The 137,002-nt window shown below is 40.0% G+C and overlaps 6 protein-coding genes and 1 long non-coding RNA gene across 15 annotated transcripts in view; all 7 read right to left on the minus strand.

The window, feature by feature from the left end:
- LOC109194564 (obscurin) overlaps positions 1–10,649 on the minus strand; it is a 151,841-nt gene extending 141,192 nt beyond the window's left edge. Inside the window, exons 1-3 of one of the 2 annotated variants that reach the window (XM_019363272.2) lie at positions 10,379–10,649; positions 10,137–10,238; positions 9,484–9,843 (exon numbers count right to left, since the gene is read on the minus strand). In XM_019363272.2, the coding sequence (XP_019218817.1) occupies positions 9,484–9,843; positions 10,137–10,227 (451 nt within the window). In that variant the 5' untranslated portion in view covers positions 10,228–10,238; positions 10,379–10,649. The remainder of the gene's footprint in view (positions 1–9,483; positions 9,844–10,136; positions 10,239–10,378) is intronic. The other variant, XM_025902528.1, reaches the window with a different exon arrangement.
- LOC109203643 (uncharacterized) lies at positions 5,329–6,877 on the minus strand. The gene is made up of 3 exons (XR_002063411.2): positions 6,136–6,877; positions 5,793–5,962; positions 5,329–5,420 (listed from the first exon to the last, which is right to left on the minus strand). It is a non-coding gene; the product is annotated as an uncharacterized LOC109203643 (long non-coding RNA).
- Positions 10,650–32,605: 21,956 nt separating the features above from the next.
- LOC112843598 (uncharacterized) lies at positions 32,606–39,046 on the minus strand. Of its 2 annotated transcripts, none has more exons than XM_025902604.1 (6): positions 38,852–39,046; positions 35,335–35,461; positions 33,852–34,211; positions 33,622–33,699; positions 33,417–33,523; positions 32,606–33,337 (listed from the first exon to the last, which is right to left on the minus strand). In XM_025902604.1, the coding sequence occupies exons 2-6, from the start codon at positions 35,390–35,392 to the stop codon at positions 33,287–33,289; spliced, it is 654 nt and encodes a 217-aa protein (XP_025758389.1). In that variant the 5' UTR covers positions 35,393–35,461; positions 38,852–39,046; the 3' UTR covers positions 32,606–33,286. The 2 variants fall into 2 exon arrangements, with proteins under 2 accessions (XP_025758389.1, XP_025758382.1); XM_025902597.1 differs by having other exon boundaries at positions 33,417–33,526.
- A 15,225-nt stretch (positions 39,047–54,271) lies between these two features.
- LOC100702323 (uncharacterized) lies at positions 54,272–56,210 on the minus strand. The gene is made up of 2 exons (XM_003459099.3): positions 56,148–56,210; positions 54,272–55,373 (listed from the first exon to the last, which is right to left on the minus strand). The coding sequence occupies exon 2, from the start codon at positions 55,362–55,364 to the stop codon at positions 54,495–54,497; it is 870 nt and encodes a 289-aa protein (XP_003459147.1). The 5' UTR covers positions 55,365–55,373; positions 56,148–56,210; the 3' UTR covers positions 54,272–54,494.
- Positions 56,211–77,539: 21,329 nt separating this feature from the next.
- On the minus strand, positions 77,540–116,453 carry LOC100702057 (uncharacterized). 5 transcript variants are annotated; one of them, XM_019363275.2, is made up of 7 exons: positions 116,224–116,453; positions 114,908–115,103; positions 80,491–80,592; positions 79,845–80,204; positions 78,945–79,028; positions 78,157–78,257; positions 77,540–77,972 (listed from the first exon to the last, which is right to left on the minus strand). In XM_019363275.2, the coding sequence occupies exons 3-7, from the start codon at positions 80,579–80,581 to the stop codon at positions 77,952–77,954; spliced, it is 657 nt and encodes a 218-aa protein (XP_019218820.1). In that variant the 5' UTR covers positions 80,582–80,592; positions 114,908–115,103; positions 116,224–116,453; the 3' UTR covers positions 77,540–77,951. The 5 variants fall into 5 exon arrangements, with proteins under 5 accessions (XP_019218820.1, XP_019218819.1, XP_025758360.1 ...); XM_019363274.1 differs by lacking the exons at positions 114,908–115,103; positions 116,224–116,453 and adding exons at positions 81,504–81,599; positions 84,143–84,255; XM_025902575.1 differs by lacking the exons at positions 114,908–115,103; positions 116,224–116,453 and adding exons at positions 81,504–81,599; positions 81,767–81,807.
- On the minus strand, positions 89,047–103,195 carry LOC106097116 (butyrophilin-like protein 2). 3 transcript variants are annotated; one of them, XM_019363269.2, is made up of 10 exons: positions 103,128–103,195; positions 98,480–98,554; positions 97,563–97,614; positions 97,341–97,442; positions 93,905–94,243; positions 93,529–93,810; positions 93,027–93,365; positions 92,650–92,931; positions 92,399–92,509; positions 89,047–89,318 (listed from the first exon to the last, which is right to left on the minus strand). In XM_019363269.2, the coding sequence occupies exons 4-10, from the start codon at positions 97,429–97,431 to the stop codon at positions 89,287–89,289; spliced, it is 1,476 nt and encodes a 491-aa protein (XP_019218814.1). In that variant the 5' UTR covers positions 97,432–97,442; positions 97,563–97,614; positions 98,480–98,554; positions 103,128–103,195; the 3' UTR covers positions 89,047–89,286. The 3 variants fall into 3 exon arrangements, with proteins under 3 accessions (XP_019218814.1, XP_019218812.1, XP_019218813.1); XM_019363267.2 differs by having other exon boundaries at positions 98,476–98,554; XM_019363268.2 differs by lacking the exons at positions 98,480–98,554; positions 103,128–103,195 and having other exon boundaries at positions 97,563–97,679.
- Positions 116,454–135,229: 18,776 nt separating the features above from the next.
- On the minus strand, positions 135,230–136,811 carry LOC106097115 (tripartite motif-containing protein 16-like protein; the record flags this gene model as incomplete). Its single annotated transcript, XM_019363288.2, has 1 exon — positions 135,230–136,811. A coding segment is annotated over one exon (588 nt), but the record flags the coding sequence as incomplete, so codon positions are not given.
- Between the last annotated feature and the right edge of the window lie 191 nt (positions 136,812–137,002).

Raw genomic sequence — 137,002 nt, forward strand, 5'->3', positions numbered from 1 at the left:
CAAGAAGGGTCATATGCACATACTTTAGTAGTGCCAAGTTAAATTAACCTTTTGTTGGACAAGTGACAGTAGGCCACAAAGCTTTTACATTTTTAAGCTGTATTAATCAACATGTGTTCACACAGCAAGTCACACAAAATTTTCATTAACATGCTGGAAGAGATATGTACATATATATATATATATATATATATATATATATATATATATATACATATATATATATAGAGAGAGAGAGAGAGAGAGAGAGAGAGAGATAGATAGATAGATATAGATATATATATATATGACCTAAATATATGGGTCATGTGATTTGAATATGCAGGTTAAATGCTTAACACAGTGACTCCATATATAAACACTTCATTGTGAGCATGCATTGCATATGTGAGTGTATATGATTACACATAATTTGTGAAGGTAACTATGATTACATGTGTAGTGCATACAGGTATATATGTTACAATAAAATCCACAACAGTTTCTACACAGAAACTTTCTAAAGAGCTTTTAAGCTGAAGGAGTCTAATGAAATCAAAGTTTCAGTTTGCTATGGAAACTGTCACGGTCAGCCGTGTAGAGAGTGTTTGGAGGACCCAGACGCAAGAGGCAGAACTTGTGCTAAACTCAAAGCGAGCCTTTATTTGGGGCTGACACTGAAGGCAAAATAACAAACCATTAACTACGGTAATGACAAAACTAAAGTGGGAGAAACTAAAGGCTCTGAACGAGGACCATGAACGAAGACTGAACTATGACGAGGTACCATGAACTGACTATGAACAAGATCTCGGTGCTGGCACATGAAGGTACAGGAAAATTGAGACTTTAACGACTGAGTGGACAAAATAAATTGATATCTTATTACATAAGATATTAAATAATAAACTGAAAGAACATTTAATGAATGCTGATTAAAGACTGGTTTTTACACACAGAGCCCCTTACACCACTGTATCCACCGCATTTTAATGAGTGTACAGGTAAAGTGACAGATGTCATGTGGAAATAAAAATAGGAAATTACACACCTGCAGTCGGCTGATTCACAAACTCAAAGAATCTCTTAAAGACACAGTGTGAATCGTGTCACATTCACACTGCATCAAAATCTCACAAATCTGCACTTTTCTCTGGATAAACTGATCTGTGAGCTGCTGCAAGACCAGTTTAGCCAGTTTAGTCAGTTAGTTTGTTTAGTCAGTTTGGGCTTTAAACAGTTGCAAGTTTGGCCTGTTCCACTGTGTGCAGACAAGACAAGGATGAAGATAGATTCAACAGCTGCAGAGGTAAAGTAAACAAGCCCGAGATTTGTCACTGCAGGTGAGTTACATCACAACGAAACTATTTATAGTTCTGCTATTTGTAGATGTTTATCTATGTTAGAGGAATCAATCCACCACTTGTATAACTTTTAGTTCAATCATTCTTGTTCATTATGAAATCTTCTGTTTTCAAAATGGTAGAAGTTGGGTCAGAAAGTGAAACTAAAGGTGTTTCTTAATATCACAGGTAAAGGGAAACTGTAAATGGGTTCTGGTTATTAATATGTATTTAATAACAGCACAAACTCTCACTTCACCCTCTGTATGAAAAAAGGCATTCTAGCTCCTCCAGCCTTGCTCTGATTGGTCATCCCTCTAAACCAGAAGGTTTGTATGGCAGGTGGGCGGGGCTTCTGTGTCTGAGATGACATTATTAGGGATATGCTTGTTCAATGTTGCCATACAGATCCAGCAGTACAAAACATAAATAAAATAAAATAAATCTGACGCTGACATTTCAGATGAATCTCAGTTTGAAACAGATGAAACCGTGAATAACTGAGCATACACTGACCTCATAATTTGCGCTGTGTCCCCTGATGTGCTTTTTCCTCCTTTCTTTTTCCTCTCTAGTCGATGTGTAAGCAGATCCGTGAGACCGTCATGCATATATACCTTCTTTATATGCATCTGGTTGTCCACAAAGTTAAACGGTGCAAATAGGTACAAGTGAACACTTATATCAGCTTTAAACTACAGTGTAGTGTCAGAATAAATGATTGCCATTCATGAGTAGGTTTGCTATTAATGACTGCATAAACTCTGATTTATTTGGTAGAACGTTTGCTTATACTTGACTGCTGTTGGGATAGGCTCAAACCACTGAGTTGCACAGAATGCATGGAGACGTTACAGCACAGATGTAGCGAAGCTTACAAGTGTAATGCGAGGGTTCACTAGCTGGTCTGGAATCTCTCTGAATAATTAGGAACGCAAAAGATGGAGATGGATCACTTTCTTAGCAGCCTCTTTACTCTCAGCACACAGCAACAACAAGAACCAACACTTCCTGTGTACCGCCCTCATGAATACTTCACTGGCCTCTCAGAAGCCTGGAAATCTTATAGTCAGATCAATGTAGGAAAAACAACTAGGCAGAGAAAACACATACTTATTACTGCTTTGAACCTGCATGTGTAAACATGTAAATATCAAAACACATAACCACCAAATAGCTACATAACTAGCTCTATAACCCTTGTAAACACTTCTTTGTATATTAAATTAAATTTAAATTTACTTCTACACTTTACACAAGCTTTGAATAATTTGAACAGTTTCCAGTTGTTTTTTTGTCTTTTTTTTTTTGCCTGTCCCACCAGATTTATTTTACCAGGTGGATCATCACGGCCTTGCCGCATTGGTCCATTTGTTCGACCTTTGTTGTCATTATTTATTTTATTTTATTTTATTTTTTAATTTAATTTAATTTTGTTTTCAGTTGTTACAGATGGGACAGACATGGATGGGGGATAGGAAAGGGAGAAAGAAAGAGGGGAAGGAAAAGAAAAACAGAGTGGAAGGGGGACAGTGAGAAAGGACACTTAAAAAGAAAAAAACCTCCTGGATCACCTGTTGAGAAAAAAAAAAGCGAAAACAAGCAAAAAAGAGAGCAACATAATAAAGACAACACAATCTCAATAGTCTGGCTAAGTGTAAAGAACAGTAAAAACTAAATTGAATGTTGTTGTGCTGCACACAGGACTGACAGTGTACGATGTGCTTTGAGGTAGCAGCCAAGAAAGATGTAGTTTGTGTCTGTGAACAGTGAACACCTGTGTGCACACCTGTGTGGATCAGCGCACTTGTATTCAAAAAGCTTCTCCACGTAATGATCTGCAAGAGGGTGTGGGGAGCCATAGCCCCGTCCCTCAGGGTATGAAGCAGGCATGGAGGAGATCCAGGCCCCAGGGGGAAGAGGGAGGCAGTCGGGGACAGGGAGGGAAGGAAGGGAGGGCCAGGCAGCCCCTCCCTGGGGCCAGCTCCCCCCTGACCCCAGTAGGCACCCATGCCCTCTGGAACCCACCAAGGCCAGGGGACAGGCCCATCCAGACCGGGGCCCATGGCAGCAATACCGCCAAGTCCCACAGAACATGGGGCGGCCCACCCAACCCCACCGCAGAGGAAACTGTACCCACCCCATCCAGTTGTTTTAAATACACTGGAAGTGGAGCAATCAAAGCAATAGTGAAAGAAAATCTTAATGATGACAAGGAAAAAAAGAAAAATGATGGAGAGATGTTAAAGTAGTTTTTACTTCTACAGAACTCGGAGCACGCACACATTAAATAAACACAGACTCATCCATTCACAAACAGCTGATTAAGAAATGACGTGGTGGGGTGCGTTACTTGGGTGTGATTTTGGCCCATTCTTCCACACAAACAGTCTTCAAATCCTGTGTGGGATCATTGTCCTGCTGAAGCATCCACCCTGGTTTCATCTTCATCATCCTGGTGGATGGCAGCAGATTTTCACCCTTCCTACAGTTACATGAAGCATGCCAGTGCCCTACAGTTGCAAATTTGAAGGAACGACTTATTACTGCTCTGAGTTATAAAAAGCTCCCAAATGTTAATAAAACTACGCAGCTACTGCGGCTGACACTCCCAGCGAGGAATCCAGATAAAGACTCTCTAACCGCAGGATGAAAACCAGTTGTGTTGCATTCTGGCTCCGACAGTGATGTCATCCATTAAGAGCAAATTCTTTTGCTCTTAATGGATGATCTACTTTCAAAAGAAAGTGCTTTTGAAAGTAAATGAAACAGTTACATATTTTTTGAGTTCACCTTCCACCTCTGTGAGTTTGCACTTTAGGTCCTATCTCGCTTGCACACAGCCGTCACATGACAGTTATGAGTTCGGGGATGAGCTAAGCTGTATTTAAAGTAAACAAGGGATGAAGTGGGGCATTAAATATTTATGTGCTTATTCTGAATATTAAAAGCTGATAATTGTGTATAATGATAGATTTTATAAACTAATAGTTTTGGAAAGGTGTATAGTTAAGTAATCATAGATCAATGGATATCTGTATATATTAATATAAGTGGCACAGATACTGAGTCAAGTCTGTTTATATTGCTAGTGTCATGCTTCGTTTTTTAACACATTTCTGCCATAAAGCAGCTCCACTGCCTTCAGTTCGCAGAGACAGTGACTCTGCAGCTGTTGTAGCTGCTGCAATAACCTGTGTCTATTATAACATCTGTTTTAGCATCTCTCTTTGCTTTGTGGATTTATCTAAATTCTATTTAGTCGTGTTGTGTCCTACAGAAATAAACATTTAAAGATTAATTTGTCTTATTCTCATTTAAGATGATGTGCTAAAACAGTACAATTAACTTGAAAAAGCACAGATAAAAAGAAACATGCATTGCATCATCACTAGCTCACATGAAAAAACTTGAATAATCATCATCACATTTATATGGTTAGTTACATCTGAATATATAAACTCAAGTCACGCAATGTGAAAAAAAAAATGGTGCCCTCAGCCGACCCAGTGAAGCAGAGCCTGTTCCTGTCCTGTGTCCAGCATCATCGTGACTACAAACTGTACTGTATCTACAAATATTTGATATTTTGTCTTTGTACAATCTTCAACACCACCAAAAAACAAACCAAAAAAACAAACACGCACACATTTAAAAATAGCAGCACAACAAGTGATTAAAAATGTCCAAGTTATTATGCATCAAACACCTGAAGTGGTTTTGGTGGCCAAGTTCATGCAGATAAGGCAACTGGTTCCTATTTGTCATCATAATTACCTGATACTAAACTCAAACAATACAACAACTGTAGAGACAGTTCACCTATTATTATCATACTGTAACCTCATGCAGGTAGATTTAACAGGATGCTGCCATCTACTGGCTGATCTGTGCTAATGCTATTTGTTAGAAATCAGAGTTTTGACAGGTGTGATGACGTCACTGAAATCTCCAGTGAGAATGTGGGTGTGACAAGGATGGACACTTCAGCTTTGCCATTTTAGTAGTGCTTTTATTGACAGTAGTGATTAATATGGCTTCGGGCTTCTGTCCAGGACGCAGGCACTACTCTGACTGTCACTCTCCTGCTCCGTCTCACTGCAAGACAATAAAAAAGAGTTTCCATTCATCAGTCCAGTTCAGCACACCTGCTCTTTCCCTCTCCTCCGCCCTGTGAGCTCACTGCGTCACCCCAAATCTGCAGCAGGCCAAAGACCACACTTCCACCACAGTGGGAAAATATGTAAATTTTTTATCGTGCTGTCCACCTCATCTACTCCTCCATTCAGTTTACATAGCATTATTATTTTTTAAACCCACTTAAAATAAATATAAATCACAGATTCTTTAATGTTTTGGAAATCTTGTTCAACTCGATCCAGCTGGTTTGTGTCAGAATGAGATGAAAGATATCGATATTGGACTGAAGCCCGGAATTCAACAGTTTTCTCTGTTGTTTAAGTAACTTACTGAACAGCATCAAAACGGGAAACTTCAAATCTGGTTTATCATCAGGATCTTATGAAGAGTTTCTATTCACAGTCTGAGATGAGATGCTAACAGTCATGAACCTGAACAGGGTCCATTTTCTGAGAAAGTCTTCATCAAGAACTTCTGGTTTGGCGTGAGGAAGTCCTCCTCTGTTTAAAGTTGAAAGAAAATTTAAAACTTCACTGAATTATACTGAATATGACAAGTTTAAGAAACTTTTAAACTGTGACAGAGCAAATGACTCTGATACATACTGTAAAAATCTGTTAAATGTTCTGAGATTTTTACATTTACAGCTCTTACAAGAAAATCACAGACTTACGTGTTCTCTACAATTCTGATAGAACACAAATCCCCACGTGAACACAGAGATACAGAAGAATACAGCTATGACGATTCCTCCTTGGCCTACAAAGAAAATCCAAAGTTACAAAAACAGTAAAAACATAATTCAGTTAATGATGTAAATGGGCACGTTTTAAAGACAGGAAGTGGAATTAGGTAATAATGAGTTTTATTCTGAGAGGTGAACACCAGACTTTATTTACATGTTTCTGATGCACAGAGAATTTATCTCCACTTACAGTCTGGTGACCTCCAGGTTACATCGGGCCTTTTGCCTAATGATAGCCAGGAAAGACTCGAGCCCCCAAAACCCAGAACTGGATAAAACTGATATTTGACATTTTGAATCAGAACCTCAGTATGTTTACCTGAAAGAGCTGCAGGTTTATGGGAGGATTTTACTTTGTTGTCTTCCAGATTTTCAAAGATGATCTAAGATGAAAACTGTTTGTATTGTTAGCCTGATGTTTCATTACCTACCAACCATTACCTTTCATTAACCCAACACTACACAGACTCAGTTTCACTTCTATAGAACGAGCCTAGTGTTGGACTCCTTTTAGTCTGAGACTGAACTAAATCCATTTCTAGAAAACTGGATGGGAGTGTTTTCTGTTCTGGTCAATTAACACAGTTCTCAGATTTTGCCCATATCTCCTGACTGTACTGTATATAAGCAATATAATGAAATAATGATATTAGTGTTTTTGTAAACTGTAAAGTTATTTCGTTATATATATATATATATATATATATATATATATATATATACACACACACACACACACACACACATATTTACCTATGCCTTTGGTCAGATCATTCAAATCTGGCATTTGGAAATTTCCAGGTTGCTGAGTTTTTTCGGTCTTCCCAGAATTTGATTCTGAAATAAGATAAAATAAATAACATATTTTTTTTATTTCAGCTCAGGTGGTAGATCAGGTCACTTACTAATCAAAAGGTCGGCAGTTCGATGCCAGTCTGCATGCTCAATAGGGATGGGCACCGGTGTCCGGTGCCATGATGGGACCGGTTCTGACATAAATGGTAGTAACCAGACCAAAAAGCAGCGCACATTTCGGTGCTTTATTTCGGTGCTTTTTTTTCTCCTGAGCCAATTCTAGCCAATCATTTTACGTTTCCGAGGATAGTAGGCGGGGCCAGGTACGTACGTTCTTTTAGAGCAGAGCTACAGATTAAAAATGCCCAAGGCGAAGCGGTCAAAAGTCTGGCTGTACTTCACAGCAAAAGATGCAAACTCAGCAGCTGCAACAAGTGCTTTAAGCTGATACTGTGATACTGTCAAAGGAGGTAACACCTCAAATCTGATGAAACACCTGGCGACGCTTAGCGTATTTTTTTTAAAGCCGAGAAATGCGCCGTGTTTGATAGCTTGCTGCGAGACCTCACACCGTGCACATCTACTGCGGGTGTGGTGCCTGTTATTGGACCCGGAGTTAGCAACATCCCCCAAAACCCCGAAGAGTAGAGTCCTGGCCCCTAGCCCTGTCAGCGTAGCAGAAATGATGAGGATGATGATGGCAGCAGCAGCCGTTCTTCTCTGCGTGAGTAGCTTCATGTTGTTCGTGTGTAATTTACGTTGAGTAGGCTAACCACATTATTACATTAATGCATGTAAGATGAACTAGCAAACACCGTCGTAGTTACATGCGGCTGTCTTCTTGTTTGATGGCAGATACTCCCTTCGCCCTGGCCAAAAAGGCTAAAATGACCAAAGAAAAAGTGGAAAACAGTTAAACATGAGAGGTTTTTGGACAAAGTTTGTGTTTTTTCCATTGTTTAAGCACTGCTTCCAGCCAAGAGTGATACCATATATGCCCTATAGCTGCAGAAAAGGCTAACATTGTTATCTTGTTACAAAAAAACAGCTGAACATGAGAGGTTTTTGGACCAATTTTATGTTCTCCATTCTTTAAGCACCGGTTTGAGCACCGTTTAAGCACCGACACAGTTTCAAAAGTACCGGTTTGGTACTGGTATCGGATACAACCTAAACGATACCCATCCCTAATGCTCAATATTTTTTTTGTCAAGATACAAACTCTATGATGTTCTCTGATGTATCATCACGATATGAATGTGTGTGAATGCTAAACACTGTGGACAAGCGGTGCCTGAGGAAAACGGGGAGGATCATCAAGGACTCCAGTCACCCCAGCCATAAACTGTTCAGACTACTTCCATCAGGAAGGAGGTTATGCAGCATCCGGTCCCGTACCAGCAGACTGAGAAACCGCTTTTTCCATCAGGCCATCAGACTGCTGAACACTTCATAGATACCTCACCTTCACTACTGGAACTTCAGCATTATGCACTCCATACTGTACATTAATGCCACTGTTTTGCACATGTCCAACTACCAACCTCTGTATATTTCATATATTTTATTTGATTGTTTACTCTGTTTAATTTGTAAAATATGTATACACACACACACACACACACACACACATACGTAGAAAAACATATTTAGTATAGACATCCAGTAATGCATATACTCTTATATATTGTACATATATTTATTACTTTCAGATTTAGCCATTCTTATATTTTGCTCGTTTTACGTTATTGTATTTTTGCACAACTCTGTTGCTTGTGAAGCTCGCACACAAGAATTTCACTCGCATGTACTGTACCAGTGTACCTGCACATGTGATGTGACAATAAAAGTGATTTGATTTGATTTGATGTGAGACACCATAGACAAAAAAGGGCTTGTGTCGATGGGTGAATGTACAAGTTGTGTAAACCAACAATGAAGAACCCAAAAACAAAAACAATGTTGTGATGACAGAAACAGTTTGTAGCTCTTCAGTGTTGGTTTCCTCACATGTCCTGATGAAGCTGCTCAGTAACAGTGTCACTGAGGTTGGACACTGTGGATTTCTGTGGTGTGGTCGACTCAGACTCTGAGGCCTCCTTCAGGGATGTTACCTGGACCAGCAGCTCCATGAAGAATTAGCCTCACGTGTGGGTAAGCCACAAAGACTCTTGTGTTAAAAAGTCCAACTTAAAGCAGAAATGATCATGTTTACAGTCTTCTGCATGAACCAGTGTTGGTCTCCATGGATACTTTTACCTTCATATCATCTCTGTGGTTTGTTTCCTACACGTCTGTTACTGCACTCAGCACTAATTAGCAGGTGTGTAGCAGGTAATTTTCTAACTACACTGTTTTTCTGGTGACTTTTTTTTCCTGGTTTTGGAAAATCCATCAAACTAGCTTAAGAGAGCATTTGTTTGTTTGTTTTTTTTTTGCTTTTCTTTATTATACATCTGTATAATAAATGAGTTGTCTTACCAGAGACGGTGACTCTGCAGCTGTTGTAGCCGCGACCATAACCTGTGTCCACCTCACACAGGTACAGACCCGAGTCCTCAGTCCTGAGTCTGGACAGCTGGAGTCTGATTCGTCCTTCTCTGAGGGCGTCTTTGTCACTCTGGACTCGTCCTGAAAACTCTTCATCCTGATGCTTTGAGAACTCGACACCATCAAAAAGGTAATACAGAGTTGAGTCTTTATGATCAGTTTTCAGGTAACAGAGGATCCTCAGTGCTGAGATGGACGTGTCTGGTTTGGTGGTGAACGTCCACTCCAGTGTGATGTTGTGGTTCTCCTCTGCCTGATAGCAGCTCTGTGTCACATCCACTACAAATGATCCTGTTGAGGAGACAGAGAGGAGCAGACACACTCACAACTTTATACAACATCAGAACTGTGAAACACAGGAATGAATGAAGCATCATTTTTCTTTTAAATCCCAAGAATTACAAGGCCCCCACACCACAGCCGGCCATGTTCATTCATTCATTCATTTATAACACTATATTGTCTTCCTGGTCAATCTGGCCAGTTTCCAACAATTGTGATGTTGAGAATCAATTTTTAAAAGTTTAAACAAAAAACCAAAAATGAGCATAGATGAGTTTAAATGCTCAGCAGTTTTTGCTCACCTCTGCAGAGGACGAGTGTTAGAAGCAGCACAGCAGCAGAGAAGGCCGAGGGTCTGTGTGTGAACATCACACTGATCTCCTGAAGAGCCATCACTCATTACTCTGAAAATCAACAAGCAAAACAAGCTTCCTGTTACTCTCTGCATCTCACAGGAAGCAGCCCAGCAGACTAACATAACATCATATGTTTTATTCTAAATGTTACTGTTTCTGATTCTTTAGCAACATTAAAGAAATCTTACCTCAAGGTTCTCTGTGGCGCGTTTCTTCATTTGTCTACTCTGAACAACATCTCCAGACTGCAGATCCTGTACTGTTGATCAATAAGTTCCTCCACTCTGTAACATCAACAGGAAAACAGGTTCAGTCCCAGTGAAACTGTCATGGACCTGGGTCTGAAGGACCAAGGGTCTTTGAATAAGTATGAGCGTGTATTTTTTGTGCTGCTGTCCTGTTTCCTACTGTTTGTGTATAGCTGGGTGTGTAGGTGGGTGTGTATGTGGGTGTGGCAGAGCACCTCTTCTTCAGCCCTGGTGGGGGTGTCAGCCAGGAGCCTGGCCACACCTGAGGACTAGAAATGCACACACACCTAAAGTTGATCAAGCCTCGTCTGGTAGCGATTTAATAGTTTGGCCGAGCCTTGACACTGGATTGTTGCGTGAGACTCCACGGTAATGTTGTTAGTGTCGAGTATAGTGAGTGAATGCCCACGGTAGTTAAGCGTCCCGATAGCTTCTTCTATCGTTTCTTTCAAAAAGAGCCTGGAAAGCCAGCGAGCACGTGAAGTTCAGACACACGGGAGCGGAGAGCACGAGGCACGGATTTATTGGGGAGGAAGACACGGCACGGGAGTCAGGGAAATGCATGGGGATTGTTTGTGTGAATATTTACTGCACTGTAAATAAACGCACTGTTCATCGCAACATTTGGATCCTTCTTTGCCCTGGCAAACTGTGACAGGAGTCACATTCAAGAAGATTCAAGAAGCAAAATAATGTATATGTAAAAAGACCATTAGATCATCACTGATTCAATAACAGAGAGTGATGATTTTAAATATTCTGGTCAGGTTTGTACTGGGAGAAAAGGTCAGCCTGGACCTAAACATTTGTTCCAGTAAAAGATCACAATTATGTGTCAAAAATAAATAAATGAATAAATTTGACATAAAAATCTAATATATCTAATTAAAAACTGCCATTGCTTTAAATGAGAAGTGATGTCATCCTCACTATAATCCATCACCAATATACTTTAAAAAGAGAAGCTATTTGTTAAAATAATTTCAATGACAATTTTTTTTTTATTATTTCTTTTTTTTTTATTCCCCACACCCACAGATGCAGTGTATGTTTGTTTGCAGTGTTTCTCAGCACTTTTCTGTCCGTGCAGGCTTCCATCTGCCTTCTGCTGCTCAAAGCACACAAACCTTTTCTGTAGCACACATGTGTTGAATGTTTTATTGTTGTTGTTGGTATTAAAATTGATGGTGCAGCTGCTGAAATGTCAATTATTGGACACATTTTACTGCATTAACCCAGCATAACCAAGGGAGGATTCAGGGTCACCTGGTCCAGCACTAACTATATGCTTTAGCAAAAAGGAAAGTTTTAAGCCTAATCTTAAAAGTAGAGATAGTGTCTGTCTCCCGAATCCAAACTGGAAGCTGGTTCCACAGAAGAGGGACTGACACAGCATCTGTTGTGCTGACCAGAGCTCATTAATATGCACAGCAGTGTCATACCAGACAAATTTAACCAAACACCTTCAAACTTTAAGGATTATTTCTGAGGAAGCTGACTCTGCCCCCAAACAGCTGAAAAGTCGTGTTAACTGATGATTGTCATAGTTGAACACAGACAGGTGCAAACTCAGTTTAATCTACGCAAATTCAACAAATGTGCTTCATCTTCAGTCGTCTCAGACAGCTGGGCTCCTGAGTTTGTATCAAGCTTTGTTTCTCAAAGGAGAAACTGAAACGATTCATGTGAGTTGACTCCACCCTCTATGTAAACAGCAGACCGATCAGCGACAGTCTGTTGTCAGCTCAGTGTTTATCTCTATTTGGCAAATATATTAAAGAAAAGTGTTTGATGGTGGTCCGTGAAACACTCACCAGAAAAATCGATCAGCTGATACAGAACAAAATACTAACATCCAAAATAATTAGGTTACATTTATTTTTCTAAAGAAGCAGATACTGTGATACTGTGTTCACTTGTTAAAATGATCATCTTTAACTGAGATTAGTCAGCAGGGTTGGGGTTATGTTATGGCCTTTTATTTTGAAATTAACCCCTTTCCATATCAGTGCAACTTAAGCACATAACCATCACAGAAAGCTCAGAGTTTCTTTTAAGTCACCTCGATAAGACAAAGTCCAAAGTCTTTATAAACATAAATACAGCTTTTGTTACACTTTGCTGCTACATTTGGAGCTTTGTGGGAGCTTTTAACAACTGACAGACACATTTGTCATCTTGTATATGCTCACTACGCAAGTAACCCCGGCGGAAGGGGTTACATGAATAGGATGAGGGACCTATGGATTCTTCGATACCCAACATCCAAAATGACGGCGAAACAACTAGTAGCTCAGTGTTCCAACATTCGAAAGAAGGGACTGCTCTCACAGCTAGAGATTGACGAGGTACAACATAAATGCTACGGCAAGGAGGAGTGAGGACGCCAGGTCATGGGGGAGATATCATCACCCCCACCCGAGATTGTGTACATAGCCCCAAGTGCGATAGGAGAAGGATCGTTGAGTGCGAGAGGACCTGACCTGAAAGAAAGGATCATGGCCAAGCTTGAAACCTGGATCCCCCGTAGCCGGTTACCAAGATTACGTGAAGTACCCTCAGAAGGTCTGCTAGATGATGTTAATGCAGCACTACGGATGATACCTACAACCACGATTACCGAGACTAACAAGCTGATCTACAATACGGCAGCAGTGATCAGTGAGATGCTTGGCTACAAGTAGAACAGCCACAAGGGGCAGTACCCTCCATGGAGAAGGAGGCTAGAGGGCAAGATCAAAGTAGCACGGAGGGAGGTTAGCCAACTAACGGAGTTGCAGAAAGGCGCGACAAAGAAGGTGCATAAGAAATACAGCAAGCTGTCCATACCTGAGGCCTTGGAAACTGCCAAGCAAAGGCTCACAGCCTTGGCCAGCCGCTTGAGGAGGTACACCAGAGAGATAGAAGGCAGGAGAATAAACCAGCTGTTCTCCACAGAACCAGCAAAAGTGTACTCTCAGTGGCAAGGGAACAATAACAGAACAGCACCACCAAGGCTGGAGACGGAACAATACTGGAAGAGCATATGGGAGAAGGACGCAACCCATAACGGCAATGCTCAGTGGCTAGTGGATCTGAGGGCAGACCATAGCGACCTCCCTGAACAGGGTCCGGTAACCATCACAGTGGCAGACATCCAAGAAAGGGTCTCCAGTATGAAGAGTTGGACAGCACCAGGGCCCGACATGGTTCACGCCTACTGGCTGAAGAAGCTGACTGCACTCCACGAGCGTCTGGCAGCACAAATGAACCAGCTGCTAGTTAACAAGAGACACCCGGAATGGCTAACCGAAGGTCGGACGGTCCTGATCCCCAGGGACCCCAAGAAGGGACCGGTCCCATCCAACTACTGACCAATAACCTGCCTCAGTACTACATGGAAGCTCCTGTCAGGCATCATATCGGCTAAGATGAACAGGCACATGGGTCAATACATAAGCGGGGCACAGAAAGGGATTGGCAAGAATACCAGAGGCGCAAAACACCAGCTACTGGTAGCCAGAACAGTCAGCCGAGACTACAAGACCAGACTGACCAACCTGTGCACTGCCTGGATTGATTACAAGAAGGCCTATGACTCAATGGCCCACAGCTGGATACTGGAATGCCTAGAATTGTACAAGATCAACAGGACCCTAAGAGCCTTCATCAGGAACTCAATGGGGATGTGGCGTACACAGTGTTGGGAAGGTTACTTTTAAAATGTATTCCACTACAGAATACTGAATACATGCCCCAAAATGTATTCTGTAACGTATTCTGTTACGTTACTCAATGAGAGTAACGTATTCTGAATACTTTGGAATACTTAATATATTATCATGCTGTTTACAACTACATGAATGTCCTATTGCTGTGATTTATTACTGTTACTGAAGGTCCGCGGCTCCGAAACGTAGTAAAGGGACCTCTGGCTAATACGTCCGGTTCCCTGTCGGGCTGGTAGCCGAAAATTAGCTTTACTTTGTTGTCTGGGTCAACTTTGCTTGCCAGAGACAGAGAGAGGCATTGAAAGGCTGCTCCAACTGAACTTATTTTTTCCGGAGGAAAACACGAACACAGTGTACAGTTGAGTCTTAATAGCTTACTTACAAATGGGCTCCTCAGGCACTCTTCTTGGCTGCTGTGGTTATTATTATATTTACATGCTTCCAGCTCCCGTTTTTGCTCCGTGACAGCTCGGACTTTTCCTTTCTCTCCCTCCCTCGCTCACAGACACATAACGGGTATGGTAGTCCATTCTCCCTGCAGCACTGACTACACTGCCCATGATGCTACATTCTTTAGAGCTATGCCTGTAGCATTCTGCCTTTTAGCTTAGCACAACAACAACAACAAAAAAGCGCTCTCTCACCCAAGAAACACGCAGAGAGAGAGCGCGTCACCCTGTAACCATGGCAACCGTAACGCTGCCGCCTGGAACAACAGAACGTAGCTGTCAAACAAACCCAAACAGTCCTGACCCGCGACACTATGAAACAGGGAAGTACCGCCGTGTAATCCATTTATTTCAACAAAGTAACTGTATTCTGAATACCACCTTTTTAAACGGTAACTGTAACGGAATACAGTTACTCATATTTTGTATTCTGAATACGTAACGGCGGTACATGTATTCCGTTACTCCCCAACACTGGGCGTACAACACTAGAGGCCAACTCCAAGCCCATAGCACAAGTCACCATCAAGTGCGGGATCTACCAAGGAGATGCTCTGTCCCCACTGCTGTTCTGCATAGGCCTGAACCCACTCAGTGAGATCATTAACAAGACTGGCTACGGATACCGACTACGAAACGGAGCGGTTGTCAGCCACCTCGTGTACATGGATGACATCAAGCTGTATGCCAAGAGTGAACGAGACATCGATTCACTGATACACACTACCAGGATATACAGCAATGACATTGGAATGTCGTTCGGACTGGAGAAGTGAAGTCGGATGGTAACAAAGAGAGGGAAGGTAGTCAGAACTGAGGGGATTGAACTACCAGAAGGCAACATTGCAGACATAGAGGACAGTTACAAGTACCTGGGGATCCCGCAGGCGAATGGGAACCATGAAGAGGCCACTAGGAAAGCTGCAACCACCAAGTACCTGCAGAGGGTCAGGCAAGTCCTGAGGAGTCAGCTGAACGGTAAGAACAAGATCCGGGCCATCAACACCTACACCCTGCCCGTGATCAGGTACCCTGCTGGGGTAATAGACTGGCCAAAGGAGGAGATAGAAGCCACTGACATAAAGACAAGAAAGCTCCTGACCATGCATGGAGGGTTTCATCCCAAGTCCAGCACCCTGAGGCTATACGCTAAGCGGAAGGAAGGGGGCCGGGGACTGGTGAGTGTCAGCACCACAGTCCAGGATGAGACAAGAAACATCCACGAATACATCACGAAGATGGCCCCAACTGACACCGTGCTCAGTGAATACCTCAGGCAGCAGAAACCCAAGAAAGAGGAGGAAGGCGAGGAACCATCATGGAAGGACAGGCACGGTATGTATGTAAATAGAGGAGGTGGCTGATATCCAGAAATCCTACCAGTGGCTGGACAAAGCTGGACTGAAAGACAGCACAGAGGCACTAATCATGGCAGCACAAGAACAAGCTCTGAGTACAAGATCTATAGAGGCTGAGGTCTATCATACCAGGCAAGACCCCAGGTGCAGGCTGTGTAAAGATGCCCCAGAGAGAATCCAGGACATAACAGCAGGGTGCAAGATGCTAGCAGGCAAGGCATACGTGGAACGCCATAACCAAGTGGCCGGCATAGTGTACAGGAGCATCTGTGCCGAGTATAACCTGGAAGTCCTGAGATCAAAATGGGAGATGCCCCCAAGGGTGATGGAGAATGACCGAGCTAAGATCCTGTGGGACTTCCAGATACAGACGGACAAAATGGTGGTGGCTAACCAACTGGACATAGTGGTGGTAGACAAACAGAAGAAGACGGCTGTAGTGATCGATGTAGCGGTTCCGAATGACAGCAATATCAGGAAGAAGGAACACGAGAAGCTGGAGAAATACCAAGGGCTCAGAGAAGAGCTCGAGAGGATGTGGAGGGTGAAGGTAACGGTGGTCCCCGTGGTAATCGGAGAACTAGGTGCGGTGACTCCCAAGCTAGGCGAGTGGCTCCAGCAGATCCCGGGAACAACATCGGAGATCTCTGTCCAGAAGAGCGCAGTCCTGGGAACAGCTAAGATACTGCGCAGGACCCTCAAGCTCCCAGGCCTCTGGTAGAGGACCCGAGCTTGAAGGATAAACCGCCCGCAGGGGCGAGATGGGTGTTTATATATATATATATATATATATGTACTGTTAAAGATTACTCTTTAAGGTAATAGGACATATAAATGACTGCAACTTCACTCTTTACTGAAGCTCAGTATTTGACACAGAATTCAAGTTCACTGCTGTAATAACTAATAATGATTAATATAATAACTATAATATTGGCCATATTATATTTACATTACCAAAGTAAGATGACTTTAGTCTCATGAACAACATCAGCTAATTGCTACTTTTTTCATGGGGCAGTGGATTATTGGTAAGGGTGACTTTATGTGTTTAATTACTTAAGTGGAAGTACTGTGGAAAGTTTAACCTTACACACATAGATCTGACAGTACAGGTTCTGAGGTAACTGTTTACAAGATGTTATAATCTATCCAAAGGTTTTTTGCAATTTTACATTGATGAACATTATCCTTAACATATTTGGCCCGCATAATGGCCATCACACTGTCATTTAGAATTGTTTAAATAACTCGTGTCTTAAGTGATTCCATCACACAGAAAATAAAAAAGCTGCGTGGTTCACTTTTACATCACAAAATGTTAGAAATATAAGCCGTTCATAACAACCTGAAAGGTTGGGAGTTTAAAATGCAAACCAATGGAAACAGAAGTAGAAGACTACAATGTCACAGAGCATCCGGTGTCTATTATTGTGTAGACATTTATAAATAAGAGCTTAATAAAGATGTTTAATTTCTTAAGAAATATGCAGGTGGAGCGCTCTTTATCAAAAGTAGAAGTTACATCTGTGGCTAAACCACTGTACCCAAAAACTTTAAAAATCTACTGTGTGTGAGGCTGTGTAAGTAAAGCTTGCCCTTCACACCCGTGTGTAACAAACCATCTGTTGGGGGTTGTGGATTTGCCACCTTAGCACTGTGAAAGTGGGGAAACGTGCTTCTGGCTGAGTATAAGATTTCTGCTTACAACTTAGAATCTCAGTTCTAAATGAAATGCAGATGTTTTTTAAGTATGGCTAATGTATTATTTGACTTCTAAGGCATACACACACACACACACACACACACACACAAGAACAACAACACAGAGAAGAAGAAGAGGGGTAGTTTTACTATGCATCATAAAAACTCAATCATTCATCTTCCAACTGTATCTTTCTGTTCTGGCTTTAGAATCATTGGTTGTTTACTGATCCGTACTTTGAGAGTCATACTGTTGTGATACTGGGGTGAAAAGGGTAAGGTTTGATAGACTAAACCGTTACACAAGTGTGTGTGAGGCTGCTAGCTTTGTTGTTCAGCAATAAACTTGTCTACAATGTGTTAGTAAAGACTGACGTGTACTTCTGTCCCATTAAGCAACGGTTTAACAACATTTCACTGCAAACTATAAAAGGAAGCTGGGTTTAAATAGAACATATTAGTGATGGATTAAGTGCAGGAAACACCAGTATAAGGTGTCTATGGAACAAATCTCCTTCAGCGTTCAAATGGCCAAAGTGAGGACTACAAGTGTTTCTCTCAGTTGGTTGTGTTTAGGGGAAAAGCAGCTAAATACACTGAGACTGCTCCACATTGTTAGCGAGTTAACTCTGGATGTCTGTGGGTTTGTCAAACTTGGAGTGAACAAAAGCAGAAAAACAGTAAAAGATGCAGACGGTGAAAGTTTGGTTTATTTCATGAACACAATGAAACATTTTACAGTCCACAGAGCAAAGTAGCATACATGATAAATAGATACACATAACACGACCTGTGAGAAGTAAAACTCATCGTCTTACCACATGTTATATTCTGTAATAAACCCCTGAAATTAGAGTTTAGTGTTTTAAGTCATCTCTTAAAAAACATGAGTCAACATTACTGAAGTGACACTTTAACGATGCTTCATATCACAGTGTTTATGATGATAAAACATGTTCTCTCATTAGTAGATGTCTGCGCTGTCACCTGTCATGAAAATGTCCAGAGCCTGGGGGGGGGGATCATTAATACAAAGGATTGGAGCCGATTTTTGGATTTTCACTTCTTGTTGGCTTTAATATGAACAGTCACATAAAATTCATTCCAATTTTGTGCCTTTGCTTCAATTAGGATTTTTCTTTAAATCTACAACACCTTACTTTTCTAAAAGTTTACTGACATAGTAAAGAAGTAGCTAGGGAACTCAGTAAGTATGAGCAACAATAGCTTAAGGACACTTTCTCCAATAAAGGGGAATTCATCATCTACAGTTTGTAAAAAAGTGCCATATTAAAAACAATTCAGCAGACCCTCAGAGTGCGGATACAAACTGTTTTCAGCTGTAGAGGTACGCTTCATGTACTTATTAACATACAGTTCAGAGGCTTGCATTAGAGTGCTTTGGTGCTTGGGCATCTTTTATTTAGCATGGTTATACCATTGTGAATGTAGCTATATAAATATGCTCAAGAGTCTCTCATATTTTTGACATGCAATTAAAAATTCGAAAATATATTTTTAAATCAGTAACTTTGCAAATTTAGAGGATTTGTTTTCTGACAAGATATGTGTCACATTTTAAACAGGGCTTGAATAATCAGCGCTGACATAGAGACATTTATGCGCTGGGTATAACAGACATGCTTACTGTGTGAAAGGCCCGCTGATGTCTTGGAGCAGAGAAACACGCTGTGTTGTTGCTTTTCTCTGTTGTATAAGCAACGCCCGTAGGTCAGAAACGCACTGTGCGGGTAGCAAAGTCGGCTCCAACGCACATCCAGGCATCCGTGTGAAAGAAAGGTGTCGCTGCGGCTAGGCTCTCAGGATAGTCAGGCTTTTATTTATATTTGCATTCTGGTGTGTTAAAACTAGCAGCCTCTGTGTCCCTCTTGGATCATCATTCCGAAAATTCAGATATTTAAATAAAATGGTGAATTGACAAGTGATGAGGAGCCACTTAGATCCGTAAAATGAGGTTTGATTAAATTAAACTCTTATGAACAGCGATCATTCTACCTCTCTGCTGATGTGTTCCAACAAACGATGTTTTTTCTACATGGCAAAATTGTGTGCTAACTACCTCACACCGCTGTGTCTGGGGTCCGGAAAAATAAAAAGTTAAAATGATATACCTTGCGGCAGTTGCAAAGTGCTGAGGAAAATACTGTGTGTCTGATGGGGTGTTTTTATATAGGTGGACTTGGTTTCAGTTGGCCTCTGACACGCAGATATAAAGAGCAGGTTGTAAAGAAAAGGGTGGAAACTATAGAAGTGCAGTTGGGGGGTATACCTTTCTATGTGAACGTTAGTGTGTGTGTCCTTGGATGCTCTTGATAAAGAAACAACGTGTATTCTTTTTATGACTTGTTTTGCTGACTGTTGAGGACCCACCCGTAACCACTGTGTCTAATCACTGAGTCTTACTGTTGCAGTATGTTTGTGTGACTAGTAGATAGTTATAGGGGTAGTTGCATTAAAGGAACATTGACTAGTGACTAGGTGTGAATATGTGTTTTTTAGAAGTATCACAAGAAAAGTTTATTTCTAAAGGGATAAATGTGTGTCCTCGGATGCTCTAAAAAAGTGGAAACTATGGAACTACAGTTGGGATGTGTGTGCTGAGTTGCTTTTGATAAGGAAGCCTCTTTTATTGTTTTATGACTTGTTTTGCTGACTGTTGGGACCCTACCTGTAACCTCCTCAGCCTAATCATCAAGTCTTACTGTTGCAGAGTGTGGCTACTAGATAATTATAGGGGTTGATACAGTGTTATTGTGGCTAGTTAAGAATATGTGGATTTTAGAAGTATCACAAGAAAACTTTATTTCTAAAGGGATACATGTTGTTTGTGGTGCTCTGTTTAAAAACTAGGGGCCTCTGTCTCTTTCAGAGCACAAAAGAAAAGTGAAATGCTCCTAAAGCAGTTAAATCATCTATGTGTAACCATTGAGTCTTACTGTTGCAGTGTGTTTGTGACTAGTAGATAATTATAGGCCTAGTTGCATTAAAGGAACATTGAGGGGGGTTGATACAGTGCTAATGTGGCTAGGTCTGAATATGTGGTTTTTAGAAGTATCACAAGAAAAGTTTATTTCTAAAAGAATACATGTTGTTTGCGGTACTCTGTTTAAAAACTATTAGCCTCTGTGCGTTTCAGAGCACAAAAGGAATGTGAAATTCTCCTAAACTAGTTAAATTAAATCATCTATGTGTAAATAACAGAGCGCTGAGACCTATACAATCCTTAAAAACAGTTTAATTAAAACAAATAATGGTTTCATTAAATAAAACACTGTTAAACACATGTGAACTCACATGACCCCTTGAACTCACATGCACGTGCAAAGCCAGTACACGCGTACACGCACTCACATGGACGCGCAGGGTGGTGGGGAGGGGGTGATGGGTGTGGCAAAAAAAGTGCCTTTATATTACTACTATTATTTCTATACTGTCTTCTCTTCATTCCCTGTTAGATCCAGAATTGAATTCAGAACTGCTCATAGAGGGTCATTGGATTGTTGGGGTTTATTTGTATTATCTCAGAGTCTTTACATTACAATATAAAGGGTTTTGAGGCAACTGTTAAGCTGCATTGATTCATTCACAGACACTCACAATTTTATACTGTTCTTACTGTACTGATATTCATTCGATATTCATGCATCTAATTCAAACGGACACACTATAAAATGAGGAAGAAGGTACAGAGCAATGTGAAAGCTAGGCAATTATTGCCAAAAGCAAAAGAGGAAGTATACTTGTCTATTTCAGTAACAGTTCATCACCCTAACAGCAGCTCAAAGAAAAAGCTAGTCAATCGAGCATTTAGCCATTTGTCAGCATTTTTTTTTTTTTTTTTTTTTTTTTGCTTTTTTTTTAACCTGTCCCGTTTGGTTCTTTTGCCATCAGAATTATTGTCTAAAGGCGAAGAAAGATGCCCAACGGATTTACTTTACCAAACTGACCATCCCAGCCTTGCCGTAATGGTCCATTTGATTCACCTTTTATTGTTTATTTTATTTTCACTTGCTGAACACGGGACAGACTTAACTGGGGGAAAGAAAGGGGAGAAAGAAAGAGGGAAAGAAAAACAGCGGGGAAGAGGGACGGGGAAAAAGGGCAAAAAACCAAAAACCAACAAAATAAGCAGACAAAAAAAATACATATATCGATCATCTGGTTCACCTGTTGAGAAAGAAAGAGAAAGCAAGCAGAAGAAAACGAGAGTAATAAACAACATCACAATTATCTATGGGAATATGACAGTAAATACTAAATGTTAGACATTATTGTGCAGCACGTAAGATCGACAGCGCACAGTGTGCTTTGAGGTAAGAGCCAAAAAGGGTGTAGTTTGTGTGTGATCACCTGTGTGTACACCTGTGAGCATGAACGCGCTTGTTTTTAAAAGGTTCCTTCATGTAATGATCTGCTAGAGGGTGTGGGGGGCCACTGCCCCGTCCTCCAGGGCATGAAGCAGGTATGGAGGAGATCAAAACTCCAGACATCCAGAGGCCCCCAGAACACAAGAGGCCAAGGAAGACCAACAGAGGGGCAGCCGCGTCACTATCCCAGAAAGAGCTGAGGAGAGTCCCAGATGAGGGGTCACTCAGCAGCCGCGGAGCAGAAGCCGGGGGGTTGCAGTGACGTGCCCGTGAGCTCCGCCGGCAGCCAGCTGTGCCTGAGTGACCGAGCCCCGGGCCGAGAGGCCAAGGGCACACCGCCTCCGAAGTGGCCCGAGCGAGCCCCAGGCTCCAGGCCCCGATAAGCAGCCGCCAAGGAGTGAGCCGGTGTGTACCTGGGCGCCCACCCCCAGACACAGAGAACCACCAACGCACCGATGTCTGAGGGCGTCCACCACCGGCAGGGGAAGTGGTGGGGGGAGATAGGCCTCCAAACCTTGGAGGGCCTGAGATGTCCCCAGAGAGGTGGCGTCTGATACCCAACCTGACATATAGACACAGACATACAGGCACACACAGATACAAACATCCATTCCCACCCTCATGCTCTCATAGGCAATTATTCCACACTCAACCAACGCGGAGACAGACATAAAGAGACGCTGTACACACAATCACTCTCCCCAAGCGTACTCTAAGAACCGGGTCCGGGTACCCTTGCCCCTGGAGGGGGAAACTGCACCCAGACCCAGGTGGTGTTACCCTTTTCCCTGCGGTGGGGAGAAGCAGACCGCCCCGACTCTGCAGCAGCAGGGAGGCCCCACATTCCAGACCCCAGTCGGACGGCCAACTCCTCCTCCTAGCCCCCCCGCTCCAGCAGGCCGCAGAGAACGGGGGTGTGTGAAGACTCCAAACCTCCCTCCACCCGCTCATATGTAGTGTTGATGTATGTGTGTTCTAAGGTGCATTTAAAACCCAGGAGGGCATGGAGCTACCTGCCAGAGCAGCAGGTAGGCGCATAGCCCCTCCTGCTGGCCCTCAATGTCTACGTGTATTTAAAATTGAGAGGTGGGCAACGACGCCAGGGGTGAGGTGTACACCCTGATGGTAATTTGGATTCTGTGTGGCGTGCCCACCCCCAAGATCCTATATGTATGTGTAATGAGAGTGTGAGTAATGTGAATGTCTAAGTTGTGGGATAAAATTGAGGCAGAGGCAGCCAGAAGGGGACAGAGGGGGGGGATGCCTCCCCTGCACCCTGGTGACACACCCCTACCCCAAGGCCCTGCATGTGTGGGTGACTGTGGTGGAGCGAGAAGAGGGAGGCAGCTGGAGATGGGGAGGGAAGGAAGGGAGGGGCAAGTGACCCCTCCCTGGGGCCAGCTCCCCGCTGACCCCAGTAGGCACCCCCATACTCTGCAACCCGCCAGGGAAAGGGGGGCCCAGGCCCATCCGGACCGGGGCCCAGTGCAGCAGCGCCGCCCAGCCCCACAGAGCCCGGGACAGTCCACCCGACCCCACCACAGAGAAAACTACACCCACCCCATCATCCACTCATCTTCCAGACTACACAAGACAATAGACGCCCAGGCTGAGAGCTTCCTCCACCTCTCCTGTATCTCCCCCTCCTGCAGAGAGAGTTCCCGAAGAGAGGAAAGCTCCTGCAAGATGTGATAACCTCCCCCACCAGTTGAAGAGCCCCCCAGGTGGCTCGATGCACCGGCGGCACCCTGCGCCAGGGCCGGGCCCCCATACACCCACCCGCCCACAACCCCGGCAACACACCAACCAGGACCCAGGCCCCTGAGGCCCGGCCAGGGCCCCAGCCCAGAGACGGAACACCCCCAGAACCTCACGCCCATCCCGGACCCACCCAGGGGCAGCCAGGCTACCAGGTCAGTAACCCACGTCCGTCAGCACAGACCCTCCCCTAGCCCCGCTGCACGCAGCCACGAGGAAACCGTCACCCAAGAGCCAACAGAGCCCTTAATTGGCCATGACCGCTACCCCGGGTTGAGCCCCCCAAGGAAGATGCTCCTGGGGAACCCCCCGATGCCCTAAGCCTGTCCCTACCCCCACACCTATCACAACAGTGAAGGTGGGACCAAATTATGACCCCCAACCCCCACTAGGTGATAGAGCTGATCAAAGGAGCCCAGAGCAATTGATCTGATGTGGTGGTAGAGGCTGTATCAAGACTAATGTGATCTAATAGATAATTTCTGTATTGGTTAAAATTAAGATTATTTTTATTTTTCCAGTTCATGAGGACTGTTTTCTTGGCTATGCATAGTGCAGTGAAAACCATATGGGCTATACATTTGTCAGCATTCTGATTTCATTCAGCACAATGAAGACTTCAGAGGGATTGTTGCTTTTGCTTCTCACTTATTCAGCCTCAGCAGGTATGTGTGCTTACTACCAAACAGTTTTTACATCTGCAACACTGAACAATATATGTTTTTTTTTTCTTGTGGAAACATCAAAGATTTGTATTTCCGAGGGAAAAAACTCATTAATTACACATCTTTAAAATGTGCGCAATACCCTGCAACACTTCTTGAATAGCAAGCCTTTGTTATAAATACTTCATTCAAAGCTAAAGTAAATGTTTAAATCGATGTGGGTCCGCAACAAGTAGAAAATATTTAATCAAAACATTTAGGATTGTGGAACAGAACCTTGATATTTCTCTCAATATTTCAACAGCTCCAGCTGTCAGGGCTCTAACTGTCAATGCTTCAGTGCTGCATGGAAATACAAGTAAGAGCATTTTATTGAACACAATTTGTATAATTAAATTTAAAAGAATTTTTAAAAAATGAATGGAATGAATGAAAATAACATTTATCCATGTTTTACCAGTTATCTGGGTTGAAGTCACAGGGGCAGCAGTGTAAAGCAGCGGTCCCCAACCTTTTTTGTGCCACGGATCGGTTTACGCCCGCCAAAATTTTCACGGACCGGCCTTTAAGGTGTCGCGGATAAATACAACACAATAAAACTAGTACCGGTACCGAAAAAAAGAAGATTTATTCATAACACACGTGAAAAGACCCAGGAAAACAGAGTTAACGATAAAAACGATAACAAAATAACGCTGAAAACCAATAAAAATCCTGAAAACCATACATTTCACACCTGAGCCTCAACTCTTGCGGCCCAGTACCAAACGACTCACGGACCGGTACCGGTCCGAGGCCCGGGGTTGGGGACCGCTGGTGTAAAGCACTCAGCAGGGGTAGTATACAGTGTACAAAATATGTGGTATAAGCCACTGTGAGCGTGTGCTGTTGTGAACTGAAGTATTAGTATTAAATATTAAAAAATAAAATAAAAGCCGTTCACTGCAGCCACAGCTTTTGCTGTTTTTTTTTTTTTGTTCTTTTTACATTACAGGGCAAACAACTATAGTCCCCTAGAGTCAGCTTCAGAAAAAGACAACAGGAATCTGAGTCTGTCTGCAACAGAATAGAATGACGGCTGAGATAACCTATGGAGAAAACTAATTCCCCAATTACATCTAACCAAATCTTTATTTAGTTATAGTGTTAGACTAAAAGTAGTTCAACAACAGATGATAATAAGAAAAAGATTTTAGTAGTTAAACATTTCTCACAGTGTTTCAACAGCTCCAAGAAACATGTCAAAAAGTCTAAATTTACTCTGACTGTTGTATTTTTATTTTTAAACAATAATAGAGCAGTTGTGACACCAAATTTTCCTATTTGTGTAAGAAATATTATTTTACTTTCAGTGTGATCCCAGCTGACATTAAACAGATGTAAGTGTTTAAGTTGGTGATCCAGAACCAACAGGAGGTTTAAGTTGGGATATCACATTATACTGAATATAGTCTTACTTTATATACATTTTTATTTTAATATATTTAAATATTTAGGCAACATAAAAAAAGCAATTGCAAAGTTTATTTATTCAAATAATTATTAAGGAAAATATACTTGGCACAATTTGAATATAATCCAGTAAAGTAAATATTTAAACAGAAACCAGAATATTTGGCTTCATTTGATCCGATTCCATGAAGTATAATATTTGACATTGTACTTTTGCTACAAAATTACATAGAAAATTTAGACGTAATCAGATTAATTGCATTTAAGTAAAACGTTTGTTTCTCCAGCCACTTCTTGCATATATTTTTCAGGTTCTCAAGCTAAAGCACTCCTTAACCTTGCCACCAACGCCATCATTGTGTTTGCTGTCGTTGTGGTTGTGATACTCTTCTATATAATTGCCTGGGGATGTGGTAAGTTTATTTTTGCATTTGGGAGATTTTTTGTTGCTGTTGTGTGCTAAATGTGTGGATGTTAACTACTTTGTTATTAGTAGAATTAAACAAGCGAAAAAGGAAAAAAAAGAACATGTAAAAGAATTACAGGATTATATGCCATGATATCAAATACACAAAATAATACATATTGATATTCTACCAACATCACTAATATGACAAAATACATCAAAACAAAATCACTAAATTATTTTGTGATTATTACAAGGTAACTTATAAAAAGTATTCAAATGTGCTAACCTGCAACACAATGAATGTGTTTAAAACGTGTACAAACTAAAATGTAACATCTTCCTTGTTGTTGTAAGGTAATATTGAGCTTTTGGCTAAAGGTGATATTTTTAGCCTTTATGATTAATTTCTAGTGTTTAATCGTGCCATAAATGTTAAAGTTTTCTGTTCAATCAAATAACAAACTACTGTCCTCTACTGTTCTGAGAGAGTTACCTATAAACTGTCCATGCATGACTTTTGACACACTGTGTGTGTGTGTGTGTGTGTGTGTGTGTGTAGGTGCAACGAACAGCGAAATCTTGGCATGTGTTTGTCTACTTGCTATATGCTGTTATCTCATAGCGGTATGATGTCAGCTGCTTCAAATTACTGAATAAAAGGGTTTGGTCTTTGCTCTTTTGGGTATTAAATATTTTTTATTCATCCTGTGTTTTAAATATATACTATCTTTTAGCACACTTGTTATATCTGTCTTTCTTATATCTCTTTTGACACAAATGTGTATGCTTGCATGTTGTAGTCAACCGATTTTCTTTTTATGCTTAAAAAAATGTTCTGTTTAAAGAAATTCATGAAATTGGGTGGTATCTATAACCTGCTTTTCTACAACTAATGAGCACTGTGGTGCAAACTCTGTCACTTCTGCTTGCATGACATGTTCCATCAAATAGAACAAATCAGCTGTTCCTCACATTACATATTGTCAAGAAGACTGAGATCCCTCGGCTCAGACAAAAGCTTGTATGTGTGTATTAGGATTAGCCTAAAGCAGGCACAGATATGCACTCGAGTGATGAGAGGTGATAAGCTGTCAAAAGATCCCCACCTGGAGGTGAGATAAATCAGGCAGCGCGGGAGGACACTGGACAGACCTAAATGTATAGTGATGGTGTGTTGGGAATACGTAGTAGAGGCATCTTCAACTCTCACCTACGGCAGAGCTTTGACAGGAGTCTATACGAGACGGGGGACATTAAGACTGAATGGACCAGTTCAGTTCAGTTCAGTTCATTTTTATTTCAAACATTTCAAACATGTGCCTTCACAATCATTACAAAATATAATTTCATTATTTGTTTGAAAAGGACCATGTTCAGCACCTCCATCACTGAAGCTGCATTGAGCTGTGGCTGTAAGATGGTTGGGTTCCTTTTGTGGTGGTAACAGCCAGTGTTGGTCAAGTTACTTGAAAAAGGTAATCAGTAGCTAATTACGATTACTTCCCCCCAAAAGTAATCCCGTTACTTTACTGATTACTTATGTTCAAAAGTAATTAATTACTTAGTTACTTTTTAAAAACACGATTTACAACCTGAATAGGTGATAAAGCGATAGATCTTTCAGCCCAATTCTACTTTTTCTGCATAATCCATCATACAAAATGTAATCAAATGGAAAAGTCTCTTTTTAAAACTTGTTTTATTAGTTTTAATCTTTTAACTTTATGCATCAAGCAAAACTTAAATTATATGCAACATTCTCTGACTGGAAGAAATTTGTTTAACATTTAAACTTATTTTCTGCACATTCCTGCACATAAAATAAAATATTTTTTTGTGTTTACATTCACTCTTTCAAATAGATGCAAGTAAAACACAGCAGAAAATAAATAAAATCAAAGACTCAGCGGTCCTGTTGCTCTATTTTCACCTGTATAGCAGGACTGGGGTAGGCGGAGGTTTGCCCTGGTGCAGGTGTGCTGCGGCGGTCAGTGGAAGTATCCGCGAGTTTCTCTGTGAATTTCGCATTACAGTCGTAGCGCACTCGCTGCTTGTTTGGAAGTTAAGGGGGTTTTTTTTCGCTGTTAAAAGAAGTTTTCTTCCCACGCACAATGGACACTAATGTTTTTGTCACTTTTTATGGAATCAAACTTAAGGTCAGTACTTCCACGCTTTAAACGCTCCACGCTCACATTGTCTCCCGCATTCGATATATTATCCATTGTTGATCTGCACACAGCTGTTGTCACGAACGCCGCACTCGCTTACGTCACTGTCCTGAGACATTCTCGCAAAAAAAACACGGTTTTAGTAACGCAGTAACGCAGCGCTCCTACCTGAAAGTAACGGTAATCTAATTACCGTTTTTGCAATATTAATCCCTTACATTACTCGTTACTTGAAAAAAGTGATCGGATTACAGTAACGCGTTACAAGTTGGGTGAAACAGTTGAAACAGTTTGAAGATAACCAGAGATGGGCAGTAACGCGTTACTTTAGATCTGCCCATCTCTGGCAGATCTAAAGGGGAGGGAACAAGGAAATAGATTTACAATGTTTCAGGAAGAAGAGGGAGGAGTTATCAGGCTTTGATGCAGTCAAGGAAGTGGAGCAGTCGGTGGTGTTTTGGGGGAATGTTTTCTTACTCGGTTCAAAACTCAGGTCCTGCCTCTAGGTGAAGTTCTGGGTCTACATCTGCATCTCTCCACATGCGGCTCATTGTCTGCAATCAGCGATGAAGTTTTATGGACCACCTCAGACTATTTGCTGATTTTCATCTAAACAGTAGTTTTAAATCAGCCTCCATGTCCTGCACCTCCAGATCAATACCCACTCACGTTATCTGGATTCCTTCTGACACTTGTCCTTCCCTCCAGCTCACTGTAACCATCCAGAAAAGAAGGTCTCCCTCCCTCTGAAACCCAGATTCACCAGCCTGCCAAGGAAGCGATCTGTAACATTTTACAGTTGTCTATCTCTCTATTTAATAAAATCAGTTTGAGGTTGAAACAGCCATGCCTTGAGTCTGCTTGTGGGTCCACTTTCACCCTGGCTTCTTGGCCCTGAAAGCTTGACTTCTCCCTCTCGAGTCACAAATTCACACATTGTGAGCTTCGACTTTTGCAGCTCTTCTTAAGAGAAAACAAGTACAAAACTTGTACTTGTAGCTGAAGGAGGACAGGGGGTGGTGAGGGGGTTTGTGTGGTTGAAGGCATCTGGAAACCCACCTGCCTGCTTTCCTGCTCACTGTAACCATCCATCAGTCCAGAAAAGAAGGTCTCCCTCCCTCCAAAACCCACATTCACCAGCCTGCCAAGGAAGCAATCTTCTTGCAATACGACTCACCTGCAGTGGAAATAATACCACTCTCCTCTGTTACAGTGGATCCAACCTCTCAGAAGTTTCCACCTTGTAACATTTTACAGTTGTCTGTAAAACACGAGCATCAAGCTGCAAACTGTCTGTATCAGTGTTTCCATTCTGAAAGACGTGGAGAGGTTGTGCAAAATAAAATACATATGAAATAAAATAAACTAATAAATTATAACAATTTTAGATTCAAATATTTATTAATTAAGAAATTCCAGATTCCCAACTTATGTGGACAACATTCATCTATTCATCTATTTTAATGACACAGTAAGTATGTTATATTACTGTGAACATTTAGAATCATCAATATTTAAAGACATGATTAAAGACAAAAATAAATCAATAAAACTGTGTCCACAAGCAAGAAAAAGCTGCATTTATTAAAGGAAAAATCATCATTGACCCTCTTATAAATGTAAAAATGCTGCAGATGTTTGCTAAAAATAGATCCACAATGACTGCATCCCTGCATCTGTTTCAAATCAAAGTTATATACTGAACAAACAGCGTCGCCAGATTTGCAAACACACTTGTTTACCACCAAGTAAAATAATAAACGTACGGCACAAAATAAAAATATGTCAGCAGTCGATGGAAGGCTTCAGGGAAATAATCCGCAGGTGATCTTTACAAAACACGAGTGGCACCAATCAACAAAAGTGTAGCCAATTCAGGCTGAGGCAGCAGCTACATGTAGGCAAGTCCTACCTGTGACAGCTGGGACGTCAGGTGACCGAAGAGCTGGATGTGTACAGCAACAGGTGAGCAAGTCAGGGATGCTCAGATATCTAATGTGACTGGCTACTAACAGTGGCTAATAATGTAATATGGAAATATAGTACTCATTCTGCTACATGAATATAAAATAAGACTGTAACAGAAGTAATGCAAATATCTCAACAAGTCAGAGTTACACTATGATCAAACTGCCCAAGTCTAGAAAAAAGCAGCGAATAGGTTTCTGCAGCTCCACCTGTAAACAAACCGAATACAGATCCATCCTGTATTATCCTGAAGCTGTGGAGCCGAGTGAACTCTGCATCGTTAAGAAGATTTGTTTTGATGTTTATGAATGTAAACGCAAATACAAGACTGTCAAAATTAAATTTCTGTCACTGAGGCTACGTCCACAGGTACACGGGTATTTTTGAAAACGGAGATTTTCCATTTTCGTTTTAAAAAATAATCCTGTCCACACGTAAATGCAGAAATGAAGGAAAACGCTGCTAGCAACATGCCAAAGCAACAGGTGGCGATGTATTCCTAACCGTGTAGAAATGTTGGCCAATCAGAAGTCTAGAAGCCTCGGTGGGAAATTGTAAGCATTTAAAAACTGCAGAGAGTACAATTAACAGTAACAGTATTGTAGAAATTCATTTCACCGAAAGAATAACTTGGCGCACAGTGTGACGTCAAAAAAGGCGCACACCTTTGACGCTGCGTTTTCTCCGTTTTTCTCGTCCACACGTAAATGCAAAAACGGAGTTTTGGAAAATATCCACCCTGGTAGGCGTTTTGAGAAATCTCCGTTTTCAGTGACCGAAAACGCCGTTCATGTGTGGACGAACGGTGCAAATATCCGGGTACGTGTGGACGTAGCCTGAGTTTATATCAAACCACAATGACAGAGAAATCACTTCAACCAAGAACTCTCCAAACTTCAGATTCTGAGGACTCGACTCTAAAAAAGAGAGAACAATCATTTTCTCTGTATTTGTTTCTTTTTGAATTAGTTTGTCTGGTAATTTATTTTCCTCATGAGCAACAGATAAAAGGTGATACAACATGACCTTCAGTTTGTAACGATAGTCCCATTAGAGTAAAGAACATGAGGACAGGCCTGCTTTACGGTAGGCTTAACTTGTGATTGACAGGGGACTGCTATATCTGTTGATGGTGATGGACAAAACACTCATTCAAAACACTTTAAAAGGAAGTTGATCACTGTAGCTCAGGGGTCTCGAACTCCAGGCCTCGCTTGCCGGTGACCTGTGCTGTAGCTACTTTTAGAGTCTGTTTGTCGCCCCCTACAGGACATTAACAATAACTCCCACTGACTGCAGCAATCACAGAGGCTGCAGAGACATGTTTGTACGTAGGAAGCGTCGACTCACACTCATGTGTGGAACAAATCAGTGACAACGTTTACTGGTTTAAAACAGAAATCAGACGGTGGCCTCTAGTGTCCAGCTCTGGTATTGCACTGAAAAGATGAGTCAAAATTAAGGTGAACATCAACATTTCATCTCCAGTAAAACAAGTGAAGCTTTTATCATCTCTCATTTCATTTTATAATTTCTTACATCTTCTATCTTACATTCGGTAGTAAAAGACATCTCTACTTAATTACAGTGACACATAATGAATATGGAGCATTAAAGTTCCTGTTTGTCTGTTCAGCAACACAGTGAAGACACTGTAAATGTAAAACTTTAAGACTTAAAAATAAACCAAAGATTTAATAAAAAAATTAACAAATAAAACCGTTGGAACACTTTTACACTCGTAACTCTCAGCACTAAACTGAAAACACGATCACAAATCAGACTAAACTTTACAGACTGAACATCGAGTCCTGACCAGCAGGAAGTTTAACATTAAACTTAATGAATTATTTGTAGCTTTAAAAATCCAGAGATGTAAAATGTAAATCACCTTGTTTTGGATGTTTATAAAGTGCAGCAGATGATTAACGAAGGGTGTTTAAAGTAATCAGCTTATAGCTCAGGTTCTCTGAGACAGTAAAGATGATAGAAAGAAAACAAAAACAATCAGAGCTCATAGCTGTGGTAACAAAGTCTGCTTTCATACAGTGAGGTCAGTAAAACAAGGGAGTGCTCCTTATGAGCTCCATAAATCCTGTTTCTGTTACTTTAAAAATGTTGGTGCTTTTCAAGTCTCCTGTGTCACCAACACAATTTTCAGGTGACTCCCCCATCTTTCCACATGAACTGTGTTGGAAATATCCACTTTCATCTGTAATGAATGCAGATGGAATGGAAAAGACTGTTTGGGAATGATCCATGTCAGTCCAGCACAGTGATGATCAGGGAGGATTTTAAGCCTTTAATTTGTCCATCGGAGACACTTTGAGGTCTTACTGAAAGGTTTAAGTTCACCTTAAACAAACAAACAAACAACCAGTAAGTAAATTCATTAAACATGCTGACAGTGAGGCAGAGGAGTGTTTCTTCTCCAGGCTGAACTTCACAGTTTTGTACTGAAGGAGGAAATCCATCAGTTTCACTGCTTGATGTTTACAAGCAGATCCTCCAGAGTCTGACAGCAGCCACTCTGACTGAAGACTTCTGTAAGAAATATTTCCTGTTTACATCCTCTGATCTTCCACTCTGGGTTTTCTTTTATGACACTTTGTGTGAAAATGAGCTCGATAAATTAACTGGACGAGGCTCGAGTCTTCAGCTGAGGTCAAAGTTCAAAGAAGTGACCTTACGATGATCTCAACCACAGGGGCCGAGTGTCTCCCTTTGGTTGATGGTTTGAATCCAACATAAATGTGAAGATCCAGGAAAAACAAATCTCTCTCAGCTCCATTAAGACCAACGCTCCTTTAGCAAAGCAGCTAGACTGTTAGTGGTTGTTTTTGTGTCTCATCCTCCTCTGGATGCTTCTGCTGAAAGAAGGAGAATAATGAGTCAGTCTGACGGCACAAGAAGCAACAACATGTTTGTGTTTGTTTGTTTGTTTCTTACTTTAAGTTTCTGAAAAATGTGGTGAAAGAAATATGCAGCAAAACCAGCGAGAGCCCCAACTGATAATAAGCTGATGACAACGATCACCACAGGGACCCTGGATCGACCTGCTGATGATGAATAAAGAAATAAACATAGTCACCAAAATGGACCAAAAAACCCTCAAACAGGAATGATGTAGAGAAAAGTTGGAGCATTTTCTCACCGTTTGTTGGAGTCTTTTTCTGAGGAGCTGGATTTTGCAGTGACGTCTCTGTTGTTGAGGTTTTAGCTAAATCTGTATCTGGAAAACAAAACAAAACAAAAAAACACGAATAAAAATCTTTGAAATTGGCCGGGTTTTTTTTTTGGTTTTTATTTTTAATTATACTCACATTTTAATCATGTTTCAGGTCAGATCACAGTGATCACTTGTGTATAAATGAATTGTCTTACCAGAGACGGTGACTCTGCAGCTGTTGTAGCCGTGGCCATAACCTGTGTCCACCTCACACAGGTACAGACCCGAGTCCTCAGTCCTGAGTCTGGACAGCCGGAGTCTGATTCGTCCTTCTCTGAGGGCGTCTTTGTCACTCTGGACTCGTCCTGAAAACTTTTCATCCTGAACCTCTGAGAACTCGACACCATCATGTAGGTAATAAAGAGTCAATTCTTTGTTGCCATTATTCAGGTAACAGAGGATCTTCAGTGATGAGATGGACGTGTCTGGTTTGGTGGTGAACGTCCACTCCAGTGTGATGTCGTGGTTCTCCTCTGCCTGATAGGAGCTCTGTGTCACATCCACTACAAATGATCCTGTTGAGGAGACAGAGAGGAGCAGACACACTCACAACTTTATACAACATCAGAACAGTGAAGCACAACAAGCATTTTTCTGACAGCCTCCCACATGATAGTTTTTCATGTTCTTCCACCACAGTATAATCCCACATTTTACTCTCTTTTTGAGGCCTGATTATTTGAGACCTTGTATGTGATTAGAAGGATTTTCAATTCAAGCCTGGATTTAAAACAGGAGCCAATGAAGAGAAATCAGCGTGGGAGAAACATGGTCTCACTTTCTAGTCCTTGTTTTTCAGATGGTACAGCATGGTGGATCAAAATGTGATGTTACTTTTCTTTGTTCATAATTCGTCAGTTCGACAAGATCTCCATGAAATACAGCTAAACTCCATGACAGAGCCTCCACCCTCCTACAGATGGCTGCAGATACTCACTACTCTGTACTGAGCTCCTCAAACACACTGATGATTTGAACCAAAGCTGAGACCATTTCTGTTGAACTGGCCAGATCCTGTGCCAGGCCTTTGTTTTGTTTTGATTTTTCCCATTTCTTAAGGATGTGACTTTCAGATGCTGTTCATCTGCTGTGGATAGTTTAAGCACACACTGGACTCCATGCTGAGATAGCCCCAGTTTTCAGCTGATAGCGATTTGGGAATGATCTTGTTTGTGCAAAAGCATTTTTATGTCTGTCAACGTGTTTGAGCTTTGGCATTTTTTATAGGCTCAACCAAAGAAATGGGAACAAACGATTTGTTTTGTTAGACAAAGTGCAGAGAAGTGTGGTTTGATAAGTGTGAAAAAAATATATTGAAGACTTTACTTTTACTTCTTGAGATAAAAACATGATAAAACATATATTCAGTAATTCAGTATTTCACAACTGGACTTGCATATGGTAAGAAGTAAGAAATGTGAAATTGTCTTTGTTTGCTGACTTCTGCTTCTTCTTAAACTGCAGCGTTTTAACATGATCGTCTTGGCAGACCTGCTATAATTGGACACCTCCATTTCTAAATCATAAATACAAATATTTAACTTGCAAAGAATGGATCAAGACCTGCAGGTGATTTTAAATATATAGTTGGCTAAAATGGTCTAAAAGTAGAGTCTGTAATAGAAACACATTATTTACCTTTAACTGAACACAGGTAGACGATCAGAGTCCACAGTGAGGCCACGAGGAAAGGCATGAAATCCACACTGACATCTTATTCACAGTCTGTGGGGATCCAGAGCTTCTTCCTCATCACACACAGAGACTGAAGACACAATGAATGCTGTTAAATCTCAACACAGACGTGCTGCTCATGTCTTCAGAAGACATTACACTTTGTTCATATAATGATATTTGACCTTTATTAAAAATAAAACTACAGGCGTTAAACGTCACAGGAGAAATGCTGCTCATGGTGAGTGCAAACCCTTTACAGTCATTTCCCCTGTTGTATAACCCTGTGACAGGACAGTTATTTAAAGACAGCTGGGCATTAATGGAAATCTTCTGTGGAAATGAAAGAACCAACAGAGAAACTTTCAAATCAAAGCTTTTACCTTCAGCTTTTTAATATGTTTATTTTTATAAATACATATACACACACACACATACATACGTATATATAGATAGATAGATGTATGTATGTATGTATGTGTGTGTCTCTCTTGGTTCTATTACACTTGCAGTCATTCTTTGACCCTGTTGCAGATGTGGACCTGGTGTCAAGAAATCACTTTGTGCTATTTTTGACGTTCACCCTGTTGGTTTGTTTCTGAAATGTTCACAGTATCACTTCCTGCTTTTTATTTATTTATTTTTTTCATGTAGCGATGGACTGATATAGATTCTGAATATTTGGCCTTGGCAGAATTTGGTAATAAAGCAATAAAAAATTATTTACTGTTAGTGCAGATATTTGTTTTTTGTGTGAAATAAAAATTCTGCTAGTACTTGTAGTATGTTATATGAAAGTATTTGAGGAAGCTTGTTTGCCACCTTTTTGTGCACACACACTGATGACCATGTAGTCCCAGCTCCCACTGCTTCAACTTAGAGCTGGGCGATAAAACGATAACGATATGTATTGCGAAATAACTTTTTCTCGATAGAAAAATTAAACTATTGCGATAGACCTCATCTCTCTTGTCCTCTTAAAAAAAAAAAAAAGAACAGCCAATCCAAATTAAGTTGCGCAGAGCCGAACCAATCACAGCCGCAGCGTCACGTCACATGACTTGTTACGTACAGCACAAGCGCCAAGGCGCACATGTGTATTTTTTTGCAGCCGGGCTGCCCGGGTAATGAAGGAAAGGAGTTTGCCGACTAGAGAAAAATCAACCGAGAGCGTGAGCGAAGGTTACCGAAGAAAAAACAGATGATGGTTCCAATGCTGGAGAGATTGTCAAACGGAAGGGCCACAGAAGTTCCGTAGTGTGAAGGTATTTCGGCTATTTCAAGTCTGACAAAAAACAGAGTAGCGCGCACTGTAAATTGTGCCGAAAGCAAGTCTGGATATACAATAAAGCGGTGCATGCTCAATCTCTGACTGAAAGCGCTAATTCATCATTCGGCTTTTGTCAGACTAAAGTAACTGTTAAAACTGTTTGAAAAGCTAAGCTATACAACAAGGAGAGATTGATGCTACGTCCACACGTACCCGGTTATTTTTGAAAACGCAGATTTTTCTATGCGTTTGCACCTTTCGTCCACACGTAAACGGCGTTTTCAGTCACTGAAAACGGAGATTTCTAAAAACGCCTGCCAGGGTGGATATTTTCGAAAACTCCGTTTTTGCATTTACGTGTGGACAAGAAAAACGGAGAAAACGCAGCTTCAAAGGTGTGCGCCTTTTTTGACGTCACACTGTGCGCCACGTTATTGTTTCGGTGAAATGAATTTCTACAATACTGTTACTGTTAATTGTACTCTCTGCAGTGTTTAAATGCTTACATATACACACATAGTTACTGTCCCTCCACACATACGACTCGGTTCTGTTTCTATGCCCCATCTTTGTTTACTATTTCCTACCGAGGCTTCTAGACTTCTGATTGGCCAACATTTCTACAAGGTTAGGAATATATCGCCACCTGTTGCTTTGGCATGTCCCTAGCAGCGTTTTCCTTCATTTCTGCATTTACGTGTGGACGGGATTATTTTTTAAAACGAAAACGGAAAATCTCCGTTTTCAAAAATACCCGTGTACGTGTGGACGTAGCCTGAGAATTTCCTTTTAGTTCTCAGTTTATTTGATATTGACAAAAGTTAGTCAATTTTGTCTGTTCTTCTGTAAAACGACCTAAGATTTATTTTTAGAATTAAAATTTTGTTTCTAAGTGGAATTGACAATTTAGTGGTCTGTTTTGTTTGTTCTATTTTGAAACTTAAACGCTTTAGCGGCTGCCTTTTGTGTAGTTTACAATATTTGCCTTTATCTGAAACTGAAGTCTCATGTTCCTTAAGTACATCTACCCTGTTGAACTTATTATGGGAAATAAATATTTTAATTAAAACAAGCTGCTAATTATTTCACATTTTACTTGTGAGCAACGGCACATTTAAATCTTACAAATATAGTTATTTGGCTTATATCGTGATATATATCGTTATCGCCTGAAATGAAAAAAGCATATCGTGATATGAAAAAATCTTATATTGCCCAGCTCTACTTCAACTAATACTTTATAATTCTCTGGAAATACTATCACTGTTTTTAGGACCAAATTATGAGAGAATCTGTTAATACAGTCAGGGAAAAATATTTGAGCCCACGCTGATTCTGTAAGTTGTAAGTAACTTTTTTGAAATGACTTTTTCTGATTTTTTTTTTCTTTTTTTGTTGCTGTTCTGTCTCTCACTGTTCAAATAAACCTACCACTGAAATCATAATCATTTCTGTGTTAGTGGCCAATCTTACAAAATCAGCAGGGGTTTAAATAATTTGTTCCCTACTGTAAAAACCTATAGCATCAGTAGATACTGTCGAAATTTGAGTAGTGTCATGTAAAAACACACAGTAAAACTGTTAAATAAATGACAGTGAGGTTGCTGTAAGTTTTACAGTAACGTGCTGACAAAACCTGCTGCAAGGTTTTTACTAAAGTTTAGGGTTTTTCTTACAGTGCTCAACACTGTAATAAATGACACAGGTGCTGATACCTGTTCATGATGTTGTCGTCATTATTCTCACACACTTCGATGAGGATTGCCAGCCACAACTACAGGATACACTTTATATTATCGGCACTCAGCGTGGATGCCCACTCGTGCCACGCTGTCAGTGTGTCAGTCTAACCAGGTTAAGAGGCAACACACTTGCAGATGGATTTATTCTAATAAGATTTCAACTGAAAAATTTCAGTTTTGTTTACAAGTTTTTGTATTTCTGCTTCAGATTTTGGCTCCAACAGTGAAAGCAAGAATCAGCCATTTAATGCTCATTAAAATGTTTTTACATTTAGTATTTTGATGATGTATTCAGGTCAGAAATCAGGGCACAGTCCCCCCCCAAACAGGTAAGGTGCTATTAAAAGGTAAAGGTTTCGATAATAGTGCATTTATTTGGTATCAGATCGATGTCAGATTTTTGCGGCATAGAAGAGTCAAAGTTTTAGCCTTAAGCTGAGCGTAGACTTGAAGTAAAACGTCGGTTTACCTTGAACAGGTGTGATTAAGACGAAGGCAGATCACGGGATTAACGTCATGAGTAGAAAAGTGCAAGAAGACTCCTTACAGAGCGAGCTGTACCCGCACATAGTAACAAGTGCAGAGACTGACATAGCGACTCGGTCTCTTTTCTTCGAAGCGACTGCTGAGCGGCTCTCAGATGGCTCTTTTATATGCGCCATAACGCGCCATGCAATGTGCGTAATGGGGCGGGACTACTCTTCAGAAAAACTGTTTGGAATTACTTGTAACCACAAAAATACCTGCGCTCTTCTTAATTGTAAATCATTTGCTTGTTTGTTTGTCCAGTTTATGAAGTCCCACAGCTCCAGTTTGAGGCTGTGGGCACAGCATCTAGAAATTCGCTTTGATATCTTTGTAAATGTTTATAATTTTGTTCATTGTTAATGAACATTACACAACAAAATCAAAGTGGGCTCTATGCGGCTTACAACAGCCCCTGAAGGTAGAAAACAATAAGGGGCAAACCTTGGAGGGTATAAAATTCCGAGAATAAAATACACAATTTGGACAATAAAGTGGCAAATTTATGGCAAATAAATACTTGTGATTTTTAGCTTAGTGTCGCCACATTATCATAAAGATCCGGTGTTTATAAAGACGCATTGAACTGGGTCTGTTCAGAAAACAACCAACTGATTTGGATGACGTGATAACCTTTGCACCAAGAACTACAGCACAACGGAAAGATACCAGGACGTGGTTGGTTATATCTATATGTGAATGTTTGACGTGAATGTTGAAATCCTGTTAATATAAGAATGTTAAAATGTGCATTCTGGGTGGACCTGTTTCCTCCTGACTGCAGATGACGTTGTCATAGTTATTTTTAGAGGATTTTGTTCTATTTTTAGTTTAGAGGTCATTATACTAATGAGTCGCATCAAAGCTGGGCCAAAGTTCAGCACGTGGTTAAAGTTTGTAATCCAGCCAGGGTGTAAATATCACTCAGCAGCCAGTCGTAGAGATGAAGCAGGCAGCATCAACACATAAATCTACTCTACCCGGCTTAAATCACAAGACACTGACTGAAAAGCTGTAGATTTTTCTTGTTTGCACAAATTAATTCAGATTCACACTAATTCTGTTTACAGCGCCAACAAAATGAGGAAGAGGAGGGAGAAACACAATTAGATTGAATTACAACTGGATGGAAGTCAGAATTAGAATCAGAATCAGAAAGACTTTATTTATCCCCAAGGACAGGGCATAAACAGGCAATAAGAGTGAGATAATAAATACACAGAATATACAGTATATACACAAATTACACATTTTTAAAATTAAAGTGACTGAAAAGTGAATAAATAACTGTAAGTGAGTAAAGTGTCTGCAGTATAAAAAGACTGTAGTTTGTATTTCTCGTGTGGGGAATGGTCTCGACGACCTTGTAGTTCACCTATACTTCCTGTATTAGTGATGTGGAAAACCACAGAGCAGGCACGTATAGTGCATCTGCAGGTAAATGAACATCAAATCTCTAAGACAGACAAAAATCTGTATTATACTTTTAGTCTTAAGACCATATGTTGTATATTTATCACCCTTGTGATAAAACCCATTTCAGCCATTGATCCATGTTGTGCCTTAAAAACAGGAACGTTGTCTGCATAGAGGAGAACTTTAATAGCAGGCTGCTACAAAGTGAGGCTTTGTGCTCACATTTGCTGCAAACACTGGTTTTAATTCTGTCACCCTGCTTTGAAGCAGAATTCAGTTGAAATCAGACAAGACTGGGACTTTTTATAATGTGTTCTGCAACTTTGCCAAAACAATGTTGACTCTGTAGTTTTCTCTGGTCCCCTCCCCAATCAGACCAGGAGTGACATGTTTAGCCGCATGTTCTCCTTAAATTGCTGGCTGTCTGAGTGGTGTCCCAGAAATGATGTGGGCTTCATAGATAATTGGCAAACCTTCTGGAGGAAACCTGGTCTTGTTAGGAGAGACGGCATCCATCCCACTTTGGATGGAGCAGCTCTCATTTCTAGAAATATGGACCAATTTATTAAACCCCCCAAAATATGACTATCCAGAGTTGGGACCAGGAAGCAGAGCTGCAGTCTACACGCCTCTCTGCAGCTTCTCTCCTCCTGTTATACTGTTCAGTCATAACTAAAGGAAGAAAACTGGTGCATGTTGTAAGAAAATCATCAGTGCTAATGAAGAAATGAACAAAAGGTGTGGCAAAACTGTGATGCGGGATTCTCACTGAAACAGTACTTTTGAGATGTTGAGGTGAGTGCTAGGAGGTGACAGATGTCTGGTGGAAACAAAATGTGACATTACACACCTGCAGCCAGCTGATCTATGAACTCAAGGAATCAGCAGTTGTGATACATTCGAACTTCATAAGAATCTCACAAATCTGCACTTTTATCTGGATAAACCGGTCAGTTAGCAGGTGGGGTTAAAACAATGGCAAGTTTGGCACGTTAAACTGTGATGAGGTCAAATAAAAAAGCCAGACAAATTATCACAACAAATTACCTACATGACATTGCAACTACTTATAGATTTATTTTTTGTAGATGTTTATCTATGTCAGAGGTTTCTGTCCATCATTATTTGTATCATTTTTAGCTTAATCAACTCCAAATACACAGCAACACCCAAACAGAACCACTCCTGCTTAAAACTATCTACACATTCAAATCAATGCCATTAGACCATTGTATCCAGCACATTGTAATGACTCTACTTAATAAATAACATAACCTGTGTTTATATTACAGTTCACCAAGAGGAAGACCCAAACATACAGAGGCAGATAGGCAGGATAAAGTGAGGGAAAAGAAGCTTAAACTGGAGGGCAAGAAGAAGCAAGTGAATCAAGAGAGGAAACAAACAAAGTGGAAATACTTCATCTTTAGCTCGAGTGATCATTGGGTGTTCTGCAGAGCATCTTCAGCTTTCAAACTAGTCCACTGTGGGGTTTGGAAACATTTGATCTGAATTTACATTAAATGTTTCAGAGAGAGAAGCACAAATGCTGCTAAAATATTTCCCCTTCACATAATTCACAATGAGCCTGAAAAATTACAGAGAAAGAGGAAACAAAGTGATCATGGAGGCCTTTTTTTTCTTCAACATAGTGAAACAACAACAAAGCTTAACTTGTGACATTTGGCACACAACAGCATTGACAGGGTTGAAAATGGAAGCATGAACTTGGTGTTATTAAAATATGACTGTCAAAGCTGAAACTGCTGCTGTCAGTCAGTTGATGACGGTTTAACTGAACCAGACATTTGAAACAAGTTACAACAAAACAGCCGTATAAACACTCACAGGATAAGCAGTGCAAACAGAAGGCTACATTACAAACATATGAACCCTTAAACATGAGCTCAAAAGTCTGCCCTCTTGTTTTTCTGCTCTCATTCAGTCCCTGTTTCACTGAGCGAGTTTATCTTTTTATACTGACAAAAACTGACATCATGCTCAAAGTTTTGTCGGATCACAAATTTTGAAGCCAATATGATAACCTTATCCCACCAACACTGTGGAGGTCCAACTTTTCAGATCCAAATACAATCAAATCACTCAAAATGATCCTCTGGAAAAGAGCAGAGTTTATTAAACATCATCATATGAACAGCAGAACAGCAGATTTAAAAGCAGAAATAACACAGAAAGCAAGCAAACAAAAAGCGAAGCGACCCCAGGGTGTAGAGCCTTAAAGCACAAACACACACAAAAGACAGACAGGAAAGAAGCAGCAGAAAGAAGAGGAGCAAGCACATGTAAAACTCATCTTATAGGAACAGGGATCACCTCTCCCATTTTTAGGTATCCTTTCATCCTCTGTTTTTCATCTTCCACTTACGATATACACGACCCCGCACCATAACTTCTTGCAGACCAATCTCTCATCCATCACTGCATTGGGTCCTTTAGATAGTTTAATGGCCAAAGTGAGTCTGAAAGTCTGCAGAAAGGCAGTTAATCCATCTAACACTTTTCTTGGGCACACATGCTGGACATAAGCTGCTATCCATGCTGAGAAAGGGTTGTTTTTTTCTTGTAGCGGTTCGAGGGACTTATGTTTTTACCTATAGCTATCTGAGAAGGTTGCAGGCCCTTGCTTGGCAGCCATGAAGCATTACAGCCAAACACCACTGCCTGCTTCTGCTGCACAGCCGTCTCGAACCACTGCATGCTTCTACTAGATGCAGCTGCATGCCAAGAAGGGTCATATGCACATACTTTAGCAGTGCCAAGTTGAATTAACCCTTTATTGGACTAGTGACAGTAGGCCATAAAGCTGTCACATTTTTAAGCAGTATTAATCAACATGTGTTCACACAACAAGTGACACAAATTTTTCATTAACATGCTGGAAGATATATATATATATATATATATATATATATATATATATATATATGACCTAAATGTATGGGTTATGTGATTTGAACATGCAGGTTAAATGCTTAACACCATATATAAACACTTCATTGTGAGCATGCATAGTATATATGAGTGTATATGATTACACACAATTTGTGAAGGTAACTATGATTACATGTGTAGTGTATACAGGTACATATGTTACAATAAAATCCACAACAGTTTCTACACAGAAACTTTCTAAAGAGCTTTTAAGCTGAAGGAGTCTGCTGAAAACAAAGTTTCAGTTTGCTATGGAAACTGTCACGGTCAGCCGTGTAGAGAGTGTTTGGAGGACCCAGGTGCGGACACAGACGCAGGAGGCAGAACTTCTGCTAAACTCAAAGCGAGTTTATTTGGGGCCGATACTGAAGGCAAAATAACAAACCATTAACTACGGTAATGACAAAACTAAAGTGGGAGAAACTAAAGGCTATGAACGAGGACCATGAACAAAGACTAGGGCTGAGGACTGACCTATGACGAGGTACCATGAACTGACTATGAACACGACATGAAAAACTATGAACAAGATCTCGGTGCTGGCACATGAAGGTACAGGAACATTGAGACTTTAACGACTGAGCGGACAAAATAAATTGATATCTTACAGGGCTCTAGACTGCGACCAATATGGTCGCAAATGCGACCAAATTTTTCCGTGGTGCGACTAAAAAAAACATTTGGTCGCACTGGTGCGACCAACTGTTACCAACATTTGGTCGCACCTGTTTGGGTAACAAAAAAAAATCTCTGCAACTCTCCATGTTGTCAACAGCAGACACACATTATGCCCCTATCGTGGACTAAACCAATCAGAGATAGTCAGGGGCGGGACCTCTCTGATTGGCCGTGGTCCAGTGGAAAGTGCAGGTAGAAGAGGGAGGTGAGTAGCTTTAATAAGGCGATATCAATTCATTAACGGATTCCACACAAAGACGTAAACACAGAGCGACCCGACGCATCAGAATCAGCTTTGTCTTTCTCGGCTTTCTCACCGGACGGCCCGCAGACGGACACGCTGTCGGAGCTTAGCGATTCTGATGCGTCGGGTCCGCGCTGTGTTTACGGTTTTTTGCGCTGATTCTGAGCTGCAGGTTTTGTCTCTCCAACCAAAATTCGCCGAGCCAAAAAGAAGCAGCAAACTGCGCTTCACATTTGATCAATGTCGTCATGAATTCCCTCTGACTTTTGCTGTTTTGCTTCCCCACGATAAAAATTACACTTCCTACACAGCTCCCTGTGTGTACTTCAAGAACAGTTTCCCGTCTCAAATCTCTGTTTTCTGGATTATTCATTCGCTTATTACCCACCAGTCTACCGTTGTTTACAGCGCTGTCTTTTTCTTTTTTCATGTAAATGACGTCCGACAAGAAAGCCTAATTTCTGCTGTTCAATACTGAAGAAATTTAAACTTCTTAAAATTATGCAAAATTGCAGAATATTGCAGAATATTTTTAAGGTTATCTGCTATACAACGCCAGACCAGGAAAATCTCCTTCATGTTTTTCTGTGTTTTATTCTCAGTTACTTTTACACAAAGGCATCTGCTGTGATGTTCACAATTCTGATGAAGTCTCACAGTGTCAGTACTGATAAATGATCAGAATTATAATATTTCTGACTGTCTGAGGCTAAATTGAATCGAATCAGGACTTTGAGAACCGGAATCGAATGGATTATAGAAATCAGTGATGATACCCAGCCCTAGTGAGCAGCCTAGGCCTGACAGAAGTGGATGTAGCTGTGGGTAATAAGAAAAGATGAAAAGAACTATTGATAACTTTTTTGTTAAGTTAAGGCCTGATCCGTCTGAAATTCATAGCCAGTGCTCTGACACAGTGCCATCAATCTTTGAATGCTGAAAAAGCAGCAGTGTATCCAGAAAACACACTTCATGCTGCAATAAATGCACTGCCCAAGTGTCCCCTCTCCCCACTGCCTTTCAGCAGCATGCAACAGCAAACAGGTCGTCAGAGGAGGCCAAGATGATGATTAAGTTTAACATTTTCTACAATATTGACAAAGCACTTTAAGCACAACATTGTTAGTTAATAATTTAGAAATGAATATTGTCTGTATGGACCTCCCCCCAAAGAAGGTGCACATGTAAAACTGCGGTGTTAAGCGAAGCGGTTGAAAAATTTGAGTGCGCCTAACTTTTGTGCCGGTACGCCTAACTTTTGTGCCGGTACGCCTAAATTTTTAAGTTAGGCGTACCGGTGCGCTCATGTCAAAAAGTTAGTCTAGAGCCCTGTCTTATTATATAAGATATTAAATAACAAACTGAAAGAACATTTAATGAATGCTGATTAAAGACTGGTTTTTACACACAGAGCTCATTACACCACTGTATCTGCTGCATTTTAATAAGCGTACAGGTAAAGTGACAGATGTCAAGTGGAAATAAAAATAGGAAATTACACACCTGCAGTCGGCTGATTCACAAACTCAAAGAATCTCTTAAAGACACAGTGTGAATCGTGTCACATTCACACTGCATCAAAATCTCACAAATCTGCACTTTTCTCTGGATAAACTGATCTGTGAGCTGCTGCAAGACCAGTTTAGCCAGTTTAGTCAGTTAGTTTGTTTAGTCAGTTTGGGCTTTAAACAGTTGCAAGTTTGGCCTGTTAGACTGTGTGCAGACAAGACAAGGATGAAGATAGATTCAACAGCTGCAGAGGTAAAGTAAACAAGCCCGAGGTTTGTCACTGCAGGTGAGTTACATCACAACGAAACTATTTATAGTTCTGCTATTTGTAGATGTTTATCTATGTTAGAGGAATCAATCCACCACTTGTATAATTTTTAGTTCAATCAAGTTGTCGTTCTTGTTCATTATGAAATCTTCTGTTTTCAAAATGGTAGAAGTTGGGTCAGAAAGTGAAACTAAAGGTGTTTCTTAATATCACAGCTAAAGGGAAACTGTAAATGGGTTCTGGTTATTAATATGTATTTAATAACAGCACAGACTCTCACTTCACCCAGCCTTGCTCTGATTGGTCATCCCTCTAAACCAGAAGGCTTGTATGGCAGGTGGGCGGGGCTTCTGTGTCTGAGATCTGAGATGACATTATTAGGGATATGCTTGTTCAATGTTACCATACAGAGCCAGCTGTACAAAAAATAAATAACATAAAATAAATCTGAAACTGAGATTTCAATCTCAGTTTGAAACAAATAACTGAGCATACACTGACCTCATAATTTGCGCTGTGTTCCCTGATGTGCTTTTTCCTCCTTTCTTTTTCCTCTCTAGTCGATGTGTAAGCAGATCCGTGAGATCGTCATGCATATATACCTTCTTTATATGCATCTGGTTGTCCACAAAGTTAAACGGTGCAAATAGGTACAAGTGAACACTTATATCAGCTTTAAACTACAGTGTAGTGTCAGAATAAATGATTGTCATTCATGAGTAGGTTTGCTATTAATGACTGCATAAACTCTGATTTATTTGGTAGAACGTTTGCTTATACTTGACTGCTGTTGGGATAGGCTCAAACCACTGAGTTGCACAGAATGCATGGAGACGTTACAGCACAGATGTAGCGAAGCTTACAAGTGTAATGCGAGGGTTCACTAGCTGGGCTGGAATCTCTCTGAATAATTAGGAACAGCAAGATGGAGATGGATCACTTTCTTAGCAGCCTCTTTACTCTCAGCACACAGCAACAACAAGAACCAACACTTCCTGTGTACCGCCCTCATGAATACTTCACTGGCCTCTCAGAAGCCTGGAAATCTTATACTCAGATCAATGCAGGAAAAACAACTAGGTAGAGAAAACACGTACTTATTACTGCTTAGAACCATTCAAATGTGTAAACATGTAAATATCAGAACACGTAACCACCAAATAGCTACATAACTAGCTTTATAACCCTTGTAAACACCTCTTTGTATATTAAATTACATTTAAATTTACTTGTACACTTTACACAAGCTTTGAAAAATTTGAACAGTTTCCAGTTGTCTTTTTGTTTTGTTTTGTTTTTTTTGCCTGTCCCACCAGATTTATTTTACCAGGTGGATCATCACGGCCTTGCCGCATTGGTCCATTTGTTCGACCTTTGTTGTTATTATTTATTTTATTTTATTTTATTTTATTTTATTTTATTTTATTTTATTTTATTTTATTTTAATTTCAGTTGTTAGAGATGGGACAGACATGGCTCAGGGATTGGAAAGGGTGAAAGAAAGAGAGGAAGGAAAAGAAAAACAGAGGTGAATGGGGACAGTGAGAATAGACACTTAAAAAGAAAAAACCTCCTGGATCACCTGTTGAGAAAAAAAAGAGAAAAAAAGAGAGCAACATAGTAAAGACAACACAATCTCAATAATCTGGCTAAGTGTAAATAACAGTAAATACTAAATATTGAATGTTGTTGTGCTGCACACAGGACTGACAGTTCACGATGTGCTTTGAGGTGACAGCCAAGAAAGATGTAGTTTGTGTCTATGAACAGTGCACACCTGTGTGGATCAGCGCACTTGTATTCAAAAGGTTTCTACACGTAATGATCTGCTAGAGGGTGTGGGGAGCCAAAGCCCCGTCCCCCAGGGTATGATGCAGGCATGGAGGAAATCCAGGCCCGAGACATCCAGAAACCCCAGAGTGCAAGAGCCCAAGGAGGACCACCGGAGGGGCAACCGTGCCACCATCCTGGGAAGAGCTGAGGAGATTCCCAGACGAGGCCTGAGGACCCACCACTCCCTGAAAGAGGCCCAACCGAGCCATGGGCGCCAGGCCCCACCAAGCAGCCACCGGTACTGAGCCGGTACATACCTGAGCGCCCAGCCTTGGACACGAAGAACCACCAAATGCACCGATACCTGAGGGCCTCGGCCACCAGCAGGGTGAGTGGTGAGGAAATATAGGCCTGGGATGGGGAGGGAAGGAAGGGAGGGCCGGAGGGGCTGCCTGGCCACCTGTACCCACCCCATCCAGTTGTTTTAAATACACTGGAAGTGGAGCAATCAAAGCTAAAGTGAAGCTGCAGAAAGTCTTAATGATGACAAGGAAAAAAGAAAAATGATGGAGAGATGTTAAAGTAGTTTTTACTTCTACAGACCTCGGAGAACACACACATTAAATAAACACAGACCCATCCATTCACAAACAGCTGATTAAGAAATGAAGGTGTCATTTGGAGAATGCCTGTTTTTCCGCATTTAATCTGCTGTCATTGAAGCAGTACAGACCACAGTGGAGCTACTCCTTCATGAGCCAAAAAAGAGATCTTGAAATAGTTTACATTTATACAGCGGGTAGAATAAGTAGACGTCACCAATTTTGTAAGTAAATATATATTTCTAAAGGTTCTACTGACATGAAATTCTAACCAGATGTCAGTAACAACCCATCCAATCCAAACATGCAAAGAAATTAAAGCATAGATGTGCATAAAAGAGTTTAAGAAAAAGTATTTAATCTGCTCCTGTATAGAGAAACTAGTGGGGTGCATTACTTGGGTGTGATTTTGGCCCATTCTTCCACAGTCTTGAAATCCTGTGTGGGATCATCATCCTGCTGAAGCATCCACTCTGGTTTCATCTTCATCATCCTGGTGGATGGCAGCAGATTTTCACCCTTCCTTCAGTTACATGAAGCATGCCAGTGCCCTATGGTTGCAAATTTGAAGGAATGACTTATTACTGCTCTGAGTTATAAAAAGCTCCCAAATGTTGATAAAACTACGCAGCTACTGTGGCTGACACTCCCAGCGAGGAATCCAGATTGATATTACCTGCCAAAGTTTCTTCACTCCTTCTGAAAGACTCTCTAACCGCAGGATGAAAACCAGTTGTGTTGCATTCTGGCTCCGACAGTGATGTCATCCATGAAGAGCAAATGCAACAGTATTGCTTTAATGGCTTGTGTCCATTCCAAGCCTTTCCAACCTGGCTGACTGACTGTCTGCAATGTGTAAAACTGTCAGGAAAATAACTTTATTTATAAAAAGCTGTTGATGAAGTGCTTTTGAAAGTAGATGAAACAAAACACAAAACGCACAGAGAGGAAGCATGAAACATTTCAGTGTTTTTAAAACAGGGTGAAGCTCAAATATTCACATATTCACTGAACAGGACAACAACTGTAAACATCTGGCCAGAGTCAAAGTGTCCTGTTACACATGATCTGCTCCATATTTGTTTTTGCTCGAAACATTGAAAATGCAAACATTAACATTTAACTTTAGATTTCTATGTATGCATGTTTATATACAGACACAAAGATAGGTTTGCTGCAACATTAGCCTCGTAGATTTCAACTCGGTTTTGTAATTATCGACCATTTAAGGAGTTAAAAACCACAACATTTGTGTCGATCTGTTTATTTACCCAGGTCAGGCATACATTATATTATAAATTATCTACTATTTATTTAAGACATTTTTAATAAACTCACAAAATTTTTCACAAAGAGGAATCAAAAATACACCAAAACATTGAAATTAAAATATTAAATATGAACACAAAGAAAAACAGGGTTCCCATCTGATGAGCCAGGTCTTTTTTATGCTTTGGCTGTTTTTTCGGGTGTTTTTATAACCTATAAAAACACCCGAAAACACACACATACACACTAGGTTAATAGTGTGAATGTTACAGAATATATGTTCAGTGCAGATAGATATATACTGTATATGGTTACATAGTTACACATATCATACAAAAATCCAGCACAGGTGTATTGGTGAAGAAAATGAGCCCAGTTCTTTGTGTGTGTGCACATGCTTTTCAGATAAGATGATTCTGATAAAAGAGATGTTTTTGTTTTTTTGTTTGTTTTTTTACATTTGAACCTGTAACATCATTCATGCTGAACAATGTTACAGGCAGCATAATGTTCTCCACGTCTTCTCCAAATCCTTTCACATTTGTCTCATGCTCTTAGGTGAACCTGCTCTCATCTGTGAGAAGCACAGGACCCCACTGGTGGACCTGGCAGTTCTGGTATTCTGTGGCAAATGTCAGTCAGGCTCCACAGTGCTGGGCAGTGAGCACAGGGCCCACTAGACGATGTTGGGTCCTCAGGCCACCCTCCTGGAGTCTGTTTCTGGTTGTTTTAATGTTGCAACAAGAGATTTTTGCCACTCGTACAATGTAAAGTTTGTTGTTCTGCCAAAAAGACAGGAATAATTTACAAGGACAAAAATAGGAAGTAAAAAAAAAAGTCTGGTTTTAGATCCAGTCCTTCTTGAATAGTCTCTTAAAAGAAGTTCAATCAGCATCTGCCGGTACATTCTGGCTTGTCTGACAATGAAACTTTACAAATGAAAGTAAAACCTTCTGGAGATAAGACTTAGTAGATGCATGAGACACTGACAACAACTGGAGCCATTTCTCTGAAGGTAGTGTATAATAGACAAAACTGAAAGTGTTTTCCACACCATATAAGATAACCTTTATTAGTCCCACATGTGGGAAATTTATTTTGTCACAGCAGGAAGTGGACAGTGCAAAAGTTATATAGCAAAAATTAGAATACAATAAGAATAAAATACTGTACACAACTGTACAAAATAGAATAGAATAAAATAAAATACTATATACAGTAGAATAAAATAGAATAAAATATACAATAGGAATAAAATAAAATAAAATATGTGCATAGTTACTCTATGTCATAGTTGCATACTTAACCTCCTCTGACCTGGCATCCACATATCTTGGGTTGTCTAAGCCAAAATACTTATTTTTTCTCTACAAGGGCCTGGTACGAATCCAAAGACCAGGTCAGCGATTCCAGAGTATCCCAATGTTCACTGGATGGCAAGCCAACCCAAGATTCTAGGAGACAATATACATACACACTCACACTCATTCGCACATTGATGGACTGCAATCTCTACTGTACAAGTAGTGCGGTAGGACAGACACACACACACACTTCTCATTGGACGGACTCTATTGCAATAAACCTCTTGTCATGGGCCCCACCGGTACCGGACTAATTCTTTCCTTGTGCACTTGTGAACATGCAAACATCTGCTGGTGACAATGTGTTGATTTATTGGTCTTTTATGAAGCTATTGCTATTTCTAATGTGTTTTTATCACTTTCTGATGCTTTATTAATTAAACAACACATGTATTAATTGTTGTGTTATCTTAGTGCAGTTTTTATATGTATTTATTTATAGTCCAGTAAAAATATTGAATTATTACTGTTTAAATGACTAATATGTGACATTAATTAGTAGTGATTTTGTGCTGAGGGTTAAAATGCCTTTTTGTCTTTTGGCAAACTATGAAATGGCAATAAACCATTAATATATGTCTATCCTGTGCTCGTATTTATTTTACTGTACTCAAATGCAATTCATGATACATTTTATTTTGAAAGATTTAAAATGGTTTTTTTAAAGAACCATTTGAAGGACCTTTTTAAATATGGTTCTTCAAAGAACCGTTGTTTGAAAGGTTCTTTGTGGCACTACAAAAGGTTTTTTTCAGTCTAAAGAACCACTTTTGGTTCCAGTTGGCACCTTTATTTTTCTAAGTGCAGCTGTGACTTGCTCATCAAACTCAACGCATTTTACTGCATAGTGAATAACAGCCAATACCAAAACACTCAAGTTTGAATTATTGTTATGGAAAATTTTTTATTGGAAAAAATGTTAGTTTTGTACTACAGTGTTTAAATATATATTATATTCTAATGCAAGCAGACTTTTAGGTTGGTCTATTGAACTTATGTAGAGGTCAGAGTTCAAATGTAACGTGATATTTTAAATCTTTGTACTTTATAAATGTTGACATAACACAGCATACTTTTAATTTTCCACCATCAAGTCATACTGTTGACCTTGAAGACCTCGGTGAATGTAAACCAGATGCACCTTTATTGGATTGTTCTAATATGATCCTGCTCTACACCCAACAGAGTTTTATCAGAATACATTCTAAACCTTTAGAGCTGTTGTGTTTACAGACAGAATGAAATGCAAATGCTAAGAAAAACATGAGCTCCTTGTTGAAGGTAAGAAGAAACTGCTGAAACCATTTTGAGCTCCTCTTTGGTTTACACTCTGTACTGATCTGATGCAATATGTAATAAAGTCAAACCGTCCCTGTGTCCATCATGCTCAGTTTCTATCTGAGGAGTAGATGATGGAATGCTGGAAACTTGCAGTGACTCGTTAATTCTTGTCTCGGTTTGTTTCAGCTCCAACGATTCATTTCACTTTGACAGTGACAGTTTGGATCACTGTGTCAGAGTCTGAAGTCTTTATCTTTGGTAAGTCTTTGTGTTTATTTGTTTGTGTGGTTGTTTTGTTTTTGAGTCACAGAACAAACAAACAAGAACTTTATAACAAAACACTAAAATCTGTGGTGAAAAACTGGCCTTTTTGTTTCCTACATATTATTAAATAAACTCTGAATAAAGTCAGACTGTTGTTTCTCTGTCAAACTGTGAGCACATAAAGATGACAAATGTGTCTGTCATTTATTAAAAGCTCCCACAAATCTCCAAATGTTGCAGCAAAGTGTGAGAAAAGCTGTATTTATGTTTATAAATAATTTGGACTATCTCATCGAGGTGACTTAAAAGAAACTCTGAGCTTTCAGTGTTAGTTATGTGCTTTAGTTATACTACCTTAGAGGAGGTTCATCCATCTATTCATTCATTTCCACTTATCCTTTTTCAGGGCCTGGAGCATATCCCAGCTGTCTTAGGGCGAGAGGCAGGGTAAACGCTGTACAGGTCGTTAGTCTGTCGCAGAGCTAACACAGAGACAAGCATTTACACCCACACTTACACCTATGGGCAATTTAGAGTTTCCAATTAACCTATCCCCACTAATTGCATGTCTTTGGACTGTGGGAGGAAGCTGGAGTACCCGGAGAGAACCCACGCGAACACGGGGAGAAGACGCAAACTCCACACAGAGGGACCCCGGCCTGAAATGAACGCAGGACCTTCTTGCATCTTAGCGTATGAAAACATAACCCAGCAGTACAAGCTAGCTATGTGTTTTGTAAGCAGCTGTGCTCTTCATAAATAAAGCTGGAAGCAGCTCAGACTATTAGAACCAGCACTGAGGCCTGTTACATTTATACAGTGTTAGAGCAATGGCTGCAACCTACAGTCTTTAAACTAGCGATTAAAAAACTGACAGTAAACACGTCAGTCCAAATGTTACCACATTGCTTAGTAAAAATATTTTAGAATTACTTTTTATTTTACTTTTAGTTATCGATTTTGAACATGGATTTTATAATGCATATTTTATTGTAATTAATTATTGAGGCATAAAAGTCTTTATTTTGACTCTTCTGCTCCTCTGTAGTTGCTCAGAGAGGCATGCTGACAGAGTGACTTCTTCATGGCGTAGAAACACTGAGATGTGCCCCTCTTTTACTTTTATAAATATATATGAGAGATTAAATGTGCAGATAAAGCTGTTTACACTGAGACAAGGCAAAGTTTGACTCAGGATCAGAGTGGGCTGCATGTGTCCCACCATGTAAACTGATGTGACGTCTCGGCCCCTGTCTCACAAACGTCAGTATACTCGGTAACTTTCACCTCTCCTGCTTCCTTTTCCATCATCCTCTCCTTTCTTCCTCCCTCTGTTTTTGCCTCCTTTCCTTCTCTCTCTGCCTGACGATGCTCTGACTGTATTTCAGAGTTATAAGGCTTCCTAAACAGGTTGAAAGAGCTCAGCGTCGCCAAGCTGAATGGTTTCTGTAGCACAAAGTGTGCAAACATCATCAGGAACCAAAATAATAACAGTAATAAAATCTGATGACATCTTTAAATTCATCTGGATCTCCGTACAACGGGATTTAGTGAGATTTCTGCTTTACAACAATCCCATCAATACTACTACTACTACCACAAATAATACCGATGTTATTAAAATGCCCAGACAGTAAACCCAGGTTTCTGCTAAATGAAGTCATGTATTGATCCTGCTGAGCTGCTCTCTTCACTTTATTCTGTTAACACGTGTCAGATGAAGCTTTGACACACAACACAAAGATATTTCAGATGCTCAAGAGACTTTATTGAAACAGAGACAATGATTAGAATAAAGTCATACAGAGTCAAACAGATTGATTGATTGTGAGATCAATGATCGTTGGTGGAGTCAAAGCTCTTAGTGATTGAAGATCATTTCAGAAAGGAAAGAAAAACCATCACCAAACCCATTAAACAGGAACAACTTTGATTCCTTGCTTTCAGCTCCGTTACCACGACTACTCTCAGTGGAGGAAGCACAGGTAACTGCTATCACAGGCACAGCTGCCTCTGAGGAAGGGCTTTTCAATGACCTCCATTCCAACCTTCTGGTACAGCTCCTTAGCGTTTTTGCTGATCACAGTGATGATCTTGATGGGGCTTTTGGAGCAGTCGTCTTTCTTGTACCACAGGAACACCTCGTTAGGTTGGCTTCCCTCTTGTAGATCCTGGTTCACTGGTGTATAGCTTTGATTTTGATAGCTGTCATACTCATCCTTGTTGACGGAGAGTTCCAGATCTTTGATGGCCCGCTCAGGGTCAGTGGTCTGACGGTACCAGATGAAGACTTTTCCCCCTGTGTTGTTTTCATCCATTCGGATGTAACCTTGGTTGAATAAGTCACCATCTACATTAGAGGCAGGCCTGGCATCAATGTCACAGATGTACGTTGGCTTCACTCTCTCCACCCACAGGTAGACTGGCTTTCCTCCAGCACCATGGTTCAGGTCAAAGGCCAGTTTCTCCCAGCCATTTTTAAACTTCTGAGCTTCATCTGGCCATTCCGTAGTGACATCAAGCTTCTGGATGGGAACATCATAGTCTGTGGTGCCTTTTTTGTACCACAGGTAGATCTCATCTCCACGCGATCCAGAGTTGAGGTTTTTGTCAATCTTGTGGAAGCCAGCAGAGATCAGGCCCTTTGCCATCTCTTTATTGAATGAAAATTGAATCCTGGTGATGGCTGCACAGTCACCCGTTTTGTACCAAAGGTAGATGGCGTTTCCTTGGACTCCTTCATTCAGATTAACATCAATTTTCATGAAGTCCTCTGCACGAAGCTTACTCTCATCACTTTTATCTACAGACACTGCAAGCTCAATGATGTTGGACATTGTGAGTTCCTGTATCAAAAAAAGAATTCATGAGTGAACACACAGAGAGCAAAGTGCTTTTAAAGAGAAAACAGGACAGAAACATGCATGTTGCACAGTTGGTGACTAACTAATGCCATGAATTGCTGACCTTTTACCAAACTGTGCTTAAGGTACTATTAGTAATAGTGACAGTAGTAACACATTATATCTTCTTGTTCCAAAGCTCTTTTAAAAGTAAACATGAAGAAAAGCAAATCCACAGCACCAATCCTAATTTTGAAAGAATGAGTCAAATAAAGATTTAAGCCATCATTCAGACTGTTACAGTATTTCTCAGCCAACATTTAAAAAGATTAATCTGGACATCACAGTTGATGCAGACCTGGAATCTGTTTATAATTGCCTACCGAGGCTAGGATGACATTTTTATGCACAACACAACAAAATGCACGTGCTGTGTGAGCGGTGTGCTGAAAAAAAGAGAATTGTTAGAACAATGTGATTAGATTATGTCAAGTGGTGACACATGATTTAACTAGGGGCACCCTCTCCCAGACACAGGAGTTAACAAGTCAGATCAACCTAAAAGAGCTTACGTATAATACGCACAATAAACAAAACTTAACTTGCATGCTTTCACTTTAATAAAAGTAGCAAGTAAAGAGATTTCAAGTTCATGTTGATAGAAACCGAAAACCTATACCACCATCAGTAAAGTAGAAAGCAAAGTAAGAATCATTTAATAGATTGCATTAGCTCGACTACATCTCAAAAACCTTTTAAACAGTGTTGCAGACTTACGTGTGCGCAGAAAGTGTTTCACTGGATAAAGTCTTTTAGGTGGCTGGAATATGCTGACCTCAGACAGAAAGACCTGCCTTTTATACACGACAGGCTGATTGTGAAATCGCCAGCTGTGACGTGCAGTTTCTTAGGAAATACACGTTAGAACGGTGACTGTGTTACAGACCACCCACCTGCTTTTATCTCCGTGTTGCTGTGGACCATTTTGGGTCATCATTAATTAATGCAACATATGACAAGATTATAAAATCTAACAAAATAGTTCTAATATAAATATCCCAGTGTATTAAATAATTATATATATATGTATATACTTATACATATATATATACATATAGTAGTCTGCATCGATGTGCCCTCTTATCATACTGTAGTTTGTTATTTTCACTGTAGAGGATGTGCAGATATTAAGGATGTAACTATTGCAGTGTGTAATGTGCATTAAATGGAGGAGTTGTACAGTGATGTCCACAGGCAGGAATGATTTCCTGTGTCATTCTGTGGTGCATTATGGGTAATCTCAGTGTCTAACTGAGCCCTCTCCTCTGACTGGTCAGCATGTCATGGAGTGGTGGGAGGTATTATCCAGTATTGTCCTTATGTTGGACAACATCCGCCTCACCGACACCACCAGTGAGTCCAGCTCCATCCTCACAACATTACTGGCCTTATGATCAGTTTATTAAGTCTGTTGGAATCTGCGACCCTCAGCCTGCTGCTCCAGCATGCAACAGCATAGAGGATCGCACTGACCAGAACAGACTCATAGAAAATCCTGAGCACTGTCCAACAGATATTGAAGGACCTAAGAGACGACTCTGGCCTTTCCTGTAAAGTGCAGTGGTGTTTTTAACACAGTCCACTTTATTGCCTATGTGTACTCCAAGGTACTCCACAATTACCACATCAACCCTGTGGATTGAAACAGGGGTCGCGATTTTTCTGGTCTTCCTAAAGTCCACAATCAATTCTTTGGTCTTTGCCACATTGAGCTGTAGATGATTCTGCTGGCACCACATGACAAAGGAGTCGACCACAGCCCGGTACTCTTGACTCATCACCCCTGCTGATGCATCCGACCACAGAAGAATCATCAGAAAATTTCTGAAGATGGTAGGTCTCTGTGCAGTGGCTGAAGTCTGTGGTGTAGAGGATGGGCACTGAAAACATAATCCTCACAGCGCTTGCTGGCCGGTCTATATTGAGCAGGTAGATGACGGCATCCTCAGCTCAGAGGCGGGGATGGTAAGCAAATCATGAAGAGTTTATGAAAGACTCCACAAAGGCTCCACTGTTTAAACAAGGGATGCCACAAAAGTTAGATGTTGCAGTGGTGATGTTTGGTGTGGATATCATTAGAGTACTAACACAATAAAACTACTGCAATGGCAATGCAGGTAAAATGCTGCAGGGGATCAGCAATGACTTTGAGGTGTGGATCCGCAGCACAGCCATCTTACAAATAGTTATCTTATTGTAATGCGTTTCATTTTTGCATTGACAGACGGGAAGCATTCTGGTGGTGTTGATGGAATCAGTCAAAGCCGAACCGTTATTGCGATTTGGCGCTATCTAAATAAAATTGAATTGAATTGACGACACAGACTGCTCTGTCTGCACTGTTCTTAATGAAGACCTCACTTTAACTTGTTGAATTCATGAAAGTCTGTTTTTATTCTGTTTGATTCTTTATCTTTTGATCTTTTTGTCTTCTGACTCAACGAGATGTCTAGAAACGAACTCACCTTCTTTACTTGCTGCTTTAAACTGTCAGCTCACTCAGTGACTCCACCCACACTCCTGCTTTCACAATTTCTGTCCTCAGAATTATTGAACAGTTTCGGGGGTTTCTGTCAGACCGGTTGGACGTTGTCTTTCACATTCTGGTGAATGTAATCATAACTGAAAATGAAATTTTTTTTTACCCCAAATTCTTTCTCTGATTGTTCTATAACATCAATTTTAATATGAATTTTGAGCAGATGTTTTTTCTGACATTCTGCTGTAAAAACAGAGAGTCTGATGTAAAAACTGAGAACTGCAGATGAGCCTTTGACTCACACCTCTTTCAGTGTTTTCTAACTTTATGTAAACCTGTTACACTTCAGGTTCACACATAGGTCATCTATTACTGTGAGTTACATTAGAGTTCCTTCCTGTTCCCTAATCTTGTGTGCATTATGTTTAGTTTTTCTTCCCCCGTCTCGTTAGAGAGAAGCAATGAACTGACATTAAAAAATGAACTAAAGATCATTAAGACAATCATAAATTATGACATGTGAAGTAAAAAACTTTTAAGACAAGAAACAGGTTTATTAAAACACATGCATGTTAGCAAGGTCAGAAGGAGAGGAATATAAAGACATAGATATTTACAAAGTATAAGAAAGCATCAAAAACCCTAGCACGCGAGGAACAAACTGTGGCTTTGTCCTTCTGAGACACATTCACACAATGAGCTTCAGTTCAGCTCTTCATTTAACTGTTTTCCACTGAACTTTATCTGCTGCAGGTTTGTTTGTTTTTTTAGAGTGAGTTCATGATGATCCTCCAGAATCACACATTCAACCATTTCACACGAGAATGAGATCCGATGAGAGGACAGCACTGGGACACAGTCAGAACATTCAAGTCTTTATAAGATCAATAAATGTGAGAAAAATTTCCAGGTTACCCCCTCACCATCAGGTCCTTGTGTTCTGACAGTAACTTCAACAATATAATTAATAAAGCCATGTTAGATTTCATCTTCATACCGTACATATTTTCAGCATTACAGGCCGTCCAAGTAGAGAGGATGGCTCTATTTTCATTATTTTATTCAAGTGTTTTAGAGCCCAGAAGATCCACATGAAAGTTTCTGGGCCTTAGAAACACACATAAGTACTGTTAGAAATTACAACCAAATTTGTTTTGCACACACTGCAAGAGTCCCAGTATGAAGACTAAACCTGAGCTCTCTGAGCAGCTGTGAGCCACATGATGGATCTGTCAGAGTCTCAATAACCTGCAGCAGTTTCATCACTGCGCAAACCAGCATTGTTGCCCGATGTTTGATCATTCACTGTAGGAAACTTCGCAAAGTGCATTATGGGCAAACTTAAATGGAAACTTCAGTGGACGTAAATATTGCTGAGGTATGGATTTCTGAGTCAGATCAGAAAAAATATCATTTTGAGATAAAGTTCAGTGGAAAACAGTTAAATGAAGAGCTGAATGTGTGAATGTGTCTTAGAAGGACAGTGTGTGCAAAACTAATATGGTTGTAATTTCTAACAGTGCTTATGTGTGTTTTTAAGGCCCAGAAACTTTCGTGTGTACCAGCTGGGCTCCAAAACACTTGAATAAAACAATGAAAATAGAGCCATCCTCTCTACTTGGACGGCCTGTAATGCTGAAAATATGTGAAATGGTTGAATGTGTGATTCTGGAGGATCATCATGAACTGCCTCAAAAAACCAAACCTGCAGCAGATAAAGTTCAGTGGAAAACAGTTAAATGAAGAGCTGAACTGAAGCTCATTGTGTGAATGTGTCTCAGAAGGACAAAGCCACAGTTTGTTCCTCGCGTGCTAGGGTTTTTGCTTTCTTATAAACTACTTTGTAAATCCATCCAACCGGTCTGACAGAAACCCCCGAAACTGTTCCATAATTCTGAGGACAGAAATTGTGAAAGCAGGAGTGTGGGTGGAGTCACTGAGTGAGCTGACAGTTTAAAGCAGCAAGTAAAGAAGGTGAGTTCGTTTCTAGTCAGTTCAGTCAGAAGACAAAAAGATCAAAAGATAAAGAATCAAACAGAACAAAAACAGACTGTCATGAATTCAACAAGTTAAAGTGAGTTGTTAACCCTTTAAGACCTACCATAGAAGCAAGTCCGCCAGAGCTTACTTAATATTTTTACATGCTGTAGTGCCATTTTGGGAGCATTTCAAGTTGCTATACATCAATACAACTGTTATAGCCCAAATTTTAATAATATGTATGCATTAAGTCCATAGTAACTACATAAATTGCAAAAAAGTGCAATAAACTACAAAAAAATTGAAAATCGTTTTTTTTTTTTGTTTTTTTTTTACATATATTTCTACTTAGAGAAATTTAAGAGGCTTATCCCTCAAAACTTTAAATACAAAAAAGGTACAAAAAATAGTTTACAACAACAGGAAATTTATTTTGAGTGTCTTCATAGTTTTATTTTTGAGATACACCAATTTTTATATACTGCAGAAAAAACGAAAATGAATCCTATAATGCAAATTTGCAAAAAAAACAGCATGTGCATCAAAATAAACTATTTCCAGCAGTGCAATTTGAGTTCTAAGCATCCCAGAAACTATTCAGAAAAGCATGAAGTCAAGCATGACTTTTAAAAACACCAATATAGGCTTATAAGGCCTATAAGTAAAAAACCTAGAGTCTGTTGTGGTCAGTGCTATTCTCTACGCCAGGGGTTGGTAACCCTGGGCACGCGTGCCAGCTGTGGCACGCGAAGGGTTAACTGATGGCACGATCATAGCTGGACTGGCTATCTAGCATGCCAGGCATTCGCCCGGTGGGTCGATGGTGATTCTGCGTTTTTATGGGCCGATGGGTTTTGTTTTGTTTGTTTGTTTTGTAACGGTTTGTACAGTCAGTTACAATAAGTTACGGGGTGATCGTGGCTGAAGAGTTGGCAGTTCGTCTTGTAATCGGAAGGTTGCCGGTTCGAGCCCCGGCTCGGACAGTCTCGGTCGTTGTGTCCTTGGGAAAGACACTTCACCCGTTGCCTACTGGTGGTGGTCAGAGGGCCCGGTGGCGCCAGTGTCCGGCAGCCTCGCCTCTGTCAGTGCGCCCCATGGCAGCTGTGGCTACAATGTAGCTTGCCATCACCAGTGTGTTGACTGAATGTAGTGTAAAGCGCTTTGGGGTCCTTGGGGACTAAGTAAAGCGCTATACAAATACAGGCCATTTACCATTTACAATAACTCGTACTGCATACTAGCTAGCGTGACGGAGTTTCTATACAGCTGGGTGGGTGCTATGATGTTACTGATAGTGAACTTTATTTTATTCATAAGGTTAGTTAGTAGAGTTGCCAACCGTCCCGTAAAAAACGGAATCATCTCGTATTCAGAGAAAATATTGCGCGTTTCGTATTGAGCTGAAAAGGAACACAGTTTGTCCCGTACTTCAGCTAGAATGGAAAAAGACACAAAGCTGGATTTATTCTGTGTCTTTATGCTGTCAGCTGCCTCTTCTTCTCTCATTCTCTCCCCCTCCCTCTCTTGTTGCTACTACAATCATGAAACTGATCAATGATCAGCTGATCAGCTTTTCTCTCTTGTTTGTTTATCTCCCACTTTGCGCCAGAAAGAGGAAACCACCAGATGTCGCGCTAAACAGCAGCAGTACGTTTAAGCTTGATCAGCTGTTTGGATATGTGAGAGGGAAACATGAAGATGAAACCAGGAGATGTCCTTACTGAATCATCAGAGCTGAACAGGTGATGGAGAAACAGGTTTACCTTTTAGGTGACATGAATGAGTTGAAGGGAAGTTATGAACTGTTTCTGAGAGACAAATAACACCAGGATCCTTTTCTACATAGCTGACAGCTGGTAACTGTGCAGGGGTGGGTCTAGCAAAGTTTTGCCAGGGGGCCAGGTAGGGCATTAACAGGGAGAGGGGGGCACAGAGAAAAACTTTTCTTTCTTATTCTCATTTAAAATGTCTAGCTTTTAATAAATAATTATCTGAATCTTACAACAAAGTTTTTATCTGATGTAAAATGTATAGAAATCATACATATACCAACAAGACAGTGTACATCACTGTCACAACAGCGTTCGTTTTCAATCAAAGACTTTGTGGCTTTTCCTATAATACCTGGTGGGCCGGTCTCTGGTCAAAATGCCCGGGCCGATTTTTTGTCCCAGTCCAGCCCTGGGCACAACACGCAGTGAATTAATATGAGAAGGTGCATTAAAAAATAAATGGTACACCCTGGACAGGTCGCCAGTCTGTCGCAGGGCTAACACACAGAGACAGACAACCATTCACTCGCACATTCACACCTATGGGCAATTTGGATTAATCAGTTAACCTATCCCCACAAGCTGCATGTCTTTAAATTTTTTTTAAATAAACATTTAAAACTATTTACAGAACAATCAGCTGTTCTGCATCAAATTTGATGCCACACAAATTATTTTTGCCACTCCAAAAAATAATTTCTGTCCACTATGAGATAAAGGAGAACAACAGCCTGATACCTGCAGGCCTGACAACAGGAGATGTATCACTCCTGTAACACCTGTAACATTCAGTTCTTCTGACACACACAACAAAACTATTGACTACACTACACACTAACTACACAAGATTTGCGCTAAACGTTACAAATCTCTCACATCTCAAAACACTGCCGTCACTCGTAAAACTTCCCCCCTTCCTAAACAACTAAATGCCATGTTGCCATATCATTTTTTGATTGGTCGACATGGTACATTTTTCGACCAATAGGAAAGGGTGGGTTTTTGTTGGTTTTGTTTCTGCTCACAGGCGGAGAGCGCTTTCGGGCATTTTCCTTATAAAATGCAGTTTTTACCGTTTCTTCCCGCAGTAAATATAAACAACGATAATATTCAGGAAGAAAACCAAACATTGCATATACTTTTATCATAACTCTGGTTTTACGTGGCCTATCAACACAATTTAGAAACTGGTATAAAGTCCACGCTTTTTCCGTCAATTGTTCCGTCTGTCCTGCTCACATCTCCAATGGTTGTACATGTTGTCATTAACGTGGCTTCACTGCACATCAGCCACGCCGCTTTGCTAGCTAAAATGCCAGTGTCGGCACATAAGGACGCTGTCATAGCCTGTCAACGACGTTGATTAGCTGCGTATATACGAATGTGAATCGCATTATTGGCTGGACTATGGGATAAGGTGGCATCGTTCTAATCCCATACGGGAGCAGCCAGTCACTCACTGACTAACACTGCAAAACAGAATTGTTAAAGTATTTATTTTAATTTCAATTCAGGTTAGATTTTTTTTTGTGCACAACGCAGATTTTCTGTGCGCAGAGACCGTGCCAGCAGTGCGCTGAACGCTCCTCACATGTCTCTTAGCCAACTTCAATTAAACAGCCTTTCATGCACCCTTCCATGCAGTCATCGACCCAGTGGTTTTGTGTTTTTGGTTCTTTGATTTGGTTTATTATATTTTTAGCCTTCTTTGTCTAATGGGTTATAGGGTTGTGCTGAGTTTAGTTTCTCTGTGTGGTTTAAGTTAGAGTTTTAGTCTTTTGGCTTCTGTCTGTGTTCCTTAGTTGCTGTATCCCCTTATCAAGTCTGCATCTGTGTTACGTTTCCTGTTTTACTTTGAAGTCCGTGTCTCATGTTAATGTATCAGGTTTTGCTTCCCCTGTCTCGTTAGCCCTGATTTGCCCCAGCTGTGTTTCCCTCCTGTCTCTCACTCACTGATTGCTCCCTCTGTGTATTTGAACCCTGTGTTTTCCTCTGTCCGTGTTGCGATCTGCCATCTCACCATGCTGTGTGTTCTGCTTGTCAGCCTGTTTGGGTTTTTTTTTTTTTTGTAGTTTTCAATTCAGGTTTTTTTGGTTGTGTTTGCAGTAAATCTAAGTTTGAGTTCACCTTCCACCTCTGTGAGTTTGCACTTTAGGTCCTATCTTGCTTGCACACAGCCGTCACATGACAGTTATGAGTTCGGGGATGAGCTAAGCTGTATTTAAAATAAACAAGGTATGAAGTGGGGCATTAAATATTTATGTGCTTATTCTGAATATTAAAAACTGATAATTGTGTATAATGATAGATTTTATAAACTAATAGTTTTGGAAAGGTGTATAATTAAGTAATCATAGATCAATGGATATCTGTATATATTAATATAAGTGGCACAGATATTGAGTCAAGTCTGTTTATATTGTTAGTGTCATGCTTCGTTTTTTAACACATTTCTGCCATAAAGCAGCTCCACTGCCTTCAGTTCGCAGAGACAGTGACTCTGCAGCTGTTGTAGCTGCTGCAATAACCTGTGTCTATTATAACATCTGTTTTAGCATCTCTGTTTGCTTTGTGGATTTATCTAAATTCTATTTAGTCATGTTGTGTCCTACAGAAATAAACATTTAAAGATTAATTTGTCTTATTCTCATTTAAGATGATGTGCTAAAACAGTACAATTAACTTGAAAAAGCACAGATAAAAAGAAACATGCATTGCATCATCACTTACGTGTTCTCTACAATTCTGATAAAACATAAATCCCCACGTGAACACAGAGATACAGAAGAATACAGCTATGACGATTCTTCCCTGGCCTACAAAGAAAGTCCACAGTTACAAAAACAGTAAAAACATAATTCAGTTAATGATGTAAACGAGCACATTTTAATGACAGGAAGTGGAATTAGGTAATAATGAGTTTTATTCTGAGAGGTGAACACCAGACTTTATTTACATGTTTCTGATGGACAGAGAATTTAATTTATCTCCACTTACAGTCTGGTGACCTCCAGGTTACATCGGGCCTTTTGCCTAATGATAGCCAGGAAAGACTCGAGCCCCCGAAACCCAGAAGTGATAAAACTGATATTTGACATTTTGAATCAGAACCTCAGTATGTTTACCTGAAAGAGCTGCAGGTTTATGGGAGGATTTTACTTTGTTGTTTTCCAGATTTTCAAAGATGATCTAAGATGAAAACTGTTTGTATCGTTAGCCTGATGTTTCATTACCTACCAACCATTACCTTTCATTAACCCAACACTACACAGACTCAGTTTCACTTCTATAGAACGAGCCTAGTCTTGGACTCCTTTTAGTCTGAGACTGAACTAAATCCATTTCTAGAAAACTGGATGGGAGTGTTTTCTGTTCTGGGAAATTAACACAGTTCTCAGATTTGGCCCATATCTCCTGACTGTACTGTATATAAACAATATAATGAATGATTGATTTTGTAAACTGTAAAGACTTTATTTTTACGTTTGGTCTCGTCATTCAGATTTTGTGGTTGGAGACTTCCAGGTTGCTGAGATGTTTCTGTCTTCACAGGCTTTGATTCTGAAATAAAGTAAAATAAAATGTATTTTTTTTAAATGTTTGTATTAACATAAAATTGATGTAATGTAGCAGTGAATTAAGCTGCTCTCTGCTCTGTACACAATTTTATTTCTACCAAGTGGAAACTTAAAAACTGAAATATGAAACCAACAATGAAGAACCAAAAACAAAAACAATGTTGTGATGACAGAAACAGTTTGTAGCTCTTCAGTGTTGGTTTCCTCACATGTCCTGATGAAGCTGCTCAGTAACAGTGTCACTGAGGTTGGACACTGTGGATTTCTGTGGTCGACTCAGACTCTGAGGCCTCCTTCAGGGATGTTACCTGGACCAGCAGCTCCATGAAGAATTAGCCTCACGTGTGTGTAAGCCACAAAGACTCTTGTGTTAACAAGTCCAACTTAAAGCAGAAATGATCATGTTTACAGTCTTCTACATGAACCAGTGTTGGTCTGCATGGATACTTTTACCTTCATATCATCTCTATGGTTTGTTTCCTACACGTCTGTTACTGCACTCAGCAATAATTAGCAGGTGTGTGTCTGTGTGATGCAGTTTATGGATGTCATTTTTTAATCTACATGTGTATAAATGAATTGTCTTACCAGAGACGGTGACTCTGCAGCTGTTGGAGCCGCGGCCATAACCTGTGTCCACCTCACACAGGTACAGACCCGAGTCCTCAGTCCTGAGTCTGGACAGCTGGAGTCTGATTCGTCCTTCTCTGAGGGCGTCTTTGTCACTCTGGACTCGTCCTGAAAACTCTTCATCCTGAAATTCTGAGAACTCAACACCACCACGAAGAAAATACAGAGTTGAGTATGTTTGATCAGTATTCAGGTAACAGGAGATCTTCAGTGCTGAGATGGACATGTCTGGTTTGGTGGTGAACGTCCACTCCAGTGTGATGTCGTGGTTCTCCTCTGCCTGATAGGAGCTCTGTGTCACATCCACTACAAATGATCCTGTTGAGGAGACAGAGAGGAGCAGACACACTCACAGCTTTATACAACATCAGAACTGTGAAACACAGGTATCAACAAAGCATAATTTCTGTTATAAATCCAAAGAATTACAAGGCCCCCACACCACAGTCTGTTGTACTCATTCAGTCATAACTCTATATTGTCCTCTTGGTCGATCTGGCTAGTTTCCAACAGTTGTGATGTTGAGAATCAATTTTTTAATGTTTAAACAAAACAACCAAAAATGAGCATAGATGAGTTTAAATGCTCAGCAGTTTTTGCTCACCTCTGCAGAGGACGAGTGTTAGAAGCAGCACAGCAGCAGAGAAGGCCGAGGGTCTGTGTGTGAACATCACACTGATCTCCTGAAGAGCCATCACTCATTACTCTGAAAATCAACAAGTAAAACAAGCTTCCTGTTACTCTCTGCATCTCACAGGAAGCAGCCCAGCAGTCTAATATAACATCATGTGTTTTATTCTAAATGTTACTGTTTCTGGTCCTTTAACAACATTAAAGCAATCTTACCTCAAGGTTCTCTGTAGCGTGTTTCTTCATCTGTCTACTCTGAACAACATCTCTAAACTGCAGATCCTGTACTGTTGATCAATAAGTTCCTTCACTCTGTAACAATAACAGGAAAACAGGTTCAGTCCCAGTGAAGTCATATTTAAGAAGCTGTTTCAGTGTTGAGCAATTATGCATTTTTTAAAATAATTACTATGAAAAGAGAACTTTAGATTGTCACTGATTAAATAACAGAGTAATGATTTTAGATATATTCTGGTCAGGCTTATACTGGGACAAAAAAATCAGCCTTGAAGCTTTGGTCAAAGCAGGTCACCATGATCAGTCTAAATAAATAAATAAATAATATATCTAATATATCTACGGAACTGCCTCTGCTTTCAATGAGAAGTGACGCCGTCCTCACTATAACCCATCACTAACATGCTGTAAAAAGAAAAGCAACTGATTTTTTTTTTTTTTTAAATTTGGATGATAAATAATATTTTGGGGGGTTTTTCCTTTTTGCCTTCCTGTGACACAAAAAGACCCCACACCAATAGATGCTATGAGACGCACGATCTGATATCGTCGTGTTGGTGTTGTTCCCAGATCATCATGAAAATGTTGTTCCAGGATCAACATTGCAAGTGACCAATCAGAATGTTGTGACGTCATACTTTTGCGACTTCGGGAAAAACCGCCGTAAAACAAAAAAATGTACTTAAGCTGCGAGAAACCGCCTCTGTCCGCCGATCAACGGACCCTAACCGCGACCCTAACCCTGACCCTAACCGTTTAATAAACAGTAAGCAGAATTGATATTGTCCTTGCAACATTGGAATTTCATAAATGCACGAATGGCTTGGCGCGCCAAAGAATAACGTCACAACAATGTGATTGGTCACTTGCAATGTTGAACCTGGAACAACATTTTCATGATGATCTGGGAACAACACCAACACGACGATATCAGATCATCCCTATGAGACAGTGTGTGTTTGTTTAGCCTGTATTATTAATACATATAAAATCCATAAAGCTACACAACATGGGGTGGTTCATTTACAAACACAAAACTAACTTTGCTTTCACTGTTTTTTGTTAGAAAAAATCAAATTGTTGCTTAAATTTGCACAAAATGTCAGAAATCTGTCATAAACTAAAATTTAAACCTACTTTTTTCATGAGTTGTTCGGTTAACCCTCTGAGGTCCAAAATGTTATTGGCCATTTTGACTACTTTTGATTTTACATTCGTATTTTACTTTGTGGCGGTTTGTGATATGGGCAATATGGGCTGTTGCCCGGGGCGGCATCATGGGCATCTGCAAAAATGTTGCTCGTCCCCATGCTGCCCCGACATCATGCCAGCACATTTTTGTGATTGCATGGGCACCAGCTAGTTTTGCAATGAGTAATGTGCTGGGAGGAGAGGAGCGGGGTGGCGGGGGATTCTCTGGCTGGCTGGAGCAGCATCTAATAACCAACTCACAAAATAAACAACAAAATAAACAAAATAACAAAATAAAAACAAATCAACAAACACAAAAGCACCTTACATCATGATACTGACTTTTTTTTCTAAATTCTTTCACACACATATACGCGAGAGCCCTCAGTGAACCTGCTTGCTGCTGCTGCTGTGCTGAAGTCTCACACACAACCTGTCGAAAGGGGAGGGGCAGGCTGCTTCCAAATAAAGCACATTTCACTCATAATATCGTCAGTCCAAGCCTATTATGTATTCAATATTTTTTTCCTGGGTTGTACAAAATCCCAGAAAAAAAAAGTATACAAACCGAATCTGTGCACTAAGGTGTAGGTCTGTTGGGTTATGTTGTGGTGATTCTCGGGTTGGGGGATGGGTGCTGATACCGGAGTACAAAATTAAAACCAATGGAAGATGGGCAAGAAAAGTATAAAGCCATCAGGGATAAACCTGCAGACCTGACAGGAGGTGTTTCACTGCACCTGTTTTCCACCTGGAGACAGCGTTTACATTGTAGTCTGCCTTTGTGACATTTATTAGTACCCTCACTGACACACAAAACAAAACAACGAATACACTACCCACTAACTACACAAGACAACACAACACACAAAGTATACACTCCAAGATAAATGTCTCTCTCATTCGGTCGTTCTGTCTTGCTGCCGTCACTCCCAAAACTTTCCCCTCTTCCTAAACAACCAAATCACACATGTTACCTTGTTTTTTTTAATTGGTTGACTGTATATGGTGTTAAATAGGCCTATACTACTGTACTTTAATGTGGGTCATAAAGGTGATACTTCAAGAGCCATATATTTTATGAGGTGGCACTCACTGTGAAAAGTTCGAGAAGCACTGCACTATGCAATATATTCAATTTTAGAATTTATATTCAGTGTTAACTGTAGCTAAGCTCAACATGGTAATGCACTTTAAGCTTGTGTGAATGTGTGAATGTGTGTGAATGTGTGGATGTCTGGATATGTAAAGCGCTTTGGGGTCCTTAGGGACTAGTAAAGCCCTATATAAATACAGGCCATTTACCATTTACCATTTAATGCTAATCTTATATTAATAAACTACACTGTCATATGTAAAAAAGGTGGCACTAGATCCGCCCCTGTGCAGAACAAACCTGATGACTTGTTGATGAATGTAACCATCATCGTCTTAACTAAAAAAGCTAAAAAAAAAATCGTGTAACTGATGATGTCATAATTCAGCACAGACAAGTCCATACTCAGTTAAATCTTAGATTTATGTTTCATAAATTGAGCAAACGTGCTTCATCTTCTGTCGTTTCAGACAGCTGGGCTCCTGAGTTTGTGTCAATGAGTCATTTTTTAAAGTAGCTGTCATGACAGAAAGAAAAAAAAACCTTGCTGCTGCAGTCAGCTGTGTTTTATCTCTATGTGGCAAATACAATAAAGAAAAGTGTTTGATGGTGGATCATTAAACACTCACCAAGAACATTGATCAGCTCATACACCACTAAACACCAGCATCCAAAATAATTAGGTTACACTTCTTTTTCTAAAGACGCATCAGATACGATGTTCACTTGTTTGAGTGATGATCGTGAGATTAGTCAGCAGGGTTAGAGTTATGTTATGATCTTTTATTTTGAAATTAAAATTCTCCATAGCAGTGTAAGTTAAGCACATTTCTGAAATTGAAAGCTCAGAGTTTCTTTTAAGTCACTTCAGTGAGACAGTCCTGCAGGTCTCTGCATGATTCCAAGAACAGTTCTTTATAAACATAAATATAGATTTTTCTCACACTTTGCTGCTGCATTTGGAGCTTTGAGGGACCCCCACCCCCCAAACAAATAAAAAGAAGCCTTACCACGGATAAAGATCCCATATTCCGACACAGTGATCCAAACTGTTGTTGTCAAAGTGAAATGTGTCACTGGAACTGAGCAGGTAACAAACTGAAACAAGGATTAACGAGTCACTGCAGTCACTGATCTATTTATCAGGTAAACACTGAGCATGAGGGACGCAGGAATGGCTGACCTTGATTGCATCACAGCAAACACATTAATGTTTCTTCACCTTCGCAACCACACTAACACAACTTTAATGTATCATGATTTTGCAGTATTTTATATATTGTATTCTATTTTTGTCATTCTCCAGGTCTGACTTGCCATTTCTGTCTTTCTGTCCTCCTCAAGCTCTTCCTCTCTCCCTTCACTATCTGTGTGTCTTTCTCTGTGTGTGTGTGTGTGTGTTTGTGTGTGCACATTCTGGTGTTCTCGTCTTTGTGCAGCATGGGCTGCACGTTCCTGCCTTTGATGATCTCGTTAAGAGCCAATATTTAGGAGAGTATCTAAGTTGTAGTCAGCGCTGGGTTGTTGTATAACAAACAGACAGTCTTGTTATGTGACAATTACTTACCTGTGTTCTCCTATGGAGTGGAGATGGAGAGAGCTCAGAGATTCTTTGTAAATTGGAGGAACTGTGGATGGAGTGTTTTTGTACATGGAGCATCGCACTGAGAGCTGGGATTACACTGCTGTGAATGTCAAATTTTTGGAACGGTTGTTTTTGCACCGGTTTCACAGTAAATAATTCACTGTCTCTGCTAAGGAAGTCCTGCAATTGAGTCCTGCTTTTCTGCAAAGTGGCAAACCCTATGGTGCACTTATCTGATGCTTTTTTACACTACAATAAATTTTAGTATTTCTTACCATTATGCGGTGGCCACGGTTGTGCCAGATAAATGAGCTTATAATAGATTATACTTACACTGTAAAGTGACTGAAGCCAGATGAACGACACCAACACAAAGTCATCTTAAACATCACACCACTGCAACAAGAATGCACTGATGTTTGCACAGGTGACATTATTATCATTGCTGTCAGCTCACAGACACATACTCAGTAGCGCACGTTCATTAGGCAACACCACTTGACTCTCAGTGTCTCAGTATTTCTGACCAGAGCTCATCAACTGGCACAGCAGTCTCAGTCATGGTGGACATTGTTAGCGTCACTCAATACCACACAAACGGGTGCAATTCACATTAAAACACAGTAACTCTACATGTGAACGTTAGCGTGAACCATGAGTCTAGTGCCCTCTGCCCTTCAGCACTAACAGATTTTCCTTTGAAAGTAGAAAAAGTGAGCTCTCTGGCTCTGATTGACAGAGCGCAGAGCAAATCTGATTAGTCTAAAACTCAAAATCAACCAAACACCTCCAAAATTAATTTATACTTAATTCTTTTAAAGAAGCATCAGATAAAATGTTCAGTTTTTAAGTGATCATCTTTACCGAAGATTTGATTGGTCAGTAAGGTTAGGTTATGACCTTTGATTTTGTAGCTAACTTAATACTGAAAGTACATGTCATAGTCTGTGTGTAGGCAGGCAGGAAAAAAGACTCAAGTGCAGGACTCGTGGAGGCAGAAGTGAACACAAAAGAACCACAGCTTTATTGCTGGAGAAGTACAAAACTCAAAATGGCACATGAACGGAACAACACAGGCAGGAACGGTGGTACGACCTGACAAAGAGCACTGAAGGACACACACTATAAATACAGAGGCAAACACACGGGGAACAAGGACCAGAAGGGGGGAACACAGCTGATACAAATTAACTGACCGGACCAGGTGGACGCAAAAGAGGAAACATCAACATAAGACACAGACCTTCAAAGTAAAACAGGAAATTCATCGACAAATCTCAGAGGCACCAAACCAAACTATATTAAGCACTAAAGAATAACAAACCACAAAAATAATACACAAAACATTGGGTCACAGACAGTTCAGAGCTTCAAGTCAAGTCTTGCTCCAAGAACAGTTCTTTACAAACATAGATGCAGGTTCTTCTCTGTTGAGTTCTCTGACACAAAAACAAACAAACAAACAATAAAAAGAAGACTTAGCACAGATGAAGACCCCAGACTCAGACACAGTGATCCTAACTGTCGATGTGAAAGTGAAATGAGTCACTGGAGCCAAACAGGTAACAAACTAAGACAAGGATTAATGTGTCACTCCAAACCAGAAACTCTTGTCTGATCAGTTTCTAAAGGTCATTGCTGCACATTTAATGGTGTATTTATCAGTAAACACTGAGCACTACAAACACAGGGACAGCTTCACAAAGAGGAGCTCAAACTGGTTTCAGCAGAAAAGCATTAAAACTTAGATATGATGATTCTTGCTGGTGTGCTGTGTAAGGTCAACATTTAGAAAGTAGGGTACCAAAATTTAAAATATATATATATGTATAGAAAAGACCCCTTTGTCCTCTGACTTTCCCTAAGGTCAACAGATCAACCTGTAAGTCAAAGTAATGATAAGTCTCGTCTCGGTCATTATTCATGCGTTCACTACAGAATAATGATAGAAGAAAAAGACAATCACTGATTATGATACACATGATTTCCAACATGGTGAATGTACTGACACACTGTCACAGCCGAGCTCACACACTGAAGAGCAACCAGAGACGGGAAGAGACTCAAACTCAGGAAACAACTATTTATTTACAATAACAGAAACATCTGTTTATTAATTAATCAGTAGTCTGATTTAGCTGAAAGACAAACTTCAGCTCTCAGACTGAAGTTATTTGTTGGTGAGTGGGTCCTCATCCTCAGTATATTATGAACACACTGTTACCATAAAACAATCTAGAGCACAAAATATAAACAATCAAAGTGCTGATGTGTGAGATGGTGGAAGCAGATGTTAGTTCAGGAGAGTGCTGCCCTCTACTGGCTGATCTGCAGTAATGCTGCTCTCGTCCTTCCTTCTACTCCCACATTTATACAGCAGCTCTGACTGACAACATGCTGTCACACTGAAAACTTCACATCTGCTTCTTCCTCCTCAATAATTCATCTTTACAGTCTGATCTGCAGCTTCAAGGACCTCTCTGCTCCTGACTGTGTGCTGGTTTCATTCACATTTAGACCTTCTTCTTCCTGCAGTTATTACAGAGTCACAGTAGGGGGAACCAAATGTGACTGCAGGTGGCAGTTGGTGCTAAAAGTGCTGATTTGTTTGCGCTGTAACAGTTTATCAAACTTGCTTGTTAAGTTCATGCTGATCAGTGTTGTATCATCAGTAATCAGTGATCAGTAATCAGAAACTAATTACTGACTACTTCCCCCAAAAGTAATTAGTTACTTAGTTACTTTTTAAAAACATGATTTACAACCTAAATAGGTGATAAAGCGATAGATCTTTCAGCCCAATTCTACTTTCTGCATAATCCATCATACGAAATGTAATCAAATGGAAAAAGTCTCTTTTTAAATTTTGTTTTTATTAGTTTTAATACTTTAACTTTATGCATCAAACAAACATTAAATTATATGCAACATTCTCTGACTGGAAGAAATTAGTTTAATATTTAAACCTATTTTCTGCACATTCCTGCACATAAAATAAAATATTTGTGTTTACATTCACTCTTTCAAATAGATGCAAGTGAAACACAGCAGAAAATAAATAAAATCAAAGACTCAGCGGTCCTGTTGCTCTATTTTCACCTGTACAGGGAGTGCAGAATTATTAGGCAAGTTGTATTTTTGAGGAATAATTTTATTATTGAACAACAACCATGTTCTCAATGAACCCAAAACACTCATTAATATCAAAGCTGAATGTTTTTGGAAGTAGTTTTTAGTTTTAGCTATTTTAGGGGGATATCTGTGTGTGCAGGTGACTATTACTGTGCATAATTATTAGGCAACTTAACAAAAAACAAATATATACCCATTTCAATTATTTATTTTTACCAGTGAAACCAATATAACATCTCCACATTCACAAATATACATTTCTGACATTCAAAAACAAAACAAAAACAAATCAGCGACCAATATAGCCACCTTTCTTTGCAAGGACACTCAAAAGCCTGCCATCCATGGATTCTGTCAGTGTTTTGATCTGTTCACCATCAACATTGCGTGCAGCAGCAACCACAGCCTCCCAGACACTGTTCAGAGAGGTGTACTGTTTTCCCTCCTTGTAAATCTCACATTTGATGATGGACCACAGGTTCTCAATAGGGTTCAGATCAGGTGAACAAGGAGGCCATGTCATTAGTTTTTCTTCTTTTATACCCTTTCTTGCCAGCCACGCTGTGGAGTACTTGGACGCGTGTGATGGAGCATTGTCCTGCATGAAAATCATGTTTTTCTTGAAGGATGCAGACTTCTTCCTGTACCACTGCTTGAAGAAGGTGTCTTCCAGAAACTGGCAGTAGGACTGGGAGTTGAGCTTGACTCCATCCTCAACCCGAAAAGGCCCCACAAGCTCATCTTTGATGATACCAGCCCAAACCAGTACTCCACCTCCTGGAGCTCTCTGCCCTTTACCAATCCAGCCACGGGCCCATCAAGACTCACTCTCATTTCATCAGTCCATAAAACCTTAGAAAAATCAGTCTTGAGATATTTCTTGGCCCAGTCTTGACGTTTCAGCTTGTGTGTCTTGTTCAGTGGTGGTCGTCTTTCAGCCTTTCTTACCTTGGCCATGTCTCTGAGTATTGCACACCTTGTGCTTTTGGGCACTCCAGTGATGTTGCAGCTCTGAAATATGGCCAAACTGGTGGCAAGTGGCATCTTGGCAGCTGCACGCTTGACTTTTCTCAGTTCATGGGCAGTTATTTTGCGCCTTGGTTTTTCCACACGCTTCTTGCGACCCTGTTGACTATTTTGAATGAAACGCTTGATTGTTCGATGATCACGCTTCAGAAGCTTTGCAATTTTAAGACTGCTGCATCCCTCTGCAAGATATCTCACTATTTTTGACTTTTCTGAGCCTGTCAAGTCCTTCTTTTGACCCATTTTGCCAAAGGAAAGGAAGTTGCCTAATAATTATGCACACCTGATATAGGGTGTTGATGTCATTAGACCACACCCCTTGTCATTACAGAGATGCACATCACCTAATATGCTTAATTGGTAGTAGGCTTTCGAGCCTATACAGCTTGGAGTAAGACAACATGCATGAAGAGGATGATGTGGACAAAATACTCATTTGCCTAATAATTCTGCACTCCCTGTATAGCAGGAGTAGGGCAGGTTTTAGTAACACAGTAACGCAGCGTGCTTATGGGAAAGTAATGGTAATCTAATTACCTTTTTTGTAATAGTAATGCCTTACTTTACTCGTTACTCGAAAAAACATAATCGGATTACAGTAACGCGTTACTGCCCATCTCTGATGCTGATACAGTTTATTTTTACAACTAACATGTAGTTTAATTGTGGATCATCAGCGGTGATTCTGGCCTCTGAAAGGTCATAAATGTGAGTGTAGACAGACAGGATGACAGCAGTGCTGTTGCAGAGCTTTCTACAGATTATTAGAGCAGCAGCACAATAATTAGTTCATATGTATTTGTATGTATTTAAGCTTGAGCCAGTCAAAGAAAACAAAAACAACTTTAACGTGTGTGACTGGTGCACAGTGGCTGTGGATTCATGCTCAGAGTTAGGTTACATCAAGTGTAGCAGAGATTCATATGAACTTTAACTGGTGATCCTGAGATCCATTGACTGAACTCCACTTTTGTACCAACGACATAGTGTCTAACATAAAGACAGTATAAACAGTGTACTGTCAGTATAAAGGATGGAAATGAGCCAGGACAACTCATGAAATATCTGCTTACGTCTGGTTGAATTAAGTTGTGTAAATCCACAAAGAGCAGCAGGTCAGCTGATCACAGCCTGTAAACTCAGAAAATCTACTGAAGCTCTCAGCAGTAATTATTGTGAGTCCTGATTCGTTTGCCAACACTGAGCCAGTACAACCAATTTTAGGGTTCCCACACCTGCTGAATCCACTTTAAGTTAAGTCAATATGTAGCGCTTACGTGGGTTTATATACAGTACCAATGAATAATAACCAAGGTAATGTGTAATTTGGGCTAGTATCAGAAGATTAGGAATGACTCTTAGAGCTCTGGTACATGAACGGCAGAAAAACCAGACAAACACAGTTGTGTAGCTTAAAAGTACATTAGTGATACTAAGCCTTTTAAAAGAATTTTGTAAACAACATAGAATTACAACAGGTTTTAACAAAGGCTTCAAGTATAAGTATATGCTGAATCCACTTTAAACCTTGACTGTAATCATTTTCCTGTTTAGAGGCAAAATCACCGTCTACAATGTAGACAACAGAAACATGTCTGAACTGGTACTTTTTCACTTTTACTCGAGTAAAGAAGTTAATATAAGATTAGCATTAGCTTAAAGTGCATTAACAGGTTGAGCTTAGCTACAGTTAACACTGAATATAAATTCTAAAATTGAATATATTGCATAGTGCAGTGCTTCTCAAACTTTTCACAATGAGTACCACCTCATAAAATATATGGCTCTTGAAGTACCCTTATGACCGTCATTAAAGTACAGTAGTATAGGCCTATTTAACACCACGTACAGTTTACATGAGACAATTTCATTTCTTATATGAACGTCATTTATTTGAACTGTCATAAACAGGATGTGACGAGTGATAATAATAACATCTGTACTGCATAAAAACATTCACAACAGGGGGGATTATCCGGTCTTTAAGTGATGACCTGATGAAACCTGCCTCCAAACTACTCTGCATTTATTAAGGCGGTTGTGTTTCTAACATGTTTTAATGCTTTGTATCTGTTCTATTTAATCTGTGATCACTGTCAGCCTCCTCTCTCAGTTTTTATCATCACTGTTCATTTTAAAGCTCCGTTTTTAAAACCTAACAATGTAACTACAGCACAGTCCATGCAGCAGTATATTAATGACTAACCTTATTGCAGTTGCTCTCCTGACTGAAGTTTGGTCCGCTTACAGCATCCTGCCATGTGACTGTATTTGTTCCTAACCATCGGGAAGGCCTAGGGAAACCAGCGCTCTGTAGGCTTTGGTATTTATGTAAAAAATAAGCTCGTTTTTTTCAGTCATCCAAAGCTGTTTAACTTCCAGACAGAATCACAGCAACTACATGAAGGAGCTTTCAACTCCAAAACAAACTAAGACAGTTTTCATGTAGTATGAGAAAATCCTCGACTGGGTGTGACACAGGCCCTGTGTATTTTTTTTAGTTGCAGTATTTTATATATTTTATAATATTTCTGAGTATTTCATCACATTGTGCTTTAGTTATGTTAAGATTATAAAGTTGAAACAATGATTAGACTGAAACTTTTCTGCTGGCAGCACCCAGCAGTTTGTCTTCTAATCAGAGTTCTTCTCACTGAGGTTTCTGCTGTTTTGATGTTGCATTAAAACGAGACACGAGTGTAAATATCAGTCCAACTACTTTTCTTACTTTGCTTTTTTAGCGCACATGAACAAATAAAAAGTACAGAAACCATTTTACTGTCAACAAAAGTGATAACAAGACTATTAAACAATGTATACATGAAACATGAAGCTCCATCCTGTTAATGCTGTTTGTGTTTTACCTGAAATGATCCTGTTTTTATTTCAACGTCTCAGGATATTTATAGTTCAAATGAGTTGAAGGATGTCAATATTGGACTGAAGCCTTGAATTCAAATCTTTTCTCTGTTGTTTGTGTTCTTTTTTATTCTCTCCAATGGTTCTTGGCACCAACTTACTGAATAGCATCAAACTGAAAACCTTAACTTTCATTTTTCCTCATGATGTTATAAATAGTTTCTATTCACAGTCCGAGATCTGCGGCTTCCAGCTGATGTTGTCATCATAAATCTGAACTAGAAGGTCAACCTGCTGAGAGCATCTTCCTCATTAACCTCCTGGTTTTATATGAGGAGGTCTGTTTTCTGTTTAAAAATAAAAGACAATTCAAAGAGTCACTGAGTTATACTGAATATGACAAGTTTAAGAAACTTTAAACTGTGACAGAGCAAATGATATTCTGACACAAACCATGTGTCAAAAAATATATTTTGATAATTTTATATTTACAGCTCTTATAAGAAAATCCTGGTTTTCTGACAGACTTACAGGTTCTTTACAATTCTGATAAACAATAAATCCCCATGAGACCAGAGAGATACAGATGTATACAGCCACGACGATTGCTAACCAGAGTGCCAGAAAAAATTCTAAGGTACAAAAACAGGAAAAACATAATTTAGTGTTAATGATGTAAACGAGCACATTTTAAAGACAGGAAGTGGAATTAACCATTAAATAACCAGTATTACTCTGAGAGGTGAACACCAGACATTATTTACATGTTTCTGATGCACAGAGAATTTAATTTATCTCCACTTACAGTCTGGTGACCTCCAGGTTACATCGGGCCTTTTGCCTAATGATAGCCAGGAAAGACTCGAGCCCCCGAAACCCAGAACTGGATAAAACTGATATTTGACATTTTGAATCAGAACCTCAGTATGTTTACCTGAAAGAGCTGCAGGTTTATGGGAGGATTTCACTTTGTTGTTTTCCAGATTTTCAAAGATGATCTAAGATGAAAACTGTTTGTATTGTTAGCCTGATGTTTCATTACCTACCAACCATTACCTTTCATTAACCCAACACTACACAGACTCAGTTTCACTTCTATAGAATGAGCCTAGTCTTGGACTCCTTTTAGTCTGAGACTGAACTAAATCCATTTCTAGAAAACTGGATGGGAGTGTTTTCTGTTCTGGTAAATTAACACAGTTCTCAGATTTGGCCCATATCTCCTGACTGTACTGTGTATAAACAATATAATGAAAGAATGATTTTAGTGTTTTGTAAACTGTAAAGTTATTTCGTTTTGTAAATATATATATATTTACCTATGCCTTTGGCCACATCATTCAAATCTGGCATTTGGAAATTTCCAGGTTGCTGAGTTGTTTCGGTCTTCCCAGACTTTGATTCTGAAATAAGATAAAATAAAATAACATTTTTTTTTTAAATTTCAGCTCAGGTGGTAGAGCAGGTCATTTACTAATCAAAAGGTCGGTAGTTCGATCCCAGTCTGCATGCTCAATATTTTTTTGGCAAGACACTAACTCTATGTTGCTCTCTGATGCATCATCACAATATGAATGTGTGTGAATGCTAAACACTGTGAACATGTGAAACACCATAGACAAAAAAGGGCTCGTGTCAATGGGTGAATGTACAAGTTGTCTAAACCAACAATGAAGAACCCAAAAACAAAAACAATGTTGTGATGACAGAAACAGTTTGTAGCTCTTCAGTGTTGGTTTCCTCACATGTCCTGATGAAGCTGCTCAGTAACAGTGTCACTGAGGTTGGACACTGTGGATTTCTGTGGTCGACTCAGACTCTGAGGCCTCCTTCAGGGATGTTACCTGGACCAGCAGCTCCATGAAGAATTAGCCTCACGTGTGTGTAAGCCACAAAGACTCTTGTGTTAAAAAGTCCAACTTAAAGCAGAAATGATCATGTTTACAGTCTTCTGCATGAACCAGTGTTGGTCTCCATGGATACTTTTACCTTCATATCATCTCTGTGGTTTGTTTCCTACACGTCTGTTACTGCACTCAGCACTAATTAGCAGGTGTGTGTCTGTGTGATGCAGTTTATGGATGTCATTTTCTAACTACACTGTTTTTCTGGTGATTTTTTTTCTGGTATCGGAAAATCCATCAAACTATCTTAAGAGAGCATTTGGGTTTTTTTGCTTTTCTTTATTATACATCTGTATGATAAATGAGTTGTCTTACCAGAGACGGTGACTCTGCAGCTGTTGGAGCCGCGGCCATAACCTGTGTCCACCTCACACAGGTACAGACCCGAGTCCTCAGTCCTGAGTCTGGACAGCTGGAGTCTGATTCGTCCTTCTCTGAGGGCGTCTTTGTCACTCTGGACTCGTCCTGAAAACTTTTCATCCTGATGCTTTGAGAACTCGACACCATCAAAAAGGTAATACAGAGTTGAGTCTTTATGATCAGTTTTCATGTAACAGAGGATCCTCAGTGCTGAGATGGACATGTCTGGTTTGGTGGTGAACGTCCACTCCAGTGTGATGTTGTGGTTCTCCTCTGCCTGATAGCAGCTCTGTGTCACATCCACTACAAATGATCCTGTTGAGGAGACAGAGAGGAGCAGACACACTCACAACTTTATACAACATCAGAACAGTGAAACACAGGAATGAACGAAGCATCATTTCTGTTATAAATCCAAAGAACTTCAAGGCCCCCACAACACAGTCTGTCATATTCATTCATTCTTTCATTCATATTGTCCTCCTGGTCGGTCTGGCTAGTTTCCAACAATTGTGATGTTGAGAATCAATTTTTAAATGTTTAAACAAAACAACCAAAAATGAGCATAGATGAATTTAAATGCTCAGCAGTTTTTGCTCACCTCTGCAGAGGACGAGTGTTAGAAGCAGCACAGCAGCAGAGAAGGCCGAGGGTCTGTGTGTGAAGATCACACTGATCTCCTGAAGAGCCATCACTCATTACTCTGAAAATCAACAAGCAAAACAAGCTTCCTGTTACTCTCTGCATCTCACAGGAAGCAGCCCAGCAGACTAATATAAGATCATGGCAGTTTCTCAATTCTCAAGTACGCGAGTACGTACTCGCGTTCTCGGCGAGTACGTACTGGCCGAGAACGCACGGGAGTACGTACCCGCCGAGAACGCGAGCACGGACTCGCGATTTGTACAATTGGAACACCTGCGTACGTGATGATGTCACAGGTCCGGAGTTTCTACTGCCGTCCCCTCTTAATTTAACTGTGAGTAACATGTTATGAAGCTTAACTTTAATCACAGCCAAACCGGTTTACTCAGGAACAAATAAAACACTGAAATAAACCAAACATTAACATTTAGAAGTGATCTAAGTGACTTATATATCATTTTTAACCTCAGTAGTGAAACCTCTATTAATAAAAATAGTGTACATGTACATACGTGTACATACCTTAATAAAAACAAACAGGTGAGATGTTAGAATGCTTCTATTTTTATTTTAGTGGACACTCAATACTATAGACAGCTGCTGGGGTTTCTTTAACCTGAGTAGTGAGAAAACCGCGAGCGGGGGGGGTTGAAAACGATGTGCCGGGAGTCCGCTGTTGAGTTTTGGACGAAATGCATTCTGGGATATTTAGCTGTACCAAGTCCACACAAGTCACCACCGATGCATGCTCGATAAAACGGGCGGAGCGAGAACACATCCGGGACTTTTTCGCGTTCTTGGCTTGATGCGTACTTCGAATTGGAACAGTACTTGGTCTCCGACTGATGACGTATCACGAGTACACGAGAACGCAAGTACGCACAAGTACGCATATTGAGAAACGGGGCATGTGTTTTATTCTAAATGTTACTGTTTCTGATTCTTTAACAAAATTAAAAGAAATCTTACCTCAAGGTTCTCTGTGGCGCGTTTCTTCATTTGTCTACTCTGAACAACATCTCCAGACTGCAGATCCTGTACTGTTGATCAATAAGTTCCTCCACTCTGTAACATCAACAGGAAAACAGGTTCAGTCCCAGTGAAATTGTCATGGACCTGGGTCTAAAGGACCAAGGGTCTTTGAATAAGTATGAGGGTGTGTTTTTTGTGCTGCTGTCCTGTTTCCTAATGTTTGTATATAGCTGGGTGTGTATGTGGGTGTGGCAGAGCACCTCTTCTTCAGCCCTGGTGGGGGTGTCAGCCAGGAGCCTGGCCACACCTGAGGACTAGAAACGCACACACACCTGAAGTTGATCAAGCCTCGTCTGGGAGCTATTTAATAGTTTGGCCGAGCTTTCCTTGACGCTGGATTGTTGCGTGAGACTCCACGGTAATGTTGTTAGTGTCAAGTCCAGTGGGTGTATGCCCACAGTAATTGAGTGTCCTGATAGCTGCTTCTATCGTTTCTTTCAAAAAGAGCCTGGAAAGCCAGCGAGCACATGGAGTGCAGAGAGCACGAGGCACGGATTTTTTGGGGAGGAAGACACGGCACGGGAGTCAGGGAAATGCATGGGGATTGTTTGTGTGAATATTTACTGCACTGTAAATAAACACACTGTTCACCGCAGCATTTGGATCCTTCTTTGCCCTGGCAAACCGTGACAGAAGTCACATTCAAGAAGCTGTTTCAGTGTTTAGCTATTATGCAGTTTCAAAATAGTTTATATGTAAACAGACCTTTTGATCATCACTGATTCAATAACAGAGAGTGATGATTTTAAATATTCTGGTCAGGCTTGTACTGGGAGACAAGGTCAGCCTGGACCAAAACATCCAGGCTGATTTTTGTCCCAGTAAAAGATCACAATTATGTGTCTGAAATAAATAAAGAAATAAATAAATTTATTTGACATAAAAATCTAATATATCTAATTAAAAACTGCCACTGCTTTAAATGAGAAGTGATGTCATCCTCATTATAATTCATCACCAACATACTTTAAAATTTTAATGACAAATTGATTTTTTTTTATTTATTTTTTCATTCCCCACACCCACAGATGCAGTGTATGTTTGTTTGCAGTGTTTCTCAGCACTTTTCTGTCTGTGCAGGCTTCCAGCTGCCTTCTGCTGCTCAGCAAAGCACACAAACCTTTTCTGTAGCACACATGCGTTGAATGTTTTAGCCTTGTTGTTGGTATTAATATTGATGGTGCAGCTGCTGAAATGTCAGTTATTGGACATATTTTACTGCATTAATTAATTGTTTAACTCCTACACCCAGCATAACTAAGGGAGGATTCAGGGTCACCTGGTCCAGCCCTAACTGTGTGCTTTAGCAAAAAGGAAAGTTTGAAGCCTAATCTTAAAAGTAGAGATAGTGTCTGTCTCCTGAATCCAAACTGGAAGCTGGTTCCATAGAAGACAGACTGACACAGCATCTGTTGTGCTGACCAGAGCTCATTAATATGCACAGCAGTCTCATACCAGACAAATAGCTGAAAATCACATTACAAATGAACAATAACTATGAGACACCAACACAACATTACTGGAATAAGTGATATAACACTGAACATGAACGTCAGCATGAGCCACGAGTCTTTGGCATAGCGCTTCTTCTTGAGTCGCTACTATATCTTCTTCTCTACCTTTGACTGACACAGTGCAGAACAAATCTGATGACTTGATGATGAATTTAACCAAACACCTTCAAACTTTAAGGATTATTTCTGAGGAAGCTGACTCTGCCTCCAAACAGCTGAAAAGTCGTGTTAACTGATGATTGTCACAGTTGAACACAGACAGGTGCAAACTCAGTTTAATCTACGCAAATTCAACAAATGTGGTTCATCTTCAGTCGTCTCACACAGCTGGGCTCCTGAGTTTGTATCAAGCTTTGTTTCTCAAAGGAGAACCTGAAATGATTCATGTGAGTTGACTCCACCCTCTATGTAAACAGCAGACCAATCAGCAACAGTCTGTTGTCAGCTCAGTGTTTATCTCTATTTGGCAAATATATTAAAGAAAAGTGTCTGATGGTGGTCCGTGAAACACTCACCAGAAACATCGATCAGCTGATACAGAACAAAATGCTAACATCCAAAATAATTAGGTTACATTTATTTTTCTAAAGAAGCAGATACTGTGATACTGTGTTCACTTGTTAAAATGATCATCTTTAACTGAGATTAGTCAGCAGGGTTGGGGTTAGGTTATGGCCTTTTATTTTGAAATTAACCCCTTTCCATATCAGTGTAACTTAAGCACATAACCATCACAGAAAGCTCAGAGTTTCTTTTAAGTTACCTCGATAAGACAAAGCCCAAAGTCTTTATAAACATAAATACAGCTTTTGTTACACTTTGCTGCTACATTTGGAGCTTTGTGGAGCTTTTAACTGACAGACACATTTATCATCTTGTATGTGCTCACAGTTTGACAGAGAAACAACAGTCTGACTTTATTCGGTAACATGCAGAAAAAAATCCCTTTGTTTTTCCATCACACATATTTTTATTTCTTCATTATTAGTTTCTTGTTTTTTGAGTTCTCCAACTCAAAAACAAAAAAAACAAGCAAACAAGGAAATAAACACAAAGACTTACCACAGATAAGGACCCGAGGCTCAAACACAGTGATCCAAACTGTTGCTGTGAAAGTGAAATGAGTTTGTTGGAGCCGATTAGGTAACAGGAACTTAAACAAGGATAAACATGTCACTGCAAACCAGACACTCTGGTCGGATCAGTTTCTAACATTCCTTGATGCAAGGCTTATTCATCAGGTAAACACTGATCGTGACAAACACAGGGAAGGTTTCACTTTATTACATACTGCGTCAGATCAGTACAGATCATGTGTAAACCAAACATTAGCTTAAAAAGGTTTCAGCAGTTTCTTCTCACCTTCAACTACAAGCTCACATTTTTCGTAGCATTTGCATTTCATTCTGTCTGTAAACACAACAGCTCTGAAAGTTTTGAATGTATTCTGATAAAACTCTGTAGGCTGTAGAGCAGGATCATGTTATAATGATCCAAATAAGTTTGATTTACATCCACTGAGGTCTTCATGGTCAACTTTATGATTTGCTGTTGAATAATTGACAAAAAGCCTCCTTAAAAGTGCACTGTGTAATGTCAACATTTATAACGTATAAAGATTTAAAATACCATGTCACATTTTACCTCTGAACTCTCCCTAGGCCAATAGATCAACCTGAAAGTCAAAGTAATTATATATAAAGCTGTTTATTTAAAACTATATTTCTTACTGTGTTTGCTGGTGAAAGATACAGACATGTAGAGAATGATAAATGTGGATTGTAAATATCAGGTTTCTTTGGAACTCTGACCTCTTCTTTAGGGTCAAATATGGTCAAACTTTCATAACATGCATTATTATTATTTTTATCTGAAATTCATTTTCTGCTGCCTCTATATCGGTGACATTTTTGCATGACTTTGTTTTCCATGTGCATTACTGTAATGCACAAAACAAAGATATTTATTAACAGAAGTTGATATTAATTTTTCTTAAAATCAAATGAATGCTGCACAAAAAGGACACAGCACAGCTGGAGCTCTGTGTGTTCAGCCTCTGAAGTCTTCAGGTGAACCAGCCTGTAGCTCCAGGTCATTTGCAGAGTTTCTGACCTCAAACAACAAACATCAGAGGTCTTTGTGATGAGATCACGGTCTGTTTGTCCTTTCTTTCATTTCCGACTCTGACATCAGCTCACAGCTTCTAATAAGTAGGGTTGCAAAATTCCCGGAATTTTCAAAGATGGAAACTTTCCATGGGAATAAACGGGAATTAACGGGAATTTATGGGAATAAACTGGGAATTTTCAAAATTGAAGGTTGGCTCTTCTTAGGGAACTTAAATATAGTTGAGCAAAGTATATTTTAGCATAATATTGACAAAAACAAACAAATGCAATTCCAATACACTTGAATATCCATGCCATTCCTTAATCACATGTACAGAGCACATGCTTGCTGCATGGCTATTGAGACCACCTACTGGCACTGTGCATGCCTCCATCATATGTACACATGGACCACACTTTTGAGCCTGAAGGACAAAGAGTATTGACGGCACACATTTGAGCCTGTGGACTTAACAAGTGAGGTAAGTTTTGATGATATTATGGGAAAATATATTCATTAAATGTTTAAATTGTGAATATCACATAAAATGTATTAATCTGGTAGATAGCAATCTGATAAGATGCTAAATAAAATGCTAGCATCTGTTAGATGCTAAATAAGCCATAGCTAGTATAACATAAAGAAGATGCTAGCTTCCTCATTTGGCTGTTTTGTTTTGAAGATCATTCCAGTTGTTTAGCTAGCCTTACTATTTATATCTGTTTATTATCATATTTCAATTGTATTATTACGATCTCTTGCATTGCATTAGCATTTTTACAAGCTCTTGTTTTATTTTACAGAAAAATGCCACGTGCGCTATCTGATGTGTGGAGACATTTTACACCAGCTAATGTACAAGGGAAATCTGTATATATGTGTAAGTATTGTGATAAGACGTACATGAAGAATGCCACAAAAATGCAGCAGCACATTGCAAAGTGCAAAAAAATTCCTCAAGGCCCAACACATGCAGCAGCCAGGGGTTCCACTAAAGGGGAAAATGAATCTGTTTCAGCTGTATCAGAGTCAGATACCCACTCATCAGCTCCTGGTCCCTCTGGCATCAGAGGATTCTTTGATTTTATGGATGACACTAGCCAGAAAAACGCAGATGAGTGTTTCGCTCGTGCAATCTATGCAACTGGCTCACCCCTGATGCTGACATCCAATGTGTACTGGAAGAGATTTTTGAATGTTCTCCGACCAGCATACACTCCCCCAACCAGACATGCATTGTCTACTCATCTACTGGATGAAGAGTTCAGTCGAGTTCAAGCAAAGGTGAAACAGACCATTGACCAAGCTGACTGTATTTCAGTCATCTCTGATGGATGGTCCAATATCAGGGGACAAGGAATTATTAACTACATAATCACCACTCCTCAGCCTGTGTTCTACAAGAGTGTAGACACAAAGGAAAACAGACACACAGGCCAATACATTGCAGATGAGCTAAAAGTGATCATCAATGACCTTGGACCAGATAAGGTTTTTGCACTGGTCACTGACAACACAGCCAACATGAAGGTTGCCTGGGCACATGTGGAGGAGACCTACCCTCATATAACTACTATTGGCTGTGCTGCCCATACACTAAATCTTCTCCTAAAAGACATAATGGCACTAAAAACAATGGACACTCTGAATAAGAGAGCGAAGCAAGTTCTGAAATATGTTAAAGGCAAACAAGTAACTTCCGCTACATTTCTGTCAAAGCAAAAGGAAAAGAACAAGAGTACTACACTGAAGCTTCCCAGCATAACGCGATGGGGTGGTGTTGTTATCATGTTTGACAGCCTTCTGGAGGGAAAGGAGTCTCTGCAAGAGATGGCCATATCCCAGTCTGTAGGCATCGACAGTGACATCAAGAAGGTCATCTTGGATGATGTGTTCTGGGAAAGAGTATCTAGCAGTCAGAAAATCCTCAAACCTATTGCAGCAGCAATAGCGAAGATAGAGGGGGATGGTGCCATCTTGTCAGATGTCCAGTGCCTTTTTGCAGAACTCAAAGAAGAAATCCAGACAATTCTGCCCACTTCCCTACTACTGAAAGCAGAGGAAACGGCTGTGGTCAAGTCATTGGAACAGTGGAGGGAGTTCTGCATGAAGCCAGTGCATGCAGCAGCATACATGCTGGACCCCAAATATGACAAGGGCATACTTTCTGGGGAAGAGATCAACAGTGCCTATGCGGTCATTACAGCCATGTCTGACCACCTGGGTCTCGATAAAGGCAAAGTTCTAGGCAGTTTGGCAAAGTATCGAACAAAGCAAGGCCTTTGGAAAGGGGATGGAATATGGCAGTCATGCCAGCACATATCTGCAGCCACCTGGTGGAAGGGACTATGTGAATCTGAGGCCCTTGCACCTGTAGCCTCCATCCTCCTCCAAATCCCACCATCATCAGCCGCCTCCGAGCGCAACTAGTCACTGTTTGGGAACACCCACACAAAGGTTCGCAACAGGCTGAGAGTGGAAAAGCTGGTCGGCATTCGGGCAAACCTACGGCTCTTTGAGCCTGACACAGAGCCATCCTCAACAAGGCTGGAAAGTGACACTGAAGAGGAAGACTCAGAGTTAGATGCTGAGGAAGTGGACATGTTGTTGGATGATGATGAGGTCCAGGAAGAGTCTATTGACTGAGCAAAAATGAGAAAAGAGGATTGCTTGAAGGAAGATTTGCATGTTTAATGGGACGTTTTGAAGGATAATTGGCATTTTTCATTTAACCTTTTGAATGGGACTTTGTGGACAGGGGGCATTTTTGAATGAGCGGGGTTAGGGGATGGTAATATTGAACTCAACATTTCTGTTTTTATTCATCCATGAAACAAGTTATTGAAACGTGTTCTATTCTACTGTACTTACAAATAAATCTGTTGAAATATCTGCTGAAAACATTTTGCATGGAGGTTTTCTTATGATTTCTGTTCATATTTATGCTTGGAAATAATATATTGCCAGTTAGTTCTCCTAAATTCCCATTAATTTCCATAATTCCCGTTATTTCCATGGAAAGTTTCCAATATGGAGTATTTCCAAAATTCCCAAGCTTAACTTACCATGGAAATTTACCGGAAACTTTTCGGAAATTTACCGGAAATTTTCCGTCCCTTTACAACCCTACTAATAAGTGACTGGTGTTGAGATTAAAGCTGAAATCCAAATTTCTGCTGAAGAAGAAATGTTCAGATCTTCTCTTCAGCAGCTTCAAGGAAGATGGTGACCTGACCTGCAGTCAGCTGAGACTGAAGAGATCACACTCAGATGAGTGACGAAACATTTCTCCCACAAAATGCTACGTCTAGATGAACAGAATCAACTTTTGGAGATTTTCTTACCTGGATGATTGAGAATGCATCAAGACGACATAAGGAGTTATGACATGGTATGATTTTCTCACCCAATAAAGGAATATTTAATACATCAGTCTACTCTTGATTCTATCAGAAACAGTTATCACAGCTCGTACATTGTCTCTTATATATAACACATCTATATATATATACTGTTAAAGACTACTCTTTAAGGTAATAGGAAATATAAATTCAGTCAAATTCAGTTTGTTTGATAGAGCACTGATTTAAAACATCAGAGATAAAAAGAAATTGATATACAAACCAACGAAATGCAAAACAATAAAAACAACAATAAATAAAAGGTGAGAAGACATCACTCATTCAAAGTTAAAAGCAAGGGAATAAAAATGATTTTATTACTATTTTAAAAAACATGCAGTGAGGGGTCATCTAAACATGGTTTGGGCCTACAACTGAAAAAGTCATTCTGATCATTCAGTCGAGACTTTGGAAACACCAGAATCAGCTGATCCAGTAAACAGTAGTTCATACAGTCACATGCTCAACACTGAATACTAACATCGGTTGTGAAAACCTAAACTTTAGACACCATGTAGGATTTAAACATTTAGCTGTTAGATCCCAATGCAAAGAACATAAGTGGTGTTCTTTTTTAATTTGCTCAATTTTTCTGATTTCCTCACTCGTACCAGCTCTTCTTACATTCCAACAGTCCCTTTGTTGATGTTACTGTTTCTCTCATCCAGGATCAGGGGTCATCAAAGAGAGTTACTTTTATATTTTCTTCTGTCTGTCTGTCCTGTGGTCTACAAATACAAATAAACGACGGGTTACCATTCTTGTAATTATTTGCTATACTTGGATATCGTTTGCTGCAATCTGAAAATGAAGCCTAAATAACTTTTTTCATTATGAGCATAAAAATGAATAGGAGAAAATGAAAAGTGTATTATTTCATTTGACATTTCCACTGAAATAATAAACACATTTGTGGAAAATGATTCCTTTTTTTAATCCTTACATGAGATTTTCTAGTAAAACACTTTGTTCCACTACTCCTGCCAATGATACTTTAAAGTTTGCTGAAATCATGTTTGTTTGGGTTTTTTTCCGCACACCCAATAACTCATGGTGCAAACAGTGATTTAAATAACAGTGTAAATAGATTTATAAAAAAAAGATCCTTTCACAGGAATAGATGCTATGATACACAAAATTCACAGTTCGTTTCGTTTCGATACTTTGGTGTCACGATTCGATATTTTTTTGATACAAAAAAGTGTTCATGCCTTTTTTAAGTTATTTAAAATTATAAATATTTCTTTTAACTCAAAAGTAGAGTTTTTAAATTAAATGCTGAAACAACAAACTAATAAAAAATAAATGTATCTGATGGAGAACTCACCCTGTGGAAAGAGAAATGGCTCTTTCCAAAAAAAAGCTATTTTGTCGACAGCAAAAAAAGTAGCAATTGCCCTGTCCATCTCTTTTGCCCTCTTAGAATCATGTGCTAACGGCTGTCTAAATGACTCGGGTAAAGTTTGTAGCATGCGTGCTTGTTGTTGTTTTTGTCTGCTTCCACTTGTCTTTGCACTAGCATGATGTCGGCGTAAATGTGCAGTCATATTCGTTGTGTTCCGACCGATGAAATTGAGCATTGCGTGGCACATCCGACATATTGTGGTACTTTTGTCCATGATGCACTTAAGTAGAGTCATACTTCACATGAAAACCCAAATAGTTCCAAATGCCAGATCTGAATGACGGTGGAGGAGGTTCAATTTCGGGTACCGTTGAGGCAGTTGCCATGCTAACTTGAGTGAATGCATATGGGCGGCACTCAGTGGATCTGCGCTCGACAATGCAACCTAGGTGGGGTAATCAAACACAGATCCACTGAGCCCTCAATACAGACAGCATGATCAGAAGAAAAGTTGATCTTCACACACCCCCGTTCTCTGCTGCCTGCTGGAGCGGGGGGGCTAGGAGGAGGAGTTGGCCGTCCGACTGGGGTCTGGAATGTGGGGCCTCCCTGCTGCTGCGGAGTCGGGGCGGTCTGCTTCTCCCCACCGCAGGGAAAAGGGTAACACCACCTGGGTCTGGGTGCAGTTTCCCCCTCCAGGGGCAAGGGTACCCGGACCCGGTTCTTAGAGTACGCTTGGGGAGAGTGATTGTGTGTACAGCGTCTCTTTATGTCTGTCTCCGCGTTGGTTGAGTGTGGAATAATTGCCTATGAGAGCATGAGGGTGGGAATGGATGTTTGTATCTGTGTGTGCCTGTTTGTCTGTGTCTATATGTCAGGTTGGGTATCAGACGCCACCTCTCTGGGGACATCTCAGGCCCTCCAAGGTTTGGAGGCCTATCTCCCCCCACCACTTCCCCTGCCGGTGGTGGACGCCCTCAGACATCGGTGCATTGGTGGTTCTCTGTGTCCGGGGGTGGGCGCCCAGGTACACACCGGCTCACTCCTTGGCGGCTGCTTATCGGGGCCTGGAGCCTGGGGCTCGCTCGGGCCACTTCGGAGGCGGGGTGCCCTCGGCCTCTCGGCCCGGGGCTCGGTCACTCAGGCACAGCTGGCTGCCGGCGGAGCTCACGGGCACGTCACTGCAACCCCCCTGGCTTCTGCTCCGCGGCTGCTGAGTGACCCCTCATCTGGGACTCTCCTCAGCTCTTTCTGGGATAGTGGCGCGGCTGCCCCTCTGTTGGTCTTCCTTGGTCTCTTGTGTTCTGGGGGCCTCTGGATGTCTGGAGTTTTGATCTCCTCCATACCTGCTTCATGCCCTGGAGGACGAGGCAGTGGCCCCCCCACACCCTCTAGCAGATCATTACATGAAGGAACCTTTTAAAAACAAGCGCGTTCATGCTCACAGGTGTACACACGGGTGATCACACACAAACTACACCCTTTTTGGCTCCTACCTCAAAGCACACTGTGCGCTGTCGATCTTACGTGCTGCACAATAATGTCTAACATTTAGTATTTACTGTCATATTCCCATAGATCATTGTGATGTTGTTTATTACTCTCGTTTTCTTCTGCTTGCTTTCTCTTTCTTTCTCAACAGGTGATCGATATATGTATTTTTTTGTCTGCTTATTCTGTTGGTTTTTGGTTTTTTGCCCTTTTTCCCCGTCCCTCTTCCCCGCTGTTTTTCTTTCCCTCTTTCTTTCTCCCCTTTCTTTCCCCCAGTTAAGTCTGTCCCGTATTCAGCAAGTGAAAATAAAATAAACAATAAAAGGTGAATCAAATGGACCATTACGGCAAGGCTGGGATGGTCCATTTGGTAAAGTAAATCCGTTGGGCATCTTTCTTCGCCTTTAGACAATAATTCTGATGGCAAAAGAACCAAACGGGACAGGTTAAAAAAAAAAAAAAAAAAAAAGAAGAAAAGTTGATCACATAAATTAAAAATTTTGTATCGTTCAATACATATGCGTACCGAACCGAAAGCACTGTATCGAACGGTTCAATACAGATACATGTATTGTTGCATAGATGCACTTATGAATCAGGCTTTAGTCATAGCCTGGTTTAACAGGAGCTACAAAGATCCTGTTATTAGTGATGTGCGATACCACTGATTTCCTGTTCAATCTGATACCAAGTAAAATTCAGGGTGGTACCGACGATACTGAGCTGATACCGATACTCTGTACAAAAACTTAATGTTTCATTGTATTTCATAATACAGTATATAATTGTATCGTGTAATTGTAATAATAATATAAAGATATAGCTTCATAATGATTAAAGGACCTCAGACTACTTGTTGTTATAGCTTAATAATGCAGAATAACCTTCTAACTATGAGCTAAAACATGAGGGCACTGCATCAAACACTGCAGTGTAATACTGGCAATAAAAAAATATTAATTTCTGACTCACCACTTTGCTTTTGCTTCAGTTTCCATGTAATGAGCATCACTATAATACACACCAAGAAAGCTGCTTGAACATTGACACAGATGGGTAATGTAGAGTCACTGATGTCTTCACCTTAAAGGACAAAACAAACCAAACATATTCTGGATTAGAGGAAGATGTGTGTGATTTTACCACTAGAGTGAAAAATATAAGTGACAAACCTTTTTTAAGTCAAAATAATGAAATAGTTTTTGAATGTGAGTCATTATTACCTGGAACATGTATGTGTGTCTCTCTGCTCTGGTTGGTGTTCCTCTGTTGGACTCTGCAGGTGATGTTGTTGCTGTGTCTCTTCTCCACAGTCACTCTGCTGCTGACAGTATAGAGGTCATCAGGACCTCTGAGGGTCTCTGTAGGTCCAGCAGAGAGGAGGTTTCCCTCACCGTCCAACCACAGCAGCTCAGGCTCTGGATACCAGCCTGCAGACTCACACTGTAACACCACCCTGCTGCTGACAACTGACATCACCTTTATGACGGGTGTAGATGCTGAACCTGATAAGGGGAAAGAAGGCATTGTAAACTCTTTTCCACTGATCATGCAGCTTCTTTATACTTTAAATCGGGTTTGTTTAAATGTTTTGACTCACCAACAGTGAGAACAATGGAAGCTTCTTCACGTATCCAGGGAATGGAGCATCTGTACGTTCCTTCATCAGAGAGTTTCACTTTGAATATTTTGAGTGAGACGTTCCCTTTGATCAGTTCATCCTCAAAGACTCGAGTACGAAAGTGATAAGATGGATGTTGGTTCTCAAACACCAGCTGTCCATCAAAATGAAGGTGGACAACATTTGGGTCCAGACCAGGTTTGATCCAGTTCACAGTCTCAGAGTTAGTATCAACAGCAAGTTTAAGCTGACATGGAAGAACAACATCATCACCCATCATGGCTACAACCTGAGATGGACACACCAGATGAGATTTTCCTGCAAAGAAACATAAGAAAACAGTAGAAGTAGATGATATTGTTGCATGAATATTCTTTGTTCCAAAACAACAAAAACAAAAGTTGCTGTTTCTGTTTTGCTTCAAACTGCACATGATGAGGGCGAAATAATGAAATAGTTTCTGAATGTGAGTCATTATTACCTGGAACATGTATGTGTGTCTCTCTGCTCTGGTTGGTGTTCCTCTGTTGGACTCTGCAGGTGATGTTGTTGCTGTGTCTCTTCTCCACAGTCACTCTGCTGCTGACAGTATAGAGGTCATCAGGACCTCTGAGGGTCTCTGTAGGTCCAGCAGAGAGGAGGTTTCCCTCACCGTCCAACCACAGCAGCTCAGGCTCTGGATACCAGCCTGCAGACTCACACTGTAACACCACCCTGCTGCTGACGTTTGACATCACCTTTATGACAGGTGTAGATGCTGAACCTGATAAGGGGAAACAAGGCATGTAAACTCTTTTCCACTGATCATACAGCGTCTTCATACTTTAAATCAGGTTAGTTTAAGTGTTTTGACTCACCAACAGTGAGAACAATGGAAGCTTCTTCACGTATCCAGGGAATGGAGCATCTGTACGTTCCTTCATCAGAGAGTTTGACTTTGAATATTTTAAGGGAGACGTTCCCTTTGATCAGTTCATCCTCAAAGACTCGAGTACGAAAGTGATAAGATGGGTTTTGTTTCTCAAACACCAGCCGTCCATCAAAATGAAGGTGGACAACATTTGGGTCCAGACCAGGTTTGGTCCAGTTCACAGTCTCAGCGTTAGTATCGACAGCAAGTTTAAGCTGACATGGAAGAACAACATCATCACCCATCATGGCTACAACCCGTGATGGACACACCAGATGAGATTTTCCTGCAAGGAAACATAAGAAAACAGTAGAAGTGGATGATATTGTTGCTTAAATATTTTTTTATTCCAAAACAACAACAGCAAAAAAAAAAAAAAAATCTTGTTCACATGGACAACATGATTTTTCAAAACACAGACGACTGATGCTGTCTTCAGCTTACCGGGTAAACCAATCACATGACCAATTTAAGATGACATAGCAGCAAGATGCTACCTAAGTCAACCCTGAGTCTCCACTTTTGTTAAAAGTGCAGACTTCAAACTATATACCAGTTTTTACATCATGTTGTTTGGCCATGCAAAACCATAAGAAGAAACAATAGAAACTGTGTTTTGTAAGGGAAGTTTTATCCACTTGTAAGAAAAAACCCAAAACAAATTCGTGGAAAAATGTACCACGTTGACCAATCAAAATAATGATATGGCAACATGACATTTGGTTAGGTAGAGGGGAAGTTTAAGGAATGACTGCAGCAAGAGAGAAAGAGTGGTGTAGTGTAGTTTATAGTTTTGTTCTGTGTGTCAGAACAATGAGGCGACTTTTGAATGTCACATTTGCGGCCAAAAAGCCACCAAAGGCAGACTGCAGTGGAAACGCTGTCTCCAGGTGGAAAACAGGAGGAGTGATACACTTCCTGCTGTCAGGCCTGCAGGTATCAGGCTTGTGATGTTCTCCTTTATCTTACAGTGTGCAGAAATTATTTTTTGGAGTGGGACAAATAATTTTTGTGGCATCTTATTTGATGCGGTTTGAAATGGTTATTAAAAAAACATCTTGGCTGCATTTTTAGGTAAATAGTTGCATATAATTTTGTTGTTTCCAATACTTGTGCATGGTTTTTTTTTAATTCACAATCTCTATTTGCTTTTCAAGTTATGAAAATTATTTGTTAAACATGTTTGTGGTTATTACAATAACAATAATGGGATTTTATGTTTTTTGTCTGATTTCAGATCAATTTTGATAATACAGTATGTCAAAATGAAAACATAACTTGTAACTATAACTAATTACTTTTTCAAAGTGACTTGCCCAACACTGCAGATGACACTGTGTCAGTGTTGAAGTACAGACACTTTCATTACAATATAGGAGCTCTGTGTCACATCCACTACAAATGATCCTGTTGAGGAGACAGAGAGGAGCAGACACACTCACAGCTTTATACAACATCAGAACTCCTTTCACAGTGAGTCAGAGACAATGCTGTCAACAATCACTAGTTTGTTTGTTGATTTGTTCAAAAAGATCAAACACACATCTACAAACTACAAAATCAACAACAATAATCTGATGAAGTTCTGCTGTGACAAACATGGAAACAATGATTTTTCCTCAGCATGAAGGAAATAATGAAACCATCAGAGAGCTGTGCTGCAGGACGCCTTTATTAAGGCCGTGCCATTAATAGAGTTCATTATTAATTACTTATTAAAACAAGATCAACTAAATAAAACAATTATTGTGTTTCATTGTTCTGAGATCAGTTTCTGGTTTTAGACTGACGAGTTATTTAAACTTGAATAAATCCACTTTGTTTCCACAGTCAGTGAGATGAAGGTGATCTCAGTACTGACCAAGATCACTGTGATGATGATTTTGTTTCCATGACTTTCATCATGAATCTGTTGATCAGACTTATTCAGTATCTCTGCAGTCAGCACAGTTAAGCAGCCACAGTTTGACCATCCACCAAAATCTAAAGTCAATTTAAGCAGCTCACAGAAAACTTGATTCACTGAGAGGTTTTGAAATCATGAAGAAGAAACTGGATGGTTGTAATTTACATGTGAGCTCTGAAAACATGTCACATTAGAAGGATTTCAGCCTGTAAGCATCCACAGCAAACATCCACTCCCACTGAGATCTGCTCCATGATCAGTGTGAGAAAAACTAAACACTGATGACATTTTATCTGTGTCCGTCCTGCAGATGGAGCTTAACATAAACTAATAACACAGATGTTACTTTAAACATTTATCAGCTCAGTTTGGAAACACAGAGACTCTGAAACAGTTTCAGGATTGTCCTGCTGGAGAAACAAAGCAAAACTCTTCACTGTGAACCTGAAAAATGATGAAACACAAACTACTGTTTATGGTTTGATCAGGATTTTCACTTCTGCTGCTGTGTGCATGCTGAGGGAGTTCACAGTTTTACATCTCCCCTATAAAATGCTGTGTTTGCCCATATCTAGTGTCTCCTTCCTCAGCTGCAGTGTACCAGACTTACAGACAACAGTTCGAGTAAGTTAATTTAGGAGTACAAAACCTGCTGTAACCTGAGCTCACTGAAACAGAGCGAAACGACTCCATGCAGGTAAACAGTAAATGAACTGGTTCTTATATAGTATTTTTCTACCCTTCCTGGTAGAAGATGCATATAAATACTTAAAAAACTGGCAGGTATCTGTGTCTGTGGGGACCTGAACAAATGTGAACAGAAACATTTCTCACCATTGAATCAAAGTCTAACTTGAACTCTGACAGCACCGTCCAATAAAAATGTTCAGAGACCTGACATGTACAGTTTACTGTTTAAATATTCCCTAAAATGACAGTTTTCCTCTATTTGACTCACAATTGTGAATCTAAAATCCACCTCAATAGTTAAAGGGTCAAATTTGACCAAGAACAACCTCAGTGTAAAAAACAAACAAACTGTAGCACATGTACAATAGTATACAATGTTAATATTTCTATCTGTGTATATTTTGTTTCTTTGTGAAATAAATTTAAGCCTAAAATTAGACATTTCTGGAATTCTTACTGCTTCAAATATCAAAATAGGTTAATTGTTTTATATTTCACTGTTAATTTTGTTGTTTTATTTTTGTAGTCATCATGAGAGCAAGCATTAACAAGCTGCAAATAACCAAAGATTACTACACAGACCTACAACAATGAAGCATATCTGTTCTTTACTTTTAAAAGCTGAAGGGGGAGGAACAACATGCAAAATAAATAACACAGGTATTATTATTTTAATTACTGTCTTTTTGCTCTTTCTGTGTGAGTCCAGGACTCCTGTGCCTCAGAATCCATCCAATCATAATCACTTTCTCCAAAGTGTGACTCTGTTAAACATCTGTATGCTCACCTCTGCAGAGGACGAGTGTTAGAAGCAGCACAGCAGCAGAGAAGGCCGAGGGTCTGTGTGTGAACATCACACTGATCTCCTGAAGAGCCATCACTCATTACTCTGAAAATCAACCAGCAAAACAAGCTTCCTGTTATTCTCTGCATCTCACAGGAAGCAGCCCAGCAGTCTAATATAACATCATTTGTTTCTGATTCTTTAACAAAATAAAAGAAATCTTACCTCGGGGAAATATTTCAGTGAGCACTGGAAATGGGTGCTGCTTTCTGAAAAACTTTCAGTTACAAAGAAAAGAGAAAATCTCTTTAAGGATTTCAAGTTCAGAGCTTCTCTGTGATGTGTTTCTCCGTCTCTACTCTGAGCAACATCTTCAGACTGCAGATCCTGTACTGTTTATCAATGATTTCCTCCACGTTGTAACAATAACAGGAAAACAGGTTCAGTCCCAGTGAAGACACATTTAAGAAGCTGTTTCAGTGTTGATGTCATTTAGATTTAAGTATTTATAATAACCATGATAAGAAAGAAATCCTATCAAACACACACATACATCACATATTCAAATTTCATTCAAAGTTCATATTTCATATGTTCTGCTGTGTTTGTCTTTATTGTTGTTTTTATTATTGTTTCAGTTTGCATGACTTCCAGAAGCCCCAGAATGCGAGAGCCCAAGGAGGACCACCACAGGAGCAACTGTGCCACCCTCCTGGGAAGAGCTGAGGAGAGCCCCAGAAGACGGGTCACCAGGCAGCGACGGAGCAGAAGCCAGAGGGGGCTGCAGTGGCATGCCTGTGGGCTCTGCCAGCAGCCAGCTATGCCAGAGTGAACCGAGCTGCAGGCCTCTGAAGGGTCACCCCCGGCAGAGCCACAGTGCTAGGCCCCGCCAATCAGCCGCACAGGAGCGCACCCCCCCAATCACCCTCCCCTCAGCTAAACATCCCATCACTGTTAACATGCAAATCACCTGGTGTCAGGTTTCTCGGTAGGCGGGTCAGAGTAAAATTATGCAGCTAATCTCTGGTGTCAAAATCATACCGAATGTATATGAAAGTGAATTATTTTAATGTTCATCATTGGTTTTTTAGAAACATTTTCACAAGTATTGAGGTTAAGTTAAATCCAATTTACTAACCTACTTTTGAGATGAGGTGCAGCTGCGAAGAACACCATGGCAGGCAATGAGGTGCATTCAGTGTTGGCCAATCAGAAGTCTAGAAGCATTGATGGGAAAACGTAAACAAAGATGGCGCATACAAGGAGAACCGAGTCCTATGTGTGGGGGGACAGTAACTGTGTGTGTATATGTAAACATTTAAACACTTCAGACAGTAAAATTAACAGTAACAGTATTTTGTCTAAGTCCCCCATTGTAGAAATCCATTTCACCGAAACAATAACATGGCGCACAGTGTGACGTCAAAAAAGGCGCACACCTTTGACGCTGCGTTTTCTCCGTTTTCCTCGTCCACACGTAAATGCAAAAACTGAGTTTTCGAAAATATCCACCCTGGCAGGCGTTTTTAAAAATCTCAGTTTTCAGTGACGCCATTTACGTGTGGACCAGAGGTGCAAACGCAAAGAAAACTCTGCGATTTTAAAAATACCCGGGTACGTGTGGACGTAGCCTAAAGCAAATAAGATTAAAAGAAGACAAAAGAAGAAATTTTGTTTCAAATGTTCTGTTATACATCCTTTTGTGTTCTACAAGTTATTATAATAAATAAATTTGACAACTTTAGCAAGAGACATGGTGAATTCTTTTCTTTTAGATTACTATACCAACCCTTTTTAGTTTTGTAAATGTTGTCTATATTGAGAAGTATTATTTTAGTATAGTCTACACTGAAAAAAAGGGATTGGCCAGCTCTTGGATTTACGTAAGCATCTTGCATGTATTTAACACAATTTCCTCATGCTTTAAAGTTAAGTGTAACTATATTGTGTAGAAACTACATGATATGCAGAGCGGGTAGATTAAATTGTTGGTTTCAGTCTCGCGCTCTTTGGATCATGGTTTGAGGAAGGCATCCATCTCAGTCAAGTCGAGCAGCCACCTCTACTTTTTTCAGTAAACCGAAAAAAGTAAATTGAGTTGTTGTTACATTAAAAAAGTCTAACTTGTAATTTGAACACAATAATTTCGTGTTTCTATGAACGTAATTAAATCATGAAGGATCTGTATGAAATTCAACAACTTAATTTGTTCTTGTTGAGATGATATGATACATTCTAGTAAGAGTGGTTAGTTGCTGGACTCATGAAATTCACAAGATCGCACGAGATGTCAAACTGTAGGAAAATATAAAAATCACTGGAGTTATAAGAGGAAGACACACCAGGTGCATGCTATTGCTATTTATTGTGGATTAACCTGTCTAGGACAAAACCAAAAAAAATTCTGCATCAAATACAGGAAATCATAGCTTTCCTGTATTTTCTAGATTGGTGGCATGGTGGTTAGTGCTGTTGCTTCACAGTAAGCAGGTCCTGGGTTCAAATCCACATTCTGGCTAGTTTGCACTGGTTTCTCTCTGGGTATTCTGGTTTCCTCCCACAGTTAAAGGTCATGCAGTTATTAGAGTTAGGGTTAACTGGTGATTCTAAATTACCCATGAATGTAAGTGCAAATGGATGTTTGTTTCTATGTGATAGACTGGTGAGCTGTCCAGGGTGTACCCTGCCTCGTAACCTATCACTTCAGGGTTATTTCCCAGGCCCCATGCAACCTAGTGATGTGTTGTTCGCGAACGAAATGGCTCTTAGAGCCGGATCTTTGACGTGAACGACGCAAGCCGGCTCCTTATTGCGAGCCGTGTTTTTTTTTCTTTCTCTCACCCTCTCTCTCGCACTTTTTTTCCGCTTCACTCCACACGCGAGCCTTGTGCTTTGCGCTGGGCAGAGGGGCGGTAGTTACACTCGCAGTAGCACAGGAACAGAGCGGGAAGGAGAGAGAGAGAAAGAGAGCCAGGGACAACAGCCTCACATTAGAAAGGTATAGTAATCATACACAACTATTTTCAGTTGCGTATGATAAATGATACATAAAGTTTATTCATGCAGGCCCATATGACAGAGAATGTGCATGTTCTTTCTGTTTTCATATTTTAATTTATATTTAATTGTGTTGTGGTTTGCAGTGTTTTGTGTTGTTTCACTTTAAATGTGTTTAAAGGGAAAAAGCTGAAAATTTAAATAGTTAAAAGCTGAAATGTGAATAGTTGGTTTTTGTATTATATGATTTATTTATTACATTTTATGTGGAGTGAATAAATAAAAGTATATTTATGGTGGCCCCTACAGACAAAGCACGTACAAACTTCAAAACACGTACAAACCCCGAAGCACACAAGCCAGGAAGTACCAATGACCGGATTTGGTGTGTGGTAGTAGCAGGTAAATGAACATTTTTTTGAATTATTTGAATATATATGAGTGCTTGTGTATAAATACACAAACAATACACACATGCTTTCAATTGTGTAATTTAAGTGATCTAGGTAGCTCTGTTTTGGAAGTTCAGTTAACGCTAGAAATGTGTTTTGGAGTTTGTATGTGCTCTGTCTCTAGGGGCCATCGCATATATACATACATATATATATATATATATATATATATATATATAATATATATATAACATTTTTTTACATTAGTAATTCCTTGTGTGCATAATTTTATATTGTTGTTAATAATAAATTAATTAAAGCAACAAAACAACCTTTTTAGTGAGCCGAGCCGAAAGAGCCGGTTCCCTAAAAAGAGCCGGAAATCCCATCACTACTGCAACAGGATAAAGAAAGGAGGATGGTAGTTGTTGTAGATCCATTCAATTAGGATCTAGACTTTGTTGAACATTATGTAATATGAAGACAACATGTAGTATTCAAGTGACCAAGTAGTATTGGGGTAAAGGTTATTGAATAGTGTTGAAATAAAATGACAAAATTGTGAAGAATTAAAATGTTCCAAGAGCTCAACTTACTTCATCTGAACATGTTTCAGTTGCGTTTTATGAACACAAAATGCACAGGTTTATTGAATATGAAAAAGTTGTGTTGATTTAAATCAGTTGTTTAAGTTTCTGCCAAAGCAAAACATTTGTGTGCAACCAATGTCCACTATTGAATCAAGTAAATCCAACATGGCCTTTTTTTCAGTGTAAGGAGCTTGGAAAGAAAAGCATCTAGACTTCTTTAAGTTGCTTGAAGATGTTTTACCTCTGATCCGAGAAGCTTCTTCAGTTCTCCAGTATTCTTCAGCATTATTTTATTCATACTTTATTTTGCAAATGTATTTGAGAATCAGGAAATCCAATTAAGACAGACTTCATGTTGTTGGTTGTAAATATCTGAATGGATTTTTTTTGTATTCTCTATTTCTATTATTAAGTCTTCATTTTTAAGACTTGGTGAGAGAGAGAGAGAGAGAGAGGAACCCCATCAACACCACCCCTTTTCCACCTCCGTTGCCACCATGTGCCCCCTTTGCATTTCTATCTGCCCCCTCAAACCTGACATACAGACACAGACAAACAGGTTCACACAGGCACAAACGTGCATTCCCACCCTCACGCAAACATAAAAATACTCGTCACTCGCCCAACGTGCACAGACACAAAGAGACAGGCCCAGGTACGCTCACTCCCAGAGGGGGAAACCGCACCTCTTCATTCACCCACAAGATATTACCCTTTCCCCTGGGGTGGAGACAAGCAGACTGCACCCAGAGGCCCCACATCCCAGAACCCAATCAGACAGCCAACTCCTCCTCCTATACCATCCACACCAATGGCTAAGAGAGAAAGAGAAAATTCCTGAAAATAATTTAAAGTTTGATCATTTTGAAAAGGGATCAAGTGGATTAAGTAATTTATGAAAATAAAGGAAAAAACAATTGTTCTTTGAGGATTTTATGGCAGATTTTGTGTGTAGATTTTTGTACAGAAAGGTGTCGAAATGCATATATGTATGGATGACATGTAACAGCTGAGCTCCTGAGTCTGTATCAAGGAATGATTTTCATATGAGCATGACTTCCAGCCTGCTCTGTAAACAGCAGAGTGATCAGGATGTGGGTATGTAGCTGTCACTACAGAAAGAAAGTCTGAGAAACCTGCTGCTGCAGTCAGCTCTGTATTTTATCTCAATTTGACAAATACATTAAAGAAAAGCATAAAGAGTCTGCCAAGGCTGGAGGTGACCCATCAAACACTCAACAGGAACATCGATCAGCTCATTCAGAACTAAACACTCACATCCAAAATAATTAGGTTACTATTATTTTACTAAAAAGGTTCAGATACAATGTTCACTTATTTAAATGATCATCTTTAACTAAGATTAGTCAGCAGTGTTGGGGTTAGGTTATTATTTTGAAATGAACCTGCGCCATAGCAGTGTAACTTAAGCACATGACTAAAACTGAAAGTTCAGAGTTTCTTTTAAGTAACCTCAATGAGACAAAGTCCTGCTTTAGGTACAGCTCTCTGCATGATTCCAAGAACTGTTCTTTATAAACATAAATGCAGCTTTTCTCACACTTTACTGCTACATTTGGAGCTTTGTGGGAACTTTTAACGACTAAGACACATTTGTCATCTTGTATGTGCTCACGGTTTGACAGAGAAACAACAGTCTGACTTTATTCTGAGTTTATTCAGTAACATGTAGAAAAGAAATGCTTTTGTTTGTTTACCAGAAAATTTTGTTATAAGGTTCTTGTTGTTTGTTCTTTGATCCAAAAACAACCCCAAAAAGAAAATAAACTAACAAATAAAAGAAAACTTACAACAGATGAAGACTCCACGCACAGTGATCCAAACTGTCCCTGTGAAAGTGAAATGAGTTATGTTGGAGTTGATTAGGAAACAGGAACTTAGATGAGGATAAATGTGTCACTGCAAACCAGACACTCCAGTTGGAACAGTTTCTAACTATAGATAAGCACTGAGCATGATCAGTAGCGGTTTTAGATACGGGCGACACGGGCGGTTGCCCGTATCTAAAACCGCTACGGCATCGTGAGGGGCGGCATCACGGGCATCGGCAAAAAAAAAATTGCTCGTACTCATGCTGCCCCGACATCAGCCAGCGCATATTGGGAATGGCATAGGCACCGATCGGTTTTCTATCGCCCATTTGGTGGGAGTAAGGGCGCTCTCCGTTTGCGAGGTGCGCCTGCTGCTTGCGGCACAGGGAGGAGAGGGCGGGGCGGCGGGGATTCTCTGGCTGGCTGGAGCAGCATCTAATAACCAACTCGCAAAATAAAACAAAATAAAAACAAACCAACAACACAAGAACACCAGACATCATGATACAGACTTATAATTTGCACCGATGTTTTTTTTTAGAAATTCTATACGCGAAAAGTGAGCGCGAGAGCCCTCGGTGCGCCTGCTCGCTGCTGAAGTCAAAGTAAACTTTGTCATCTCCGCTACATACAGTCCAGTATATAGAGAGACGAGACGACGAGGCTCCAGTTACAGCAGTGCAAGTAAACAAACAATAAATATTTAAGAGTAAAAAAATAAATATACACTTTAGGACTAGGGGTAAAGGTATCAATAACAATTTAAAATGTATATTTTATATTTTGTTGATTTAAAGTCTCACACATAACCCGTTTTTAAAGTTTAAAAAAAGAGAAAAGAAGAGGAGTGTAGCGACTTCCACAGTTGCTAGAGGCCGGGGATTGAGCCTGCCTATTTGCAAACACGCTGTCAACTTTACGCAATAATGCGAGAGGTGGAATTGCTTGCTTGTTTATTAAAGTGCTTGAAAAGTTTACAGAGCAATGTGATCGGCTCGCGATTCAAACTCTTAAAACATCACAGGCTCTAATGCAACAAGGGGAAACTCGTTGTGCTGCGGTCAACAAAAACTATGGCTACCCAGCCCTCCTCTCTGTCAAAATCAATGACTGTATAAAAGATGGACGACGCGACACCGCCTCCTCCCATTGTGCAAAAATGAAGCCTGTCACTACCCGATCCGTACCGGAAACCCGATCGGTACCCCGCATGCGCGAAATGTGTCTACTTCCGGTCGAAGCGTTTTACGATAGTTACAGGTCAGACTATCTGTTAAGATGTTAAGAATAATAAGTATCTCTTAAAATATTCTAAGGAGCTTGGAAAGAAAAGCGACTTCTTTGAGTTGCTTGAAGACTTTTCACCTCTCATCCGAGAAGCTTCTTCAGTTCTAAGGGTCAATGGTGGAGAGTCCCAGATTTAAACCCAGTGGGAGTTTCCCCCCAAAGAGGGACAAAGGACCCCCTGATGATCCTCTACCTAATCACATGAGCCAAGGTGTGAAAGCAGGTGTGGGTCCCAATCAGCCAGGGTTTCGGGTGAGCTCATTGTGAAACCTGGCCCCACCTTATCATGTGATTTCCTGAGGTCAGATGACCCAGGATGTGAGTGGGCGTTAAGGCGTCTGGGAAGGGATCTCAAAACTGGATTATAGATGGCAGACAGTTGGTGTCGTAAACCACCACCTCTGTTCAAAGATGGTCGCTCACAGTGGACGTAAATGGCTTCTTTCACTCCTCTTTCAAACCATCTGTCCTCTCTGTCCAAAATGTGAACGTTGGCATCCTCGAAAGAGTGACCTTTGTCCTTTAGATGCAGATGAACTGCTGAGTCTTGCCCCGTGGAGGTGGCTCTTCTATGTTGTGCCATGCGCTTGTGAAGTGGCTGTTTGGTCTCTCCGATGTAGAGGTCTGGGCATTCCTCGCTGCACTGTACAGTATACACCACATTGTTAAGTTTGTGTTTATGTCACGGGCTGCGACGGCAGACCGTGGAGTTGTAGAGAAAGTAGGGCCCAAACGCGAGACTCTAGTGAAGGACAGTGGATTTATTTGTGGTGAGTGGACAGAAACGACAACTATATACAATTCAGGCACTGTGACTCCTGTGGCGATTCCTCTATGAATCCCACACAGTGCACATGTCCATAGCAGTGAAAAGGTGACAACTCCAAAAACCCGATTCCACTCCGTGATTTCCCCTCGTGACGACGTTCCTGACTCCCGGCTCCTGGTGACACAAAAACACACACAGCTCAGCAAGCAGCCTTTAGTAGTGAAGCCGTTCACAACACACTAATCTACGGAGGTACTTAACAGGTTCGACTTAGTATAATCCCGCGCCGACTGGAGCTCCGCCACCTTCTTAAATAAGACGCTCCCCATGAAGCTATCAGCTGCAGCTGGTGAGGGCTAATGAGCATCAGGTGCGGCAGCCTCCAGTGCGGGAACACTTCCGGGTCGCAGTCCCCTCAGCGACCCCAAAACATCCGGGAGAACACAGGGAGAAAGGACATAGGGAGAGAAAACCACCAAAAACATAACATATGGAAAAACATATACAAAAAATACATGAGCTCTGGGTCATCAGACCCAGGCCATGACAGTTTAGGAGTTTTGTCTTTCGGGTGAACCAGTTTCTGTCTGAGTGTGTTGCTGGGTCTGAAGTACACTGGGATGTCGTGTTTGGAGAAAACTCTCCTGAGTTTCTCTGATACACCGGCTACATAGGGGATGACAATGTTGTTGTGTCTGTCTTTCTTACCCTCCCTCGCTGGTGTCTGATCTTCTTTTCTGTGCATCTTTGCTGACTTTATAAACGCCCAATTAGGATAGCCACATGTTTTAAGTGCTTCCTTTACGTGTGTGTGTTCCTTCTTTTTCCCTTCAGGCTTAGAGGGAACATGTTCTGCCCGGTGGTGTAGGGTCCTAATTACTCCAAGTTTGTGTTCCAGAGGGTGATGGGAGTCAAAGAGGAGGTACTGGTCCGTGTGTGTGGGCTTCCGGTAAACTTCAATGTTGAGGTTGCCAGAACTTAAAACATCTCTTAAAATGTTTCCGATAATGAAACATTTAATATAATGTGGACAAAAACGAAAAAATAAAAAGATAGTTACGGATCAGGACTCCCCGATCCTTACTGCGCATGTGCAAAGTCGGACCGTACAAATCGGGTCTACCCGAACCGTACCGCGCATGTGCAGGGGTTTTCTTCTTCTTCTGTTCGTTTAATGGCAGTTTACTCCCCAGTGTACGAGGATACCGCCACCTGCTGACCGAGCGAATGAACCCTATTGTAAACTGAATTAGCGTCATTACAAACGTGTGTTAATTTTGATTTAGTGATAGTCGAGTGTCTTTATGCTTGTCTGTGTGGATTGGAATAGTGATGATGATGTCCGCTATCACTGTCAATTGTCAGTAAACACTTCATCTGGCTGATGAATCTTCACGTGACATATTACAAAGTCTGTATTATTAACTCTGTAATTAGGTGCCATTCTTCTTATTTTACGGCGCTGTTGCTCAATCGGGGAACGCTCTCTGTTGAGGAGAAAAGCATGAATTTGTTTGTATACGGATTATCCATAGTTTAAATGTCCCGGTAGTCGAAAAGGAGGCAGAGCGGTTGAGAAATGCTAGGAGCTAACTGGGCGCTAACCGTATCATTCAAATATATTGAATGTCGCAATGCTGGCAAAGAGAGGAAGTGACGTAAGATTTGCGCATGCGGGGTACCGATTGGGTTTCCGGTACGGATCGGGTAGCGACAAAGCCAAAATATCCCGCTTGTGGAGGCTGCCATCTTGCAAATTTGGAGCCAGAGTCTGCGCAGTAGTGACTTGAGGTGGAGCGACTGTCTAACGCTCCCGCCCACACACCCGTTGGACGTGACCGCAAACACGCCCCCCTACACTTTTTACGTAGCCCGGCTGCTTGAGTTTTTTTGCTGGTTTACCGCGACTGACGACTCGTTTAATTAAGGTAAATACAACCATGTCACTGTTATAAAAAAAGACACACAGCTTATCATCTTATAGTTCTAAAATCACTCTGTTGTTAATTCATTTGCTAGATTATCCGCTAGCATATGCACTGTGTTGGAGGCTTGTTGCTAGCTAGTTAGTGATGCTACACACCTAATACTCTAATAGTCTGTGTTATTGAAGGATTCAGCACTTCTTAGGGTTTTTTTTTATCCATTTTTAGACAGCGATGAGATCATCTGCACACTCTACAGAAGCCCAGAGTTACTGTTAATATCAAAAATATAATGCTGTCCTTTGAGATTTTAACATAAGACTGTGAGTGTAATGGATCTAAAACTGTTTAAATCTTCAGAGCCCTCTACAGCCTGGTAACATGGAAACTTGAAAAATAGCAGCAGAAGGTTTCAGTAGTGTAGTCTAATTTGTTCTTTTCATTTAGTAATAGAGTCCATATTATATCAACAGCTACATTCACCCTGGAGAGAAACTAGTGAGGGAGACCATCAGGACCAAGCTGGGTTTCCTGGGTCCAGAGGTTTGGAGAAACTTCTTCCCTTTCTTTCATCACAGCTGTCCTGTGCCAGATGTTCTGTTGACCCACTGAAAGAGGCTTCATTTAAGAAACAACAGGAACACTGAAGCTCATCGCATTGATCAAGCAGGACTCATGATCTTCACCAGCAGCTCCCTCACAGGGAAATCTTCAGCACTCCTCTGTAGGCCCGCCCCAGGAGATGGATAAACCCAGCATTTCATGAACACTGTGATGGAGACCTTTGGTTTGTGTAATGTTATAAATACTCAGATACTCCCCAGAGGCTCCGGACTTTTACATAAAGATATTATATTCAGTCCTGTAGAAAGTTATATATTTAAAAATATATGATCCTCTCTGGTTACTCTGGTATGAATAACTCTGAATTACTTTATGGTAAATAACACCATCTGCAAAAAACTGTGAAAGAATTCCAGATGACAAGTTTGTAGTTCAACATACAAGTGACGACCTTTGACCTTCGTCAGGTTTTATTTAATTGTGTTAGAGAAAATCTCATATGCTCTTCATGCAGCTGAGTACATAAAGTGTTTGTGGAAGCTGTGCAGGTCTGAGATCAGCAGCTTTGTGAAACACCAAACTGAGGTCCTGTTAATGCTGATATATAGTGACACAGTGATTAATCCTTTTGTTTTTTTGTCTTTAAATGTATCAATAAAACAGCTGCAGCTTTCACTGACAGCACATGTGGTACTTTAACCTTTGTACTGTTTTCATCAGTTCATTTTGCAGTTAACATGTGAACATGTTGGATGATCTGTCTGCTGTCACTGGTTGGTGCTGAGGTCTGAATCTGAGGGCAGCCCCTGTAATCACAAAGAGAACAGAACCATCAAACTCAGATATAAATTTTATCCCTCAAAATTGAAATAAAGCTGATTCTTCTGTCCTCACACACTCAGGATCTGAAGTTCTTCTCTTACATTTTTTTTTCAAAATTACAGTACACTACAGTACTTTAATCCATAGTTCCTGATTAATGAGGAGTTACTGAAGTACAAGCTTTTAAAAAAGATGTTACTGTCTTTACAGATGTGGCAAGAGACTGAAAACATGCTGTTGTTTGCACATATTTAATATTCAGCTCTGCACAGGAGCTGAAGCAGGGTGCAGCCTGTTGCTTTTACAGTATAATACTTGTAATAAAAGTACAGTAACAGTAATTAGTGACTGAGTAGCCCGGGGCGTTTCTCTTGATTTCTTTAGTAAATTCATTCACCTGCACGGATTAGCTAAACGAACCCTGACAGCCGAGTGCCCATCTTAGCTAGCTAGGTCTCAGGACCTAACTAAGGACGGTAGTTACAGAAAGTTTACAAACACGTTTAACTTACCGAAAAAGTGCAGCGGGGCCTCGGGTCCTTCTGTCGAGTAGTCCAGTTTACTGAAGAACACCTCAGGCTGTCAGGTTAAAACACTCGGTCGTGTTTTCGTAGCGTAAACGCTGGCACTCCTCTCAGAGCCTACGCTCTATCTGCTATTCCCGAACAGAGATACGCAAGTTTCTCTGTGACTGCAGCTGCCAGTCAAAGCTGTTATGATGACGTTTCACCCCAATTTAACATCACCGCGGTAGGAATTAGAATCAAACTTATGGGAAAGGAGACCCCTTGGACATCAATCAGCGTGATGAGAACTATTGATAACAAAAGAAAGAATCTTTGGAAAAAAATTATCTAAGGAGAATTCATTTATTTTAGTCTGACCCCAGTCCCATCCGCTAACATGGAGGAGGCGGGGTTTATGACCTATACTGCAGCCAGACACCAGGGGGCGATAGAAACGTTTTGGCTTCATTTTTGGGGAGCTGTCGCGTCGTCCATGTTTTCTACAGTCATTGGTCAAAATCAAACCAGTGAAAGACAGACTGACAACGCCCTCTTAATGTCACCACTAGCACCCACGTGACTCCCGTTACACATCACCATAGCAACCAAACAAATGAAAACCCAGTGATCAGTAAAATTCAATACATTTAATTATGGCCCCTACAAGGAGAAACGAGCAAAAGATACAGGTAAGCAGATGTGTCATTGGATAATGGCAGGTCATGTATCCTAAAACATTAAGAATCAGAATACTTTCTTAATCCCTAAGGGAATTATGTGGGTTACAGTTGCTCCAAGAGGAAATGGTAAAAATAGTAACAGTAACAGACTAAACTCCAAACAATATATACAATAATATAATATTTATCAGTCAGTGTCAATTGTTGATTTGTCCTGTTCTCATTGTATGACGAATTATGATGTCTGCTTGGTAGCCATTTACATACTATGCATACTCTCTCTCTCTTCATATGTGTGTGTGTGTGTGTGTGTGGGGGGGGGGGGGGGGGGGGGGGAGTGTTCGCCCAGGGCGCCAAACAGGCTAGGACCACCACTGGGAACTGATATATGAGAGCTGTAAATATCAGGTTACTTTGGATCTCTGATCTCTACTTTAGGGTCAAATAAAGTCAAACTTTCAGAAAATGTATTTTATATGTGTTTCAAATTCTGCTCCCTTTACACACAGACATGTTTTATGACTTTGCTTATGCATATATAGCCCGGATGAGAATTTGGCAGCAAGTGGTCATAATTCCCATGGACCCATATGCCTGTTCATCTTAGCCACTATGATGCCTGACAGGAGCTTCCACGTGGTGCTGAGGCAGGTTATTAGTCGGTAGTTGGATGGGGCCGGCCCCTTCTGGGGGTCCTTGAGGATCAGGACTGTCTGACCTTCGTTTAACCATTCTATGTGTCTTTCTTTAACTAGGAGCTGGTTAATTTGTGCTGCCAGATACTCATGGAGTGCAGTCAGCTTCTTCAGTCAGTAGGCGTGAACCATGTCGGGGCCTGGTGCTGTCCAGCTCTTCATACTGGAGACCCTTTCTTGGATGTCTGCCATTATGATGGTTACTGGACCCTGTTCAGGGAGGTCGCTGAGGTCTGCCCTCAGATCAACTAGCCACTGAGCATTGCCATTATGGGTTGCGTCCTTCTAGTATATGCTCTTCACGTATTGCTCCGTCTTCAGCCTTGGTGGTGCTGTTCTCATATTGTTCCCCTGCCACTGAGAGTAAACCTTTGGCTGGTTCCGTGGAGAACAGATGGTTTGTTATCCTGCCTCTCTCAGGTGTATTTCTTCAAGCGGCTGGTTTCCAAGGCCTATGTGTGTGTGTGTGTGTGTGTGTGTGTGTACTTTTCGGGGCTTTTTTAGCAGACGCGTGAAAACAAAAGCACAGAAACCATTTTACTGTGAATGAAAATGATAACAAGACTTTATTAAACAAAACATGAAGCTCCATCCCGTTAATATTGTTTTCTACTTTCCTTTAACTTTAATTCAACTCATTCTGTTTTTTTTTAACAGCTCATGATATTTATAGTTCAAATGAGTTGAAGGAAATCAATATTGGACAGAAGCCCTGAATTCAAATCTTTTCTCTCTTGTTTATGTTGTTTTTTTCCCCCCTCTGTTGGTTCTCGACGCCAACTTACTGAACAGCATCAAACTGAAGACTTCAAATCTGGTTTAGTGCCATGATGTGTTATAAAGAGTTTCGATTCACAGTCTGAGATCTGCAACTTCCAGCTGTTGTTGTCGTCATAAATCTGAGCTAGAAGTTTCACCTGCTGAGAGCTTCTTCCTCATTAACTTCCTGGTTTTGCGTGAGGCGATCTGTTTAAAAATGAAAGACAATTCAAAGATTCACTGAGTTATACTGAACACGACAAGTTTAAGAAACTTTAAACTGCTTTAAACTGTGACAGAGCAAATGATATTCTGACACAAACCATAAAAATTTGTTTTCATAATTTTATATTTACAACACTTAAAAGAAAATCCTGTTTTTCTGACAGACTTACGGGTTCTTTGCAATTCTGATAAAGCATAAATCCCCATGAGATCAGAGAGATACAGATGAATACAGCTCCAATGATTGCTAGCCGGGCTGACAAAGAAATTCCTAAGGGACAAAAACAGTAAAAACACAATTTAGTGTTAATGATGTAAATGAGCACATTTTAAAGACAGGAAGTGGAATTAACCATTAAACAACCAGTTTTACTCTGAGAGTTGAACACCAGACTTTATTTACATGTTTCTGATGCACAGAGAATTTATCTCCACTTACAGTCTGGTGACCTCCAGGTTACATCGGGCCTTTTGCCTAATGATAGCCAGGAAAGACTCGAGCCCCCGAAACCCAGAACTGATAAAACTGATATTTGACATTTTGAATCAGAACCTCAGTGTGTTTACCTGAAAGAGCTGCAGGTTTATGGGAGGATTTTACTTTGTTGTTCATACAGACTCAGTTTCACTTCTATAGACCGAGCCTAGTGTTGGACTCCTTTTAGTCTGAGACTGAACTAAATCCATTTCTAGAAAACTGGATGGGAGTGTTTTCGGTTCTCTATAGATTTTTACCTGCTTCTTTGGTATCTTCACTCAGATCTGGCGTCTGAACATTTCCAGTTTGCTGAATTGTTTCTGTCTTCTCAGGCTTTGATTCTAAAATAAAAAACAAAAGAAAAGAAAACATATATTTTAATAATATTTTGTATTAACTTAAAAACTGATGTAATGTTATATCAGTAAATTAAGCTGCTCTTGGCTCCGTACACAGTTTTGTTTTACCACGTGGAAACTTACAAAACTTAAACATGAAAACATGAAGACACACTAAAAACAATGTTGTGATGACAGAAACAGTTTGTAGCTCTTCAGTGTTGGTTTCATCACATGTCCTGATGAAGCTGCTCAGTAACAGTGTCACTGAGGTTGGACACTGTGGATTTCTGTGGTCGACTCAGACTCTGAGGCCTCCTTCAGGGATGTTACCTGGACCAGCAGCTCCATGAAGAATTAGCCTCATGTGTGTGTAAGCCACAAATACTCTTGTGTTAAAAAGTCCAACTTAAAGCAGAAATGAACATGTTTACAGTTTTCTACATGAACTAATGTTGGTCTCCATGAATAGTTTTACCTTAATATCATCTCTTGGCTGTTACTGTACTCAGTAACAGGGGCTCTCTACCCAGTCTACAGGATATTTACACCTCAAGCTGCATTCGTAAAGCCACTAACATCATGGCCGACCTGCATCACCCCTCCCACCAACTGTTTACTCCCCCTTCTATCAAGAAGACGACTCTGCAGCATCAGGAGCAGGTCTACGAGATTGTGCAGTAGCTTTTCCCCCCAAACAGTCCAGCTCCTGAACACCATGCTGCCCTCCTCCACACTGGACCCTCTTCTCTACACACTTCTTGTTCTACACAACACTGTGCATAAAACTCTCCTCTCATATCCAATACTTGCACTATGCTGTATTGTACTGTTTGACTCTGTCTGTGTATTTAAGCTCATCCTGATTCTTTCTATTTCTATTAAGGTACCATACTGTTGTATTTATTCTTAGTTGATCTTATTTCTGTATAGTTGTACATTTGAATTTTTCATTTTATTTTTACAGTTTGCACCTTTGATGCAGGAGGACAATATTTTATCCCACTGTGTACTTGAGTGTATATTGTTGGGTTGACAATAAAACTCTGCTTAACTTGACTACTCAGTAAAAATTAACAGGTGTATGATGCAGTTTATAAATGTAGTTTTCTAGCTACATTGTTTTTCTGTTAATTCTATTCTATTAAAAATACTCCAAAAGGAAGCATGGTGAAATGGACTGGTTCTTATATAATGCTTGTCTACTCAATCTCAGCTTTAAACAACTTGTAGATTCACTTCTTCTAGCGCTTCCTATCTACCCATGCATTCCTACTCCAATGGATGCATTGGAGAGCAGCATGCGGTTAGCATCTTGCCCAAGACTGGAGCACACAGGCATCGAACCACCAACCTTGCGGTTAGTAGGTGACCTGCTTTACCTGTTTTGAGCTACAGCCATCTTTTAGATCATAACTCAGACACCCTCCAGAGAGAACATCACCCCATTTCTTCATCAGCTTCACTGGCTGCCTGTAGAAAAATCACTTTGCTTCTCACTTTCAAATGAATCCATAACCTCGCCCCTCCCTACTTGTTTGATTTACTCCACATTGCTACTCCCTCCTGCTCCCTCAGGTCTTCGTCTGCCACTCAACTTATTGTTCCCTTTGCCCTTATCACCACTACAGGGAACAGAGCTTTCCGTTGCTCTGCTCCTCAGCTCTGGAATTATTTTCCTCCTGATATCAAGAATACTGACTCACTTCGCTCGTTTAAGTCAGAACTTATAACCCATTTGTTTAAACTGGCTCACTCTTCTTAAACATTGACTCCGATATTTGTCTAATGCTGTTGTTAATCCTTGTTACTGTTTGTGCTTTTCTTTTCCTTTTTTGTTTTTGCCTCATTTCTCATCCTGATTGTAATTTGTAAATGAATTTAGTTCATAAATCTCTTTCTTTACAGAACAGTCCTCCTGCATATGAGCACTCTTTCACTGTTTTACTATTTACACTGTTTCTCCTGTGAGCCTTTAAAGACCTGCAGGTATCTGTATGTGTGGGAACATGAACAAAAGTCATGGAAACATTTCTCACCATTGAATCAAAGTCTAACTTGAACTCTGACACCTCTGTCCATTAAAATGTTCAGAGACCTGGCATGTACGGTTGTCCTTGATTTGAATTGGGAATTTAAAATCGACCTCAGTAGATAGATGTCAAATTTGACCCAGAACAGTCTCGGTGTATAAACATTTGTAGCACCACTACAGTAATATAAATGTTTAACATATTTTCATTGGTGTGTTTTATGTTTTTTTTTGAAAATCTAATTTCAGGCAAAAAGAATAAGATTTAAAAATAACCACAGATTACTACACAGACCTACAATCCTAAAGGTGTCAGGGTCCTGGGTCTGTTACGCAGTGTTTTGTTTTTAATTCATATTCTTTGAGTTTTTCATGGTTTAGATTCTGAGCTTAATCATTTGTATAAAGTGTGACTCTGTTAAACATCTGTATGCTCACCTCTGCAGAGGACGAGTGTTAGAAGCAGCACAGCAGCAGAGAAGGCCGAGGGTCTGTGTGTGAAGATCTCACTGATCTCCTGAAGAGCCATCACTCATTACTCTGAAAACCAACAAGCAAAACAAGCTTCCTGTTACTCTCTGCATCTGACAGGAAGCAGCCAGCAGTCTAATATAACATCATGTGTTTTATTCTAAATGTTACTGTTTCTGATTCTTTAACAACATTAAAGAAATCTTACCTCAGAGAAATATTTTAGTGACCACTGGAAACGAGTGCTGCTTTCTGAAAAAGTTTCAATTACAAACAAAGAAAAGAGAGAATCTCTTAAAGGATTTCACGTTCAGAGCTTCTCTGTGGTGCGTTTCTTCATCTCTACTCTGAACAACATCTCCAGACTGCAGATCCTGTACTGTTGATCAATGAGTTCCTCCACTCTGTAACAATAACAGAAAAACAGGTTCAGTCCCAATGGAGTTGTTTCTGTGTTGATCCCATTTATATTTAAGCCGTTTCCCAAAAATGAATTTTTTTCTTTCCTTTTTTATTGCTGTGACACAAAAAGACCCCACGCCCACAGATACTGTGAGACAGTATATATTTGTTTACAGTGTTTCTCTGCACTTTTTGTTTGTACAGGCTTCCAGCTGCCTTTTCCTGCCCAGCACACCACACACAGCTCTTCTGTGGCACACATGCTCTGAATGTTTCAGTGCTGTTGTTCGAATTAATATTGATGGTGCAGCTGCTTAAACGTCAGTTAACCTGAACATTTAATTGCATTTATTTACTTTTTTCAGCTCCGTCCTGTTTTTGCTTTTGTGTGTCCATATATACCAACCAGTTCTTCCAACAAGGTGCACAAGAACATGGGGACAGCAGGGGAGGAATAAACATGAACCAGTGGGTTGATGCCAGTACTTGTAGGGCTGATTGTCACTCACCCCTTAAGCCAACTGTAGCCTGTATGATTATTTCAACTATGAAAAGATTATATTGACCCATCAGGTAAATGCCTGGTTTGCCAGATTACTAGTCCTGTCCTGAACATGAATGAAGGAGTGAGAGTCTGCTGGATGAACTTGATTCTTATCAGTGGAGGAATAAATACATTCCACTTAATGTACTTAATGATAGTGTACTAAACAGCTGTTGCTCTGTGGTTCGAGTGACTGACTAGAGTCAAATTCCTGAAATTGTCTGACTATTATATTGCCACAACTAATTAGAGATGATACACCATGTCATAAGGAATTCAGCCAGTGCTTACCAGAGCTCATTAACTGGCAGAGCAGTCTCATACCAGACAAACAGCTACAGTCACATTAAAAATGAACAACGTTACTGGAATAAGTGTTATAACACTGTAACTCTGCACATTAATGTTTGTGTGAACAGTGAGTCTTTGGGATAGTGCTCTCACCCCTTGAGCTGCTAAAACATTTTCCTTTGAAAGTAGAACAACCTCTCTAGCTTTCATTAAATTGGTCATTTATATTTGAGATTTTATTGTCTGACTCAAAAACAAGACAAACAAAAATAAATAAAAAGACTTACCACAGATAAAAACCCCGGACTCTGACACAGTGATCCAAACTGTCGCTGTCAAAGTGAAAGGAGTCGATGGAACCGAGCAGGAAACAGGAACTCGGACAAGGATTAACCTGTCCCTGAAAAACCAGACAGTCCAGTCCAATCAGTTTCTAATGTTCATTGCTGCACATTCATTGGTTGCTTCATGAGATAAACACTGAGCACTACAGACACAGGGATGATTCAGCTTTATCACATATTGCATCAGATTAGTACAGATCATGTGTAAACCAAAAACGAGCTCAAAATGGTTTCAGCAGTTTCTTCTTACCTTCAACAAACAATACATCTAAAATGTATAAAGTATGTATAAAGTAAGTAATGTATAAATGTCTAAAGATCAAACCTTTTTTCACTTGATATTCATGACGTAAACATTTATATGAATTTTACTTAAACCAAATGAATGTTGCACATGTACTATATGCAAATAAATAGAAAATAATAAAATCAATCAATAAATAATAATAATAATAATAAATGGAGGTCACCACATGATCACAACAAAAAATTAAGCTAACAACAGAGTCAAGTGTGGATTTATATTCTGAGAAACAAATGCAGACATACGAATAATGTGATTATTGTGGTTTACATTGGATTGTAGTCTGTGTTCTGTTTTGTAGAACAACCACAGCCAAACCCACATACGCAAGTGTTCTGCAAAATCTGCCAATTAAAGAACTGGAAGATCATCACCTGGCCTTGTCATTTGCTTGAGGGCCATACAAGCATTTAACCAGTGCACACCCTACGATCAGCACCATAGAAAACTGAACCCTAGCATCAGAAATTAACATAACATTTGATGAATATGGTCTAAATGTGAATGAAAGCAGCACAGAGTCAGGAGCAGAGAGGTCCTTGAAGCTGCAGATCAGACTGTAAAGATGAATTGTTGAGGAGGAAGAAGCTGATGTGAAGTTTTCAGTGTGACAGCATGTTGTCAGTCAGAGCTGCTCACAGTATAAATGTGGGAGCAGAAGGAAGGATGAGAGCAGCCTGATGTGAACAGCAGGAGCTCTGATGTTTGTCACAAACTGTGCAGCCAACCTGGAGCTACAGGCTGGTTTACCTGAAACCTTCAGACTGAACACACAGAGCTCCAGCTGTGAGCTGCTCATCAAACTCAACACGGGTTACTAAATACTGAACTTGGTGGTGCAGCAGATACTGGAAAACACAATTAAAACTCCAGCCAGCCAGTAGATGGCAGCGATCTGCTAAACCAGGATCCGAAAAAATGAAGCTGTCAATTCAGCTCTGTAGTGTGGGCAATCATAATGAAGCACTTCATTTCAAGTTGTAGATTCATACTACATATTTTTGACAACCAAACAGGACCATGTTGAAAAGTTCTAAGTGATAAACCTTAATACATGTTTCAAAGCTTCACAAAGCTTCCTCTGACCATAACGACAGTGCATACGTTTTTTGTTTGGCTTGTATGGCCCCTCATATGTTTTTGTTGTTTTGTGTGTGTCACAGTAGTAGGTCTGCGACCCAGTGCTTTGTGTAATTTAATTTCATTATTTGATTACTGTGTTTTTCTCCATGTTTCCTGTTTTATTTTGAAAGAGTCTTATGTTCCTTCCTCATTGTGTTGTGTTTTACTTCCCTGTGGTGTCAATATGGCTGTGTCCCAATAGGGCTTTGGAGTTGACGTCACGCCGCAGTGCATTGTGGGATCGCGGCGCCATGACAGAAGGCCACAAATCAAAACAAACACACTGTTGTGTTGGAAGCAGGACTGTCAGAACCATGCTTAAAATCAGCGCAAAAGACAAAGGGCTGTATCGCGACCGATTGCGCCCAGACGCCAAGAGACGGTACTTGGAAAAAATAGCGTGCATCGGTAATGTGGACCCGTATGAAATACGGCAGTGGAGTGGAAACACAGCCTACCGCCGTTGTCCTATCCCGATATTTTCGCGTACCTTGTCTGTGGAGTCAGTGCATACACGGCGAATCATTTTCGGAATTATAAATTCCTGGAGGCGCACATCTAATACACAAACGGTTGGGTATAAGATTTGGCCATTTTTAAGCCTCCACGTTGTGAGTACGTTGACCATATGACCAAGATACAGACAGAGGTTGCACATAACATTGACTTCTCCTCAGCAGCTGCCCCCAAAATTGCTCTAGATGAACGATTCACGATTGATGCCAGCTGTGCGTTGCCATGTAAATAGTTTGCATTTCATGTGTACCTGCACATGTACTTGCTAAGTACATGTGAACAGATCTTGAATAAAAAAATAAATAAACATACTTTTCATTTCTGTTTTATTGAAACCACTTTACAGAAAGTACAATTATTTACAATGAACTGTACATGCAACACAGCAGTTTCATTTGGCCCTGGTTTGACAACCACACTAGGGCACATATTCACCAAAACACAGCACACCTTAACATTCTTATCAAGCAGTGTTGTGTCTTCACCCTCACATGATATGATGTCAGATCTTCATCTATTACTTCTGCACGGGGCACACCTTCATACTCTGCAGCTGCATAATGAAAGCATGTATGATAAAATTAGTGCATACACATAAGGTAAATGTACACCAGTATTCCAGGTGCGTGATTCATCTGAAAGTTATGTGCAGATTAGCGTACAATGAGTGCAATTTTGTATGTTTTTGGGGCGGGGGTTACCTCCGATGGGTGCTCTTTTTCGCTTTCGTTGCACTCGCCTTGCGTGCCGGTCCGAGTCTGACCGCTGCAATCCAAGCCTGACGTCTTCGTTTAGTAATATCGGATACATGAGATCCCTCCCGTTGCCTCCAGGAGGGGAAACGATGAAAAGAGAGCCCATTTCCAGCTTCTTGCCTTCCCTATCGTGTGATCTACCGTTGCAACCAACAACACAGTACGTACGAACCATAGCTGACGCTTCCGTGTGCTTCGTTTGGCCCACTGTCATGGCGGGAGGGGGCGTGCCGCCCCTCCGGTGACATCACGCTCCAAAGCCCTATTCAGGGTATGCACGCTTGAAGTACGCACACTACGCGTACTACGTACGGTGCGTACTACAAGTACGGGAAGTGCGGAAGTGAGAGGCTTGTGAAATGGGACGGTCTAGCCTTCGTCGCGCTGTTCAGGTTGCCTAGCAACCATGATACTAACCGCGAGAAACGTTTCATACAGCATTGTGTGACAGAAATGAAGGAGAAAAAATGTTTTGTTGTTCATTCATTTTTGTCATGACATCACTTTGATTAGTTGAGACCACAGGACTGTAAAACATGATAGTTGGGCTTCATTTCTGTCTGAACAGTCATTTCAAGATTAGTTAGTAAATAATAATTAGCTAATGTTATTCATGAGACTAAAGTCATCTGACTGTGGTAATGTTAATATAATATGGACAATATTATATGTATTGTCAGATTATATATATATATATATATATATATATGTATATATGAGCTTGAACTCTGTGTCAAAGATGCAAGTAGCAGTTATTTATATTTCCTATCACCTTAAATCTTCACTCAAAGACAAGTATCTCTGACAGTGTATATACAGATGTATTATATATAAGAGACAAACATTGTTCTTTTAATATGTTGGCATTACTAAATTTGGCTCAATGCTTATATGTGTAAAAAGAAAATGTACGAGCTGTGATAACTGTTTCTGATAGAATGAAGATTAGACTGATATATTAAAATACATAAATAAATAAATATTCCTTTATTGGGTGAGAAAATCAGACCATGTCATAACTGCTTTAAGTCATACAGAATAGATATCAGAGCCTTAAACAGGCTGACTTCTGCTAAATGGGTCAAACTGGGCAGAAAGTCTACAAACACATAACATCCTTATAGAATATGATGTAACACTATAGATCAGCTTAGCTCAGAATATATAAAGCATATAAACAATTACAGCAATATGATGCAACAAACACAGCAGTGCTACTAATCCAAAATACTCAAAGCTTCATAGAACTGAAACAAACATTTATTTTTAGCTCCATTCTGCTGCTGATACATACTTTAGGTTTCTGAATATTAAACTTGTTGCTGCCTTTCATAGTGTGTAACTTGAAGGCCCTGAGTACTTTCTCCCACACTGAAAACACTGGGATGATAACATTATTTGAACATTACCTAATAAGACTGATTCAGGACAGACAATTAGTTATGTTAAACTTTCCTAGCAGTCCTTCACAAACAGGGAACAGTCTGTCTATTCTCTCCATCTGTCAGCTGCTGCTGGCTCTTCCTCCTCCTCTTCCTCACACACTGCTGAGTTTGTCCTGGTGGATCATCAGGGGTGCAAAGCCTCACAGATGATGTGCAGCAGTGGGTCCCTCAGTCTGTCCTCACTCTGGACACTTGCAGTTGTCACACATGGAAATCAAATGTGTGATAAGCTGCAGGATTCAAACACAAGTGTAACTTATAAATACATGTTCATACTTTTATTCCACAATCAGAGAGAAAGAAACAGAGAGAGAGTGCAGGACAGACAGACAGGTGACAGTCTCAGGTGTACACACTGCTACAAAACAGCACAAGAGAAGGAGGATTTAGTGTTTGTGTTATTACGAGTGCTAAACAAGAAGAGTTCCCAGATGGTACAGTGGACACATGTGTGACTCCTGTGATTAAAGCATCTTTCTTTCAGCTTAACGAGTGAACCGTCAGCTCGTTCAAACACACGTTAAAGTCCGTTTGGCTCGACACCACCGAACAGAGGCAGCAATATAACATAGCTAACATTAACAGTGCAGTGAATCCTGCTTGTGCCGTGATATTCAGGACTGCAAACCGAGCAGCATCACTGACTGTCAGCTTGTTGTGTTTGTGGATATATGACTGACTTTAATTATCCATAAAATCATCACATTCTCTGTAAGATTAAGGTCAACTATATATATATTTAGAAGTACAGGCTTTAAAACCAAGATACCGCTGAAAGTACAAACATCACTAATGTCACATAACTTTGCCGACATGTGGCCAACAGTAATGTTTTAATGTTCTTAAACATTCGCACATAAATAAGTGACATAATATTCAGTACTTACATTTGACAGTTCACTCTTCGGCCGCTCCCTTCTGCCGTATTTTGCGGCAAAATTATCCACACCCACCGCCGCGCTATGGATTGTGGGATATATGGGACCACCAAGCGTGCACCGGACCACGCTTGATATTTGGGGAAATCGACGGTGCATTTGGAGTACACCTTGAATTGGGACAGCCGTCGTCGCGTGGCGGTGACGTAATCGCACTTGAAATGCGTACTTCAAGCGTGCATACCCTGAATTGGGACACAGCCTAAGTTTTATTTCAGTCAGCTGTTTCCTCATGTGTTCTCACTTCCTCTGACCACTTCCTGTGTGTATTTAATCCCCTGTCTTTCTCTGTTCATTGTCAGGTCATTTGTTGTACTCGCTATAGTTGTCTTAGTCTTTGTGATAGTTATCGCAGTATTTCATAGTTTTCATGTTTGTTTTTGTTTTTTGTTGAAACTGCTAGTACCTCTCTCAGCATCTACTTTTGCGCCTGTATTCAAAAACACCGGCGTAACCCACCATGACAGTGTGTGTGTGTGTGTGTGTGCGTGTGTGTGTGTGTGTGTGTTTGTGCTCATCAGAAATGAAAGCACATGATGAGTTTTCAGTTGAGCACAAAAATGGTTCTGAAGCTGAAGATGAACCTGTAGTTCCTGATTAACTGTTCAGGATTTAGATTGAGGTTATTGTTCCCTCTACATAAACTAGAAAGTGTTTTGGGTCAGTTACCCTTTATCTTAATAAAATTCCTTTACATCCACTAGATAAAATAATATTTCTGTCATTAATAAAACATCCATAAACTGATATCTAAAGGAAAATGTTCATCTCCATTAATGTTTTGCTTTAATTTGTAGTGCTGTTGTTTCATTAATGCTGCTGTTCTTCCTCTCTCCTACAGTTTCTCTTCTCATGTAAACTCCACCTCGCAAAGTTTAATTTCATCACACTGATATTTGCAGTTCTCTCAAGAACTCCTACCGAGGACCATTATTATTATTATTATTATTATTAATAATAATAATAATAATAATAATAATAATAATAATAATAATGATAATGATAATAATAATAATAATAATAATAATAGCTTTATAGAAGTGACCCCATCATAAATCCCCCATGGTGTCCTGCAAACTCTGTGTGTCTGTGTGTGTATGCACGAGCACGTGAGTGCCTGTATGTGCGCGTACCTGTGTGTATGTGTGAGAGCACGTGAGTGAGTGTGCATGTGGGTGTGGGTGTGTCGTAACAGTCAAAGCACTGTGTGTGTGTCTCTGTGTATGTGACTTCCTGCTGGTCATAAAAGTAATCTCCACACCCAAGCTACACCAAATTCCTTTAGACAACATACAAAACAGAGTTAACATATTACAAACACTGAGACCCCCACTCTGCATCCACTGGGCCATTGGCCTCTTGTTGTCTTTCATTTACAGATAAGGTGGAGAGTCTAAACAATTACACACACTCTCAGGCCTACAGCTAAGCCAAACTGAAACACAGACAAATCCTTCCCTATTCCTCTGATCTACTGCTGGACCCTCTCTTCTAAGCAAATTTAACACATTACATTCTAATAATTGTTTTCTTGTACTCATAATATATTAAGAATATGAAGGGACTCTGCAAGGAAATGTAGAGCTGAACGTCCGAGTGTGCGTCTGTGGGCAGCCTGACCACCTATTGAAGGTAAAATGCTAACAGGACTGTCTGATCATCTTTGCATAAAAAATTATTACGTCCCAACAGTATTAGCTAGGTACTGTTTTTAGTAAGCTAATGTGCTCTTCAGAAATAAAGCTCTAAGCAGCTCAAACTGTGGACTCTAACTAGTGTTAGAGCAATGGCCTCAACCATTTAAGGCAATAGCTTTAAATGGTCACAGTAAACACATCAGCGTGATCCCCATAAGGACCAGCTCCAATCATCCAATCATCGTTTTCTGGAAGAACTTCTTCATTTCTTGCCACCATTTACCCACTACAGTTTGCATACTGGACTAATCGTTCCACAGATGATGCCATAGCTCACCTGCTCCACACATCCCCGAGTCACTGGAGTCACTAGACACTGGCAGAGGGAATTAAGTTAGGATGCTGTAAATGGACTACAGTTCAGCATTCAACACAATAATTCCCTCAAATCTTTTGACTAAGTTGAAGTATCTAGGACTCAGCTCATCACTGTGTCAGTGGATCCTCATCTTCCTCACAGACCCCAATCAGTCAGGGTGGGAAAAAATGTCCCCCTCCATCTCACTCAACACTGGGGTGCCTCAGGGCTGTGTTTTAAGCCCCCTGCTGAGCTTCCGCTCCCTTAAGACCAGAACAGAGAGAATGAGGAGGAGCTTCTTTCCCCAGGCTAGTCGGGCCCTGAAGCAGGTGTAGGCCATGACTGGACTCTCATACATCATGGCACCACATGCTCTCTGTTTATTTGCACACTTCTTATAATTTCTTTCTTAAATTCTTAAGACCGCCAAGAACTCCTATTTTTCACAACTTATTGCTGTTAATTCACATAACCCTCGTGTTCTGTATAATACCATTAATTCTGTACTGAATGCAGAGAATCATGTTCTTTTGCAATCTTCTGAGGTTATGTGCAATAGGTTTCTTAATTTCTTTGTGGATAAGGTTGCTAGTTTGAGACCCTCCACTGTATCTTCTGTTGACCCGGCTGTGCATGTTCCCTGTTTAAACCTGCTTATTGCTTTCCAACCAATTGTTCTACCTGAACTAGAGAAGCTTGTGTTAACTGCTAAACCGTGTGGTTCTCCGAATGATGTTGTTCATCCCCGTTTTCTGAAAGAGGTATTTTCTACTGTTGGACCACATATTCTGAACATAATCAATACCAGCCTCTTGTCAGGTCAAGTACCAAGTGAGTTTAAGCATGCAGTTATTCATCCCTTACTTAAGAAGCCAGGCTCAGATATTTCAGTAATATCAAATTTTAGACCCATCTCTAAACTTCCTTTTCTGAGTAAGATCTTGGAAAAGGTTGTTCACACTCAGTTGATGGATTATCTAAACAACTTTCAAATGTTTGAAGTTTTTCAGTCCGGCTTTAGGCCGTTTCATAGCACAGAGACAGCTCTCATAAAGGTTATGAATGATATTCTGGTAGCAACAGACTGTGGTAAACATGTAGTGCTTATACTACTAGATATGATGGCTGCATTTGACACAGTAGATCACGACCTGCTGATCTCTCGATTACAGCATTGTGTGGGCATTTCTGGCTTGGCACTCCTGTGGATAAAATCATACCTCTCAAACAGGAGCTTCTGTGTTAAGTTAGGCTTATCATCGTCCTCTGTGGCCCCTCTGTCATGGGGTGTACCACAGGGATCTATTCTTGGGCCATTACTGTTTTCATTGTATCTCCTGCCACTGGGTGCGATCTTTCGTAAACACAATGTTTCATTTCATCTATATGCTGATGATTGCCAGATCTATTTTCCTTTCAGTCATTCTGATAGCTCCCCAATTAGTCTCCTGTTTGATTGCCTTAGTGATGTTAAGTCATGGATGGCTCAAAACTTTTTAAATTTTAATGAACGTAAAACGGAAGCAATTGTGTTTGGCCCGAATCGTTCCTCTGATATCCCCGATGTTCACCTTGCTGCTCTGACCCCTCACCTGAAGAGCTCGATTACCAATCTTGGGTTAAAAATCGACGCTGCACTTACTTTTGATGGCCACGTGAATGAGGTGGTGAAATCATCATTCTATCACCTCAGGCGTCTGTCGAAGGTTAAACCTTTTCTTTCAAGGCGTGACTTGGAGACTGTTATCCACGCTTTTATAACCTCACGCTTGGATTATTGTAACTCCCTTTTAATAGGGGTTGGACTGGGCACTCTGAGACGCCTGCAACTAGTACAGAATGCTGCGGCTCGGTTTTTATCTGGTAAAAGAAAATTTGAGCACATTACTCCGGTTCTGGCCTCCCTGCATTGGCTTCCAATTGAATTTAGGATTAATTTTAAAGTTCTTTTATTGGTTTTTAAATCTTTAAATGGTCTGGCACCTGCATATATGTCTGATTTGCTGAAGCCCTATCTCCCCACTCGTTCGCTCCGGTCAGCTGAGCAGCTGTTGCTCTCAGTCCCTAAATCACAGTTGAAACTGAGAGGAGACCGAGCGTTCTCTATCGTGGCTCCTAAGCTTTGGAATAATCTTCCTCTTCACATTAGGCAATCGACATCAGTGATGGTTTTTAAATCCAGACTGAAAACACATTTTTATTCACTGGCTTTTGACTCAGTGGTTGACTGACTTGTATTTACTTACATTTTATTGTCTTCACTATGTTTATTATTTTACCGTATTTATTATTCTTATTGTATCTATTATATTTCTATTGTTCAGCACTTTGGTCAGCCTTGTGTGTTTTTAAAGTGCTATATAAATAAAAAAAAAAAAAATAAAAAAAAAAAAAAAAAAAAAATTGTTTATTTTTATCTTTATAATTGACCTCTAACTCTTAGTTTAGTCTTTAATTCTTAGGTTAAATTCTTAATTTATTGTTTACATCTGTTAGACCCTTTCTTATTTAACTGCCATTTTTTTGTAATTTTCTCTAAATTTCTAAATGTAAAATTTGTAATTTTGTAAAGCTTGAAAATTTCTGTTGTGTAGTTTAATGGTCGGGCATTGCACAGCAATAAGCATTTCACTGCATGTTGTACTGTGTATGATTATGTGTGTGACAAATAAAATTTGAATTTGAACTTCAACATTTCAAGGCCTGAAGAGTCATCTATGTGCATGGACAAGACAACCTGTTGCAAGTCAGACTGAGAATCAGGGTAAAGATTAAAGCTCATTTAAGTGACTTTGGACATGAAAGTAAGGTTTAAAGTAAGGTGACTTTGCCCCCCCTTCTTACACCCCTGTTTCCTGCACCCTGTCTGGGGATGGGGACAATTCTAAAAGGGAGAGCATATTTTCCATAGTGTCTTCTCTTCATTGGCTCCCTGTTAAATCCAGAATTGAATTCAGAACTGCTCATAGAGGGTCATTGGATTGTTGGGGTTTCTTTGTTTTATCTCAGAGCCTTTACTGTACAATATAAAGGGTTTTGAGGCGACTGTTAAGCTGCATTGATTCATTCACAGACACTCACAATTTTATACTCTTCTTACTGTACTGATATTCATTCGTGTGTGCATATATGATCTAATAAATGCATATAATTCAAACGGACAAACTATAAAATGAGGAAGAAGGTACAAAGCCATGTGAAAGCTAGGCAATTATTGCCAAAAGCAAAAGAGGAAATATACTTGTCAATTTTCAGTAACAGTTCATCACCCTAACAGCAGCTCAAAGAAAACGCTAGTCAATCGAGCCTTTAGCCATTTGTCAGCATCCTGATTTCATTCAGCACAATGGAGACTTTAGTGGGATTGTTGCTTTTGCTTCTCACTTATTCAGCCTCAGCAGGTATGTATGCTAACTATCCAACAGTTTTAACCCTGAACAATGTATGTTTTTTTTCTAGTGTAAACATCAAAGATTTTGTATATCCAAGGGAATTACACATCTTTAAAATGTGCGCAATATAAAGTAAATGTTTAAATGAACGTAGGGTCCGCAACAAGTAAAAAATATTTAATCAAAATAGTTAGAATTGTGGATTCTAAATGTATTTCTTGATATTTCTCTCAATATTTCAACAGCTCCATCTGTCAGTGCTACAGCCGTCAGTGCTTCTGCTGTCAGTGCTTCTGGTGTCAGTTCTTCAGCTGTCAGTTCTTCAGCTGTCAAGGCTCCAGCTGTCAGGGCTCTAACCGTCAATACTTCAGTGGTGGATGGAAATACCAGTAAGAGCATTTTATTGAACTCAATTTGTATAATTAAATTTAAAAATGTTTTTAAAAATGAATAGAACGAGTCAAAATAACATTTATCCATGTTTTACCAGTTATCTGGGTCGAAGTCACAGGGGCAGGAGTGTAAAACACTCAGCAGGGCTTGTAAATGGTGTGTTTGTTCACACAAGCACATTTTTTCTAAGTGCTTTCCTCACTATCATCCACACACACCGATGGATGCATCGGAGAGCAATTTGGGGTTAGTATCTTGCTCATGCCCATTTGGCATTCAGCCTAGGGGAAGCCAGGAATCGAACCACCAACCTTCCAATCAGTAGATGACCTGCTCTACCGCCTGAGCTACAGCCACAGAACAGAATGAAGGCTGAGATAACCTTTGGAGAAAACTAATTCCCCAATAACATCTAACCTAATCCTTATTTAGTTATAGTGTTAGACTATGAGTAGTTCAACAACAGATGAGAGTAAGAAAAGGATTTTAGTAGTTAAACATTTCTCACATTGTTTCAGCAGCTCCAAGAAACGTGTCAAAAAGTCTAAATTTATTCTGATTGTGGTATTTTTATTTTTAAATAATAATAGAGCAGTTATGACAACAAATTCTTCTTTTTGTGCAAAAATAGTATTTTACTTTCAGTGTGATCCCAGCAGACATTAAACAGATGTAAGTGTTTCAGTTGGTGATCCAAAACCAACAGGAAGTTTAAGTAACTATGTTGGGATACCACATTATTTATATATTGAGGCAAAATAAAAATAGTAATTGCAATATTTATTTATTCAAATAATTATTAACGAAAATATCCTTGGCATAAACTGAATGTATTCCAGTAAAGTAAATATTTAAACAGAAACCAGAATATTTGGCTTCATTTGATCCGATTCCATGAAGTATAATATTTGACATTGTACTTTTGCTATAAAATTACATAGAAAATTTATACGTAATCAGATTAATTGCATTTAAGTAGAAAGTTTGTTTTCCAGCCACTTCTTACATATATTTTTCAGGTTCTAAAGCTAACACACGCCTTAACCTTGCCATCATCGCTGGCACTGCCATTGCTGCCGTTGTGCTCGTGATAATCTTCTATGTAATTGCCCGGAGATGTGGTAAGTTTATTCTTGCATTAGGGAGATTTTATTGTAGTTGCTGTTGTGTGCTAAACGTGTGGATGTTAACTACTTTGTTATAAGTAGAATTAAACAAGCTAAGAAGGAAAAAACAAAACAAAACATGCAATAGAATTACAGTATTATATGCCATGATATCAAATACACAAAATAATACATATTGACATTTTACCAACATCACTAATATGACAAAATACATCAAAACAAAATCACTAAGTTATTTTGTGATTATTATAAGGTAACTTCTAAAAAGTATCCAACTGTGCTAACCTGCAACACAGTGAATTTTACCTTTTTTAGAACCTGTACAAACTAAAATACATCGGCTTCTTTGTTGCAAAGTAATATTCACCTTTTGGCTAAATTTGACATTTTTAGCCTTTCAGATGAATCTCTCATTTTAATTGTGCTATAAATGATTATTTTTAAGCTTTCTGTTTATCCAAAATAACAACCTACTATTCTCTGATGTTCTTAGAGTTACCTATAAACTGCCCATGCATGACTTTTGACTGTCTGTGTGTGTGTGTGTGTGTGTGTGTGTTTGTGTGTGTAGGTGCAACGAACGAGCAAATCTTAGACTCTTGCGGCAAACCCTTTTTTAAGCTCACTATGGCATGCTGTGAGCTGCTTCAAAAAACTGAATAAAAGGGTTTGATCTTTTCTCTTTTGGATACTACAGATTTTTCATTCATACTGTTTTTAATATCTTTTAGCACACTTGTTATAGCTGTCTTTCTTATATCTCTTTTGACAAAAATGTGTATGCTTGAATGTTGTAGTCAACCGATTTTCTGTTTATGCTTAAAAAATGTTCTGTTTAATGATATTCATGAAATTTGGTGGCATCTATAACCTGCTTTTCTATAACTAATGAGCACTGTGGTGAAAATGGTCACTTCTGCTTGCATGACCTGTTTCATCAAATAGACCAAATCAGATGTTCCTCACATTACATATGATCAATAAGAGTGAGATCCCTCGGCTCAGACAAAAGCTTGTATGTGTGTTAGGATTTAGCCTAAACAGCAGGCACAAATATACAGAAATAGGAAGGTTTTTGATTTGATTATGTATAACAATGGGAAGAAGTAATTTGTGTTGTGATTGGTAAACACTAAAGTTCAACTAAAGTTCAATAACGGGTGTTAAAAAGAGACAAAGATAAAATAAGTACTCAGAAATTTAAAAAAAATACATTGAATGACGGAAGGGGAATAATAAATTTCTGTTTGAGATTATAAGAAATCATGAAATGCAGTTATGCATAGAATGGGGGGGCGATGATTGTTAACATTGGATGTTGTTCGTATCAGAGGATTCATAAAAATCTCTGCAGTTAATGATTATTCACAGTTTCCCTGGGGGCATTGTTAAAGTGAGCAGAAGACTGGAAGACTCTGGTTCACATAGTTGATTTTTTTATACCCACTAGAGATACATTTTTTTAACTTTTCTTTAAACTCTTACATTTTGAATGTGAATATTATTAACTGATTGAGCTGTTGTTTCTAAATTGCTTAATAAAGTATCTTTTTTTGCGATTAAAGTTAATTTTGTGGACATTCCATTCTTTTAAAGGTAAAGGTTGAACTTGGGCATGAGTATTAACATCTACTTTTTTAAGGTTCTTATAGGTTATTCTAGTGTTTTAAAACTAACAGATCCCTGGGGTCTGTTTTCCAGGCCACCTCTGGTAAATCTTAGCAAATTTCCAAGTGCCAAAGATTGTTAGAGAGGAGCTACAGTTAATGAATGTGGCTGTTGATCATACTTTACTCAGGGTTGCTAGTAAAGGATGCAGTTCGCTAAATGATTGTGAACTGCGGGGAGGCATTCAGACGGAGGTAGTGAGTGCTGACAGATAAATAAAATCTTTTAACCTATCTGTGGTAATAGCCTTGAGATTTCAACTAGAAAGCCAATTTTATGACTATGCTGCAGTTTCTTTTGGCTGGGACTGAACAATGAACCACCAGGTGGTGCAGTTGTACATTTTTATATTTATGTTACATTTTGGAATATTTAGGCAGCATCTTGGAGAGTTTAATCTTTGGTTTCACCACATCTCAAATAAACATGAATTTTGGAGGCCAATGAAGTCTGAAGGCTGTTTTCAGAAGGGTGAAATGACCCTTCTGAAAACAGCTGATAGAAACAATGCATACAGTAATCATGAATGCACAGAAATGCTGTGGTATATAAATAATCCTCAAATGCCAACAAAGGGAGGAAAGTGTGCCAAACAACATTCTTCATACTGTCTCACCATCTATTGAGTATTTAGAACAAGGTAGAAGTGACAGTCGTTTACCACTTTTTGAATATATTTTCGGTTGAAGTCGGAAGCAGGGGCGATTCTAGGATTAGAGCTTTGGGGGTGCTGAGCACCCAGAGAGCTGCCCAGCCAGGCAAAATAAACTTTACATATCACGATGAGACTTCTTCCCTGTCTCTGTCAGTCCCTGCATCCTTAATGAATGATGCTCATAGTGAGTAAAAAGTAAACAGTATAATACAGATACATAAAAAACACTCCCAAAACAAATAAATTATTACAAAATATTTATAAAAAACTATAAAAATGGAGGCAACTTTGCCTGTGGTAGAATGTATACAATGTATGAAAGAATCTTTGCTGCAGATACTAATTTTGTGTTGTAAGATTTATGAGTTTCATGCCTTCATAGTGGTACTTGGGAGAACTGACATTTTTCTCAGGTGGTACACACTGTAAAAAGTTTGAGAAACACTGATAAGGTAAGTGTATGTGTGGTTTTGAAAAACATTTAAAGCTGCTGTACAGAATCTTTGAAACAAGCCAGCTTAAAACATTTTTAGAATATAAACAGAGCATCTGCTTCTCTTTACAGCTCCTCACTCCACCAGGGCTGTTTGGAACTTTCTGATTCAGTGCAGAAATGTGATGTACGTACTGCGGCAGTCATACAGACGACTGGACGGTCCAAAAGTTGGCCTACCTATTACTGGCCGAGGTTTTAGTAGAGTTGTGGCTGAACCACATAAAAATATATCATTAATTTTAATCTCCCCAATCAATGATAATGTTATGTTGGAATGTTGTTAAAGAGGGTCAAAAATGTTTCAACCCAGTTTGTTTTGCAGATTCTGTATAGCAGCTTTAATATAGGGAGAACACAACTTCCAGATTGTGTGAGTAAAATCAGGTTTTTTCTCTTTGTCAGTTTAACAGTTTCTGTTTTGCCTGTCACTGTTCCCTGTCTGTTTTCTTACCTGGTTCTTCCTGACCTTGTACTTTCTCCTCACGTTCCCCTCTTTCCTCTCTCCCTCTTTGGACTGACAATCATACACAAATAGATTGTATTCAATTAGATGAAAAATTGTATTAATATGAAAAAAAAATACTATTAAGATCACTAACAAAAAGTCCTCTCTCAGTGTACTTTCAACCAAAAGGCAAATAACCAAACCACATGAACATCTAATAAAAGATATAAACATTGAAACACTGATCCAACATTATCCTTTATTGACGGATCATTTGATTTTACACTTTTACCTGAATGTGGCTCCTTTTTTTGAAAAAACTTCCTTATATCCATTATGAACCTGGCTGTCTGTCTGTACACAAACACACACATACCAGGAGTTATAAGGTTGATGGGCATCCAGTCAGTTAGCTCGTTAGTATCCATTTCAAACAGGACAATGGTAACAACAGTAGTCAATGGGAGCAACAGGACGGTCAAACGTAGCTGATTTTACTACAGAGTAGGACGGATTGTAGGGTAGCAAACATCGTCGGAAAACAAGGTTTCAACACAGCAGGTTACCTGGTGTAATGTTTTTCAGCTAAAAACAAACATGGCCTGACTCCTACCGAACTATATAAAGAGTAACTAAAGGTTAAATGCAGCTAATATGCCCTGTTTTAAGCCAGGCACTTACACCTCCGCTCTGCTGCGTCTCAGCCACCATCGCTCTGACAGCAACGGCGCTAGAGCCAGAGTAGTGGGAGAGGCGAGCTGGAACAAACCATTTTGGGAGGGGGTTATCTATACATTTGTTGTTAAAATGTTACGTCTCAACCAGGTACTGTATGCTTTTTATATTTTTAGTAGTGTGTCACACAAACAGCAAATATTGCCAAAAAAAGTAAGAAATCTTTGGGGGTGCTTAAAATGTGCTAAAATCGCCCCTGGTCAGAAGCGCTCCGTCTTCACTGGACTCAGTGCAAAAAGAGATACAGACTATTAAAATAATAGAAAACAAAGTAACATTTCACAAAGAGTGAAAATAATATCACAACCAAAACCTTCATCTTGTGAATGTTGCTACCTGTAAACTTCATGTATCCAGTGGTTTCTACAGTATGAACATCACATTTAATTTTACTTTGTGTATGTTCAATTTTATTGCCATATTGACATTTAACCTTATATATTTTTAGATGATTTGTTATATCTCCCACAGAAGTAAAGTTTAAAAAATGGATTTAGTCATAATTTCAACACATGCAGTGATAAGTAGGATGTATTCTAGATGTTGTGGTAAAAACTACAATTACAGACAAAATATTCTACATGCAGGGGCCACTTGATTAGGTACAACTGCACATTAAACTACAGGGAGTGCAGAATTATTAGGCAAGTTGTATTTTTGAGGAATAATTTTATTATTGAACAACAACCATGTTCTCAATGAACCCAAAAAACTCATTAATATCAAAGCTGAATGTTTGTGGAAGTAGTTTTCAGTTTGTTTTTAGTTTTAGCTATTTTAGGGGGATATCTGTGTGTGCAGGTGACTATTACTGTGCATAATTATTAGGCAACGTAACAAAAACCAAATATATACCCATTTCAATTATTTATTTTTACCAGTGAAACCAATATAACATCTCCACATTCACAAATATACATTTCTGACATTCAAAAACAAAACAAAAACAAATCAGCGACCAATATAGCCACCTTTCTTTGCAAGGACACTCAAAAGCCTGCCATCCATGGATTCTGTCAGTGTTTTGATCTGTTCACCATCAACATTGCGTGCAGCAGCAACCACAGCCTCCCAGACACTGTTCAGAGAGGTGTACTGTTTTCCCTCCTTGTAAATCTCACATTTGATGATGGACCACAGGTTCTCAATGGGGTTCAGATCAGGTGAACAAGGAGGCCATGTCATTAGTTTTTCTTCTTTTATACCCTTTCTTGCCAGCCACGCTGTGGAGTACTTGGACGCGTGTGATGGAGCATTGTCCTGCATGAAAATCATGTTTTTCTTGAAGGATGCAGACTTCTTCCTGTACCACTGCTTGAAGAAGGTGTCTTCCAGAAACTGGCAGTAGGACTGGGAGTTGAGCTTGACTCCATCCTCAACCCGAAAAGGCCCCACAAGCTCATCTTTGATGATACCAGCCTACTCCACCTCCACCTTGCTGGCGTCTGAGTCGGACTGGAGCTCTCTGCCCTTTACCAATCCAGCCACGGGCCCATCCATCTGGCCCATCAAGACTCACTCTCATTTCATCAGTCCATAAAACCTTAGAAAAATCAGTCTTGAGATATTTCTTGGCCCAGTCTTGACATTTCAGCTTGTGTGTCTTGTTCAGTGGTGGTCGTCTTTCAGCCTTTCTTACCTTGGCCATGTCTCTGAGTATTGCACACCTTGTGCTTTTGGGCACTCCAGTGATGTTGCAGCTCTGAAATATGGCCAAACTGGTGGCAAGTGGCATCTTGGCAGCTGCACGCTTGACTTTTCTCAGTTCATGGGCAGTTATTTTGCGCCTTGGTTTTTCCACACGCTTCTTGCGACCCTGTTGACTATTTTGAATGAAACGCTTGATTGTTCGATGATCACGCTTCAGAAGCTTTGCAATTTTAAGACTGCTGCATCCCTCTGCAAGATATCTCACTATTTTTGACTTTTCTGAGCCTGTCAAGTCCTTCTTTTGACCCGTTTTGCCAAAGGAAAGGAAGTTGCCTAATAATTATGCACACCTGATATAGGGTGTTGATGTCATTAGACCACACCCCTTCTCATTACAGAGATGCACATCACCTAATATGCTTAATTGGTAGTAGGCTTTCGAGCCTATACAGCTTGGAGTAAGACAACATGCATGAAGAGGATGATGTGGACAAAATACTCATTTGCCTAATAATTCTGCACTCCCTGTATACTGGTAGTCACTCTCAATTCGCCTATAAAAAAATATAGTTGCACCTGTCAGGGAAAACACTTACTGTGCACAAAACCAGACTGTTAAAACAAATAAATAAAATAATAATAATAAATACAAATAAATAAATAATAAAATTTTTCTTCATAGTCAGCAAAGAACAAAAATTATGGAAACATAGTCAAATTAACATCTGAGCATGAGAGTACAGTATATTCAGCTTTGCAATATATATGAAATATATTCAGTTTTAGAATTTATATTCAGTGTTAATTGTAGCGAAGCTCAAAGGGTTAATGCTAGCTTATTTAAATAAACGACATAGTCACATGCAAAAGTGGGGAGGCACCAAGGGTGGAAAGAAATTAATTTAGGGCGGCACATCCCACCACTGTAGATCTGGCCCTGCTTGGTACATTACTCACTTGATCAAGTTTTAGCTACAAATTTGCTCTCTTCATAGAACGTTTGGTGTTCATGAAATGTAGTAAATGTGTCTGTTTGTTTACCAATTTATGAATTCATTCATCCTATCATTGAAATGACCACATGAGAGATGATATTGCAAGTTAACTGCACACAATGGCAGTAATTTTAGTCGTGCAATATCTCCAATCACTGCTTGCCTTTAGTTTCTGTAGTTTGTAAACAAATGTATTGTAGAATAATTTGGGGTTTAGATTGGTACACTCAGACAGAAACAGACAGAAGTAAATTATGTAGAAATATTCATATTCATTCATTTTCTTTTCTACTCACAAAAAGCATGAATTCAGTCTCCTTGTTATTAAGGGTCAATTTATTGATATCAAACCACATCTTAAAAATTTCCCGTTCATTTTCAATTGTATACAAGAGATTCTTTACATTTTATGTCCAGAACACAATAAATTTGTATCTTCTGTATAAACAACACAGTTTTCCATTTTCCACAGGAATAGGCGACACATCTTATTCCATATCTCTCTAGTTTCCTGAATAACTGATATGATCTACTGTATGAAAAGCTTTCTGTAGGTCAAGATAAAAACCATCAGAGAATTCATCATTTTATTGATTTTAAAAGACTACGAAACTTAGATTTACTCTCATCAACACAGCGTCAAAGCAGTTTGAGAATTATTCACAACATTTAATCTATCAGTTAATTTCTGCCACAAACTCCCATCGATCTTACTGAGTTCACGAGACATCACACACTGGACTGACTGAGAGACATGAACTACTTTTTGTGCAGGTTTTCTTCTATTAAAACAATATTTTCTTCTCTGTAAAGGAAGTAAATAAACAACAGAAAGGAAGAGAAATCCTGTCAATTCAGAAAATAGAACAAACTACATAATATGTAGTTTGTTCTATTTAAACTACATTAGACTGGCCCCCAATAAAATCCAAATCTTTAAGAAATAAAACTAAATAAAGTTCCAGTGTTATTGTCGTTTAAGCAATGAAAAAACTTGAGGCCCTAAAACTGTTGAATTATTGCTTGATTATGTTTATGATCATTACTTCCTTTACTTACTTTGGGGTCCAGTGGAAACTGTTTTGAAATAAATTTCTCACATGTCACTCTGATCTGTTCACAAAGACTCAACAGAGAAAAAGTGCTGCATTGATTTGAATACAGTTTCAGGTAAATTTATAGGTAACTACAGACAATCAATCAGAAGATGTCAAACTCGCAGCCATAAAGTGATCTCTGTGCAGAGAAGAAACAGCACAACAGTGAGCTCTCAACAGCAAAGACAAGAACAAAAAACTGGAAGCTCAAAGGTCTATTTGACTTTAATCAGCTCTGCAGTTGCAGTTTTAAGCCCCAAAAGATAAAGTCCAGCATAGAGCGGCTGAGTGAATGTGGTCTGGACTCTGTGGAGGAGAGTCATGGTTTCAGAGATGATGTAGAAAGACAGAATACCTGCTCTGTGATCCAGGTACACTCCTACTCTGGAGGACCGAGGACCTGAGAGGACAGTTTGGACTTTGTTGTGCCAAAATATATAACTGTTTGTGTCACAATGTAAAGACCAAGATTTGTCATTGAATCCAAATACGCATTCATCACGGCTCCCTGCTCTGCTGATATTCTTGTATGCAACTGCTACATAAACTCCTCTCCCTCTCCACTCCACCTCCCAGTAACAACGTCCAGTCAGACTCTCTCTACTCAGGACCTGACACCATTTAGTGAATCTGTCTGGATGATCAGAATAAGACTGTTGTTGATTCATTCTTGTTGATTTTCTGTTCCCCTCAGATAATAACAAATGTGTGTTTGCTGTGTTTGGAGCCAGTGTGATTTGACGTGAATATTTTAAGAATCCAGCTCTGGTCTTTGGCTCTGGTGGTGACAGTAAAACATCCTCTTCAGTGACTGTCAGTGAGATGTTTGTCCATTCCTCTCTCAGAATGTCCTGTAGTTTATCTCTGGTCTCTGACACAGCTGCTGTCACATCCTCAAAGTAGCTCAGAGGACGAATATTGATGCTGGATGAGTGTGTAGACTCACTGAGTGCTGACAGTGAGGGGTAGTTGTGTAGAAACTGGTTGTGATCCT

This window comes from Oreochromis niloticus, linkage group LG3 (genome assembly GCF_001858045.2).
Source record: "Oreochromis niloticus isolate F11D_XX linkage group LG3, O_niloticus_UMD_NMBU, whole genome shotgun sequence".
Lineage (NCBI taxonomy): Eukaryota > Metazoa > Chordata > Actinopteri > Cichliformes > Cichlidae > Oreochromis > Oreochromis niloticus.

Bases quoted from the DNA above. Each gene is read 5' to 3' on its own strand.
- LOC100702323 (XM_003459099.3), bottom strand. From the start codon at position 55,364: ATGTCCAACATCATTGAGCTTGCAGTGTCTGTAGATAAAAGTGATGAG.
- LOC106097116 (XM_019363269.2), bottom strand. From the start codon at position 97,431: ATGGCTCTTCAGGAGATCAGTGTGATGTTCACACACAGACCCTCGGCC. The intron at 94,244-97,340 runs GTGAGCATACAG...GTTTCCTTGCAG, and splicing joins AACACTCGTCCTCTGCAGAG to GAAAATCTCATCTGGTGTGT. The intron at 93,811-93,904 runs GTGAGTCAAAAC...TCCCCTTATCAG, and splicing joins TTCCATTGTTCTCACTGTTG to GTTCAGCATCTACACCTGTC.
- LOC112843598 (XM_025902597.1), bottom strand. From the start codon at position 35,392: ATGCCTTTCCTCGTGGCCTCACTGTGGACTCTGATCGTCTACCTGTGT. The intron at 33,700-33,851 runs GTAAGACAATTC...TTTGTTTTCCAG, and splicing joins CTGCAGAGTCACCGTCTCTG to ATACAGATTTAGCTAAAACC. The intron at 33,527-33,621 runs GTGAGAAAATGC...ATTCATCATCAG, and splicing joins GAAAAAGACTCCAACAAACG to CAGGTCGATCCAGGGTCCCT.
- LOC100702057 (XM_019363275.2), bottom strand. From the start codon at position 80,581: ATGGCTCTTCAGGAGATCAGTGTGATCTTCACACACAGACCCTCGGCC. The intron at 80,205-80,490 runs GTGAGCAAAAAC...TCTCCTCAACAG, and splicing joins AACACTCGTCCTCTGCAGAG to GATCATTTGTAGTGGATGTG. The intron at 79,029-79,844 runs GTAAGACAACTC...ATCTTATTTCAG, and splicing joins CTGCAGAGTCACCGTCTCTG to AATCAAAGTCTGGGAAGACC.